This window comes from Moschus berezovskii, chromosome 5 (genome assembly GCF_049115385.1).
Source record: "Moschus berezovskii isolate FMDL1 chromosome 5, NW_MosBer_1.0, whole genome shotgun sequence".
NCBI classification, from domain to species: Eukaryota; Metazoa; Chordata; class Mammalia; order Artiodactyla; family Moschidae; genus Moschus; species Moschus berezovskii.
In genome coordinates, this window is record NC_142464.1 from 37,907,672 (window position 1) to 38,051,850 (window position 144,179).

General features: G+C 37.6%; 1 protein-coding gene across 5 annotated transcripts; it reads right to left on the reverse strand.

The window, feature by feature from the left end:
• Positions 1-4,165: 4,165 nt before the first annotated feature.
• On the reverse strand, positions 4,166-90,019 carry SMARCAD1 (SNF2 related chromatin remodeling ATPase with DExD box 1). Of its 5 annotated transcripts, none has more exons than XM_088836228.1 (24): positions 89,894-90,019; positions 89,050-89,287; positions 69,067-69,244; positions 56,130-56,301; positions 53,229-53,295; positions 46,063-46,163; positions 36,974-37,075; positions 35,904-35,985; positions 34,074-34,465; positions 24,867-25,066; positions 19,246-19,336; positions 16,108-16,207; positions 15,357-15,416; positions 15,172-15,247; positions 13,829-13,964; positions 13,152-13,289; positions 11,925-12,020; positions 11,713-11,830; positions 11,381-11,502; positions 10,492-10,680; positions 9,782-9,900; positions 8,797-8,979; positions 7,613-7,722; positions 4,166-6,266 (listed from the first exon to the last, which is right to left on the reverse strand). In XM_088836228.1, exons 2-24 carry the CDS (start codon positions 89,237-89,239, stop codon positions 6,205-6,207), a joined length of 3,084 nt encoding a protein of 1,027 aa, XP_088692354.1. In that variant the 5' UTR covers positions 89,240-89,287; positions 89,894-90,019; the 3' UTR covers positions 4,166-6,204. The 5 variants fall into 5 exon arrangements, with proteins under 5 accessions (XP_088692354.1, XP_055290060.1, XP_055290059.1 ...); XM_055434085.2 differs by having other exon boundaries at positions 4,167-6,266; positions 46,063-46,166; XM_055434084.2 differs by lacking the exon at positions 89,894-90,019 and adding an exon at positions 89,561-89,777 and having other exon boundaries at positions 4,167-6,266; positions 46,063-46,166.
• Positions 90,020-144,179: the final 54,160 nt, after the last annotated feature.

Sequence of the window (144,179 nt, forward strand, 5' to 3'; positions counted from 1 at the left end):
AATAATCTGAAAAGACACATGCACCCTGATGGTCATCTAAGCACTATTTACAATAGCCAGGGCATCGAAGCAACCTAAATGTCCATTAGCAGAGGAGGGCTAAGAGGTGGAACATATATATAACAGAATACTATTCAGCCATAAACAGAATGAAATAATGCCATTTGCAGCAATATGGATGGACTTAGATTTATCACACTACGTTAAGTAAGCCAGAAAAATATCATGATATCACTTATATGTGGGATCTAAAAAATATACAAATGAATTTATTTATAAAACAGAAACAGACTTACAGATATTGAAAACAAATTTATGGTTACCAAAAGTGAAAGTGTGTGTATGGGGGAGTAAACGAGGAGTTTGGGATGAACATACATATTCTACTATATATGACAGATAACCAACAAGGACCCCTACTGTATAGCACAGGGAACTCTATTCAGTATTGTAATTACTTATATGACCAAAGAATCTAAAAAATGTATGTATGTATAACTGAATCACTTAGATGTACAGCTGAAACAACATTGTAAATCAATTCTACTCCAATAAAATTAAAGTATTTAAAAAAAAAAGAACTCACCAATAAAGATGAAAGTGCAGTAAAGAAAAGTGATAATGCTGGAGTGAAACTCAAACTGAACATAAATGGAAAGACGGTCTTCACACGCAGTCTGAAGAACTTGGTGAAGGCAAACTTACTGACATAAATGAGCAAAGTGGTTGTGACAAAGATGAAGATACCCTGGAGGAAGTGAGCCTGGTGAAAAATCCTTCACATTAAAAGAACAGAAGATGAAAAGCCAAGCCACAGATAGGAAGAAAATACCTGCAAAAGGACTTTATCCCAAATATATAAAGAACTCTTAAACATCAACAATAAAATAACCTGATTATAAAATGGACGAAAACATCTGGATACACACCTCATCAGAGACACACAGATGGCAAATAAGCATACGAAAAGATGCTCAACATTATATGTTACTAGAGAACTGCAAACAATGAGACACTATTACATATCTATTATAAAGGTAAAAATTCAAAATATAACACAAAATGCTGGCAAGGATATGGGGCCACAGGAACTTTTATTCATTTCTGATATAAAAGGAAGATAGTACATATACCTTGGAAGAGAGTTTGGCAATTTCTTACAAAATTAAACATACTCTTACCATATGATTCAACAATCATACTCTTTGGTATTTGCCCAAGGGAGCTGAAAACAGGTCCACAAGAAAACCAGCACATTGATGTTGCTGGCGGCCTCATCAATAATTGCCAAAACTTGGAAGCAACCAAAATATCCGTTAGTAGGTTAATAGATAAGAGAACTGTGGTATACCCAACAAGAGAACATTTTTCATTGCTAAAAAGAAATGAGCGATCAAGCCATGAAAAGACATGGAGGAAACTTAAATGGATTTTTAAAAGCAGTAAGACTATTCTGCAAGATACTATAATGGGTTCATTTGTCAAACCCATAGACTGCACAACATAAGAGAGAAACTTCGTGTAATCGATGGACTTTTGGTGATTATGATGTCTCAGTGTAGGTTCACTTATTGTAACAAATGTATCATTTTGGTGTAAGATATTGATAGCGAGTGAAGTTGTGTTGGAAAAGACTGATGCTGGGAAGGATTGGGGGCGGGAGGAGACGGGGACAACAGAGAATGAGATGGCTGGATGGCATCACCGACTCGATGGACATGAGTTTGAGTGAACTCCGGGAGTTGGTGATGGACAGGGAGGCCTGGCGTGCTGTGATTCATGGGGTCGCAGAGAGTCGGGCACGACTGAGCGACTGAACTGAACTGGTGTTGTGTGGGGACAAGGGTACATGGGAACCCTCTGTAGCTCCTGCTTAATTTGCTATGAACCTAAATCTCCTCTACTAAAGTCTATTTAAAAAGAAAAAACAACAGGGGTGGGGGGCATTATTTCATAACACTGAAAAAGCAATGAAATGGTGGAAGCTGATTGAAATCTAGGATTATGACTATTTTCCAAGGTAAAAAAAAAAAAAAATTCTTCTCTGCAATTTTTACAGAAAGGTATTGCTCAAACTACTTTGATAAATTTTTTACAAAAATTAAATTTTCTCAATGTTTCTAATATTTTCTGTTCTGTTCAATCGCTCAGTCGTGTCCGACTCTTTGTGACCCCGTGGACTGTAGCCTACCAGGCTTCTCCTTCCATGGGATTCTCCAGGCAAGAATACTGGAGTGGGTTACCATTTCCTTCTCCAGGGGATCTTCCCCACCCAGGCATCGAACCTGGGTCTCCCGCATTGGAGGCAGACGCGTTAACCTCTGAGCCACCATATTTTACAGAATACTAAATATTAGTTTTCCTATTTCATTCATTTACTTATAATTTTATGCTGACAAAATTTTTAAGGTCATGGAACAATCATTTTTCCTGAGGATTATTTTACACTTTCAACTTGAATCATTTTTATAGTTCTACATGACTGTACAAGAACTACCCATATAAACAAGCCAATTTATGTAGAAATCTTTCAATTAACTGTATATTTGGATTATCCCAATCTATTCTAAACCACAATTATATTGAAAAATAACATTTTAGTTCAATATACATGTTAATATTATTGAGTTGTCTAATCTTAGTATGTCATATCAGGAAACAGATTAACAAAACAGATAGCCTTATCCATGAAATGAATGGCAGAGGAAAGAGAATATAGTTGAGAAGCAAAAAGTGGGGACAGGTGTGGGAAAAGAAGACAGAAAAGGCAAGTCCATCTAATTGTGATCTTGTTTAAGGTGCTTCTTTCTTCATAACAATGCTCTATGAAATCTGAGGAAAAAAATTACTGTACACATTATTAAGAATTACACTGAGAGTCAGAAAGAGAAAGATAAATATCGTATTCTAACACATATATACGGAATCTAGAAAAATGGTACTTAAGTATTTATTTACAAGGCAACAATGGAGAAACAGGCATAGAGAACAGACTTATAGACATGGGGAGGGGGAAGAGAGGGGGAGATGTATGGAAAGAATAACATGGAAACTTACATTACCATGTGTAAAAGAGAGCCAATGGGAATTTGCTGTATGGCTCAGGAAACTCAAACACGGGCTCTGAATCAATCTAGAGGGGTGGGATGGGAAGGGAGATGGGAGGGAAGTTCAAAAAGGGAGGGATATATGTATACCCATGGCTGACTCATGTTGAGGTTTGACAGAAAACAACAAAATTCTGTCAAGTTAATTATCCTTCAATAAAAAATAATTAAAAACAAACAAAAAAAGAATTATACTGAAAAACAAAGTGTATTTCTCAAATAACCTTGCTTCTTCAGATTACTTTTTTTACTGTTAGTAGCTGCTAAGAAATGATAATAGGTTGTAAGCAACTTCTCATTGCAAAGTCCTCAATATGTCATCAGGGCAGTCTAGAGGGAAAGAAAACTGTCCTTCACAGAAGAAATTCAAATAATACTCTAGATAATAAAGGTAGAAACTTTTCTTCCCTCTTGCTGCTGCTGTTAAGTCACTTCAGTTGTGTCTGACTCTGTGTGACTCCATAGACGGCAGCCCATCAGGCTTCCCCGTCCCTGGGATTCTCCAGGCAAGAACACTGGAGTGGGTTGCCATTTCCTTCTCCATCTTATGTATACTGATTTTCCTCCACATAATTACATTCTAACAAGCTTTAATGAAAATAGCACTTAGTGATAAATATTTATATAAATTATGAAAACTCTATAAGAGAGTCCCACTGTTTACACATATCATGATTCAACAGAAAATGCAACCATAGCAGATTTTATAAGGAAATATTTCAATCATAGCATCATCATAACCTTTAGATTGTCTTTTTTTCACTGAAAAGAACAACACATTCCATTATCCCATCCTGTATTTAAACATCTCCTCACTGAGCAAGTAAGGAAGGGTGAGAGTACATGAATTAATCACAACAGAAATGAATTGCATACTATAATTAGTAAGAAACCATACCTTTTGGGAAGTCAAAACAATCAATTCCTTAATTTTATAGACCATTTAAATATCTTAAGGTCACACAAATGGAAACCAAATCTGATACTCTTATCTAATCATCATCATACACCAACAATAAGGAACAATATTAATGTTTCAACATACATATCTATTGGTATAAAGTTATAAGACTGTGGGGTCAGAACTAAGAGTTATGAAAACACATTATGTCCTTTATCCCTGTGTGACCTGTATTAAAAAAACATACGGTGCTTCAGTTGGCTGAACATTACTCTGATAACTGTGGCTTTGTATGCCCTTTACTGATGATGGATTTTGAATTTTACTGCTATCAGTTCAATAAAAGGACTAATGAGAATACATCCAAAGTAATCATTCCAGTTTACTGAGAAAGAGACAATATTAAGCACATAATACCATTTGTGCTCAATACAGATACTACTACAAAATGTATGATAATACAACTTATGGTCATAATTATTTTTATTAAGCCAAAAATGTAACAGAGATTTACAGGGAGAACCCAACTACATTTAATTAAACATAAAAATATGGATTAAACAACAACAAAAGAAACAGCCTATCAATGAAGACACATTAATACAAGAAAGTTATAAGGAACCCATTTAAGATTTTTAGAAGGTAAAATTCTCAACACTATAAGTGATTTGGGTACCATGATGCAGAAGGAGGTAGTAATACTATTTGCAGAGTCCTTTCAATCTTTCACTTTCAAGACTGGGTAAGTCTACTGAGTCATGAGTTTTCAGGGTCTATAATATCTGAAGAATCACTATAAGAGCTTCATTAGCCTTCAACTGAAGAGTTCTACTACTCTAGAAACTTAGAAAGTCAAGATGCTGTGAAAGTATAATCTTCAATAATGAACAAATCTTTGATTTATAAATAAGTTTATTTATAATGATATTTACATAATAAAACAAAACACATGAAACTCACAAGTTATACAAAGAAACTGATGCATAATAAAAACAGCAATATAGACCAACAGGCAAAAATTTAAAGAAAGATTTAATAAAGAGTTAAATATCAAGTAGACAACTTTACTTCTAAATTTCACTTTGTCACCCACACTGAATTGGAATTGAAGAATGGCTCTCTTTTCAGGAGGTCCTGTACTGGAAATTCTGCAAAGTGGTAAATTATATTTTGATAAGAATTCAAAGTTAATGACTTATTTCCATGCAGTACCTAATGCTGCCTTAAAATGAAGTCACATTCAGTCTGCTTTGAAGTGAATCAGTCTGCTAATCTGTTCTGCCAGACTAGAAAAATGTCACCAACATTTTGCTGATATGTGGAGATGTGGCAGGAATAAACTACTATTTAGAGTAAAGAGAACTGGAGCAGAAATGACTGGACAACAGTTTCAAGAGAAGCAAAAGCCAGGAGAGAGAAAATAATGAAAACATGCACAAGAATAGGTAGACTAGTAAGCACAGTTAGTGCAGTTGGGAAACGAACAGAAGGATTTACTTCATGGAGCAAGATAAAGGCTTCTTCAGTTACTATTCACTGGAAAACAACTTAGTGCCTAGCCAAACAAATTTGTGTTAAGAGAAGTACTTGGGAGGACCTGGGCGGGGGTGGGGTGGGGGCGGTTAGTATATGGAATGCCACCTTTAAATTCAGGTTGAGTTCTTGTTGACAGTGGTGAACATCTGTTTCAAATAGCAATAAAATGAAAGCTATATAATCTATACAGCTGCATTCTTTAACATAATAAAAAAAAAAAACTTCAAATGAGACGAGCAAAAACAAGACATAAGCATTGTCAAATAAGGCACATGTAAAAATCTACACACATTATCCAGTGAAAGACAATATATATATATATTTGGAGGTAGAAATAATTACAAAAATACTGACATTTCTAAAGCATTAGCGTATTTGTTACAAACAATCACCAACTAATCCCCATTCAGAAAACTGTTTTGTAAAATGATTATTTAACATCTTCAAGATTACATATTCGTGGCTTTTTTTTGAAATTTCACATGTGAACATCTGGAGAATTCAGTTAGTGGCAAAAAAGTTGTCCATACTATGACAAATGTAATATGGAAATTATAAAAAGTTATAAATGTTCATAAACCCATGGTCATCATAATGTAAATGTCCTTGAGTGCACCAAGTTGATAGTTCCTCATCAGTTAGGAATTAACAATTCTTATTTCACAGGCCCATTGATGTTTTTAGTAATGTGGCTATATCTGCTGGCATACTTCCTTCGTCACCTGCAGGTCAGAAACTGGTGTTAAATGTTTGATAAAAATATCTTATGAAGCATACTTCTTTCCAATTTTCTCTACTTTTGGTGAATTCTTGATCTTTCAAAGCCCAGTTTGATTCAGTGTTACTCCCTGTTAAAAACCTTCCCAAATTCCTACAAATAATATTAGGGCTACTTCCCCTGTGCTCATGTTCACGTTGCCAGCAGAGCGGTCTACAGCTTCTCTTTCTGATTTGATAAAGATATAAAGAGACAGATATAGATAGCCTGGATCATATCCTGTTTACAGACCACATAGTATTTACTCCTCAGGTTCACTAAATAAAAGCATCTCTATAACAATCCGAATGTGAAATAAAGACAAAACTCACAAATCCAACCAAACAGAAATAATTTCATCTAAACTTATTTTCAGTCCAAAGATACAATCATTGACTTAAAGAAAATTTCAATTAAACAAGACCCCAGGATCTAGACACTTATCCAGGTGTCTGTCACTAAATTAAGACAATACTTTTATCTACTCTTCTCCTTTCAGTAAAAAAACACGCATAAGATAACAAACCACTGTATAAACTCTCAGGAAATTCACTGACATGCTTGCCTCTAAACTTGTCCAAAGACTTGAAAACAGTCCATGAAATCCAAATTTAACATCACATAAAAAAGTAAGATGCAGAAGTAACTGGTCATACAATAAAAAATAAGCTTTTATGAGGAAGCTGGGTGATAGGGTGGGAAGGAGGCTTTTATTTGCCCTTTTGTATCTTAGGAATCTTGAACTATGTGGATTTACCTTTTTTTTGAGATAAAAAAATTAAAACTTTAAAAATCATTCTCTTCAAAAAGATGGAGGAAATGGGAGAGGGTTCTCCTATTTGAAGATTATTTCTAATATCCAATTGCTCTTTAATTTGAAATTATTCAATTTTTTAATAAATGCATTTTATTGTACTCTAGAGAAATGAGTATTTTGCTAGTCAAAATAAAATTAATATAAATGTTAGAGTTCTTAAGAACTTAATATTGTGCCATGTGCTTTGGATTCATATTCTAATATAGTAAGTAAATTATAAAACTGCAGATAAAATTACAGACCCAGTTTTAGTTCTGGGATATTTTTGTGTCAGAGACTGAAAATGGAAGAGACAGAATTTTTCAAAATCAAAGTGGTTTTATCAGTTCTGGCACAATGATCTTAGTTATTGCAGTACTTTTGACACAAGTTTGCTTATCTTCTCTTGTGCTATCCATAATCTGCATACCAATCAAGGACTCAAACCATCTTTGTTACTCCCTGCTACTGCTAAATTGATGCCTTTCCATATTTTATGCTGACAAAAAACTTACCTTCATCTACTGTGGTCATATCTTGTTCTAGTTTCAATTTCTGTTGATTAATTTTTAGCATGGATTCTTCAATTGTCCCTTGGCCTATTAATTTTATAACTAGTACTTCTCTAAAGAAAACACAAGATATGTCCACTGGTTACTTAATATAAAATTTTTTGACATATATAAACTATGAAATACATAAATTACTTAAGAATGCAGTAAGAATAATTAGAAAATTGTTTTAACAAATACATCCATAAATTTAAATTCTTTTATTCACACTACTTGAGACTGACATTTTCTGAGCACGTCACTTTCAAACATCCTTACTGAATCAAGAGATAAGAAAAAGGAATCTATAAAAAATTGTTGGTGTTAACTGTATTACAACAAACAATTCTGGGTTCAGGTAGGTATTTCATTTTAACAAAGAACATGTTTTGCTTATCAGGTTCCAAGAGATATAATTTAGTACAAAAAGTATGGAAGTGTTGTAAAGTACAAAGATTACATAGGAGGTTTTAGTTCTACAAAAAGCACTAATAAATATTTGGTTCATAAATGAACTTATCAATGTCTTTTGGAAATACAGTAAAATACCCCACAAAGACTGATTGTTCGGTGTTTACATTGAGAACAGAGCTAAATTATTGCTATTTTCACCTCTGTATGTCCTGTGAGCAATGTCTAATTTAACCTTCACCTAAAATACCTACAGCTCACATAATCTATTTCCTATGAGGTAAGAAGGTAGCTACTGTATCACACTACCAAATCTGTCTGGCTCTTACATGGCTTAACAAGAAGTTACTTCAATTACTAATCTTTTTCAAAGGGGCCGGGCCATTGGTAGGACTTCGTTTTCATTAATTGCAGAACGATATGGACTGGGGGTGGGAGGTTTTTCTGTTTTATTTTTTAGGCTGCACCATGTAGCTTGTGGGATCCTAGTTCCCCAACCAGGGATTGAACCAATGGACCTCCAGGGAATTCCCTGCTTTAATTACTAGAATATGAATAGGTTATATAGTGGAGTACATATCCAGCACTGCTGGTATAAAATACCACAGGAGCCTTGCTTTGCTGAAAAAAAAAAAAAAAAAAAACTAAGAGAGGACATCTGACAGATCATATTCTAATACTCTATAGAAATTAAACTGGCATTTAATTAAAAATAAATTTCAACTGCAAACACTCACTTCGTCTGGCCTACTCTATGGCATCTATCTTCTGCTTGTTTGTCATTATAAGGATTACAGTCAATATCATGAAGTATAACAACATTTGCTGAAGTCAGGTTTATTCCTAAGCCACCAGCTTTTGTTGATAGCAGAAAGACAAAGATATCCATATCGGTATTAAACTCATCAATTAGATGAATCCTATAAGATAAATATATTAGGTTAAATCTCACAAAAAGATTTATAGTGAAAACTGAAAGCAATCACATCACATGGAAAATAAACTTCAAGATGTAAATATATGCTCTTGGCACTCTAGTTATTTTTCTTTTCTATACCATTTATCTCCCTACTATTAATAATTCTTACTTTTAACTATGCAGATTTGATTAATTCCTAATTAGTTTTGTCTTTTGTTAAAAGACTCTTGGCTTTTCTAAATTCTGATATGGCTTTGTGATCTTTAACCTTCTTAGAGTCAGTCAGCTATGACTCACAGACAATATACCTGATGAACTACAAGATTAAGCTGTAATGGTTTATTCTCTTTAGCATTACTTCTCTTCCTGCTCAACGCAGGAAAAAAAAATTTACTCTAGCTGATAAAAAAATAAACCAAAGATATAATGAAGTTTAAACACGCTAGAAAAAGCACTGCTTTTAAGACAACCAAAGCCCCAAACTTACTCAACTACCCTCAAAATAAGAAAAGTCCAAGATATCTTAGTGTAAAGATAATGTGCTTTAGACTCAGAATGATTTTCAAAGAGAAAAGCACTGACATACATATAATTCTACTAGTTGTTTCAAAATATATTTGAATATGATTCAGACCAAAAATTAAAATTTCCTCATCTTAAGGTAGTGAATGATCTAAAGTAACCAAACATAAGACTCAAAGTAATATACAATTCCATGAAAAGCTCTAGACATTTAAAATTCTAACATTTACTCTTATTTGAGAGTAAGGTAGAGAGATTTTCTGAAACCAAAGTATACCAACCTTTCAGAAATCTGAGTCTTTCCATCTAATCTGAGGTACCTATGCTGATGATGTTTTAAGAGAACCTCTAAAATATCCAGCATCATAGTAAATTGGCTAAATAATACAACTCTATCACCCTGTGGAAATACATATATTAGTTAGATACATAAAAAATAAAATGATAAGTATCCAGTGAAAAACTGCCTCTTTAATAATAATAACAAGTAATCATAGCTAAGATAAATTTCTTATTTTAGATTATATATAAATTATCTTCTAAACTTTGGACCTAAAATTGATTTTTAAGACTAATTAATGGGAATAGCTACAAAAAATACTAATTAGATTGTGATCTTACAAATCTAAGCTATTTCACATATAAACATTATGCATTAATTTATGTTAATGCTCACATAAAAGGATTAATTTATGTTACCATTGTATCTTCAAAATACTAATTTTGAAGCAATTATATAGAATGTCACCTATGAAATAATGACAAGATTATTTTAAAAATCAATACATATTCTACTAACTTCTATTAGATGGAGGAAAAGTAATCAAGAAAACATTCCCAAATACATCCAAAAAATGCTCAAAACACTAATTTCTGGAAGAATGTAGAACATAGGCTAAAACCTCAAGTAAGTCAAATCATGACAGAACTATTTTAAAGCAGCTGAACTAATTGGGAAAACATATAAGGGAGAAATATTCTTCTTTAGTACCTTCTGCTTCAATTCAGACAAGATGCATCCTAAAGCTCGAAATTTCCCAGAATCTAAAATCAAGTCCATGTCTAACTGGAAGTTATTAATATGTCGATACTGCTTACAAAGTACATGTAATTCAAAGTCTGTCATAACTTCCATGTCTTCAAAGATCAGGTCAGGGTTAGCCTCACAATGTGTAGGTTCCTCAAAATAAAACAAAACAATATACACCTCAAAATGAAGATAATTTATAATATGATAAGAACAATCTAATAAAATTGTTCAGATCAGATAAAATATCTAAATCATTAGATATTTCAGTGCAACAGATTTGGCAAAGGAAATAGTCATTTTTTTACCTATAATACAGATAAGTTCTTACTGTTTCAGAGATAACATATTGATATATTTACAGTTGAAATAATGTCTAGAATTTGGTTCAAAATAATCCTGGGGAGGATTCTAGGTGAAACAAGAGAGAGCAGTCTCATTCCAGATAACTGTAGAATATGGGTGAAGGTTACACAGGTAGAAGCTTTCATTATACAATTCTCTCTACTTTTACATGTCTAAAATTTTCCAAGAGTTTAATATAAAAACAGTAACAGAAAACACGGAAACAAAGCGTATGGTTGTGTTAGAACAAAACTTTATTTGTAAACATAGCTACTGTCATATTTGGCCTTACGGTCATAGTTGGCTGACTCTTGATGTAGACTGTCAGTCCTTCTTGGCTCTTATGTCTCCTAATTGTTTTCAACTTTGTCTTAAAAATGCTTTTCTTTAATATCTGGTTAAAGGGTTAATATCCTTATTAGGTTCAATGGTCTGACTTTTAGAATAACAATGAATCTCAAGCTTAATAGTGCTAATAAAGTTTATTGTTAACATACAAAATCCTTACCTTTAGCATAAGCTGAGACATTTCCTTGAGTTTTTCAGCTGTGTAATATTGGCGATGTAATAAAGGATGATTGGCCATTTTTCTCAATTGCATCATGACATTGCACATTTCTGTATTTTTTTCTGTGATCCAAAAAGTACACATTAAAAAAAAACAAGTTGATGGCTGTTTGCTGAAATACATCTCAATGTAAACAAAAGGTTTTAAAACTATTTCTTCAAATTCCAACTTAAAAAAAAAAAACCAAATCCCCACTATCATACGATTAAACAAAAAAAGCAGTCCCAGTACAGGATTATTCTTTACATAAAATTGTGAAAATAAGGTTATACCCATGTTATTGATAGACTTTTTCAATCTGTTGAAGAGACTCATATAGAGTTGTTCCTGCTTCTCTGACATTGCACATAACTCAATTCGATCTTTTTTGGGGGGCAGCTGCTTGAGAACCTGTGAAAGGAAAACAGTTTAAGCAGGTCATTCAAATAAAGAGTAAAAAAGATTTTAAAACCAATCATAATAAAAATACACAGATAAGAGTTACCTCTTCTTTTACTCTTCTGAGAATAAATGGTTTTATAATTTGTTTTGCATGTGCTATTCTCTCCTTTTCATATATACTTTGCTCATCTGCTGATTTCTAAGTAAAGTAAAAACATGACATTTTAAAGTTATTACACAACATGAAACTCTCCATCACTACATTCTGAGAAATTCAATTCATTATAGATGGAACTTGAATTCTGGGCTGACATAGTTCTTAAGACTCCACATGTACTTTCAGGTTTTGTGATAATCACGTACTCTCTGGAGGTAATGAAATTGAACTGCACTAGGATACCGTTCAGAAGTAATTAACTGATGAGTCATTATTGATTACACAGACAACTCTCTTAAAAAGATATGTGTGTTTTTAAGGGAGTTTGGGTGGAGGTAAAGAGAGAGATGAGCAGAAACTTGTATCTATTTGTGGAAAATGGCCCCCAAAGAAAGCTAGTGCAGGTGATGCAAATCATTAGTCTACAGAAATAGGGTAGTTCCTAGCCAAAACCTGTTAATTTTGGAGAAGAGGAATATTATTATAAGATTTTAAAGGAATCCTCCATATCCTATGATCTGCTAAGGCCACCAAGTGGGAGGGAATACATTAGTGAAATTAGGAAGGCAGCTGGCAGTAGAAGATTATCAGAAAATTCTCACAAAATACATGTAATTTGAGAGAGTGTCAAGAACCTATATAAACACTGTTGTGCTGGAAAATCAGAGTTTCTGAAAACTATACTCTCACTTTCTCTAAGTAACAGGGGAAAAATTAACCATATTTTCTTCTAAGTAAGATTTCTTTATTGTGACTTTTAATTTATGAAGTGTTAATGGCAAAACATATCTCCCAGTATATGAATTTTTGGGATATTCTACCTTGCCCGGCTTTATAGTTTACCTATTAAAAAATGCTAATTTATCTAATTTTAAAAAAGAAGATGATATGATCAAACTTTCTCCACATATTAAATATCTGAGCTAGCCACTGATTTGAAATGATGATTCAGAAAATCAGGATATTAAAAACCAAAACTTTCAGACAATGATTATAGAAGCCTCACATTGTATTTTGGCTGACTTCCCAATTCATCCAAATACAGGGATATCAACCACTTAAACTTATTTCATAGCACACATGTCTGACCAAAACAAGAAAAAAGACAAAAAAAAAGGTCCAGATAAAACACAAAGTAAGACATTTGAGAAAAAAATATAAATTTATGCTTACTGTCTTAGAAGAAAACATTCTTCGTATTTCACTGGTGCTACTACTGAACATATGTGGCATAACAAAATTCAACAGCGACATGAGTTCTAACAGGTTATTTTGCACAGGTGTGCCTGTGAGCAGCAGACGGTTATTTGCCTATGAACAAAGGTAAAGTTTAGATTAGTGTTGCCTTAAAAGAAAAAAAGATCTATATACTTTTTGGTTATCTCCCTCAGTAGAGAAGAAAAAAATTAAAACCATTATTAGTAATAAAATATTCTGTGATGAAAGATAAGTAATTCTAAAAAATTATCATCTATTGTACTTAAAGGTAGAATATATAAAATAGTCAGTTTATAAGTTGGTAACTCACGTTCCCACATTAGTTTTCTATAAAGCAATGAAAGAAGACAGATTACATCTGATATCCATAAAGTTTATCCTATAGTACAAAGGTTGGCAAACTGAAGCTCAAGAGCTAAGAATGGTTTTTACATTTTTAAAGGGTTTAAAAAAAAAGAAAAAGCAAAAAACAAGTGATAGTAGCTGAATGGCTCATGGAGCATGAAAAGTTACTTATCTGGTCCTATACAGGGAAGGTTTGCTGGTCCCTGATATAAGATACCATAAACACACACACACACACAATCTGAAATTTTATCATACTTGGAAAGATTAAGAGAACATTCTCTTACATTAATTGTCATAAGGTGCTGGTAGCGGATGGAGCCCATATTCTTCAGCATATGGCCCTCATCAAAAATTGCATAATTCAGTTTCAGCCGACGAAACAGACTACGATCATCAGAACTGCTGATGGCACAGTTATACCTGTCCCCAAAAGAAAAAAATCAGTCTCGAAGAATAAACCTTTAAAAGCATGGACTCATGTGAGATTAATGTTTCAAAAAATTATTTATTTATAGCAGTACCTAACACAGCTGGTACTCAAATAAGTACTGATGCACTTATATCCAATAATTATTGATATACATGTAAGTGTGTATGTGTTCGTCACTCAGTTGTGTCTGACTCTTTGCGACCCGATGGACGACAGCCTGCCAGACTCCTCTGACCATGGAATTCTCCAAGCAAGAATACTAGAGTGGGTAGCTATTCCCTTCTCCAGTGGATCTTCCTGATTTAGGGATTGAACCCAGGTCTACTGCAGGTGGATACTTTACCATCTGAGCTACCAGGAAGGATGATGTACATGTAACCAAGTTACAAAAGCTGCAATATGCAGTTAAAAGACAACTTATGGGTTGTAATTAGACAACCTGTACATACACATCATGCGATGAGTTGACTCACTGGAAAAGAGTCTGATGCTAGGAGGGACTGCGGGTGGGAGGAGATGGGGACGACAGAGAATGAGATGTCTGGATGGCATCACCAACTCGACGGACATGAGTTTGAGTGAACTCCGGGAGTTGCTGATGGACAGGGAGGCCTGGTGTGCTGTGATTCATGGGGTCGCAAAGAGTCGGACAAGACTGAGCGATTGAACTGAACTGAACTGAACTGAACTGTACACATCTAGGAAGAGGCCAATCTGGGTACAATTTTTATGTGATCTGTAATTATCACACACTTTGCTTTATGAACTGTTATATTTTAAGAAGCAGTAGGGAAAAAAATGTGAAGCTAAGACATTTCTGTTAAGAACATAATGTGCTGTGCTTAGTTGTTCATATTAAACTGGTAGAGTGAATCCAAGAAATAACAATTAACAGCAGCTAGCAGTACAAGACTATATATGAAAATGGAGTCTCTTTTATTAAGAAAAGATGAATTCTGGATAAATTCTTTTAATCATGGTCTCGTACAGAATTAACTAAAAAGTGTTATTATGGTACTATACACCAAACGGAAAAATGCCTAAATCTTCAACATAACTCATTCTATTACTTTCGTTGCATAGTCCTTAGCATAAATTTTATTTCATTTCACTACTACTATTTTAAAAACATTTAAAAAAAAATTTGGTGGCTGTACAACACTTTTTTTCTTCCAATTTTTTTTTCTCAATACTTACGTGGTCACGATTACATTGTATTCTTCATATCTACTATGAATGTTGTATCTAATCTGTTTACGTTCTTCCTGAGAACCTAGAATTTAAAGATGAAACACACAAATTGACTGTATTTACTGTACTTAACTGTATGTTAAGATTTTAAAGAAGTTTCCAAATATAAGAGAATAACGACATATTCTTACCATAGTAACAGAGCACCTTTAAAGTGGGGCACCATAAATTAACTTCTCTTAACCAGTTATCTATGAGACAAAAGAGATATTACTTGCATCTGCTACAACAGGATATATGTGTGCAATGAAATGAACACTAAAGTCTAACAAGTTCTACCAGGAAATTCTTTTAAAAAGTAACAGAAGATGATATTGAAAAATCACAGACTCTTCACAATTTTATCCCTGAGATTTTCAAGTGGCATCAAAATAAAGAGCAGAAGCCCAATCACTATATTTACAGATGACTGTTAATTTCTAATTTTGAGGTTTCTTTTTTTTTTTCTGGGGGGGGGTTACGTTCATACATACATTCTCTGACTCCATTCTACAATCAATTGAAAAAGAATGAAACAGTAATGTGAATTGGGATGAATTGCATATTTCTCACTTAATTAATAAGTATAAATCACTTAGCTTCCCTTAAATTAGTTACTCATGAAAACAAATTAAAAGTATTACGAAAACAAATAATCTTTTCATATGGTACTTGATCTGTAATAATTTATAGGCTGAATAACTTACTTATACAGGAGTTATTTTCTTTAAAAAGACTTCAAGTATAATAACACACATATGCAAAGGGAGAAAAGTTATAAGGAAACCACAAAAATGAACATTCACCTCCACAAACTAAGAAATCACAAACACACACAGAGTTTTTCTTCCCTTCATATAAAACACTATCTAGTCAAGTAAAACTGTCTACAGTATTACAAACCTATAGTTGATGCTGGAACAACAATCAAATGAGGACCTTTATTACCCTCCTGATAGAGGTACGCCAGAAATGCAATGGCTTGAATAGTTTTTCCCAGGCCCTAAAATAAAAGTTTAAAAGAAAACATATTAAATGTAAAAACAAACAAAAGACCCAAATAAATACTGGGAAAAATTAAGGAAAAAAGAATATTTCTGGTTTTATTTATTTATGATTCCCCACAATGCAACTCTACTATATTTGTAGCTCTCAATAACCATAAAACAGCTCATAATCTCCAACTAATACTACAACTTAAAGAGTGGGATGTATTTTAACTGCTTGTTAATATATGACACACACTAATATGAAAGACCTCTGCTTGCATATAAAGGATATAATTTTTGTATTGTTAATATAAAGCAACCATTTAATACATACTGGATTGATGGAAAACGGTGTTCCATTGATTAATTGGAGTTGAATATATACCCATCCTATTACTCTGTAATTTTATTCCCAAGAATATATTCAAGAGATATGAGAGCATACGTGCATAAAAAATCTTGGGTAAGAATATTTATGCAGTTTTATTATAATAACCACACACTGGAAATAATCTAAACTGCCATCAATAATCTAAACTGCCAGGAAAGTGGATAAACAGCAACTACCACCACCAAACCACTGATACATGTAAGAGCATGGATTAATCCCAGTAATTTTATTATGTACCAAATGAACCAGAAACTGTTTAAACAGCATATATTGTATAGATCTATTCATATAAAGTTCAGAAATCAGAAAAAAAATTATTGTACTGTGATAGGTGTCAGAATAGTGGTGGTGTTTATGACTGAAAAGGAGCATAAGGCAACTTTCTGGGATGATGGAAATGTTGATCTAGAGCAGTCACATGGGTGTACATAAATGTATAAAGTTACTAAGCTGAAAATTTGTATGCATATCAATAAAGTATTATATTTAAAAAAGGCTGCTGCTGCCGCTGCTAAGTCACTTCAGTCGTGTCTGACTCTGTGTGACCCCACAGATGGCAGCCCACCAGACTCCCCCATCCGTGGGATTCTCCAGGCAAGAACAGTGGATTGGGTTTCCATTTCCTTCTCCGATGCATTAAAGTGAAAAGTGGAAGCGAAGTCGCTCAGTCGTGTCTGACTCTTAGTGACCCTGTGGACTGTAGCCTACCAGGCTCCTCCAGCCGTGGGATTTTCCAGGCAAGAGTACTGGAGTGGGTTGCCATTTCCTCTCCAAAAAAAAAAGGCTAGAGAGGAAGAATAGCTCCTCAGGAGAGCTAAACACTGCCAACTGTTAGGAACTGAATTGCTCCCAACCCCAAATTTACACATTGAAGTCCTAACTCCCAATGTTAGGATTTTTTGGAGATAAAGCCTTTAAAAAGATAAGTTAAATATAGTCATAAGGGTAAGGGCCCAACCCCTATCTTTAAGAAGAGACTGAATGTGCCCACAGGAAAAGCCATGTGAGGACACAGCAACGTGTCTATCTACAAACCAGACAGTAACCTCTGGTGAAACCAAACCTGCCAATACTTTGATTTTAGACTTCCAGTCTCCAGAACTAAGAGAAATTTCTGTTGTTTAAGTCTCCCTGTCTTTAATATTTTGTTAGGGAAGCCCTAGCAGACACTGCTGCTGCTGCTAAGTCACTTCAGTCGTGTCCGACTCTGTGTGACCCCATAGAAGGAAGGCCACCAGGCTCCCCTGTCCCTGGGATTCTCCAGGCAAGAACACTGGAGTGGGTTGCCATTTCCTTCCTTATCATAAATATTGTACTTTACAGGATACAAAAACAGTTCCACATAATATATCTCATTTGACACCAAATATAATCTTACGATACAGGAATTACCTATGCTTTATTAACTTTAGCCTTGAGAGACTAGGTCATTTGGTAAAGGTTGGGCGGCCCATGAAAGACAAACGTGGACCCAGAACCCAGATTTGATTTCCAAGTCCAGTTTCCACAATTGTACTATTCTATATTCTATTATAACTTCTAATTATTTTTAAATCCCACATATATTATTCACTTTTCTAAATCACTTCTATGTTTTAACAAAAGTATGAGGTACATATAGGAATTGTCTTAAAATACCGAAGATTATTTTACTAGAAGCAAAATAGAGGACAAGGATTATTATCTTTGTTAATTTTTATTTTGAAACTCTACACAGTATAAAAGAACTGACTCACTGGAAAAGACCCTGATGCTAGGAAAGATTGAGGACAGAGGATCAGATGGTTGGATGGCATCCTTGACTCAACGGACGTAAGTTTGAGCAAATTCCAGGAAACAGTGAAGGACAGGGAAGCCTGTGTGCTGCAGTCCATGGTGTCACAAACAGTTGGACATTATTTAACAGACTGAACACCACCCTCACCACAATTTAATACATATATATTCAATAAACATTTTCTCCACTGAACATGATTCATTTTTAATAAACACTTTTTAAAAAGTATAGCTGGAGGAAAGAGGGTAAAAGTAAGATTAAATGTCGTTTCTACATGACAATACTTGGACTATTGGCTGTAATCAACTTCCGAAGCTTACCTTCAAGTAAAATGTGATTTGGAAAAGAACAGAAACTCAAGAGATTTCTAATAAAAGTAAAATGGCTGAAATGATGGTGATGATAAATGTGTAGATTTACTGACAAGGACAAGTATCTATGATCAATTTTAAAGGCAGCTATAGAAAAGCACATGCAGTAAAATCTCTTTTAGTATAATATATATGTATGTACATGTGTATATATGCATGATGCATTCAAACACATCTGCAGAATAATCTGGAAAGATACAGCAAAATAAATACTTATTTTAAGGTGACAGGATTATGTGTGATATTGTTTTTTTTCCTATGTATTTTTATGTAACATCTAATTTTAAAAATATATATTTATTAATTTGATGAGAAAGACAAAAAAACTATTTTCATTTCTGAGAGGAAGTAAGGAGGCTAAAACTCACAAAAGAAATAGAAAACCAAGAAGGGTAAGAGGGCTTATACTTTGGTAAGAGCAGTAAACTAACAGTGTCAAGGGAAATTTTCATTTTTTAAATGACAGCAAGGATGCCTACTAATAATATATCCTAGAAATAGAGCTCTACTTACCATTTCGTCTGCCAAAATGCCATTAAGTCCATGTTTATGTACCAATGCCAGCCAATTCAAACCAACCTTCTGATAGGGCTTGAGTGACAAACTGGTAAAGAGAGAGTTATAGAATATTATAGATTTATAATTCTATTAACTTTCTCTACTAGTTTTCTGAGACTCAGTTTAGGTTTACAATGCACACAATAAGGAAAGTATCTAGGTGTGGTCTTACCTTTTAACTTATTAATAAAAGTTATTTACACTTAAGAAAATAAACCCAAAACATTATACGTTTTAAAAAGTCTCTTAAATTTTATTCTGTGTTTATTGATTTCTTCTGGCAATAAGAATTACAAAAGGTATTGTCGTATTCAGTTAAAATGCAATGCTATGAAATTAATTACATAAACAATTAGACTATTACCTATGGTAACATATTACAAAGCTAACATTTATATTAGAAAAATGTATTCATACGAATGAGTATGAACACACTAAGGAACTTAAAGTATCAGAACAAAAACATAAGCATAATTTGCTACTCTGCCAGGCTGATTTAATAAACACTTTCTGAATGAATACCAATCACCTTTAATGTCACTGGTATATATAATCATAGAGCATGTATGCATTGTGTATTTATGTTTGAACTATGTATAAATGTAAACTTGCTAGGTATCAATAAATACCAATGAATAGAAAACAGCAGGCAAGTGTCAAAATGTTATTTAAGAACACATAACAGATTAATCCCTGGGATTAATTTTCTTGAAAGGTAAGACGGAAGGGATACACTTGAAAGGTAACGTGGAAGCATTACAGTGGACGAAAACGTTTTTTCTGAAAGTTCAAGTTGTTAAAAACTAGTACTTACTGAACATCTATTATATACACAGATACACAAAAATATCATTTTCAGGTATCACCTCATTCAATCTTTTAGTATTCCATAGAGGAAGGCTATTCTCATTCTAACAGATGAAAAAATCTGAGGCTCAGCAATTTGCCTGAGGCTGCATAACTACAAAGCAAAATCTTATGGATAAAATTTTAACTCAGAAAGTCTCTCTCACTAAAAGCATATTCTTATACTCTTGAGGGCAGCTTAAACCCACATTAACATGAAAACTTAAGACAAGGCCATGCTCCTCATCCTACAGCTTTTATTCTGTCCCTTTAATTTCTGTTACACATATCCTATCTGCACATAGGGAATGTGTCTAGACACAGCCATGGGTATGATAAATGGTTAATGGGTCAAATTCTGAAACCGAGACACTTTAACTAGAACAGGGGTCAAAGAGGTAAGGTTGAAAGGTATCCATCTTAAATCAGAATCTATTCTTCAACGTTGGGGTGTGCAATCTGCAAAACATTTCTCATCTGAAAAAACTAAAAGTAGAGGTAGAAAAAAGTCAGCAGTGTTGCTGAAGTCTTTACAGTTCATTTCTTAAAATGTCTTTGGTCTTCTTGGCCAATACTATTTCTATGCCATTACAAAAGTAATAATAAGTAGAATATACTATGGAAGGTATTTCAATTTTTCAGATCCAAATAAATTCTACTATACTGGTAGTCAGAATAAATGCTAATACTGGACTTACAACACTCTACTATGGGTTTTATATGCATTATTACTTTATTTAACCTACATTATAAAGTAGGTACTATTACTATAATCACCTCCATTTACAGATGAGAAATCCTCCCTGGGATTCAAAGAAGTTAAGTAACTTGCCTAAGGTCACAGTTATCCAAATCTGTGTCTACAGTGGTAGAGTAGAGCTGGTATTATAACCAGGTCTGATCCAGAGCTCTGCCTTCAATCACTAAACAGCAAACATGAAAGTTTTCTCTCTGACCCACCTAATCTACAGTCAGGACTTTCTACTTTTAAATTGAACTATTATTTCTGAGTCATTCCTAACATCTTAGTCATCCTCCACAGATCAAGGTTCACATTCCATGAAAATGATGAAAAACTCGATAAGGTAGGCACATTACATCACTTATAAACATATGCCAAGAGCCAATATGCTATCTCAATGTAAACTGATCACAAATATCCAAAAAATATTTTTAACAAACAAAAATGACTATGTATCACTAACATATGTTGAGAAATGAGTCTATTAAAATATTCTTAACTATACATAAAATTTTAAAAAGTGATGAGATTTTGAGAACCACCTACTACACTGAATTTTCCATTTAAATACAAATTTTCATCCAGTCATTAAGCAGCTATAGTAGCTGTTTTGATCAGGACATTAAATACTTTATTGAGTACATGTATGTGTATATTTGCTCTTCTGCTCGATTTATCTAAATTACAAGTAACTAAATTATCTAAATTACAAAAAAATGTCTGTTGCAGCACTGCTGCCCATAACACAAATCTTTTCAGAAAGCAGTATATCACTGAAAATGCAGTTTTGGCAAACATATTTCCAATTCACTTGTTAAGACAAGTTTTAAAACAGGGCAGCTATTATTGTCTTTGTCAGTCACTAATATTTAGTTGCTATACAATTATACCTCCCATTAATTTTGACATTTCAAAGTTTTCTAAAAACTTTTGACTGCATATGAACCCCAACCAAAAGTTTACAGGTAAGAATATAAACTGCTCAGGGTTATCCGAATGGTATGAGGTATAGCCAGGGCCTTGTGAAGTGGCTAAGTGATCTCTTCTCAGTAAGGGACTGTAACTATCCTACATTGTAGATTTTCTTACCTCCCAATAGGAAAAAAGTGATTTTAAGATTTTCTCAGGTCATGAAAGAAAATAAGGCAGCATGTTTAAAGTTACTTGTTTTGTTAGGGGGGAAAATCCTGATTTCTTTTCAGAGGGAAATTAAATTGGGTTTAAATTTCCTATCAGAGAAAACTAGCTTCAAAATTATTTTGAAAGGTGTGAAAGGCCTGAAATAAAAAACTGGAGTATATACAATGTGCTAAATTTAAGTGTAAAATGCAGAAGTAGAGGGCTAAACTTTTTGCAATAGTTCATATGAAACAGATTAGGGATGCTAGTTGATCAAAAGTTTATATCCCTTAAGTATAACACGAATGCCGAAAATACTACAATAATCGTTGACACTAATAGCAGTATCCAAACTACTAAAATATTTATATCATAGGACTCTGAGTTAGTTGGATTATGTATTCAGTATAGATTTGCATTTGATGTCACTGTCAAATGGTTTCACAGCAACTGTTTAGGAACAAGGACATGGAATCATCCTGTCAAGTTAAGGATGAACAAGATCAGAAGAACCTTAGTAGATTAGCCCAGAAAAAGACAGGACACACATAATTAAACATTATTTTACACTGAACTCATGAGATATCTTTTCAGTTAGAACAGTATAAAGCTTATACAATGTTGATTAAAGCTAAAGCTTGAGAGATGGCTACATTTATGATAGGAATAAAATAGGAGTAATGCTGAGGTTTGTTTTTTTAACTTTCTCCTCACTGTATTATTATATTTTTACTTAAGGCAATTTTAATTTTGATGTTTAAAATAAAGATTATGAATGTTAATGGTTTTGAGATACATATGAGAATTTTTTCTCTTGCCAGGGCTTTAACAGGTTACATAGTTAAAAATATGTCATAGTTACACTATGTCTGTATTTTCTTTTATCTCTAAAAGGTTATTTTTCTGTTATAATTCTTATAAATTCATAATAGGAAAATAGTTAAAATTTTGTTTCAAAATAAACTTTACAAAGAATTCATTCTGTTAAGCAAAAGCATAGCAGGTTATTCATCAGGATTGCTTAACATTTTCTTCGGTGCTAATAAATTCTTTCCCAAGGCAAGGAAAGTACTTTAAATGTTTCTATACTAAGCAGCCATATGCTTGGCCAGTATACCAAGTAAAACTCTGCAAGTTGCTTGTGCAACTTACAATGTCTAAAACAAAAGCCAAGACAACAAATTTCACCCCCTAAAAGTGTATCTAAATAAACTCTAGACTATCTGTACAGGTTTTCAGAAGTTGTACTTTGGACTAGATCCAATAAGCACCTAAAAAAAAAAAAACTATTTTTCTCATCTGTTCATAAAAAAATCTTCAGTCTAATGGAAAGGATAGCTTTATTACCTGATCATACTATTTACAAGTGATAGGATTTTGTGGATGTGGGTTTAAGAGAGAAATTTTTTAAGTGATGCAATAAAGCACTTGATTTTTTAAAATCCAAATTACGATAAAGTAGACTCAACTGGGTAAGCCTCGTAGAGTGAAGAACTCCCCATATCCAATGCTGTAGAACAAGAAGGAGCAGCTCCAACTACACTTTTAGGAGATGAATTTGCTGACATGGTCATAGTTCTTTCTATGCAACAGAGAAAAGAGCTTCTTTGTGGGAACTGCATCACGTTTCCCTACACCATCCCATAGCACCCTAGAAGGGCACAGAAAAGATTGTAGCTTACTATTAAAGGCCAGCAACCATAACCTGAATTTTTTTTTCATATCTTGATTTTTAATTAACCAATGATCAGCAAATATGCTTCGATCATTAACTTAGTAAAATATCAGAAGTATATAAAATCACCAACGAAGGTAATTAATTTTAAGGAGGCCCTGGTGCTAATCTTATTATATACCTACCAGAAATATTCTGAACAGAAATAATTCATTTAAAAAATTACATAACACTGCAGAGTATGGATATACCATAAGTAATTCTAACTAGGCTTTGATCTTAGAAACCTCGATTGTTTCCATGTTTCTGCCTCTGTATGTATTATCACAGTAAACAATTTTAGACCTTTTTTAAAATGGAAGCATTCTAAACAGTTCTAGGTTTCCAGACAACTTAAAAATAAACTTTTAAAAGAAGTTCAAAACAACCATCCACCCACCATATCCCAACATCATGCAAAGTAGGGATGTTCACAATCACAAAATGCTGTGTTAGTATGTTCTGGTTGTTGGACAAATTTTTTTAGTGAAAATACTTTAGTGCTTTTTTTGGCAAGAATTCTGACACGGTATTTTACTGACAGCAGCAGGTGGGGGAATATACTTTTTTGTATTTTTTTAAAAATAATTTTCCCTTACATAATCTATTTAATAAAAGTATCCTTTTCATTTTTTATGTGTTTTTACCTCAAAAAGATTTAAAAATTTGGCTTCTGAAAGCATTTAAAACATTTAACCACATATATAGGATATTTTAATCATTTCATTCATGATTAAAAAGAAATTGAACTAAGACAAATTTTTATGTTGATACAACTGAGCAGCTGACTCTTCAAAGCCCTAAATTAAGTAAAGAGGTAGATAATACCACCTTTTCAGGTTCTATGATGGTATAAGAAATTATCTGTCATCACAAGGAAAACATAGGTTATATAAGAGCATAATATTTTCTCCCTCTAACTTACAATGTGATAATGGAGAAAAATATCCTGACTGAGGAGAAGGGGAGATGAGATCAATGGAAAAGAATTCACACACCACTTATGTACCATTTTAGGAAACCCTGGTTTTCCCTTTTGACATTAGTTTTCCTATCATTTTTCCATGGTTAAGTTTCCTAGGCACAATATAGAAATAAATAAAAAGAACTTACACAACTGAGATAAAACAATAAATAGGTGCATACAAGTGTTACCTTTGGTTTAGAATGGAGGGTTGCTCTGTGTTCCATCCACCTCCATTTCCAGTGAGCATGGTAACTTGTTTTGTCAGTTTATTTGAAATGTCTTCACATTTGTTCATAAGCCTTATAACTACATCCCTTTCTTGAATCAGTGTTTTACAGTGCCATATCAAATCTTCTGATAAGCCATTCGTTTTGGACATCTTTGTGAACTATGGCATGAAAAGAAAAACAATTTAACAGTTGAGATCTAGAGTCAAATGGAGAGTCAATCTCAATTTCTTTCTTTGTGATGGAAAAATTTTTCTTAAACTTTTATTAATGACCTTCCTTAATCAAGGGCAAAGACAACCGGCATTTTCATTATCATATTTCTCTTTGATAAATCTCACTGACATCTTAAACTCATCATGTTGAAATAAAATACATCTTTCTCTTCAAAATACACAATCCCAAGCTTGTTACTTTGATTCTAGTAGCTGTTCTCTTATGGGAGAAACTCTAACATAATTGTTAATGTCTCCTATCAGTCATTTTTTTGCCTTTAAAACTCCATTCATGTCTATTACCAAAGGTAACAATGCCAAATGTAATAACTGCAGACCAGATCTCTTATTTTTGTCACTTCCTATGACTATGACATACAGTCACATGACTATAAGATTAATTTTTCTGAAACATACTTTTCCCTATCTAGCATCAAAGTACAACCCCTCAAGCTTTCAAAACTCCAATTATTGATATTGTCCCTTGATATTTTACCCTAAACTAAGACTAATACTTGGAAAATACTGCCTGAATCAAAAGTTAACTGTCACCAATTCAATAGTTTGATTAAACTTAAAAGTAATATCAATTTCAATACAAGACTTGGATAAATGGTTTTGTGTGAAAACTCAGAATTTCTTTCAAAATATATTTGTATTTATTTTTCTAAAGGAAATATTGGACTACTTCACAATGTAGAAGTTTTAACAGAATTATAATTTCTCCACAGAGCTGAAAAATAATATACCCTGAAAAACTGTAAAAAAAAATGTTTTTAGTGTAAATTATTAGAAAAAATCCCAGTAGCTATTTCAAAGCTGTTTGTTGGACAAAAAGAAAAATAAACAAAATTCAGAACAGAATAAAGCTAACTAAACTACAACCATCTTATCAAGATAAAACCACATGATTTTGACTCATGACATCTTACTTGGCATATTTTTTCAAGTTGGAACAAGAATCTCATTAACAACTCTAAACAATCCCTGTTATCACAATATTTCTAAGTTCACAGAAAAGCTCAAGCAATAGAAATTTAGTAGAGGATATACTGAGAAAATTTCATAAAAAACACAGTTTATATTAATACATTTTTTATATCTAACTTAGAGTAAGTTGATAAGAAATGAAACTTTTAATCTGTTCCAAAGTCATATTATTACTGTTTACTGCAGGAATAAAAAACATAACAAAAGATGCAGCATGCCAAAAAACAGCATTGCAAAATACGAAGTCATTTGCACACTACTTTTTTCACAAGGACAACATACATTCATAATCACAATTTAACCTTCCATTTGGTACTTTCAGGGAAAAGATTTACACGTAAAGAACAGGATATGTAGGAATCAGTGCCTTGAAGATTTTTAAGGAGGTTCTACTAGAACTTTTAATTACAGTACTTTTAAATGGAACCCCAAAAAACAATCTCATGTCTATTATGGGGTATGTGTTTGTGATATGTATGTGTGAGAGAGAACCAACAAGAATAGCCAGGAAAAAAAAAAAAAGGAACATATAGTGTGTGCTATGTAGGTGCCAGAGACTGCTAGGTATGACTCATTAAGTCCCCACAACAACTGCAAGATCAGTCCACCAGTTCCAGATGAATAAATCAAGGCTCAATTCCCAAGGTTACAAAGCAGGATAAAAGACTCCAAAGTTCTATGCTCTTTTCACTAAAAAGTAGTAACTCCACAAATAAAACAAAATAAACAAAACCATGAAAGTTAAAAAGCAAAAACCCTTTTTTCTGCAAACAACTGCCATTTATTGTGCGTTTTATTTTTAAATAAAATAACAATTTTATTTATCACTGCCTTGGCTGGTAAACATACCTGGTATACAGACATATTCCCTGTTCTCATGTGGTTTAGTCATTGGGAAAGACACACAACATACAATTTTAAGTGTTAAAAACTGGTATTACAAGTTGTTGTTCAGTCACTAAGTCATGTCTGACTCTCACAAGGGAAAAAAAACAAAAGTTCATGCGTATAATATAATCAAGGAAGTCCTTTCAGAGTAATAAGGCCAGAAATCGCAAAGAAGAGTTTTAACTCAAAAAAGATCAATTTAATATGTCAGAACCTAGAGAAGTAAGAGATAAACATACATTAAACAAACAACTAACCAAACATTACCTCTTCCTGATGAAAGAACACATCACCAACCATTTAATAGTACTGGTGGGAACATCTAATTCTAATTTTGTTTATATTTTCCACAGAAAATATAACCAGAAAAGTCCAGACTGGGAAGCTATAGAACAAATGATCCAGTTTCTTCACCAAAGATTACAGGAAGGCTTGGGGCAGGAGGGAGGGAGAGAGGCAGAGGAAGGTGGGGGGAAATGGGGAATGGAGGAGTAGCCAGGAGGACAGATGAAACAAGATCCAAGCAGGTAACTGAAGCTGGCGATGAATACACAAAGGTTTGCTACACTATTCTAATTTTTATGTCTGATATTCTTGTAGGGGCAATGATGGGGTGTGCAAATCGCAGGTCATTTCACAATGCTGTAACATTCTGACTGAGAATTAGTGAACTTGACATTTTGGATATTTTTGAAGTCAAAGTTTCAAAACTTAACTCCCTGAGCTTCTCACACTCTTTACCCCTCTTTCCATACAAGACAACCAACATTAGAGATGATCCAAATTACTGCTGTTAGTTTAGAATTTAGATCTAAGTCATTAGATTAGTACACTGTCAATGAATGTACTAAGTAGTGATACACTGTCAGTGAATGTAAGACATCAGTTTCATTTCTCATCAGAAAGAGAAAAAATTTCACTGTTTGATAAATTTGCTAATATTAGCTTCAGTAATAAGTAATAGTAAACTCTCTCATGTAAATGAAGACACTAGGGAGCAGTTCAGATCTGGTGGAGTGGTTCCAAAACCCAAAACTTATACTTTGTTGCTTCAATATCCTCAGCATGTGGTTCTCAACATCACACCAGCAGGAAGACGAGATCCGTTAAGGACTCCTTCAAAAATCACAGTATACTTCTGTTATATCTCACTGGACAGGAATTTGTCAAATTACCAAAGGGAGGCTGAAAAAAGTAGTCTTTAATATACTGTGGGTAATGTCAGCAGTCATAAACCTGTTTTAAAGCACAGAGTGGGTTAAATTGACAGAAAAACAATTTGATCCAAAAAAGTTTGACTCAATATGTCTAGAAATGACATTGATGGATGAGTAGAAAACTACAATGGTTTCCTAACATTTCACTAATAATATATTGTGGGTATCTGCAGCTAACGTTTTTCAAGAGACAGACAACTGAACAGACACTTATTTTACAATCCTTAGACTGCTCCACTGGTCAGTACCATAATTACAGCCCATTTACAGATGAAGAAATAGAGGAACAGAGAACTTGCTTAAGGTCATGTAAGTTGTTAGAAAACGTCAGAACTGGGATTTAAAACAAGGCCATTTAGCTCCACTCTATTATTCAATCACTTCCTAGTAGGTATTTATAAAACCAAGGGACTAAATAAAGAGGCATGAAACACAAAGAGAGAAAAACAAGTTTGCTCAGGATGTCAGGGAAATCACAACTGATCATTTAACCAGAGTAGCTCTTAAGACTCCAGAAGAATTTTTCAAGAAGATGAAACTGATAAAATATCTGAAATGTTTGATAACTGAGGGGAAATTTAGACAACTAGGGAAGAGTCTAGAATTGAAGTAACAAGTATATATATAAAACTAAGAAAAGAGAAAAATCAAGACAGCTAATCACTAGGGAAAACAAAATGCTGAGGAAGGGGAAAAAACAATCATGTTGTATATTACAAGGTTCAGTTATGAAAGGCATTTGCATAGTCTAACAAAGTAGATACTAAAAAAAAGATTTTCAAAATTATCACATTATTAACACATTGCTAGGCCTGGGAAAGCCTCTTGATGAAAGTGAAAGAGGAGAGTGAAAAGGTTGGCTTGAAGCTCAACATTCAGAAAACAAAGATCGTGGCATCTGGTCCCATCACTTCATGGGAAATAGATGGGGAAACAGTGTCAGACTTTATTTTGGGGGGCTCCAAAATCACTGCGGATGCTGACTGCAGCCATGAAATTAAAAGACACTTACTCCTTGGAAGGAAAGTTATGACCAACTTAGATAATATATTAAAAAGCAGAGACATTACTTTGCCAACAAAGGTCTGTCTAGTCAAGGCTATGGTTTTTCCCGTGGTCATGTATGGATGTGAGAGCTGGACTGTGAAGAAAGCTGATTGTCGAAGAATTGATGCTTTTGAACTGTGGTGCTGGAGAAGACTCTTGAGAGTCCCTTGGACTACAAGGAGATCCAACCAGTCGATTCTAAAGGAGATCAATCCTGGATGATCATTGGAAGGACTGATGCTAAAGCTGAAACTGCAATACTTTGGCCACCTCATACGACGAGCTGACTCACTGGAAAAGACTCTGATGCTGGGAGGGATTGGGTGTGGGAGGAGAAGGGGACGACAGAGAATGAGATGGCTGGATGGCATCACCGACTCTATGGACGTGAGTTTGAGTGAACTCCGGGAGTTGGTGATGGACAGGGAGGCCTGGCATTCTGTGATTCATGGGGTAGCAAAGAGTCGGACACAACTGAGCGACTGAACTGAACTGAGGCCTGGGAAACGGGCATGTGAGACAGACAGTGAGAAGACAGCTAATCCTACCATGATGCTATAATGTCTTGTGTCATGTCAACAAATAAGCCCTGCAACTGAAAAATTTGGAAAAGCATTATGTTTATATTATCTAGAGATATAAAAGTGATAAGAATGAGACAAGATGTGGAAGCAATTATTTGTAATACAAGAAATGGGCTAGGAAGCGGATGGATATGGATTTTCAGGGAGAACAAGGCTATAGAATTATTTAATCTGTTTATCTAAATATATGCATAAATAATAAACATTAAAAAAATCCAACATTTAATTTCAAAATATTTTCATCAAGTGTGTGTGGAGGCAGGGGAAATGGGCATCTCCCCTTAAGAAAAGCTTAAGAAAACTGTTATGTCCCTGCTCTGAAGACAAAAACCATTTAACAATCCTGTAAGTTACTTAGCTTCACTAAAACAAGATTTAAGAAATACAAAGTACTCTGTAAAAGCAGGATCTACCAAGAAATCTAAAGTTATTGATGAGCATAAAAATATGACCCTAATCACATAATGTGAAATATACAAACATACACATAAACATATGGATACTCAATAAATCTTAAGTGGCGACTATCTTTGGTAGAATTTTGGCTAAACTTGACTTTCTTTTTTCTTCTTGCATGTACTGTTTCAATTTTAGACAAAACAAATTCTTCCCCCCAAAAAATGATAAAGCTATTTCTTTCAGAGGGAAAGAAAAAGTAACTGATACTTAATTGGATAATTTCATGAAAAAAAGAACATCAACATGGCCCTGATTACTATCTCTTTGATGATAAAGTATTACTTTAAGGCCTTTTTTACAATAGTCACAAACTGAAGTACCTGTTTCCTGCCACCATGTGTCACTCTCACAGCACAAGTAAATGAATTTCTATGTGAAGGGGAAAATTGTTTAAAAGCAGACTTAATTCCCCACCTAAATAAAAATGGGACAGCAGCTTACGAAGACTCAAATGCATATGTATTTTCAAAATAAATATTTATCAAACTTATAAAAATGAAAACAAAATCTGAATACAGCAATTTTATTCGTTTTACTGAAGCCACGCTATCAGGAAGTAGTACACATCACAATGCATCGAGTGACAAATTGACATTTTACAATAACCACCAGAAAAACAATGCAAAAGAACACTTGTAGTATAAGTTACTAGAGGATGGGAGAAGCACAACAAGGAGCCTAGTGCTTCCACGTGAGCTAAACCTTGTTTGCTTGGTTAACAGTCAAAGAAAACTGCATTTATACTGATCTAAATGTTATGGAAGCAAATGCATACAGGAAAACGTTTTAGGCTGTGCTATTTACATAGAGTTAGCTACTCATGAATCTTCAATTGATCAGTATATACTACTGTTCTGATTAAAGTGTAAATGTGCAAAATATAAGACTATCATAGACATAATAGTATCTCCACCTTACTTTGCACAAAGCTAAATAAAAATTCAGTTAAGTGGTGGATGAACTGGTGCCATCAAATGTGTGAAATCTGGTAATAAAACCCCCAATTTTACCACATTAATAGTACATGTTTTTAAACTAATAACATTTTGGCTGGCTATATTTCCAAAGTCTACATGATTTAACAATGTGGCTTCTCATCATAAGCACATACTTTACTGCTGTTAAGCAGAAACATAAGAGAAATGAAAAAATTATGAGGAAAATTTGACAATCTTTAGATTTTGATTTTTAAAAAGGATATAAAGCTGCAAACATAAATACCCTCACATAATGCACTTATTTTGTTAAAAAAACATAATTTTCCTCATGTAAAATAAAAGTGTACTTCTCTGACAAAGTCATAATCATATTGTCAACTTAACAACTTTTGTTTTAAAAAACACTAAGATAATTTTCACATTCAAATTAATTTTATAATAAAATAAGACAATGAAATAGTAATGATTACATTTAACCCATCAACGTTATGGAGACTGTCATCTTGGCAAAAATCATAATTAAAATATATGTGTATACTTGATTTATTGGCTCAGTTTGCACTGTAATGAAATACCTAATGAGTTTTTAAAGTTCTGCCAAATTCTCCAATCCTTAAGACTAAATAAGCTTCAACAATAATGTCTAGTTTACTAGACATTTGTACACTGCTCTTAATATACATAATGCCTTGTAATTTTCACTTAAGTATGACTGAGGGACATAATTAAAATTTCAACTAATTCTCATAGGAATTTCTAAAAATACTAGTTATGAAAACAAAGGTAAATGCTATTTCTTTTGTTTTTTTGAAGTAGCTCACAGGTGTGTTAGCAAGCCTCTCTGATTAACAGGGAAGAAGTAAACTATAACATATGCATTTTCTTTTTTTTACCAAAAGGTACATAATGTTGACTTTCTTTTAATAACTTTAAGACGTTAAATTGCTCTTTAAACTAGTCTCATTCAAAATTCTAAAGTAACTGAAAGGAGAAGCTTGAAGTCCTAAACAGATTAAAACGCAAAGCTCATATACACTGACTTGCTAATTTTAACTGTTCATTTCCCAAAAGTTACATTTACTAACTTTTTTTTACTAAGCACTGTATATACTAAACTCAAGTGGTCAAGTTTGCTTTTTAACTGCTATATAAAATAATCAACATAAGATGAATGGCTAGTGAAAACCATCTCTGTATTCAACTTTAAGAAAGGGGGCAAGATGCTTCAGGAGGTTTAAGTAGATAAACTCTAAATTCATGTCAAGACTAATTTAAACTATGCCAATTAATTAGCAGAGGAAATATGCTTTCTACATGCTAAGTTGTTGAATATTTTTAAAAGCATCTGGGACACATCACTCTGGTATAATTTACTTTTCCTGTAAGATATGTGGGCAAGTGGTTACAGTGACTAAACACACTGGCGCAGATAATTGCATTCCTTATTAAATAAATCAGAATCCCAACAAGCCTGAGCAACCCAACTCTGCAACAACACAGGAAACCATTCAAGATTAAAAGAAAGAAGAAAAGGAAGAAAAGAAGAACAAGAAAGCCCTTCAGCAAATACTTTAACAAATAAATCACTTAGGCAAAGCCAAACAAGTTTTGAAAGGGCCTGCTTTGACAGATGTTCTCTGTAAAAGCAAAAGCTTTAGGCAAAATGAATATCTTTATTTATTTATTTTCAAAGCCACAGAATATTAGTAATGCTGTTTCTTTATTTTTCAAATATTTTAATTTTTTTAAAAATGCTATTTACAGCCATTGTTCAGGGACCTTCCCCCACTGCCACTTCAATATACTCATCAAGGGATCTTAGGTTCACAGAGATTTGACCAAGTACAAAATTAATCACAAAGCAACTTTACTCCTTAAGTTAGAGAATAAAACTTAAAACTTTATAAAGCATCACGAGTTACTTCATATTCTAAAGCTATAAAAAATCATCTATATTGCTTTCACACCAGGGCTTGTTTAGAATTCATGCTCGAAAAGCCCACATTTTCATAAAAGATAAAGCAAAATTTAAAAGACAAGAGTTCTTATTTTTTTCTGTATGAATAACATTTGCTGACTGTTGACATTCATAAAACTCAAAATACAGGTATTTTAGATAAAACTTGTTTACAGGAAATGAAATTCCAGAGAATGATCATGCAAAGTGTACTTACCAATGCTTATGCCTTCCCTTCACCTAACGCTTGAATTCTAGAATTCCATACACTTTTCTATCTTTCCACTTAAAAACGTTGCAGCCTGCTACACTCCATAAAATGGCCGTGTGGTTTAACCAAGAAAAGCATGTTAGAGATTGAGCTGTCACTTTTAAAAGAAAAAGAAAATAAACAACTGCTTCTTTTGTGGTGAAGCATAAAACACAGGCTGGCATTTTGAATCATGGAGCTCCCCTGGATGTTGCTATTGCTCTTCAAGTAGTTGTTGTAAAATTTCTGCCACATTCTTGCTTTCTGCATGGTGTCTCAGCAGTAACAGATCAGAACAGGCTAGCAAACAACTCCTTCCTAAATGGTAAGCTCTAATTTCTTCTTCTGCAGTGAAATGAACCAAGTTTCTATGCAAAAAAATGAGTGACAGTATGTCCAGCCAATCAGCTTGGGGTTTTTCAGGAAAAGCACCCCCTAATTCATTCAAAATTAGGTCATATGACACTATTTGAAATACTATTGGCTTAGAATGATAAGTAATGTTTGACTCTACACAGGATAAGGCCACCCATCTATCCTTCCCTGGGCTGAAGACACCTTGACTATGAACGGTACAGTGAAAACACACACACACACACAGAGGGAAAAAAATGTAGCCTTACCAGAGCTTCCCAACTATTAAAGGGCCGGAGTTCTGTTATCTTCTGAGCCTTTTTCTGAGAACACTGAGGAATCAAAGTAAGTTCACCAATTGAAGCATCCTGAAGGAAGTGAAGGATTTTGCCTTTATAGCCATCCTCCATCACTTCTTCACCACTACTATAGTCCTCGTCTAGTGAACTACCAACATCAGAACCTGAATCATATTCAGAGTCTTCAAGAACTCTTTTAGGATTAAATACATTTTTTTTACGTTTCTTGTTAAAACCATTTTGTGGTTTCATGGAACATTTCTGTTTCAGTTTTGTTTTAGCTGCATTTTTAGGATAATTTTGACTTCTTGAAGAAACCTCTTTTCCATTTGGAAAATCACTCGGTGAAGCATATTGCATATCTGAGTACAAAGAAAGACAAAAATAACTATATTAGAAAGATATATATTAAATATAAATATATAAGACTTTAAGATTTCATATAAGAAAAATATTTAGAACAGTATTCATGTGTTTTTCAATACAGAATTATAATATATTGTTAAATCTTGATTTGCCTTAAAAAGAAATACTGAAGTAGAATTTGAAATTATACAATGAATTGACATATTAGTTTCAAAAACAGGTGATAACTTCTTTCTTAAAATGAATTAAATATAAATCCTCATTTTCTATCAAAGATCCTGAGAACGTAAATGGCAGCTGCATATACATAAGACACCCATGATGGTATTAAGCAGCCCCATCCCTAGACCAAAACTGATGGGTGTTACAAAAACAATGCTCATCCTAAATTAAAACTATCCATTTTATAATTAATTTTCCGATCACCCATCTCCACTATTTTAGGTTCATCTTTACTAAAAGTCATTTAAATATATTATTAAAAAGCACCACTACTTTATCACTGATTAACCTATTATATTCCATGGATTTCTAAGATGTCTGTGATTGAAGGTACATTTATTTTACATACTAGTAAGGAATATGAACAATTAATCTATAATCATTATTATCTAGAATGCTTTACTTATTCAAAGAGCTTTGAGACTGGCACATTTTCATACATTCATTTTTGTGCATGTATTAAAAACTAAGAAAAATAAATTGAATTTCTTCACATTCATAATCCTTCTCTTCTGAATCTTATTTCAGACTCAGAACTGATGATATTGGTGGCTTTCTTTTCTCCACACAGTACCATTCTCTGTGCCATCAAGAGCACTTGTACAGTATTACCTAAAATAATTCATTAATAAAAAAACCAAAAAACCTACAGCCATTGTGTTGGGCTTTTAGAAAACTGGCTTTGTGATTAAGAAGAGCTAGTCTACTTGATTGGAGAAGGCAATGGCACCCTATTCTGGTACTCTTGCCTGGAGAATCCCATGGACAGAGGAGCCTGGTGGGCGTCCATCCATGGGGTCGCACAGAGTTGGACATGACTGAAGCGACTTAGCAGCAGCAGCAGCAGCAGCAGTCTACTTGATTCCTACTTAAGAATGTTATTAAACATGTGTGGTTCAACTTCTCCCCACTATTTCTCTACCCTTAAGTTCCTAAAGTTAAAAATATTCCACTATGGGATTAGTGACTTTCTTCCATGCCAGCGACACTCACCTTATAAGTTTCTGACACTGATGCTTTTGATATTCATGTAGTGTAGGTGAGGATATCTATCTTACAATGATTACAAGGAATACAGGGAACTGGTTTCTAATATCTCTTGCAATCCCATACTCTGGTTATTAACTAATAGGTTTACTATTTTCTTACATACTACAATATAATATATTGGGAAGTATGAATTTTCCATAATAATATAGAACAGATAATTACCTTGGTCTTCTGCAAATACTTTTAAAGATTCTAAAGCCTCTGTGTACATCCATTCATGTTCCTTGAGTACTTCTCTTAATTCCTAGAAATAAATAATTGATCCTTTTATTAAAAACCTAGAATTAATGACTTGTTGAAAAGAAGTTTTATACTTTAAAAAAATAAATCACTTAAAAACTTAAATGAATTCATATCTGATGATTTTACACTTGCTTTTATGTTGATCTTTACAAATGCTTTTTGTATATATAATTTCACTTCCATAAATACACAACAGTCGTTCTTCAAAGGGAAGGAAGCTTGACAGTTTTTGCATTTCTACTCTTGCTATGGAGTACTTTGAACACCAGAATATCAAAAAGTGTTTGCTCAGTTAAACTTCAACATGCAGTTAAGCTTTTTCATAGACTGATAACTTCAAAATGTAATTTGAACATATGTAAAGAACCAGTATAACAACAAGACTTTGCCTTCAGCTCATCAGAATTTAGCAGATGTGTGTATACCTGAATAAATCACTGCAGGTATAAACGTATTCCCAATGTGAAACAAATAATGTGTTTCCAAGTACAATATGATAAAAACAGAGGCTCTTTTAGTAATGGCATGCTTGGCATGGGTCTTTACTGACTCTGAAAATATTTTTACTACCTAGCAAATAAACCAAAGATTATGGAATATCAAGGCACTAAAGTGCATTATTACACTTTAAAATTCTTTACGAAAAATCAAAGGTTGAAAATATGAAGAAAACTAAAAGAAGTGACTAGGGATACTAGATGACTTTGCATTTTATATATGAGTTGACAACTATTACTACAGTTATATTTGTTATGCTTACATGATGTTATCATTATAATGTTGATATTATACTATCAAATAAGGCAAATAAACAAGGTAAACAAGTTATACAAATATATTTTATAATATTGATAAATAAGAGTTAAATTAAATATAATTAGAAAAATGCAAAAATTGCTCTAAGCTTTCCACACGGTTTACCTCGAAGACTATCTAATTTGTAATACAAACAGCACACACTGAGTAAATAGCTATACATGAGTACTCACCTCTTTATCAAAATTGGGAAATTCCTTTTGCAATTTCAACACAATACTTTCTTGCTTTTCCCAGTTAGTGCTAGATTCTGCAGATTCATTTGACTCTTCTCCCTAATGGGGACAAAAAAAAAAAAAAGAGAACAAATTTAAGAGATCATCAGTAAAAACAGTCTTAAGACAATCACATTTGTATTTTGACTTGATCTGAAAGCTTTCACATTCTTTTTTTTTTTTTAAGTTTTATTTTTTTATTTTTTTTATTTTACAATATTATATTGGTTGGTTTTGCCATACATTGACATGAATTCACCCCAGGTGTACATGAGTTCCCCCTCCTGAATTTAAAAATGCTTTTTTTTTTGTTTATGTGAAAGGTGACAAATTAACATCTTAAGAATGAAAATATTACTGGTTTAAGATCACTCAAAGACCCTGACTACATATCCAGTAACTCATACTTCGCTCATATTGATACAATGCTCAAAATGAGAGATATTTGGTAAAACAACTAGAATGATACTTAAACTAACTTGAAATAATTCAGGTATAAATATTAACTGCTGAGTCACAACATAAAAGTGACACAGTGACAAAGAAACTTGTATGAAACTAAATAATATATAAACATTAATTTGGGAGTAACTGGCTACTCATATACTATCTCTTTCCTCTGTCACTTAACTTCATTTGAAGAAACTGGTTCCACATTTAAACAAAAAACAAAAAACCAAGATCTCTTGGGTTCACAAATAGGAGAAATCTTGTATTTTAGACACACTCTAAAAGCATCTATTTACGTTGCTAAGAATTGTGCCACACACAAAAGAGAAAAAAGTAGTTTCATACTTTCTCTTCTCCTCCGTTCTTGACCAACAACAGTGCTATTTTTTCTTTCATTAGCTAAAAGAGAAATATCTAAATTGTGAGCAATACCTCCCTCACAAACAGGAATAAGAGGAAGTTCCACTAGATAGAGATATAAAATGCTAGGGAAGTTAGGAGTAGGAAGAAAAAAACTGGACATGTTTTTTTTAATAGTAATTGGCCTGTTTGGGCTGGAGCACAGAGATTAAGGAAAGAGTATAAGGTTGAAAAATTAAACCAGAGCTAATACTGCTTAAGGCCTAGAATGCCAGACTAAGGTCAGTCTTCATTCAGAAAGCAATGAGATTTTTGAGAAGGGAATAATGTAACACTAATATTTGGATAAAGCACTGAAAAGCTATCAAAAATTCATACTGCCATCCTTGCTTTACAGATGAAGACACTGAAACTCCAAGAACAATCCTTTTAAAGGTCACAGATGGACAATGACCAGCTGAGGTACAAACAGAAACTTAGGTGTTTAGATCAGTGTTTTTCCATTACCTAAGTGTTTCTTAAACTTTAGGTATTCCCACAGCACATTCATGATTTCAAATAAGTCAAATGTCATCAAAGGATAACGGATAAGCAAACCATAATATGCATATAAAATAGAATATAACTGTCCTAAAAAGAGGGAGGGAAATGAAGTACTTAAACATGCTACAACATGGATGAACTTCAAAAATATTAACCTAAGTAAAAGAAGCTAGACACAAAAGGTCACATATGATTACATTTATATGAAATCCTAAGATAAAAAGCCAACTGGTGGTTGCCAGAGGCTAGGGGGAGAAAAGAATGGGGAGAAACTGCTTAAGATACACAGCATGATATTACTGGGTGATAAAATATTTTGGAACTAGAGAGAACTTATACTTGCAAAACATGGGGAATGTACTAAATGCCACTGAATTTTTAACGGTTAATTTTATGCTATGTGAATCTCATCTAAAGAAAAAAGTCTTTTGGAAAATAGTAACCAATCCATCCTAGAGGAAATCAGTCCTGAATATTCATTGGAAGGACTGATGCTGAAGCTGAAACTCCCAATACTTTGGCCACCTGATGCAAAGAACTGACTCATTTGAAAAGACCTTGATGCTGGGAATGATTGAAGGCGGGAGGAGAAGGGGACAACAGAGGATGAGTTGGTTGGATGGCATCACCAACTCAATGGACATGGGTTTCAAATAAGCTCCGGGATTTGGTGATGGACAGGGAAGCCTGGCATATAGCAGTCCAAGGGGTCATAAAGAGTCAGACATGACTGAGCAACTGAACTAAACTATCTTTTGGGAATTAAATATATTAAAGCATATGTTAAACATTCAGCAGGTTGTGTGCCTATCATTTGCTCTTTGATCTTGGACCCCACACTTGTCAGCTCTGCTAATCCCTGATGACTGAAAATACCTATGCAGTTCAGTGGTTATTCTGGAGCTTCACAGAAGCCAGGTGATACATGTACCTAGGGCTCAAATCATATCAGTGGGCTCAAGAGTTATGAATCAATCCTGCAGTTACACTTCTAGTTCCAGAATGCAGAGTCGGAACTGACATATTTGGCACTGGCAGAAATTCCACATCAGCTCCTTGACCCATGGAGAAAGGGCCATAGCTGTAGAAAATACCAAATCTAAGACCCTAGAACTGTCCCTCTGACAAAGTAGCAACACCATATTACTGAAGGAATTGCAGAGATTGGCACCACCATTCCAGATTCCAATGTAATGTGCCTCCTTGGCCTATATGAAAGCAAAATGAGTCTTAGAGAATTATTTTAGATTATCATAAGCAAACCACAGGTGATGACCCCACATGCAGCTGCTATACCAGATATATTTTTACTGGAGAAAATCAATGTAACTACACAATTATTAGTCTAGCAGTAATTAAGGAAGACAAGAAGAAGCTATTTTCACCTGGGTAGGGTAAGTGATGGATACACCTTCATGCTTTCAGGGCTATAACTCTCAACTCTCTTTCAAAAAATATTATCTAAGGACTTGATAGTTTTGCACAGTCCAGTGTATCACTTTGGTCCTCTACACTGAAGACATCACATAAGCTGGACTTAACAAGCAGGAAGTAGTGGTTGTTTTTATGGCCTTAATAAGACATATGCATGCTAGAGTGGAAAATATGCTGAGTGCTCAGTCTCCCAGTTATGTCTGACTCTTTGCAACTCCATAGACTATAGCCTGTCCAGGCTCCTCTGAATTTTTCAGGCAAGAATGCTGAGCAGGTTGTCAAGTCCTACTCTAGGGGATCTTCCCAACCCACAGACTGAACCCATGTCTCTTGCATCTCCCAGAATTCGTAGGTGGATTTGTTACCATTGCGCCACCTGGGAAGCCTACCACCCTCAAATTCTGGGGTCCACCACTTTCATGACTTATATCAGGGTCCAACCTGAAGCATGCTGCAAATTTTACTCTGAAAAGAAAAAACAAAAGACAAATGGCTGGATATTGCTGCCTCTGAGAAAGAGGTACAACACTTTAGTCAGCCTCTTGGGATGCTGGAGGAAAGGTACACTTTAGTTCAGTGTATGCTGCTTTGATCTGTTTATGAAGAACCCGTAAGACTGTTAGGAATGGGCATAGATTAAGAGAAGGCTTTGGAGTAGGTTCAGGATGCAACGCAAGTGCTTTGCCACTTAGGTTTTGCGACCAGTGAGTAGACGCAATGCTTCTCAAAGAATCTGTGACTCATGAGGACGTTGCATAAAGTCCCTGGCAATCCCCAACAGGAAAATCACTGCAGAGACCCATGTGGCTTCAGAGAAAGGTCATGTCCTCTTCTGCTGACAACTACAGTCTGTTCCACTATAACACGACACATCCACTTCCAAAAATTATTGCACCATGCAAAATCATGAAAATAAAAAGCTACTGGGTTGAGGAAAATTGTGTTAGAGGTATCACGTTCAAGAACTTCATTAGTGACCCATGAAAAAAATAGAAAGAAATCTTAAAAGAAGAATAGTGCAATTTTACACATTAAATGATTAAGAAATGCATAAACACTCCAATAAATATGAACACAAGTCTGCTTGGAATGTGAGCATTGGAAAGGCTATAGCTTATGAGTTACTATGAAATAGTAGATGAAGAGTTATTTGAAAATGAGCAGCAATGGAAAGACATGCCTCATTGTCCTTTTGTCATCTCTGCTGTATGGCTGAAAATATAAACATTAAGTTAAAAATAAGCAAATAAATACAATCAATAAATTTCAGCTACTTTGCTAGCCTCCTGTTCTCATATTAAAAGTGTCTAGAAGGCTGAAGATCCAACTGCATGCCTTGCACAACTCTCCTACTATGTTCAGCATTAAAATCAAATTTGTATCTTCACATCAGTACAATTGTTTTCAATACCGTTTAAAACACCAGTTAACATTGCTAATCTGTCATGGTACAGCTTTTTGAATTTCACTGTCACTGTCCTCAACATCATCTACATCCACATGGCATCAGCAGGAAGTCTTTTGTGGTGAGATAAGCAGGGTGGGACCCTAGCTCTTCAATATCCTCATTTTCTATCTCCTCAAATCCAATCTGTTTTCCTAAACCAACAACTTGCTGTGAATTTGAAACGCTTCTCTGAAGGTTCAAGTTCTTCAAAATCACAAGTCACTGTGAAGAAAAATTTTCCACAATACATAAAGCATAAAACACTCTTTTGTCATAAGTCGAGGCTTCTAAAAATGGCGGCAATGACTACTCCAAAGTTTCTCAAAATTTTAAAACCATATTTGCATCCTCATCTTCAATTACAGTAATGAGCATCTTAAATACTCACTTTAAATAGTAAGTCATAAATGCTGCTAACATATTTTTACTAAAACACTGTATCAGAGAGTGGTTTTTGAAGGCAAAAGAAAAAAAATTGGGGTTGAGTTCAGCTTCTGTAGAGGGACAGGCTTGATGAATTAAAAAACTTTTAAAAGCTAAGTATTTTCATTTGGGTCTTGTTTTTGCAATAATTCTCTATAACGGAGAAGAATTAAGTAAATATATCAATGCAGATTTGGCCGGTCCATCCATTTTTGCTACAGCTATAGTGAACTCCAAGACTGACTTGAAGAATTCTCTTAAGAGGTTCAGTTTGTTAAGTGATAAACTACCACTGGGCTTCCCTGGTGGCTCAGTGGTAAAGAATCGGCCTGCCAATCAATGCAAGAGACTTGGATTAGATCCCTCGGTTGGGATGATTCCCTGGAAAAGGAAATGGCAACCCAGTCCACTATTCTTGCCTGGGAAATCCTATGGACAGAGGAGCCTGCTGGGCTCCAGTCCACAGAGTTGCAAAAGAGTCGACACAACTGGCAACTGAACACCAATAACAAAACTACCACTGGCTTCAGCTTCAAATCTCTCTCTGGAGTTAGTGCTGAACATCACAATACTGGTACTTTTCATAGCTTTAAATTTCAGAGTACATTTTCTGTCTTTCAGATTTGAGTCCTTTGATGCATGTGTTCATTAACAGATAACCGTTTCATCAAAATTAAGAGTTTAATTCAATATACAGCTGCCTTGCCAGGTTACTGCTGCACCACTGTTGTAAAATTCTTCTGTAGTTTCCTCATCTGCATTCATCACTTGGTGTGACAGCTGATGGCCTCAGAATTTGTAACACCATTTAAAAATACTAAGGCAGCCACTACTGACACCAAGGGAAGGCAGGATACAGTGGTTTCCCATTGAAGATCTTTATGTGCACATATAAAGGGACACATGAAAACGGCTGTTTCGGATTTTTTCATCCTTTGGTTTTTAATCCAGATGTCGAATCATTTTCCCTTTCATTTCTTCATGCCTCTTTTTATTGACTTCATGGCATTTTAAGGTGGCCCAGCCACATATCTTCATTATTTGTGGCACTCTGATGGTCCACAATGTGGATTCCTCTATGTCTGTACCTACCACGTGTTCTCATTTCTTTCCAAACATTTGTCTCAAGCCTCTCCTCAATACTTCCCCTTTTTTTATACATTGCCTGGCATTTTTTTCTCTTTTTTTGGGCCGTATCCCACGGCATGTGGGATCTTACTTTCCCGACCAGGGAATGGACCTGTATCCCCTGACTTGGGGAGTGTGGAGGCTTAACCACTGGACAGGGAAGTCCCAGCTTGGTATTTTTGAACCACAATGTTTAAATATGTTTGAGATGTTGAATGAGTGCTTTCTTCAAATAGAATACTTCGCAAATGTGAAAGAAGAGAAAAACACAAACTTGTGAGAAAACAAAGATGGTAAAATGAGGCAGTTAGTAGATGTCTAAGGTATGCTCATTTTCTTCCGAAGTGGCCCAGGTTAGCTGGGTGCAGTTTTCTTAGTCATCTACCTTGTGTTTCTCATGGACAAACTTGTACAGAAACAACACAAAATTCAGGTCATACATAAACCATTCTCTAATATATTCACTGCACTGGAACAAGTTACCATTTTTAAAACAGAATAAACTGGTCTTTGTGAAACAAAGGGGGTTCCTGACAAGACCAGAATGGTTGACATGCAGTACCAAGTGACCATGAGATGTGAGTTGTTATGTGACCTGGGTGTGTGATCTACCAAGACTATCTGAGCGTGAGCAGCAGCATCCCATCCTCAAGTGGAAAAGGTGATGATGTATTTGAGACTGGACTTAAGCAGGTTCAGGAAGCACAAATAAGCTGCATGCACAGGTGTCTCAGACTTCCATGGGACTGAATTCTGCTTTACTGTTGCCCCTTCATCCACAATATCTATTACACTATGGTAAATTCTTCATGACCAGATAAAGTGGGAGAAAAATCTTGAAATTGTTTTACAAAGAGTTTATATAACTCATAGTTAGAACCAGCTGAAAGTGAACAATATAACAAAATTCTACTTACAACAGCAGTGCTATATACAACTTTGGGTAGTAAAACTTACTGTCCATTTTATATAGAAAGAGATGGCCAGAAGTACAGATAAATGATATATCATGGACAGTAGCTCAGTAGAACGAGTGGAAGATCAGTGACCAGAAGTTTGGGGAGAAGGTGCACTATTGAACTTAGAAGTTTTTCTGAGAACAAAATATAAGGATAAGAGCATCCCATATGAATGCTCAGCTGCTGCTGCTAAGGCACTTCAGTCGTGTCCGACTCTGTGTGACCCCATAGACGGAAGGCCACCAGGCTCCCCTGTCCCTGGGATTCTCCAGGCAAGAACACTGGAGTGGGTTGCCATTTCCTTCTCCAATGTGTGAAAGTGAAAAGTGAAAGTGAAGTCGCTCAGTCGTGTCTGACCCCCAGCGACTCCATGGACTGCAGCCTACCAGGCTCCTCCATCCAAGGGATTTTCTAGGCAAGAGTACTGGAATGGCTTGCCATTGCCTTCTCCGTGAATGTTCAGCAAAGGATATCTAATGTATAGGAAGGAGCTTTTAATAATCACGGGGACAAGGTGATTCATTCTGTGAACCAACATAAGATCGCAGCCACTTGGATGCACGCTCAATGTGCCTATACACAAGCGACATGGCAACATGGACTGAGTCTGCGCATGCAGATCAACAAGACTTTCTCACTCCAAGATTTATCTGGCTATGGCTACTGGTGAGTACTTGACCTGCCAAGAGCAGAGGCCATCAATGAATTCCCATGACAGTGAGACCCATTTATTGGGAGATTCAATCAACTGTTTGGTGGCAAGTTGATGACATTTAATCCCTTTCATCATGAAAGGGATAGTAATAAGAAATTTACTGTGAGTATGGATTAGCCTTTCCTACCCACCTGGATTTGGCAACAGCAGTTATGGATTGAACTGTGTCCCTCCAAATGCCCAGTACCTCAGAATATGACCTCAACTGAAGACTGGCTCTAAGTAACTATTACTGAGGTAATCAAGTTAAAATGAGGTTATTAGGGTGGGCCCTAATCCAATGAAGAAGAGGAAATCTGGAGATAGACAAGCACACAGGGACCATACACTGTAAAGATAAGGCAGAGATCTACAGGTCAAGGAACATCAAAGACTTCCAGCAAACCACCAGAAGCTAGTCACAGAGCGATGGAACAGCCTTTAGAAGGAAGCAACTGTTCTGATATCTTGATGTTGGACTTCTAGCTTCCAGAGCTGTGAGACAATATATTTCTGTTGTTTAAGTCACTCAGTTTGTGGTCCTTTGTTACAGTGCCCCTAGGAATCCAATGGTATCACATACAGATAAATAAAACGCTTAACTACACTGTGACACAGCAATCAGTGTTTCTGACCAGGGGAGCCAATTTCACTGAAAGAAAAGTATATCAAGGGATTCATGCCCAATGGAATTCACTGATCTTACCATGTGTCTCAATGCCTGGACGCATCTGGCTTACAGAGCAGTGGTATCACTTAAAGAAAATTTAGAATGTGAATTTGTTGGTAACACCCTACAAGGCTAAAATGCTATCCAACAGATGTAAAAGCAAAGTGAATGCTTTGAATCAGCCATCAAAAAATATGATGCTACTTCTTCCATGGCCATTATACATAGGTTTATAAACTAAAATGTGGGCCTACTCTCTTATACTAGTGGTTATTCAAACCTAAAACTCAGAATTTTTACTTCCTACCAAGGGAAGAATACTTCTATGGAGGGATACAACAGCTGTCCCATTAAATTAGGGTGGAGACTAAATCAGGCAAAGAAAGGGGTTACTGTGCTAACTGGGGTGACTGACTTTGATCACCAAAAAGAAATTGTGCTGTCATGAATGCAGACATGGAGGACTATGTCTAGATTCACTGGGAGGCCTCTCAGTAGATCTATTCCATAAAGTAAAAGTTAATAGAAAACCACAATAACCCAGTAAAAGCATAACTACTATTATTTTTAGATAAGCAGTTAAATACCAAAGGAATCTATAGACTCCCACAGAATTTCTATAGGAATTATAAGTAGTTGTCACTGAGGAGTTTGAAATGGTGCTGGTGCTAGTAACAGCTGTTTTATGTAAGCGTTGTACAATTATATGTATATATATATACATTTTACAAAATAAAATTTAAAGTATATTTTTCCCAAAAGTTACTTTACTATACCACTAGAATATTTTTTAAATCAGTTTTATAATTCAGAGATAAGCAATTAATATTGCTGTGAGAGAGAAGACTGATTCATTAAGGTGTATTTTTGTAAATTCAGATTCAACACAGTCTGTGCTTAAGTAGCTAATTTTGATGTTGCAATTCAAACGTAACTCACATGATCCAATCTCTTCTTTTTCATAGATTGATCATCATTAAATTCATCTTCCTCGAATGGCTCTGAAGAAGAAGATAATTTTCTTTTCCTGGGTCCACCACCTTCTAAAGCAGACAAGGACATGCAAAGTTCACACTGATATAGTATAAGAATCATTAATGTAAAAAAAAGGGCAAACTACACTTAATAGACAGTTCTCTTGATATCAGGACAATATTATTTCTTCTACATATGACATACATTCAATAAATGTTAACTGCATTGAAGGAAAAATAAAGAGAGATCCTTTTCACACTTTCAAAAGTAGAAATCACTGTAAGACTATACATATTTATAAACTATCACATTATTTAATGCTAATGATATATATCTTTGAATTGACAAGTAATTCTATAGTAGAAAGAAGAGGTTCTCCTCAATGACTGAATGTTCAGTAGTGAAAAAAATTGAGCCTATCACCTTATCTGAAGCGCATCAAATAATCGTCAATAATTAAGTATCTACTATGTATCAGGCTTTGCAGTGGGCTTTTATAAACTGCTGTTTCATTTACTTTCCAAAACAAATCTATCAAGTAAATATATACTCATTTTACCAATTAGGAGGAACTGAGAAACAGAGAAATCAAGAGATGAATGCTTTTAACCTAAAAACAAGAGAGCACAACACAAGAGAGTGGTGTATGACAGTAACAGGAAATGTGCACACTCTGTTGGGACTGATAGAAAAACTCAATCTACATGATTTGGAAAAGCTATGTTACTTATGTTTAACTTTGTATACATTCATATACTTCTTCAGTACCTTCACTTTCAGAGAGCAAATTCCAGAGACATAGTGCAGTGCTTGTATGAAAGTATTTGCTGAAAGCTTACAAAGGTTTAAGATTTCAGTATTAACTGGATCAGTACCCTAACTATGCAGTTAGAAGTAAAAGTTGTAGGAATATTCAAAATAAGTACAGACACAACAGCTTTTAAGCTGTAAGCATGAAAATGTCATAATATGACTATAACCAAATTGAATGCAATCAATGTTGATTGCATTCATTTAAGTATGCATGCTTAAATTTCCCCCCCTTTATTTCATAAAGTAAATGTGCATTCTGCATACACCAACTAATTGCTGGCATCTACTCTATCATCCTGGGTGGCTTCCTTAGTGGCTCAGTTGGTAAAGAATTTGCCTGCAATGCAGGAAACCTGGGTTCGATCCCTGGGTTGGGAAGATCTCCTGGAGAAGGGAACGGCTACTCACTCCAGTATTCTGGCCTGGAGAATTCCACGGACTGCATAGTCCATGGGGTCGCAGAGTCGGACACGACTGAGCAACTTTCACTTCACTTCACTTCACTCTATCATCACCCACATATTTGCTGGGGTTAAGTGACTACCATTCAGTTCAGTCGCTCAGTCATGTCCAGTAATTAGGCATATTACTAATGACTACCATTAATAATATTCTAATATTCAAAGTCTGAAAAGAGTTTCAAACTAGGTGATTATACCATGTCACCTAGATATGTTTAATCCTTTCTTAAAAAAAAAAACATATTTAAAAAATAAAAGGTAAAACATGAAACTGCAAAAAAGAAAATATGAACAAAGAACACTAACAGGCAATTCAATAGGGGAAAAAGAAAGAGAAAAGATGATGAACGTCATTAATAACTAAAGACCAGGAAAATACAGTACCTTTTTTTCCATCCTAAGATTAAAAGGAGTAGTAAAAGGAAGTCATAGCATACTGTGGGCAGTCACGTTAAAACATTATATATTGTTATAGCCTATCTGGAAGGCAATCTAAATAACAAACCTCAGAATTTTAGATGTGTGTGTCTTTCAGTTCAACAATTCTTTTTCCAGGAATTTACTTCCAAAACTGAGGGAGAAGGATTACTTAGGCATACATAAACATTTTTACCTAAGTATTTAAGTCCATGTCAATAAGCTATTAGACAAGTTAGAATACACTGTTATAAAGAATTAAGTAGACTTTAGAAATAAACATGGTTACAAAACAGCAAAAAAAAAAACAAAAAACAGAAACATAGAAAGAACTAACTAGACTTTTAGAAATAAACATGGTTACAAAACAGCAAAAAAAAAAACAAACATAGTCACATAAAAATGCTTTTATCTACTCTTACACTGACACATATATAGAGAACTAGGACTTCCCTAGTAGCTCAGATAGTAAAGAATCTGCCTGCAATGCAGGGGACCCAGGTTTGATCCGGGGTTGGGAAGATACCCTGGAGAAGGGAATGGCAACCTATTCCAGTATTCTTGCCTGGGGAATCCCATGGACAGAGGAGCCTGGGGAGCCCCAGTCCACGCGGTTGCAAAGAGTTGGACACGACTGAGCAACTAAGCACAAACATACAGAGGTGGAAGAACTAGCTAGATTCCTGATGACATCATAAAATTCATATTTTTCCCATTTAAAGTAGGATAAAAACTTTGGATACATATTTTTGTCTTTATAACAGTATTCATAAATGAAAACATTCAGAATGCAATGTAAAAAACATACCTTTATTGTTTAATATGCAGGATGATACTGCATATAAAAGACTGTAATTTGTGGTAAAACCAATGTCCAACATCAGAATTTGTGGAGACTCTTTGTGAACTGTCCAAGGCATTTAAAAAGACCCTCTGTTAGTGACACAAAGCTGTCATTCTATACGTTACCTCAAGAGTGTACTATACTGAAAATGATTGATATGACTATCCTGTCCATTCTAAGAAGTAGCATGGAAGTTTATTTAAAAAAAACAAGAAAACCTTAATTTCTTCTTTCCTTATAATTTGCCATTTGACAAAATCTTCAAAAAAAAGAAAGAAAATCAAAGTCTAGTACAACAATGACAAGTAAAAAAATCCTGCTAAAGTTCAACTTTGATAAGTACTATAAACTATATGCAGGCAGAAGTTTTGTCAATTTTGTGCCAGCATGTACCCTCCGTGCCTAAAATAGCATCTGGCATCCAGTAGTAGATATATACTAAGTATTTGTTTAATGAATAAAGCTGAAAAATACAAATTGTTCAAGACAAAAAAGACCACACATTGCTGTGGAATAGTTATTTAACAAAGTTTTCATTGGAAAGATTCTGAAATATGAGATATTATGAGGACAAGAAAGAATATGTAAAATTTCCCAAACCCATTTAGCAACTCAACAAATGTTAACAGGGACTACAATTTTTCAGAATTTTTACAGTAGGATACAGTAATGAAGACACAACTTTCTCTTGTATCATTTCTAGTATCAGATGGCCCTTAACATAAATGTTAATATGTAAAATGTACTTACTATCCACCACTCACTATAATAAGAAATTTGCAATAACTATCATTGTTTCATAACAACCTAAGAATTTCCTACTATTATTATACTATTTTACTGCTACGGAAAGAGAAAACTTAGGCAACACTGCCCAAGGTTACACAGCTAGCAAGTAAAAGGAAAGGAAGATTCTTAATATTCACTGTGGGTAGCAGCCACATACCACACAATACCATTCCCTTGCTCAAACTGGTGAAAAAGAGAGATTTAAAATATTTCATGTGGAAAATGGAATATTACTCTGCCATTTGAGTCAGTTCTGATGAGGTGGATGAACCTAGAACCTATTATACAGAGTGAAAGTAAGGCAGAAACAGAAAGGTTAAGTATCATATTCTAACACATATACATATGGAATCTAAAAAATGGTACTGAAGAATTTATTTACAGGGCAGCAATGGAGAAACAGACAGAGAATAGACTTACAGACATGGGGAAAGGGAAGGAGAGGGTGAGATGTATGGAAAGAGTAACATGGAAACTTACATTACCATATGTAAAATAGATAGCCAACGGGAGCTTGCTGTATGGCTCAGGAAACAAACAGGGGCTCTGTATCAACCTAGAGGGGTGGGATGGGGAGGGAGATGGGAGGGAAGTTCAAAAGGGAGGGGGTATATGTACACCTATGGCTGATTCATGTTGAGGTTTGACAGAAAACAACAAAATTCTGTAAAGCAATTATCCTTCAATAAAAAAATTAAAAAAATTTCATGTTGATAAAGTAATATCATCTATGGAATCCAAGCAGGGGGTTAATATGAGGTAGATAATTGCAGAAATAAGATAATAGACCCAAGAAAACACATTATGGTATTTTCTATTTTTCTATATAATTTTTAAAAAATCCACTTAGGAATATGGGTACATATTCACACTGCTAATGAAATCATAAATTGGCATAACCTTTAAAATTAACACTGAAGTACATATTATATTTCAAAATGTGCACACCCTTTGGCTCAGCATCCTGGTTTGAAGTTTAGGCTACAGAAATAAAACCATCAAGGTTTACTTGAAAGCTACTTTCTTTTGCATTGTAGTAATGAAATAATGCAAACATCAATGCTAATTAATAGATCAGTCACTCAGTTGTGTCCGACTCTTTGCAACCGCATGGATTGCAGCACTCCAGGCCTCCATCACCAACTCACAGAGCTTGCTCAAACTCGTGTCCATCAAGTCGGTGATGCCACTCAACCATCTCATCCTCTGTTGTTCCCTTCTCCTCCTGCCTTCAATCTTTCCCAGCATCAGGGTCTTTTCTAATGAGTCAGTTCTTTGCATCAGGTGGCCAAAAGTATTGGAGCTTCAGCATCATTCTTAGCAATGAGTATTCAGGACTGATTTCCTTTAGGATGGAGTGGTTGGATCTCCTTGCAGTCCAAGGGACTCTCAAGAATCTTCTCCAACACAACAGTTCAAAAGCATCAATTCTTTGGTGCTCAGCTTTCTTTATGGTGCAACTCTCACATCTTTACACGACTAACAGAAAAACCATAGCTTTGACTAGACGGATCTTTGTTGATGAATAATGTCTTTGCTTTTTAATATGCTGTCTAGGTTGGTCATAGCTTTTCTTCCAAGGAGCAAGTGTCTTTTAAATTCATGTTTGCAGTCATCATCTGCAGTGATTTTGGAACCCAGAAAAATAAAAGTCTTACTGTTTCCATTGTTTCCCCATCTATTTGCCACGAAGTGATGGGACCAGATGCCATGATTTTGGTTTTCTGAATGCTGAGTTTTAAGCCAGCATTTTCGCTCTACTCTTTCACTTTCATCAAGAGGCTCCTGAGTTCCTGAGTTCGCTTTCTGCCATAAGGGTGGTGTCATCTGCACATCTGAGGTTATTGATATTTCCCGCAATCTTGATTTCAGCTTGTGCTTCATCCAGCCCAGCATTTTGCATGATATACTCTGCATATAAGTTAAATAAGCAGGATGACAATATATAGCCTTGACATACTCCTTTCCCAATATGGACCCAGTCTGTTGTTTCATATCTGGTTTTAAGTGTTGCTTCTTGACCTGCATACAGATTTCTCAGGAGGCAGGTAAGAGGGTCTGGGAGTCCCATCTCTTTAAGAATTTTCCACAGTTTGTTGTGATCCACACAGTCAAAGGCTTTAGCGTAGTCAATAAAACAGAAGTATATATTTTTCTGGAATTCTTTTGCTTTCTCTATGATCCAACAGATGTTGGCAATTTGATCTCTGAATCCTCTGCCTTTTCTAAATCCAGCTTGAATATCTGCAAGTTCTTGGCTTACGTACTGTTGAAGCCTCGCTTGGGGAATTTTGAGCATTACCTTGCTAGCATGTGAGGTGAATGCAATTGTGAAGAAGTTTGAACAATCTTTGGCATTGCCGTTCTTTGGTACTGGAATGAAAACTGACCTTTTCTAGTCCTGTGGCCACTGATAAGTTCTCCAATTTTGCTGGCATATTGAGTGTGGCACTTTCACAGCATCATCTTTTAGGATTTGAAATAGCTAGAATTCCATCACCTCCACTAGCTTTGTTCATAGTGATGCTACCTAAAGCCCACTTGACTTTGGACTCCAGGATGTTTGGCTCTAGGTGACTGATTACACTGTCATGGTTATCTGGGTCATTAAGATCTTTTTTGGATAGTTCTTTTGTGTATCCTTGCCACCTTCTCTTAATATCTTCTGCTTCTGTTAGGTCCATACCGTTTCTGTTTATTGTGCCCATCTTTGCATAACATGTTCCCTTGGTAATCTCTATTTTCTTGAAGAGATATCTATTTGTCACTTCCACTGTATAATCGCTAAGGATTTGATTTAGGTCATACCTGAATGGGCTAGTGGTTTTCCCTAGTTTACTCAATTTAAGTCTGAATTTGGCATCAGGAAGTTCATGATCTGTGAGCCACAGCCAGCTCCCGGTCTTATTTTTGCTGACTGTGTAGAGTTCCTCCATCTTTGGCTGAAAAGAATATAATCAATCTGACTTTGATATTGACCATCTGGTGATGTTCATGTGTAGAGAAACAATAAATTAATCCTATTGGTGTCACAGAGGAATGTTATGGAGGTATTTTGTAATTAGATAAATTTTTGATTGTAATAACAAGTTATCCATGATAAATGATCAAATGACTTTTCTTAAAAATGAAAACCAATACGATAATTATATTTTATAATCTAATGTGTATATATTATATAACAGTATTTAGGCTTGCTTTCATTTCTTAGTTTATTTAGTAGTGGGATTACAGATTAGTTTTACCTGCTCAGTATGTATAAAAAAAAATTCTAGGCAGTATTTACTGAAAAAAATTGGAGGTGCTTATATAAAAGTATTTATTTGGTATTCTAAAACTGGACTATAGCATAAATGTTTAGTACACAAAGGGATGCTGATTACAAGAGAGGATTTCCTTAAGTTCCTGACTCTCATTTAAAGAAGTAAATCTACAATGAATTAGAAAGGACACTTATTAAAGTACATATATCTCCCCAAACTTCACTGTTAAAAGAGATTTGATCTATAGAGGACAAGTAAAATTACCAATGAAACTGTCCCCTTCCCTTTTTTGGGAGGGAGTAAAGAAAATGGAACCTAGAAAGTCCAGTTCCCACGTGAGTAAGACCTCAGGTAAGTTAGTCAGTTAACCTTATTTTTTTAAATCTTCTTAATCTTTCCTGTTTTCGTCTAAAACCCTTGAAGCTATTAATACTTCCTAAGGTTCCTGTAAGAATTCATGAAAAAGCTTGGTAAATTGATGAACAATAAAAATGAGAAGATACATATTATCTTCAACATGGCTTGAAACTAAGTCAGGCATACCTGCATCACCGAACATCAGCAAGGCAGCAGCAATTGCTCCATCCATAGTGCTTGTTGAGTCAATCAACTAACAAAATGAGAAAAGATTGTTTTAAAAATAATATTTTAAGAATTATTTTACAAACTTACCAAATATTTAAGAACCAGTATATTAAATATACAACAAGTGGAGAAATAGCTACATAATAGCTTAAGTTCAGTAAGTCAGATGATAAATTTTCAGAATATCCAGTTTGTCTAAAAAGTCTAAATTTATCTATCTTAAAATGTATTTAATGATTTACTTATCACCATTATAAAAGAAAAAATAAAACATAGTCAAATATGTACAGCATACTAATGGTTTTTGTTATTTTGCTAAAAATTAAATTGCATGAATTTACTCAAGAACATATTAACATATGGCTTACATAATTCACACTTTCAGATTTCAGAACTCCCATACTTTTCTCTTGCCATAGTTTCCTGTACTTCCAATGAGTTATTTATTTTAAAAAGATCTTAATTTTTAAAAATAAGCTATTTTTGTGTTAAATTAAAAACCTCAAAACAAAAAAATAATGCTCTTTTCGATACTAGTTTTCTTCCTCTTGGATCCTCTGATATCTTGTAAGCCTTTCCTCATTTTCAAAACAGACGAAGCATATTCTTATCAAGTATAGGACTAACTTTATATTTCATAGCTCCTTGAATTATTTTATATGGGTCTAAAAGTCTCTGAAGAGTAATTTATAAATGTTATCTTTAAAGCTTTTAAAATGATGGGAGATTACTTGAAATCCAGATTACTTCAAGGGAGTGCTTTGCTTTGGAGCAAGTGTTACGCTAAACTCCCCAAATTTCAAATACTAGTGAAATATACACACAAAATTCATGTAGAAATTCAACTTTACCACTGTAATTATAAAATTAGAGATAAATGCTTCTATAGGGAATAAATCCCCTTGAACTACATGAAAAACTGGCACTCGAGCTAAAGCATTTTTAAACTGCTATTTATGTTGAATATTTTAATACTCCACCATGTTTATTCTATGGAAAGTTCTTTCCAATACTCTCAGTGTTGCTACTACTGGCTACATTCTTTCCTTCTTTTCCTATGGGGGGAAACCCATCAGGAAGCAAGTAATACTACTTGCAGGGGGAAAGTAGACTCAAGATACCATTCAAGTTTCATTTAGCTAACAGTAGGAAGGTTATCAGAATGATTTGGGGAAAAAAGCAAGATTCATATTAAATATATCCGAGATCAAAGCAAATAATATAAACTTAAAAGAGTTCAAACTAGCAGGCCTAGATCACTTCTGTTTCAGACATATTTTATTTGACTTGAATGGTATTTTTGGTTTTGCCCTTCTTTAAATTAGTTACTATAAAAAGGAATGAAATATGATACAACATAAATGAACTTCAAAACTGTGTACTAAGTGCAGGAAATCAGTTATAAAAGATCACGTTGGGATTTTCCTGGTGGTCCAGGGGTTAAGACTGTGCTTCCACTGCAGGAGGCACCAGCTCAATCCCTCCTTGGGGAAACAAAGGTCCTAAATGCTATACGATCAAAAAAGAGAAAAAACCATGTATGGTATGTTCCCACTGACATGAAATGTCCAGAATAGGCAAATCTATAGAGACAGAGATTAGTGGTTGGCTTTTCACTTTCACACAATGGAGAAGGAAATGGCAACCCACTCCAGTGTTCTTGCCTGGAGAATCCCAGGGACAGGGCAGCCTCGTAGGCTGCCGTCTAGGGGGTCGCACAGAGTTGGACACGACTGAAGTGACTTAGCAGCAGCAGGGAAGGGAAATGGGGAGTGACTGCTAATAGGTATAAGGTTTCTTTTTGGAATGATTAAAATGTTTTAAAATTAGATTATGGTGATGGTTGCACAACTGTGTAAATATGTTAAAATCCAAAAACTCAGGTGATCTTTACAGATTTAAACTATATTTCAATAAAGCTCTAAAGTTGATGATCAACACCAAATAAAAATTCAGCCTTTTAACTTTATTTGAAAATCTGAATTATCTGATAAAAACAGGCTGTCACTGATTTCACATGGTCATATCCTATCAAAGCTAAGCAGCAGCTACCTCTCTTAAAAAGGGTATGTGCCAATACCCACCACTTCAAAGTTACCTGCCTAGCCCATAGAGATACGGTGCCTTCCATGCCTTAGCTTGGGGGAGAGATGCTAGGGATGGTGATGATAAAAACAAAGGTGAAAAACCGATGAACCTGTAATTAAATGATTCCCCAAAGCTCATTCGAATACTAAGTGGCAGAGCTAGGGATAAACTATTTACTAATCTTCAGAGGTTTATTCTCTACCTACAACTTAACTGAACGGTAAGTTTTTATTTCCTCTTATAAAAAGAGAGCAGGATAACTGTAACAGTAAAACTACAGCCACTTATTTTGCTTCTATGGTTCAATCAATATTTCTCAGCAAGGGTGCCATTGGCAGGACCCCTCTTCTGTCACACGGGAGTGTTCTCAGTATTGTAGCATGTTTAGCATCCCTGGTCACATGGCACTAAATGTGAAAAGCAACTCCTTGTCATTACAGGAAAATAAGAAAAAAACCTCTGGACATTTCTATGTTTCTAGTGAGTAGAGGGTTATCACCATTTCAGCATCATTCAAACTCAAAAAACTTCACAACCTATGTGAGATACAGAGAGGCTCAAGTTATTATATTACTTATAGGTGAATAAACCTCACCTACCGTAAGATTCAACAAGTAAATCTCTGGCATCTGCCTTGATTATTAAATTAATTATCTTCAAACATAAGATGTTTTTAGAAAAATGACTATCTACTGAATACAGCACTGGATACAGGAGACATTTTAAGTATCATTACAGCTGTAATAACCAATTACTAGAAAGGGGTATAACCTTAAGTAAATCACTGTCACTTCTTTGTGGAAAAAGTTCCTTCAAAGTCTGAAGTTTAGCATCTTTAAGGTCGTCCAGTTCTGAAAGGTCTTCCAATTCTGAAATATCATTATTGTTTCTAGTGGCCATGGTAGGAAGGCCTTGGGACTCTTCATCTTCAGATGGCTCAGAACTAAAAATATTTTCAGAGGAAAAAAAACAGTATTTTAATGTATTACTAATGTTATCTCATTATAGTTGTATATATGTATAAACATATAATACATTTTCAGTTCTCTTCAATAATAAATGTAACCTGTGTCTGTCAAAGATTAAAACAAGTTGTTTTTGCTTTTTCCACTTCAGTACAGTTGTGCATATAAATCTACATTCCGAAAGTCAGCATACTTTGAACATATTTCAAATTCTCTGTGCTAGGATAGAAAAGAACAGCAAAAACTTGAACCGTTTCGTTAATATACTCATCCATTGCATACCTACCTTCTCTTTCCTACTTTTTTCACCTGTACCCTGAATATAAGATGCGTGTTGTCATGTTGTTTCTGAGAAATTATCATGCATACACTAATAAAAATATAAAAGGATTTTCACAGTCTACCTAGGTGATCAGAATCAAAGTGTTAAAATCAAAATTAGACTGTCTACCAAGAACAAAATGTTTCTTTAGCAGACAGGGAGCATTTGTTTTACACAAGGCTTCATCCAACAGCGACTAACTTTAATCTCATTACATTTCAGTTCATATGTTTATCTTATATAAAAGACACTGTGAGCCAAATTTCATTTGTGTTTCTCCCAAACAATAGAATTCATTTTGAAATTTTTATTTTCTACCACAGTAAGCATTCTGAAGATCAGAAAGCAGAAATATAACAAATAGGTAGAAGTTACAGAGATCAGAGAAAGAAATACAGTCAAGTATATTTCTAGTGCCAGAGAATGCAGACTTTGCTATGCAGCTAATTCTGTTTTGGGACAGCTCTTTAGACACATATCGAGGACCTGTATTTTAGTAACTTCTCTTTACTTAGTTCAGCTGCACCTGTTAGGGTACCAGTTATGCCTAAGAATCTCCTGAAACATATAAACTGGACTGTGAAGGACCAGAAGTATATATTTTAACAAACTTCTGGGTTGACTTCCTGAATCTTGCTCTGAAAAACTGCTCTAAAGTAACAAAGTTAAATAAATCTCTTCCTTTAATGAAGACAATTACACATGTCTCCCTTTCCATTACACCCAGATTTCTCATTCTTTACACACTCAACTCTAAATTTTCACCCTGACTTAGTACATTCACACTCCCTAACTGGTTTTTGCCTCTGAGTTCACTGAGAAAATGAAGCTTTCAGGTTGGAATCCTTTTACAATTTTCACACTGCATAACCACTTTAAATGTCCTTACTCTTCTGACCATCATACCCTTAAACTAGTGATCAGATTAATCACTATTCTGTGGGACAAACTCATGTATCTCTTGATGTAGGAAGTTTTCATGCTGAGAGTGAATCTTATCAAGCCTTCGACTTAATGTCCAATTTATAGGAGATATAAAAGACAGAGGAATAAATTCAATACAATCAAAAAGAAGCAACCAGAAAAGTCTATTTTGTCTAGAAGATTCAATTTCTTCAGTAAGTTAAAATGCTTTAAAAAGAGAGGAGGGAAATGTACTATTTTAAGATCAAAGGATAGTTAATTAAGAGTCATGACATTCAAATGTTTCTTATTTCGATTCTGGTTTGCAAAACTAGCTACAAAATACATGAAATCTAAACTGGGAACTTTAGATGTAGACAATTGCTCACTGATAGTAGTATTTACGTAAGTGGGATATATAGCAAATACTAAGGGGAAAAGTGTTAGGGTATCTATTATTAACATTAAAATACTTCAGCTAATAATAATAAAAAAATAATGCAATGGGAAAATAGTAACAATTGTTAAATGTAGGTGGTATATATACATGTTCATTATCTATTATTTTCCAATATGACTAAAGCTTTAAAAATAAAAGAAAAAATCTACAAGAACAAGAACGACCACTTTGTGTTCTTTTATCTGGTCTCAGATCAAGTTATTTATTCCCTTCCCTTTACACACACACTCAGGGCTAAGGGATTCCAGGCCTAACGCCTACAGGAATTAACTGTCTACTGTCTTCTCTCCTGAACCTATCTTTAAGCACTTCCCTCCAAGCCTATGTGTCCAAGACTGCATTTTTATTTCTTCATATCTTTTATGGTTCTCAACTTACTGTTATATATCTTCTGCCCCATAGCCTCAGGGTACTGTTCTACGGGCAATGATATCCTCTATAATGTCAAATGTGACTTAAAACAACAACAAAACCCCCATATCTTTCATTAGTTATCTGTTCTTCTGTGGTCTCAAACACTGTCGTTCTCTGAAAATGCAGCCCCACCCCCAACCCTCACCCAGGGTTCTGCAGAATCATTACTTCTGATTTTCCCTTTACCTCTTAGCCTGTCCTTAATCTGTATAGAAGGTTTTCTTCCTTTTTTTACCTTTCTGAATTCCAGTATTATGTAGGATTCCAAGGCGGAATCAAGAGCAGAGGGAGAAATGTCAATAACCTCAGAAACGCAGATGACACCACCCTTATGGCAGAAAGTGAAGAACTGAAGAGCCTCTTGATGAAAGTGAATGAGGACAGTGAAAAAGTTGGCTTAAAGCTCAACATTCAGAAAACTAAGATCATGGCATCCAGTCCCATCACTTCAGGGCAAGTAGATGGGGAAACAGTGGAATCAGCGTCTGACTTTATTTTTTTGGGCTTCAAAATCACTGTAGATGGTGACTGCAGACATGAAATTAAAAGACTCAACTGACTTAACTGAGTGACTCAACTGACTGACTACCTAGGATTCTATCTTCAGCTCCTTGCTATCTATTGATGTTTCCTGAGAGACTTCCACCAATTGTCAGAGTTTCTACTATATCAGTTCAGTTCAGTCTCAGTTGTTTCCAACTCTTTGTGACCCCATGAACCGCAGCACCCCAGGCCTCCCTGTCCATCACCAACTCCCGGAGTTTACTCAAACACATGTCCATTGATCAGTGATGCCATCCAGCCATCTCATGCTGTCGTCCCCTTCTCATCCCGCCTTAAATCATTCCCAGCATCAGGCTCTTTTCAAATAGATCGGTTCTTTGCATCAGGTGGCCAAAGTATTGAAGTTTCAGCCTCAACATCAGTCCTTCCAACGAATATTCAGAACTGATTTCCTTTAGGATGGACTGGTTGTATCTCCTTGCATTGAAAGAGAATCTCAAGAGTCTTCTCCAACAATACAATTCAAAAGCATCAATTCTTTGGCGCTCAGCATTCTATGAACTCCAACTCTCACATCCATACATGACTACTGGAAAAACCACAGCCTTGACGAGATGGACTTTGTTGGCAAAGTAATGTCTCTGCCTTTTAGCATGCTGTCTAGGTAGGTCATAACTTTTCTTCCAATGAGTAAGCGTCTTTTAATTTCATGGCTGCAGTCACCATCTGCAGTGATTTTGGAGTCCCCACAAATAGTCTGCCACTGTTTCCCCATCTATTTGCCATGAAGTGACACCACTGGATGCCATGATCTTAGTTTTCTGAATGTTAAGCTTTAAGCCAACTTTTTACTCCTCTTTCACTTTTATCCAGAGGCACTTTAGTTCTTCTTTGCCTTCTGCCATAAGGGTGGTGTCATCTGCATATCTGAGGTTACTGGTATTTCTCCCAGCAATCTTGATTCCAGCTTGTGCTTCCTCCAGCCCAGCGTTTCTCAAGATGTACTCTGCATATAAGTTAAATAAACAGGGTGACAATATACAAACTTGACATACTTGTTTCCCAATTTGGAACCAGTCCATTGTTCCATATCCAGTTTTAACTGTTGCTTCTTGACCTGCATACAGATTTCTCAGGTGGTCTGGTATTCCCATCTCTTTCAGAATTTTCCAGTTTATTGTGATTCACACAGTCAAAAGGTTTGGCATAGTCAATAAAGCAGAAATAGATGTTTATTTGGAACTCTCTTGGGTTTTTGATGATCTAGCGGATGTTTGTAACTTGATCTCTGGTTCCTCTTGTTTTCTAAAACCAGCTTGAACATCTGGAATTTCACAATTCATGTACTGTTGAAGTCTGGCTTGAAGAAATTTAAGCATTACTTTACTAGCACTAGTGAGACGAGTGCAATTGTGCAGTAGTTTGAGCATTCTTCGGCATTGCCCTTCTTTGGGATTGGAATGAAAACTGACCTTTTCCAGTCCTGTTGCCACTGTTGAGTTTTCCAAATTTGCTGGCATATTGAGTGCAGCACTTTCACAGCGTCATCTTTTAGGATTTGAAATAACTCAACTGGAATTCCATCACCTCCACTAGCTTTGTTCGTAGTGATGCTTCCTAAGGCCCACTTGAGTTCACATTCCAGGATATCTGGCTCTAGGTGAGTGATCATGCTGCTACTGCTGCTGCTGCTAAGTCACTTCAGTCGTGTCTGACTCTGTGTGACCCCATAGACGGAAGCCCACCAGGCTCCCCCGTCCCTGGGATTCTCCAGGCAAGAACACTGGAGTGGGTTGCTATTTCCTTCTCCAATGTGTGAAAGTGGAAAGTGAAAAGTGAAAGTGAAGTCGCTCAGTCATGTCTGACCCTTAGCGACCCCACGGACTGCAGCCTACCAGGCTCCTCCATCCATGGGATTTTCTAGGCAATAGTACTGGAGTGGCTTGCCATTGCCTTCTCCGAGTGATCATACCATCATCATTATCTGGTTTGTGAAGATCTTTTTTGTATACTTCTTTTGTGTATTGTTGCCACCGTCTTTGGCTGCAAAGACTACAATCAACCTGATTTCAGTGTTGACCATCTGGTGAATGCATTTCTTTTTCTTGGAGTAACACCAGGCAAATTTGGCCATGGAGTACAGAATGAAGCAGGGCAAAGGCTAATAGAGTTTTGCCAAGAGAACGCACTGGTCATAGCAAACACCCTCTTCCAACAACACAAGGGAAGACTCTACACATGGACATCACCAGATGGTCAACACTGAAATCAGGTTGATTATAGTCTTTGCAGCCAAAGATGGAGAAGCTCTATACAGTCAGCAAAAACAAGTCCGGGAGCTGACTGTGGCTCAGATCATGAACTCCTTATTGCCAAATTCAGACTTAAATTGAATAAACTAGGGAAAACCACTAGACCGTTCAGGTATGACTTAAATCACATCTATACAGTGGAAGTGAGTAATAGATTTAAGGGATTAGATCTGATAGAGTGCCTGATGAACTATGGACAGAGGTTTGCAACACTGTACAGGAGACAGGGGGCAAGACCATCCCCAAGATGTAAAATTATCTCCATCAGTGGTTCTCAAAAAGGGAGGCAATTTGCCCTTAGAGGACATGTGGCAGGAGCTGGAGACATTTTTGATTGTCTTGCCTAGCGAGGTGCTACTGGCATTTAACTGGGAGAGGTCAGGGATTCTGTTAAACATTCTACAACATACAGGACAGACCCTCAAAACAAAGAACTATCTGGCCCAAAACGTCAGCAGTGTCAAGGTTAAGAAACCCTGATAATTAAAAAGGCCCATGCATTGATTGTAACTGATTGTAACTATGGAAAACAGTGCACTACCATAGAGTTGTGAAAAACAGTAAGAATTTTTATGAGCTGACATGATTTCCAGGATATATATACATACTGCTAAGTTAATAAATCTCATCTATGACAGAGGATGAGATGGTTGGATGGCAACCGACTTAATGGATGTGAGCTTGATCAAGGTCCAGGAGCTGGTGGATAGGGAAGCCTGGTGTGCTGCAGTCCATGGGATCACAGTCGGACATGACTGAGAGACTGAAGTTAACAAAACAAAGAATAAATGTACATACATCTACACATGCTGCTGCTGCTGCTAAGTCACTTCAGTCGTGTCCGACTCTGTGTGACCCCATAGACGGAAGCCTACCAGGCTCCCCCGTCCCTGGGATTCTCCAGGCAAGAACACCGGAGTGGGTTGCCATTTCCTTCTCCAATGTGTGAAAGTGAAAAGGGAAAGTGAAGTCGCTCAGTCGTGTCCGACCCTTAGCGACCCCATGGACTGCAGCCTACCAGGCTCCTCCATCCATGAGATTTTCTAGGGAATAGTACTGGAGTGGCTTGCCATTGCCTTCTCCACATACACATTATTTATTCATACACAGCACAAGATATAGAGTGCTAACTTCTGTGTAGCAAAGAAGAACAAAAAGACACATGCAAGAAATACAAAGTATGACAAAAAGTAACTGGTTAGTTCTGAGGTGGGAGGAGGAAGAGGCTGGCAGGAGAAGGGAGAGGAAGTTACTACTTCTCTGTGCTTAGAAGCTCAGTTCAGTTCAGTTCAGTCGCTCAGTCCTGTCCGACTCTTTGCGACCCCATGAATCACAGCACGCCAGGCCTTCCTGTCCATCACCAACTCCCGGAGTTCACTCAAACTCATGTCCACAGAGTCGGTGATGCCATCCAGCCATCTCATTCTCTGTCGTCCCTGTCTCCTCCCGCCCCTAATCCCTCCCAGCATCAGAGTCTTTTCCAGTGAGTCAACTCATTGCATGAGGTGGCCAAAGTATTGGAGTTTCAGCTTTAGCATCAGTCCTTCCAATGAACACCCAGGATTGATCTCCTTTAGAATGGACTGGTTGGATCTCCGTGCAGTCCAAGGGACTCTCAAGAGTCTTCTCCAACACCACAGTGCAAACGCATCAATTCTTCGGTGATCAGCTTTCTTCACAGTCCAACTCTCACATCCATACATGACCACGGGAAAAACCATAGCCTTGACTAGACGGACCTTGGTTGGCAAAGTAATGTCTCTGCTTTTTAATATACTATCTAGGTTGGTCATAACTTTCCTTCCAAGGAGTAAGCGTCTTTTAATTTCATGGCTGCAATCAGTGGGGTTGCAAAGAGTTGGACATGACTGAGCTTCAAACTATCTGCAGTGATTCTGGAGCCCCCAAAAATAAAGTCTGACACTGTTTCCACTGTTTCCCCATCTATTTCCCATGAAGTGATGATGGGACAGATGCCATGATCTTTGTTTTCTGAATGCCGAGTTTCAAGCCAACCTTTTCACTCTCCTCTTTCACTTTCATCAAGAGGCTTTTGAGTCCCTCTTCCCTTTCTGCCATAAGGGTGGTGTCATCTGCATATCTGAGGTTATTGATATTTCTCCCGGCAATCTTGATTCCAGCTTGTGCTTCTTCCAGCCCAGTGTTCCTCATGATGTACTCTGCGTATAAGTTAAATAAGCAGGGTGACAACATACAACCTTAACATACTCCTTTTCCTATTTGGAACCAGTCTGTTGTTCCATGTCCAGTTCTAACTCTTGCTTCCTGACCTGCATACAGGTTTCTCAAGAGGCAGGTCAGGTGGTCTGGGATTCCCATCTCTTTCAGAATTTTCCACAGTTTATTGTGATCCACACAGTCAAAGGCTTTGGCATAGTCAATGAAGCAAAAATAGATGTTTTTCTGGAACTCTCTTGCTTTCTCCATGATCCAGCGGATGTTGGCAATTTGATCTCTGGTGCCTCTGCCTTTTCTAAAACCTGCTTGAACAGCTGGGAGTTCACGGTTCACGTATTGCTGAGGCCTGGCTTGGAGTATTTTGAGCATGACTTTACTAGCGTGTGAGAATAGTGCAATTGTGCAGTAGTTTGAAGCTCAGTCATGTCCAACTCTTTGCAACCCCACGGATTGCAGCCTGCCAGGCCTCTGTCCACAGGATTTTCCAGGCAAGAATACTAAAGTGGGTTGCCATTTCCTACTTTAATTCTTCTCTAAGCACATTCTATGTAGAGTTTTGATTTTTGGGAACCATGTCAATATTTTAAATATTTGAAGGTAAATTTTTTTTTAAAAGGGACAAGGGAAAAAAACTCTAAAAGGAATACAAACAAAAATTAACATACTGAACTACACTTGAAGTGAATAACCAAGAAAAATTTCAATAAATAATCTAAGTACTGTAACCATACACTTTCACCTAAAGACAACATATAACTTATGAACAAATCTTAAACTCTTAGTGGGCTTTACAGTCAAGCAGTATGACAACAGCAGTTCTGAAACTATTCTATGTACACTGGGTGACTGAACAAATTAGCAAATATAATGATACTGGTGGAAGCAGAGTTCTCACTATCAGAGAAGGAAATACAGAGGAGAGGCAAGGAAGAGTCTTACAGTATTAGGTCAGAATAAAATATATTACTACAAACTTATGATTTTAAAAGCAACAACAACAAAAAACATTCTCTCTCGTATCCTAGCCCATTCTTGCTGAAAGGGCAATGACAATTCCGTTTCACCCAACAGCAAAGAAAGGACACACCTCACCCCCAAATTTCCAAATGCCATTCCTTTAAAAAGGTGCTACTTGAAGAAATGGCGAATTCTAATTTCAGGCTTGAGAATTCAACTTTAGCCCATCAATCAGGAGAGATGAAAAGAACAAACAAAACTCTACGGACAGAAGGGTAAACTCTCTTATGGACTGTTGAAAAATTGATAATACTAATCTATGGTATCAGTTCAGTTTAGTTGCTCAGTCGTTTCTGACTCTTTGTAACACCATGGACTGCAGGACACCAGGCTTCCCTGTCCATCAACAACTCCCAGAGCTTGCTCAAACACTTTGAGCTTGCTCAAAGTGATGTCCATCAAGTCAGTGATGCCATCCAACCATCTCATCCTCTGTCGTCCCCTTCTCCTCCTGCCTTCGATCTTTCCCAGCATCAGGGTCTCTTCCAATGAGTCAGTTCTTCACATCAGGTAGCCAAAGTACTGGAGCTTCAGCTTCAGCATCAGTCCTTCCAATGAATATTCAGGACTCATTTCCTTTAGGATGGACTGGTTTGACTTTCTTGAAGTCCAAGGGACTCTCCAAGAGTCTTTTCCAACACCACACTTCAAAAAGATCACTTCTTGGGTGCATTAGGGGTGTAGAAATTGAAAAAGTTAAAGTGTCAGTCGCTCAGTCATGTTCGACTCTTTGCAACCCCATGGACTGTAGTCTGCCAGGCTCCTCTGTCCATGGGATTCTCCAGGCAAAAATACTGGAGTGGGGTGCCATTCCCTTCTCCAGGGGATCTTTCCAACCCAGGAATCGAACCTAGGTCTCTCGTATTGCAGGCAGATTCTTTCCTGAGACACAGGGAAGCCAAGTAGAAAGTGAGAGAAATCCTAAAAAACCGGCTTTATTACCTTCACAAGTAACAAAAATCATGGGAATCAAAAAAAAAAAAAAAAAAAGCTGAGATAATTTCAGATTAAACCAGACTAAATACACAATCAATCCTGGGTGTTCATTGGAAGGACTGATGGTAAAGCTGAAACTCCAATACTTTGGCCACCTCATGTGACGAGCTGACTCACTGGAAAAGAGTCTGATGCTGGGAAGGATTGGGGGCAGGAGGAGAAGGGGACGACAGAGAATGAGATGGCTGGATGGCATCACCGACTCGATGGACATGAGTTTGAGTGAACTCTGGGATTTGGTGATGGACAGGGAGGCCTGGAGTGCTGTGATTCATGGGGTTGCAAAGCGTCGGACACGACTGAGCAACTGAACTGAACTGAAATACACATGATGAACTAAACCCAATGCATGATGGTAGAAAAAATTTTATTATAGAGTACTACTCAAAGCATGATTCATGGACTAACCACCTGTCCTTGAATCAAATTGTTTGTTATCTGTCCATCAAAAGATAAGGAACTTAAACCAGAGGGAAAACAACTACATTACTAAGCACAAAGCTTAGTTCAGCTGATTTTTTTCAATACAAGACATTCTTGGTGGAGGAATGAGCACATCAATTTACATTTTAAGGGGAAACAGGTTTGATCTTTGGTCCAGGAAGATCCCACGTAAGGTATGACAGCTGAGCTCATGCACCACAACTACTGAGCCTGTGCTCTATAGCCTGTGAGCTGCAACCACTGAAGTCTGAGTGCCCAGAGCCCAGTTTTGCAACAAGAGAAATCAATGCAATGAGAAGCCTGAGCACGGCAACTGGAGTAGTCCCACTCACTGTAACTAGAGAAAGTCCAGTGCAGTCATAAAAAATAAAAATACAATAATTCTCATTATTATTATATGAAGGTGGCAAATGTGGGAGGTTAACAAAGGATGAATCTTGTTAAAAGGACTGTGGAAATTGGTTTTTCTTGTAACTTTTCTGTAAATTTAAATTCTTTTCAAAATAAAAAATTAAATTTGGAGTGCTGAAGTATCCATTTTCCTCAGGATCTACCGCATAGGATCATCACTATTTTTTATTTCAGAGTAAAATTAAGGACAAAGGCATGTTCACCTAAGCTTATATACAAAAGTAAATTCATTTGAAGAGGAAATCCTCCTCTTAGCAGAGGGCAGTCTTGATCTCTTGCATCACACTTTCCTCACTTAGCCTCTTATCATACAACCTTTTGAGTTTAACCTCAATGACTGCTCCTTCTTAGAATCTTCTACAAGTTTCTTCTCATGTCTCTCCATTCCTAAAATCCAGAGTTCCCCTGGCCTAAGTCCTTCAACCAAAAGATTGTCTGTTTTCTAGCTATACTACAGTGTCTCTTAGTGATTTTATCTAATCATGTACCTTTTAATATCAAGGGCATGCAATGCAGGAGACCCAGGTTCCATCCCTGGGTCGGGAAGATCCCCTGGAGAAAGGAATGGCAACTCACTCCAGTATTCTTGCCTGGAGAATTTCAAGGACACAGGAGCCTGGCGGGCTATAGTTCATGGGGTCGCAAAGAGTCAGACATGACTGAGAGACTAACACTGCAGTTTTCATCCTGACAACACCTAAATTTAGATGTAGAACCTAGACCTCTCTCCAGAACCTAATGTTACAAATCTAAATTGCCTACCTGACACGTCCACTTAGATGTCCAACAGTCTTCTCAAACACAGCATGTCCAAGACTTAATTGCCAATCTTCCCTTCTAAAGCTGCTCTCTACCACACTCAAGACATGACTCCTTATACCAGTTACTGTTAACTCCATCCTGCCAGTTGCCCAGGTCAAATTATCTTAGGGTCATCCATACTCCCTTCTCTCCCATTCCATTTGCAATCCATCAATAAAGCCTCTCTGCTCTACTTTAATAATATATCCAGAATCTAACTACTTCTTATTGACTCCCATAGGTACTAGATGGTCTAAGCTTCCATCCTTTTTTTTGCCTTGGTTATTACAAAAGTATTCATGATTCTACTACCACTTCCCTTTATCCTTAAAGACTTTTAAATATATCAATCAGGTCATTTTACTCCTCTGCTCAGTAAGCTCCTTTAGCTCATTTTATTCTCATTCAGAATAAAAGCCAAATAGCCTATGGGCTTATTAACTTGATAAAGCCCTTTCCCTAATTCTACTCCTCACCATGTGACCTCAGGTCTTCCACTTTCTAGCATTACCCCCACTCAGTCAGTTAAGTTCAGCTGCTGTGTCCAACTCTTTGCAACCCTATGGTCTGCAGCATGCCAGGCCTCCCTGTCCATCACCAACTCCCGGAGTTTACTCAGACTCATGTCCATTGAGTTGGTGATGTCATCCAACCATCCCATCCTCTGTCGTCCCCTTCTCCTCCCACCCTCAATCTTTCCCAGCATCGGGTCTTTTCAAATGAGTCAGTTCTTCGCATCACGTGGCCAAAGTACTGGAGTTTCTGTTTCAACATCAGTCCTTCCAATGAACACCCAGGACTGATCTCCTTTAGGATGGACTGGTTGGACCTCCTTGCAGTCCTAGGGACTCTCAAGAGTCTTTTCCTACACCACAGTTCAAAAGCATCAATTCTTCAGCCCTCAGCTTTCTTTATAGTCCAACTCTCACATCCACACATGACTACTGGAAAAACCATAGCTTTGACTAGATGGACCTTTGCTGGCAAAGCAACGTCTCTGCTTTTTAATATGCTGTCTAGGTTGGTCATAGATTTTCTTCCAAGAAGCAAGTGTCTTTTAGTTTCATGGCTGCAGTCACCATCCACAGTGATTTTGGAGCCCCCAAAAATAAAGTCTGTCACTGTTTCCACTGTTTCCCCATCTATCTGCCATGAAGTGATGGGACCCACTACTTTCTCCGTAAACAGGCATAACACCACTCAAGGTCACTAAGCAGGATATTCCTAATGCCCCTCCCACCATATTTACATCTCTGCTCAAGCATCATCTTCTTAATGAAGTCTTTTCCAACCATGTACTTTACCCTTGGCCCTTAACCCTGGCCCCAAACCCTGTATCCCCTCTCCCCGCTTTGCCCATCAGATTTATTATTTGGCATACTGCATTTTTTATTTACTTACTACATTTCTATCATACAAGCTCTGTACTAGCTCACTGAATATGTCCCCAAAATGTACAAAAATGTCAATCGGATTCAAGAACAAATCAGGAAGTAGTTACAAATGATCAAAGGTACTTGTTAAAATAAATTCCCTGTCTATGGAGAATGAAAAGATTAAATATTTACTCTCACTGAATTTTTTTACTTAAAATCAGAACTGAGGGAATTCCCTGGTGGTCCATTAGTTAGGATTCAGTGCTTTTACTGCCGTGTCCTGGGCTCAGTCCTTGGTTCAGGAACTAAGAACCCACAAGACAACATGTGAGGTCAAAAATAAATAAATAAATAATAGAGAAAATCAGTCCAGAATCAATCTCTCTCACACACATATACATAAACATGTACACACACACACACCTGTTAACGTCTCTATGTTAGGAAAAAATGACCAAGATGCAGTCAGGAAAAGGAAAAAAAGGGGGGTGGAAATCATCAAAAAATTTCAACAGAATTTAACTTTTTCTAAAGAAAAAAAGGGTTTATACATGTAAATATAATGAACCTATTAAGCTGCTTACACTATAATCACCGTATCTTTGTTGAATTTTTTCTCTTGAACTGTACTGGAGCAATTTGGGGAAACAACATCTTCACTATCAGAAGACAAATCAATGTATTGAATCCCTCTTTGATTCTTGAAATATGATATACTTGCTTTTCTGTCATTTTCTGGAGTTTCTGGAACACTAGAATCTTCTGCAAAAGACAACAAACAGAAAGGCATTTTGAGCAACCTGAAAATAAGACAAATTTTGTTTGTGCAAATCTAAAATCTTTAGCTTCATTCATGTTTCCATCTTAAACCAAAACGCCTCCTAATTTTTAAAGAAGAAAATAAATAGTCAATCAGGGCTGGCATTAAATGATTTTCTATTTCAGAGGTTACTTACTAGCAAGACCTTAGTGGACACTGCAAAACAGCAGTTCGTATATTTCAACCCTCTTTTCTCTGTGCTTTTGTTTCCTAGTACTCAGTTCTTACCTAAGAGAATATGGACACTAGAGCCCAAAAGACTTGAATTTCAATCCCACCTCTCAGCCAAGTTACTTAATCTAAGTCTCAGTGTCCTCTATAAAATAGAGATGCTAATAATCACAGGGTTAATGTGCACACAAAATTAGAAGATATATAGTAAGAACTTAATTTGGAAATCGGCACATTGTCAATATCCAACATATATTATATCTTCTGCAAATATTGGTGTTATGGGCCAACTTATGTCCCCTCCAAAATTCCTATGCTAAAGTTCCAACCCCCATCACCTCAAAATGTAATATATTTGGAGATAGGTCCTTTATAGAAGTGACCAACTTAAAATGAGTCACTTGACCTTCTTATAAGAGAGAGAAACCAAGGATGTGTGTGTATGGAGGAAAGGCAACATGGGCACACAGTGAGAAGGAGGCTGAGGGGAAAGGCCTTACAAGAAACCAAACCCACCAAACACCTTGATCTTGGACTTCCAGCCTCTAGATATGGGCGAAAATAAGTCTGCTCTTTATGTCACTCAGTCTGTGCTGTTTTGTTATGGCAGCCCTCACTAATAAAGTCCAGAGAAGGCAATGGCAACCCACTCCAGTGTTCTTGCCTGGAGAATCCCAGGGACAGGGGAGCCTGGCGGGCTGCCGTCTATGGGGTCGCACAGAGTCGGATACAACTGAAGCAACTTAGCAGCAGCAGCACTAATAAAGCCAGCATCACTTGTTTATCCAAAACAGGTGAATACAATATTCTATTGCAGTCTCCTCTCTGCAAGGGCTGAGTTTCAAAATTATTCTCCCTTATATACAGAAGGATGAATTCTTGATTTAAGGAATTCATATTAAAGTGGTCAGTGTCTCGGTTTAGTGAATAGAGTTGTCCTGCAGTATCTGTGAGGTTTAGGGAGACTGGTTCCAGGACTTCCCTGCCCACTCCCAAAATGGGGGAATGTTCAAGCCCCTTAAATAAAATGGTCCTGTATTTTCATACAACATATGCACACAGCTGGATTACTTATAATACCTGATTCATGTAAATTCTACGTCAAGAGTTGTAAATACACATGTGAAAGTTACATAAATAGTTGCAGTGTGTATTTGGCAAATTTGTTTTGCTATTTAGAACTTCCTGGAACTTTTCTTTCCGAATATTTCCATTCTAGCTGATCTGAAGATGAGAACCCATAGATATGAGGGCCAATTAATGATATATTTTTAAAAAGGAATGATCACATGAAAATTTAAATCAAAAGTACCAATGTAAAAAACAATAGCTACCATTAGCCACTATTCAGTATCAAGTCTAGAAGTGAAACACACTTTCAATACTTACAATAACCCCAAGAGGACATTATATCATCATTTTATAGATAAACTAAGATTCAGAGAAAGCAACTTGTCCAAACTCATACAAGGGAAAGTATCAGACCTAGAATCCAAGACTCAGAGTCTAAATCCTGGTACACTAAAACTCTTGACCTTCCCGCAATAACTGTCACAAAATGATAGCAGTCACTATCATAAGGCTCCTGAGTCGTATTTGTAAATACCATTAACCAAGGATTACATAACCAGTCTCTTCAGTTCAGTTCAGTTCACTTCAGTCGCTCAGTCGTGTCCGACTCTCCGCGACCCCATGAATCACAGCACGCCAGGCCTCTCTGTCCATCACCAACTCCCGGTCTTAGAGGACATAAAAAACCATTTTTCCTCCTGCAATGAAGTCCTAGCAACATTGTTGAAAAGCAAATCACAAAACTGTTCAAACAGAACAATTTTATAAATGTTGAATGTGCCTGGAGTGAAAAACCATTTTGGAAAAAAAATCACAGCTATGTTAACTGCCATTTGTATGAAGACACTTACAAATTCTGATAATTATGTAAAGTAATAAAATGATAGTCTGCTGTTGCTGCTAAGTCACTTCAATTGTGTCCGACTCTGTGCGACCCCATAGACGGAAGCCCACCAGGCTCCCCCGTCCCTGGGACTCTCCAGGCAAGAACACTGGAGTGGATTGCCATTTCCTTCTCCAATGTGTGAAAGTGAAAGGTGAAACTGAAGTTGCTCAGTCGTGTCTGACCCTTAGCGACCCCACGGACTGCAGCCTACCAGGCTTCTCCATCCATGGGATTTTCTAGGCAAGAGTACTGGAGTGGCTTGCCATTGCCTTCTCCGAAATGATAGTCTAATTCTTATCAAATAAGTATTAAAGGTACTATGGACTCTGCTTTTACACAGTGGTCCTGATATATCACAAACCACAAATAAAACTAAAAATACAGACCTTTACTGCATCATAAACTTAATGCATATAATTCAGAAAACTAAGATCATGGCATCTGGTCCCACCACTTCGTGCAAACAGATGGGGAAACAGTAGAAACAGTGGCTGACTATTTTTGGGGGCTCCAAAATCACTGCAGATGGTGACTGCAGCCATGAAATTAAAAGACTCTTACTCCTTGGAAGGAAAGTTATGACCAACCTAGACAGCATATTAAAAAGCAGAGAAAATACTTTGTCAACAAAGGTCCATCTAGTCAAGGCTATGGTTTTTCCAGTAGTCATGTATGGATATGAGATGGACTATAAAGAAAGCTGAGCGCCGAAGAATTGACGCTTTTGAACCGTGTTGTTGGAGAATACTCTTGAGAGTCCCTTGGACTGCAAGGAGATCCAACCAGTCCATCCTAAAGAAGATCAGGCCTGGGTGTTCACTGGAAGAACTGATGTTGAAGTTGAAACTCCAGTACTTTGGCCACCTCATGTGAAGAGCTGACTCATTTGAAAAGACCCTGATGCTGGGAAAGATTGAGAGCGGGAGGAGAAGGGAACGACAGAGGATGAGATAGTTGGATGGCATCACCGACTCAATGGACATGAGTTTGAGCAAACTCCGGGAGATGGTGATGGACAAGGAGGTCTGGCGTGCTGTGGCTCATGGGGTCACAAAGAGTCAGAGGCGACTGAACTGAACTGAATGCATACAATTTTAACAGTTCAACAAATGTCCAGTTTTCTGAAAAGGGATATGACAAAATGATTTCGATTGCCCACTCTTCTCTAAAAACCTTCTTTATTCAAAGTGAAGAACGAGCTTTTCAAACAAGTCTTATTGTTTGTTTGGGGGCAAGGGGGTGGCAGGTGGTAAAAATTCTATTAGTGAGTTGAAGGAACACTAGAGTTTCTTGAACTGATTACATATTGATTTTTTCTTTAATCTTCTCCTCTTATCTTCCCAATCCAGGGACTAAATCCAGGTCTCTCACATTGCAGGCAGATTCTTTCTCATCTGAGCCACCAGGGAAGCCCAAGAATACTGGAGTGGGTAGCCTATCCCTTTTCCAGGGAAACTTCCCAATCCAGGAATCAAACCAGGGCCTCCTGCACTGCATGCAGATTCTTTACCAGCTGAGCTACCAGGGAAGCCCTACTTACTATATACAGATTATAATACAAAATACATGGTGAAGACATAATTTTAAAATACACATTTAAAATGCTTCATTAACAAGGTAGAAAAAAAGGTTGGGCTTTCTTATGGGGTTCCCTTGTGGATCGGCTAGTAAAGAATCCACCTGCAATGCAGGAGACCTGGGTTTGATCCCTGGGTTGGGAAGATCCCATGGAGAAGGCAAAGGCTACCCACTCCAGTATTCTGGCCTGGAGAATTCCATGGACTATATAGTCCAGGGGTTGCAAAGAGTCAGACACGACTAAGTGACTTTCACTTTACTCTCTTATAGGTACTGAATTACTAAGAGCTTTAACTGGATATGCAATGTTCACCATCAAAAAATATACATTAGATTGGTTCAAGAGAGTAGAGCACCAAGATTGCAACTGGTTGTCGAATAACCATTAACAGGAGGACAATGGAGCCCACCAAAAAAAGATACCGCAGACCAAAGACAAAGAAGCTTCAAGGAGATGGTAGGAGGAGTGAAATCACAATAAAATCAAATCCCATATTCACCAGCTGAGTAACCCACAATCTGACGAACAATAATACCAAAGAAGTTCTCCCACTATTGTGAAGGTTCTGAGCCCCATGTCAGGCTTCCCAACCTGGGGATCTGGTAAAGGGACTGGGAATACCCAGGAATTGTGACTTTGAAGGCCAGCAGGAATTGATTATAGGACTTCCACAGGACTGGGGGTAACAGACTTCACTCTTAGAGGGCACAAACAAAATCTTGAGAGTATTAAGACCCAGGGGCAAGGAGCAATGATCCCACAGGAGACTGAACTAGACCTACCTGCTAGTGTTGGAGGGTCTCCTGTGGAAGCATGGGTTGGCAATGGATGGCCGCAGGGACAAAGACACTGGCAGGAGCAGTCCTGGAAGGTGTCCCTTAGGATAAGCCCTCTTGGAGGTTGCCATTAACCCTAAGATAAAGCCCATAGACCCCAGGGCTGAGTCCTCTCAGGACAAATAACTAACAGGGAGGAAGCACAACCCAACACATCAGCAGATAACTGGATTAAAGTTTTACTGCCCACCAGTTTTTCCCATGCCCAGTCCCTCCCATCAGGAAGCTTACACAAGCCTCAGCCTCATGTACCAGAAGGCAGACAGACGAAGCAAGAAGAACCACAATCCTGCAGTACTAGAACAAAAAACACATCAGAGACAGTTAACCAGAATGAAAAAGCAGAGGGTTATGTCCCAGATGAAAGGACTAGATAAAACCCCCTGAAAAACAACTAAATGAAGTGGGGATAGGCAACCTTCCAGAAAAAGAATTCAGAATAATGATAGTGAAGATGATCCAAGATCTCGGAAAAAGAATGGAGAAGATGCAAGAAATATTTACCAAAGACCCAGAAGAACTAAAGAACAAAGATGAACAATACACTAGAAGGAAGCAATAGCAAAATAACTGAGGCAGAAGAATGGGTAAATGACCTGGAAGACAAAATGGTGGAAATCACTGTTGCAGAACAGAATATAGAAAAGAGAATGAAAAAGAATGAAGACAGCCTGAAGAGAGCCTAAGAAGACCTCTGCTGCTGCTGCTAAGTCACTTCAGTCCTGTCCGACTCTGTGTGACCCCATAGATGGCAGCCCACCAGGCTCCCCTGTCTCTGTGATTCTCCAGGCAAGAACACTGGAGTGGGTTGCCATTGCCTTCTCCAATGCATGAAAGTGAAAAGTGAAGGTCAAGTCGCTCAATCATGTCTGACCCTCAGCGACCCCATGGACGGCAGCCTACCTACCAGGTTCCTCCGTCTATGGGATTTTCCAGGCAAGAGTACTGGAGTGGGGTGCCCTTGCCTTCTTCAGGGTTCCCAGAAAGAGAAGAGAGGGAGAAAGAAACTGAGGAAATATCTGAAGAGATAATAGCTGAAAACTTCCCTAACATGGGAAAGGAAATAGTTAACCAAGTCTAGGAAGCACAGAGAACCCCAAGCAGGATAAACCCAAGGAGGAACACACTGAGACACACAGTAATTAAAATGACAAAAATTAAAGAGAAAGATAAAATAGTAAAAGCAACCAGGGGAAAAATGACAACAGACAAGGGAACTCTCATCAGGCTGTATTAGCCGGTTTCAACAGAATCTCTACAAGCCAGAAGGGAATCGCACGACAGATTTAAAGTGATGAAAGGAAAGAAACTACAACCAAGAATACTCTACCCAGCAGGATACTTGTTCAGATTCAGTGGAACAATCAAAAGCTTTCCAAACAAGCAAAAGTTAAGACAATTCAGCACCACCAAACTAGCTTTTCAACAAGTGCTATAGGAATTTCTCTATGCAGTATGCACGAGAAGGAAAAAAACCTACTCAAAATGAACCCAAAACAATAAATAAAATGGTAATAGGCTTGTATGTGTGTGCATGTGTGTGCACTCAGTTGCTTCAGTCGTGTCCAACTCTTTGCTAACTTACTGACTGAAGCTTACCAGGCTCCTCTGTCCATGGGATTCTCCAGGTAAGAATACTGGAGTGGGTTGCCATGCCCTCCTACAGGGATCTTCCTAACCCAGGGACTGAACCTGCCATACATATTGATAATTACCTTAAATGTAAATGCACCAACCAAAAGACAGACTGGCTGAATGGATGAAAACATGTGCATGTATGCACTTCCACTTATCACACCACTCTACTTAACCCCTCAAATTGTATGTAATTATTTTATATTGTTAGGTTAATCGTATTTCCATTATGGCTTGCAACTGTAATTCTTTTATTTTTTCTCTGGCTATTGGTTGTGAAAATTGATAAACATCTTTTACTATTGTGGTAAAATATATATATACACACACACACACACATATACACACATTAAACATGTATACTGCCCTGAACCCAGTGGCACCCCCACAGCCTGACTGGCAAGTGACTAACAGCAGAGAAAATCGTTTGGTAATATGGGGGAATGAGGGAAGATTATAATACAAAAGCATTTCTCAAACTAAGAACCTCTTTTAAACTTCTCAATTTTAAAAAAAATGAGGGCTCCACAAGAGTCTTTGCTTATGCTGGCTGTATCTGTAATATTTACCTCATTAGAAAATAGTAACTAAGAAAACGTTTAAGAATTTATTCAGGACTTCTCTGGAGGTCCAGGGGTTAAAAAACCCTCCTGTCAATGCTGGGGACATCAGTTCAATCCCTGGGCCAGGTAGACTCCACATGCTGCAGGGCAACTAAGCCTGTGTGTCAGTCACAACAAGAGAAGCCACTGCAATGATCAGCCAGCGCACCCCAACTAAAGAAAGCCTGAGTGCAGCAACGAAGACCCAGCACAACCACAAACAAAACAAGAACAAAAGGAAGGAAGGAATTCTTTAAAAAAAAAAAAAAAAGAAGAAAACTATATTCCTTCCTCCCCCATCTCTCAAATTCAGTGAAACAAGTAGCACTGTTTTAAATCTGTGAAGATTCCTGGTTTAATAGAAGACAGCTTGATTCTTGTATCTGTTTGTGCAGTTATCTGTTGAAGTATACTACTTTTGTTTGGTTTACAAAGGAAATCATGCCTCACCACAGTTACATAGTTAGAGAAGGCAGGAATATTTTTTTTAAATAAAAAATAGCCTTTTTACTTTACTGTGGATATTTTTTGACACTGAACCCAAATTTGACAGATGGTAGTTTTTCTAAAGGTTGTTGCAATGTGGAGTCTGAAATGATGTGAATGAATTTTTCATTCTGTTACATTAAAAACCTCCAGTCAATCTTGCACTTTAACAGCCCCTTAACTCACACATTATTTTTTTTAAGCATTGTGTGCATTATCTTTTGAAAAATATTGGTTCACTCACTGATTAATGCATATCTTCCAAATGTTGACACATGTCGTATTTTATTACAAAAATGACATTCATTAATCTCACCACTGGTCTCTAAATATCTGGAGATTGTCAAAATCACATCTGTAGATATGTTTTCCAAAACTCAAGTTTTCTTTGAAACTAGAATTTTATCATTGCATAAATACTGTCAGTTGTTTTCCCTGATATCAGTTCATTAAAAAAAAAAAAAAATCTGTTAAATACCTGTCTACATAATGTGGTTTGTCAGCCATTCTTTTAAGTAAAAATGGTGTTCTGTGAAAGAATGACAAGCTCAGCTCAAACTCAAAGCAATTGCTCAAATGCTTTCTCCTGAGACAACTACTGCACTCCAGCATGCAGCAAAGGGGAGTTCACATTTTGTTTCAAAAAATATTCAAATGGTGCCTACTGATAAAGGTTGATTTATTAAAAACTATTTTTACTGCTTCATCAAGAACATTCTTAAGTGAAACTGACATTTAACAATTTTAAGGATACAATGACAATTTAGAACAGCTTGGAATCTTGGCCTCAATTCATGCTAGGGCACTAGCAGTTTTACCTACCACTGCTTTTGCATCGTCAGTGCAAATACCAATATACTGAAAAAGGCAAGCAATGTCTTAATATTATTATGAAATAGTTTTTACCCTTTTGGGTCCTAGGGACCTCAAAAATTCACAGGTCATACTTTGAGGACTAAAGGGATACAGTAAGAGCTTTATATAAAATATCAACTTTCTAGTATCAATAATCTGGAATTAGAATAGTGCTGAAGTGCTTAGATTTGTTTGTTTTGACTATTTTCAGAAGTAAACAACAGGAAAAATAGATAACAGCCAATGGCCAAAGAGATATTCCTGATGTAATGACACTTTTTGACCCAAGCAAAGAAGCACTTTTAAGCAGCAGCACAAAGGAGACAGGAAGGAAGCAAAAAAGAAAACTATAGAAATGAGGGAAACAATGGTGAAAACTAGAAACAATTATTAAAGACACTGGCTATTACTCAACTCTGACTTTGTTGCATGCCTGGTGTATTTAAGGCACTGTACCAGGAGGTGGGGGATATTAAAGAAAAAAAAAGGCAAGTTACAGTTCCACTTGCCCTAAAGAAACTAACAATAGGAGCTAAATCGCCATGTACATAAGTAGTTATGTCATGAATCATAATTTGTGCTACGTGAGAGGAATCAACAAAATGCTAAAGGAACATAAGGGAAAACAGCCTGTCCTTTCATGTAAACATAACTTAAAAATCCTGTTTTAGGAACAGAAGATGGTATTTTCCCATTATCAAAGGCAATGGGAACCTACATCATTACCATATGCAAGAAGATTCCAAGGTTCAAGGGAATAAGTCCAAATGATATTCTCCATTAGTGGTGTGCAAACAGAAGACAAACTTATATCCTAAATTTTTCCAGTATACATTTATTCATTTTCATATCTAAGTCTACCATAACACAAAAGAAGGATTTAAACACCTGCCACTGATTCTACCTTTCCAAGGGATCCCAGATCAAAAACTATTCAAAAAAAAAAATCAGTGTTGGGAGATTATGAATTCACATAGAAAAGTCTAAATCAATTTGTTAATCCACAAATAAAGGTGATGCCAAAGTAGAATGAAAACACTTAAACCTCTGATTATGTCCTGGAGACTTATGTAAGTGTGCTTTTTTGACATTTTGATAGTCTAATTGTGTACTGCTCTGCTGCTGCTGCTAAGTCGCTTCAGTCGTGTCCGACTCTGTGTGACTCCAAAGACGGCAGCCCACCAGGCTCCGCCATCCCTGGGATTCTCCAGGCAAGAACACTGGAGTGGGTTGCCATTTCCTTCTCCAATGTGTGAAAGTGAAAAGTGAAAGTGAAGTCGCTCAGTCGTGTCCGACTAGTAGCGACCCCATGGACTGCAGCCCACCAGGCTCCTCTGTCCATGTGATTTTCTAGGCAAGAGTACTGGAGTGGCTTGCCATTGCCTTCTCTGACTCTCTACATGATTCAATTCTCTAATATGGCAACAGACTTTCAAGGCCGTTCCTAGTGAAGCACATCACACAATTGCCCCTTTGAAAGGTTTATTACCAAAAAAACAGATTATAAATTCTAGACAGTCTTGGGCTTCCCTAGTGGCTCAGTGCTAAAGAATCTGCCTGCCAGTGGAGGAGACCTGGGTTTGATACCACATGCCGAGGAGCAACTAAGCCTGCATGCCCCAACTACTGAGCCTGTGCTGTAGAGCCTGCAAGCCTGTATGCCCTAGAGCCTATGCTCTGCAACAAGAGAAGCCACCACAATTAGAAAGAAGCCCCTGCTCACCACAAAAGAGCCTGCACAGCAATGGAAGACTCAGTGCAGCCAAAAATAAAAATTAAAAAATTAAGAAAGTACAATCTGGACAGTCTTAATTTGAATACCACAGTAGACAGGCATCTTCAGCATCTTAGATAAATCAAACTATCTCTGATGAAAGCTCTCGAAAAAGACAAAGAATACACTAAAAGATTGAAAAGCAGTTTCTAATACAATAGCTTAAAATGAGAAAGAAGAAACATTTCAGGTTTAAGCCAAAAGGTAAAGATAAATAGAAAAAATGTAAAGGAAAGAGTCATGTGATTGATAATGGACAAGGTCAAAGTGTTAAACCTGAAAAGTACTTTTTAATAACAGAATTTATATCTACAATAAAAATATAACTGACATGTACAAATGCATTCTAAAAATGAAATGCATAAACATGGTAGGATACACAGCAAAAAGTCAACAGAGACAAATATGAGGCTTTAATTCTCTTGTCTAAACTCTTAATAGAAAGGATAGCACCAAAATAATTAAGATATCAAAACATATTTTTTAAACTATTTTGATTGGTACCATAAGAGACACATTATGGATTATGACCCTAAACACACAGATCACTAGATACAGTTATATAACAAAAGGTCTCATAGGCTTTACTGTTACACTTTGATAATTTTATATTTATTGTACTCTATGAAAAATAAGTTATATGCATTCAGCCAGGATCCAAGAAACTGACTTTATGACATGCTTGTAATCCAGTTTGAAAAAAATGATATAAATAATAGCTCATTATTTCTGACATATAAGTAAATCTGTAATTAGATTATGCATTTTCAAGTACTCAGAGCTTTTACAGAAACTCTTTAGTAGGCCAAAAAGAATATCTCAGAAAATTCATCAAAGATGAACTATTACAGACTACATTCTCTGGTCACAAAAAGTAAAATTGGAAATAAATGTTAATAAGAATGTTGAAGCAAAATTTCAGTTACTTGGAAATTAAAACAACAAACAAACAAGAAAAACAAAAGAAACCACTCCTTTAAACTTTCAGGTCCAAGAAGAAGAAAAAACAAAAACATATTAAAATCTACAGTACAGGAATACCTTTTCTTGCATTTCACAGTGTGTTTTTTTTTTTTTTTTTTACAAATTGAAGGTTGATGGCACCATACGTTGAGCAAGGTTACTGACATTTTTTCCAACAGCATTTGCTCACTTCATGTCTCTGTGCCATATTTTGGTAGTAATTCTTGTAATGCTTCAAATATTTTATGGTGATGTTTGTTACAGCGATCGATCATCAGTGATCCTTGATATTACGTTGTAATTGTTTTAGGTGCCCCAAAAGCACCCATATAAAATGGCAAACTTAACTGATGAAACGTTTTATGTGTTTTGACTGCCCCACCCGCCACTATCTTCATCACTTTGCCCCTCTTCCAGCTTCCCTATTCCTTAAGACACAACAATAAATTAGGTCAGATACTAACCCTCCAATGGCCTCTAAGTATTCAAGAGAAAGGAAGAGTTGTACATTCCTCTCTCTAAATAAAAAGATGGAAATGTTTAAGGTTAGTGAGAAGGCAGGTCAAAAGCAAAGACAGGCTGAAAGTTAGGCCTCTTGTAGCAGTTAGCCAAGAAGTGAATGCAAAGGCAAAGTTCTGGAAGGAAATTAGAAATTCTACTCTAGTGAATCTACAAACAAGAAGCCAAACAGCTTTATTGCTGATATGGAGAAACTTTTAGTGGTCTGGATAAAAGGTTAAACCAGCCACAGCATTCCCTTAAGCCAAAGCCTAATTCAGAGCAAGACCCTATCTCTTCCATTCTATGAAGGCTGAGAGAGGTGAGGAAGTTGGAAGGAAAAAAGTTTGAAGCTTGAAGAAGTTAGTTCATAGGCTGAAGGAAAGTAGTTGTCTCCATAACATAAAAGTGCACGATGAAGCAGGAAGTGCTGATGTAGAAACTGCAGTGAGATATCCAGAAGATGTAGCTAAGATAATTAAGTGGCTACACTAAACAAGAAAGTTTCAGTGTCAACCAAACAACCTTCTAATGGAAGAAGATTCCATCTAGGACCTCCAGAGCTAGAGAGAAGTCAATGTCTGGCTTAAAAGGATAGGCTGAGTCTCCTGTTAAGGGCTAATGTAGCTGGTGACTTTAGTTGAAGCCACTGCTAATTTATCATTCCCGAAAATCTTAAGGCTCTTAAACATTATGCTAAATCTATTCTGCCTATGCTCTATAAATAATGGAACAAAGCCTGGAAGACAGAACGGTTGTTTATAACACTGCTTACCAGGTATTTTAAACCCATTGTTGTTACACCTGCTGCTCAAAAAAAAGACTGCTTTCAAAACAGGACTGCTCAGGGAATTCCCCAGTGGTCCAGTGGTTAGAACTCTGCGTTTTCACTGGTGAGGGCCTGATTCAATCCCTGTATGGGGAACTAAGATCCCACATATGTATAAAGAAGAAAATATAGATGGATATATTTATAATGTGGTGGTAGGGAATGGCTTTATCAGTTCTGATTGGGACCTAAAACCATAAGCTTTAAAGAAAAAGAAGAACAAACCGACCATTTAAAAATGGAAAACTTCTCTATTGTAAACAACAAACAGAATTAAAAGACTGGAATAAAAAAAACTTATACAAAGCAATTTAATCGTTCATTAGTCTTTTAAAGATTAGAAAGGTTTGCAATAGTCTGACCTGGTATGAAAAAGCAGGCATCTGAAAACCAGGCTGTAGTCTAGTGCAAACTGGTAAAACTATCATGATGGGTTATTTGGCAATTACTAAAATATTAATTTATATTCCTTAACGTGACAATTTCATTTCCCAGAATTTTTGCACAGACTGTACACGGGCAAAAACATCTATATAAAAGAATGGTCACTACAGCATCTTTAAAAACAAAAAGAAGAAATAAACCAAAACAACCAACATCTATTAACAGGAAACTGTATGAGTTTGAATGAACTCTGGGAGTTGGTGATGGACAGGGAGGCCTGGCGTGCTGTGATTCATGGGGTCGCAGAGTCGGACACGACTGAGCGACTGAACTGAACTGATATGAATTATATTACATATAAGACATACTGTAGTCACTAAAAACAATTCAAGTATAGCATATTTTATATGAACATGGAAAATATTAAAAAAATCTACTTTGAGGGGACTTCCCTGGCAGTCCAGTGGTTAAGAGACTGCACTTCCACTGCAGTAGGCATATGTTCAATACCCAACTGGGCAACTAAGCACATGCAGCACGGCATTCGGGAGACCCCCCCCCCAAAAAATCTACTTTTTAGTCAATAGTGAACTGCATTACAATATGACTCTGATGCTGGGAAGGATTGGGGGCGGGAGCAGAAGGGGACGACAGAGAATGAGATGGCTGGATGGCATCACCGACTCGATGGACATGAGTTTGAGTGAACTCCGGGAGCTGGTGACGGACAGGGAGGCCTGGCGTGCTGTGGTTCATGGGGTCGCAGAGAGTCGGATACGACTGAGCGACTGAACTGAACTGAACTGAATACTATTTTATCTAAAACAAAAACAAAAAACCAACAACCTAGAATACATATAGGTAGGGAAAAAAATGAAAAGAATACTAACACTAAATGGAAAGATTACATTAGAGTCTCTCCACTACACAATTGTTATAATCATTTTTTATATAACACTTTATTTTGAAGAAAGTAGCACAAAAACTAAAAAGGTAGAAAAGGAAAACATAGACAAAAAATGTGCATTTAAAATGAATTGAAGACATTTAGACTCACAGTACTTTTTATTAGAAGGATTGAGCACTAATCTTTTTAACAAATACGACTCTTAACTGATACTAGCAGACATTAAGAAACCAGAATTTCTATCCAAAGATAAATTGAGGATTCACATTTTGGCCACACACACTTAAGAGGACTCAATAGTTAAAGTATCACTCAATAGTTGAAGAATAATGAGGTTAAAATGATACATGCAGCTTCATCATTCAAATGATCTTACTCATTTTGATTTCAGAAAACAACTAGACAAAGGAAGTGAAGTCCGAAAGTGATAAGACTGTACAATCCATAAGTGGCAGAGCATTGCTCCTTAGAAATCTTTTTTGAACAGGTATAATTAAAAATTTTTTTCCTCTTACTTATTAACGAGTTACTTTCAACATGAAGACCACACCAAAATGGTAACCACTTTAGAAGACTATTTCATTAAGAAAAGAAATTCATCAAGCATACACTAAAGCTTTCCTCCATTCCAACCTCAGAATCACCTATGAATCATCTATTTTTCTCTTTCACTTCCATTCCCCTGGATAAAGTGTGTCTTTATTTTTTTCTCAAAGTTAAACAGTCCAGCTATGGTTACACTCCTACCTCCCTGATGCCTCTCATCAGATACTACCCCCTGTCTTTCATCCTTTCCCCCTCCACTAGCTTCTTTCCCGCAACTAAAAAATATGCTCAATTTTCAATGTTCCTCAGACATCTTTTCTTGATATTATTTCCTCATCAAGCTGTTTCTCTCTTTCCCTTGTTGGAATAGAAGTCTTCAGCTGCTTAGTTTTCTACTCAAACTGCTATGGGCCAACAGGAACTTTAATTTCAAAGGAAAGTGGTCTCTGATCAGATCTCATTCAAACTGATTTCTATGCAATATTTGATACTGTTCACTATAAAACACCAATGTGGAAACTCTCTTTTGTTTTCAGGGCATTACTATTTCCTTACTACTCTGTCATCCTTTGTATCTTTCAATGGTTTCCCTTCCTTTGTCCAGTTTTAAATACTGATGCTTCTTACTATTTTGTTCAGGACATTTTTTTGGGGGGGGGGTAACTACCACAAGGATGACTTCAAAGTTGATTTCTCATATTCCAACCATTCTCTGAGCCCTAAACTCCAACGTTCAACCCTATACTAGACCTTGCTACTAAAACATAAGCGGTAACTCAAATTCAACATGTTTTGGTTATCGACCTCTTAACCCTGCTGCCTAATTCAGTTGATAGTGCTACTCAATCAGCTGTCCAAGCAAGGAACATCTGCATTACCTTTAAATCCTCCACATTTAACTGATCATCAAATATCACCATATACATATCATATAAAACTTCTCTAAACTGCCTCCTCTGTTATTTCCCTATATTTAGGCTTCAATTATTGCAACAGTTTCACTGCTGTTTCTCCCATGCTGAAATGTTCTATAATGTATACCAAATAAAGTCCATTCTCCCTGGGAAAGCATGTAAATAGGCCTCTCAAAACCCACCAGTTTTTGTTTCTAAATCTTTTCTGCTTCATGCATACTGCCCTACACCTCCTCTTCCAGAGATAACTTCACCTATTCCATTCACATACCACATTCCAAGGCAACATGCTTATATCCCTTGTTCACTGAATAAGCAATGAATCACTGTTTAGTGTTCACTGTCATTTCTCTATGACTTTTCCTGATTCTCTGCAGAAAGAAGGAATAATTTAATCACTGTGAATTAGATTGTGGTCCTACACTGCTCAACACCTTCCCTTATTACAAGTTACCACATTGTGCTATTTTAACCATATATATTTATGTGTTCTTTCCTCTTGGTGCTCCTTGAGGATCATGCTTAGCTCAATGTTTTATTCTTTATGCCTAAAACATAGTAGATTCTCTCCTCTCATACTCATTTGTCACAGCTTTATTCTCTCCAAACCTGCTATGCTACCAGAAAAGTAAAATAAAAAGGAAAATGTAAGTAGTAACGATTGGTAACTCCAGGTATCAATGAGAGTAAAATAAACCGATGTGGGGGAGGCGACCCACAGGTTAAGTGTATGCCCTCATAGCCAAAGGCTGGATTAAGAGAGCCTGTCCTCTATCAAAAGTAGTTTCAAATATCCAAGGCTAAAGATGACTGATGGCTATAGTACTGTTTCAAGATCATAAAGAGGAAGAGGGACATTTTAAAAATATGTACAAAGTACTATTATCACCTATTCATCATTTAATACTCCTTTCTTCAACACATACTTTGAAGGCCTACTATACACCAATCACTGTTCTGAGCAATGGGGATGGACAGATAGGCAAACCAGGTCTTCGCTCTCACAGATTTTACATTCTAATAAGTGGAACATAAATACATAATGCAAAGCTAGTGATGGATGCTGCTGCTGCTGCTGCTAAGTCACTTCAGTCGTGTCCGACTCTGTGTGACCCCACAGACGGAAGCCCACCAGGCTCCCCCATCCCTGGGATTCTCCAGGCAAGAACACTGGAGTGATGGATACTATACAGAAAAATACAGTAAAGGGGTGAGGGTTGCTACTGGAGAGAGTGGTCAAGGAAAGACCTTCTTAAAAATAGGTAACATTTCACTAAGTCCTAATGCAATAGCAGAGTCACATGCAGATAACAAGAGAAAGCGTCTTGGAGGCAGATGGAAGAGCATACAGGAAGAAGGAAAGATTGAATGGGGTTTGGCATATTCAAGGAACAGTGTCCCTGTTGCGCAGTAATTGAAGGAGAGTGGTATGAAATAAAATCTTAACTCTTAGGTAAAATAATTGGATTATCTGAGAAACAGTGAGACAGGTAATTTTAACCACATACAACTTCTATCCTGTAAGTGGACTCAGACCCTAAAACTGATGTAAATAAACAAATGTAGCATCATTCTACGTAATAAGAGTAAATTACCAGTTGATGATAAAGAAAGGTCAATATTCATATCCCACTGATGATACGTCCACTGATTTCCCAATGTCCATATTTAGTCTGATCTTATAAGTTCAATTTTAGTGTGTTGACCTCTCCACCGAACCGTGTGTTTGCATGCTTGATTGTGTCTGATTCTTTAGGACACCATGGACTGTAGCCCACCAGGTTCCTCTGTCCATGGGATTCTCCAGGCAAGAATACTGGAGTGGGTTGCCATTCTCTTCTTCAGGAGATCTTCCCAACTCAGGGATCAAACCAGGGTCTCATGTCTCCTGCACTGGCAGGCAGGGTTCTTTACCACTACCGCCACCTGGGAAGCCATGGGCCCAAGGCCTGATGTTTAATTCAGCACCCCTCTCCCGCCATGCTAAGTTAAGCTGCTTTTGGTCTACTGCTAAACTGGCAGGCTCCCCTTGTGGCTCAGCTGGTAAAGAATCTGCCTGCAACATGAGAGACTTGGGTTCAATCCCTGGGTTGGGAAGATCCCCTGGAGAAGGAAAAGGCTACCTACTCCAGTATTTTGGCCTGGAGAAGTCCACAGGGTCAGAGAGTTGGACATAACTGAGCAATTTTCACTTTCAAACTCAGGGCAGGACCTTTGATTCTCATTTGAATTTTTAAAGGCATGTCCAAGGTCTTACAGTGGGTACTTCATACCTATTCTAATGTATAGAACTACCTTTATCCCCCTCAATTACTTAAACTAAAATTTTTAACATTCATTTTATCTCATTCCTACAAAAGGACCCAGATGTAAAATCTTGCACTTTCTTACTCTGAAACTCCTAAGCCTTGTTCTTCTGTTTGTACTGCCATCATTGCTTGGATTAAAAGAGCTTCCCAAATGATTTCTCTCCCTTTAAACACTACACTCTAGCAATACACAGTATTCATGACTGCCAGACTGGTTTGTTTTTTTTTTTCACAAAACAAGTTTCTTTCATTATTTTACCCTAGGGCTTCCCTGGTGACTCAGTGGTAGAGAATCTTCAAGCCAATGCAGGAGACTTGGGTTCGATCCCTGGGTCAGGAAGATCCCCTAGAGAAGGAAATGACAACCCACTCCAGCACTCTTGCCTGGGAAATCTCACAGACAGAGGAGCCTGGTGGGCTACAGTCCCTGGGGCTGCAAATATTCAGACATGACGTAGCGACTAAACAAGTACCTCTGGAGTACCTATAATATTAAGTCTAAACTTTGCCTTACTTTTCAAGATTCTCAAAAATCTACAGGATCAATTACAATAATCTTTTCTGTAAGCAAAGCTCTCTCTTCCAAGTAGGATGAATCCTCACCATTCCTGGAACAAACTTGATTTTTGTAATTCCCAAGTGTCATTAAGACTTACCCCACAATTTCTAAAGGCAATCTCAGTTTTAAAAGGAATTTACATATAGAAAGTCCAAATAAAGAGAAAAGTGAAGTCTCCTTAGGGAAAAAAGGAAAGCTGAAAAAAACACCTTCTGATTAGAAATAGAAACTAAAAATTTTACATTACTAATATTGATAAATAACTGAAACATTTCATTAAATTCCACTTTACAAGGTGTTTTTATTTTAGAGATGAAAAAACTGTGGATCTCAGATAACCTGAGTGATTTGTCCAATGTCCCATTTAACTAAATTGAAGAAGCAGAGGCTCCCAAGGACTCAAAATCCCACGCCAACACCCTGGCCTTTCCTTCCCTAACTACAGAATAAACAGATTAAAATATTTACTGTCAAAATATTAAAGTACCTGGATGTTTAGACATTAATGACAGCGTGTTATGCAAACAAAATTATCTGCTGAAAGAATGCATACAGAGATGTCACTGGTGCTTAAATCTTTCAGTTGTCTGAATTTAGTAAGTTCAAAATTCTTCAGATAAACAAAGCCTTTCAAAATTTGATTCCTAATTACCAGTTAGTCAAATCTACCAAATTGTTCCATCAAGTTCCAATTACACCTAAGTATTTAAATCGTTGTTCTAATGATAACTTGTAGGAACTGTCTTCACTATTATATTTAAGCAGAACAGCAAACAAAATGGGGATATCAAGGGTAAAGACATATATTACCAATTCTGTAATTTAAAAGCTGCTTATGTAATACTGAGCTTTACACTAAAAAGGGTATTACTGAAATAAACATTAAAATATAACTTCTAATACTCCTTTCATCCTTCATAAGAAACTGAGTGACACAAATGATTAAAAGTTTAAGTTCAGGAATTAGATTGCTTGGATTTGAGCTCTGGTTCTACCAACTTCCCAAGGTTTTCCCCAGGTCTCATTTCTGCAAAATGTGGATAATATCTTGTAGGCCCGTTTTAAATAAGAGAATGTGAAGCACTTACCATTATTACTAAAACACAGCAGCAGTTCAAATATATACTAACAGTTAACTGGGGATACTAATTTTTGGCTCCTTCTCAAACCCTACTGTTCATAACAATTTGCTGAAGAGGTTAAAAAAATGAAGGACCAGAAGAACACCAATTATTGGGACTTCCCCTGTTGTCCAATGGTTAAGATTTCAAATGCCAAAGCAGAGGTGTGGGTTCAGATCCCTGGTCAGGAAGCTAAGAATCCAGATCCCTTGGGGTCAAAAAACTGAAACATAGAAGCAATATTGTAACTAATTCAATACAGACTTAAAAAAAATGGTCCACATTAAAAAAAAGGAAAGAAAAAAACTCACAGGAAAAAAAATTATTCATATGCACTTTGGAAGTCAGGTGGTTGGCAAAATCTGAACCTGCTCTTCATTTGTTCATAGACATTTTCTTCAGGCACCTTGAATAAAGTTTTAGCTCACAGCAGGTTATCAAGTTTTTTTTGGAGAAATACTGGAATTAATTTAAATGTTTGGCAATAACAGCCTCAAAATCTATCACAGGACTGAATTACCTAGTTCTTTTTCCCATAGCTGCCATTCTGACCTAAATTCTGATTTTAGCTGCCATCACTGGGCCGTATTTAAGAACTTACACAAAAGTGAAACAACTATGGGTGGATAATCAGTTGGAGGTACATGGTGCCTATGGCAGTCCCAAAGCTGAATGTAAAAGGGCATGGTGAAGGACAATGCATCAGTTTGTATGACATCAAGAACAAAAATCAGAATCTCTTCTGCTTTTCTTCTTTAGGAAAAAAAAAAAAACACACGAAACTCTCTTGATGCTGTATCAATTTGCAACATTGTAACTCACCTGTTTTTTCAGTTACATCTGAATCAGGGGTGCCTGCCCTGCTAACTTCCCCTTCAGCATTCTCCTCTTCAGCACTAAGAGAAATTGGTGAAGAAGGGCCAGGCTGGGAGGGTTGAGGGGTTGCTTCGGGCGCTTCCTCAATCTTATTTCTTTTCTCAAAGCGAAAACGGTCCAAGTTGAAAAGATTCATATTGATATAAACTACCACTTCGTGGGGTTTGGAGCTTTAATGAACTATCTGCAGGGAGAAAATAAAAAGAGAAAAGGAGGCCATGAAAACAGCATAAAATACAAAGCCACAGCAGTTCATTCCCAAGGCAATTAAGTGCCCGCAAACATGCCAGTGGCTCAGCATGACTATTATGGCTGCGCTTCATTGTTAGGCCGTAACAATCAGGTGGACAGGGGTATCCTTTCAAAATTTTCCATTGCTTTTTTCACTCCCTTTCTCCCCCACCCCCGCCCTTCCTTCCTAGAACCGCACGCTGACCCTCGCGCAACCTCTTCTTACCCCAGCACGCGCGGGCACGTTCCCCACGCTAACTCCCCTGCGGGCCGCGCGCCCGCCCACAGTGAGAGGCTGCCTGTACTAAGATGCTCCCTGCCTCGAGAAAGGACGTGCCAGGGCCCGTGCCTCGACACTGCAGGGACACAAAGGGGCCAAAGCAGGGGAGCGGCGGAGGCCGTGGTGGCGGGCACCCGCCCGGAAGTTGACGCGGCGCGAGCCCAGCTGAGAGGAAGCTGATAGGATCAAGAAAACACGGGGAAGGTTCAGAAGAGCAGACTGCTGCGGCATCTCTTTCAACGATCGCTTGCTCTCTATCACTCTCCCCTTGGTACTTACAGTCTTGCAACTTCAGTGCGCTTAACAAAGACTGAAAAGCAAAAATAATTCTTGGCGTGCAGCGACGGTAGCCGGGCCGGGACCTTCTAAAACAGCACGGAGAAGCCCAATGAGCGCGTAGTGATGACGCAACACGCAACCTAGGCTTTTCTCTTCCCCGGCGACGTGCGAGGGGGAAAATGTCTAGGCGCGCGCCGTTGTCATGGTAACCCGTATCCGCCTCTTTCCCTTGGAAGCGCGCTTGTGGCCTGTTTCTCCAGGTTAGCCAGAAAGTTGTTAAGTAGAACAATAATAACACAATGACAATAAATAACCTAATAAGAATATTTAATATAATATCTAACATATTATAAGCTATACATTTATATAATCTGTAAACAGTATAACACCGTTGTTCTAAAGGCATTACGTATAATCGCAACCCTTTCAAGAAGCCTGTTTTTAGAAAACAGGGAAACTGAGGCCTGCAGATGTTAAGTAGTGAAGAGGGAAAATCGAGGTATTTTGAACTTAAAAGCGTTATTAACTGCCTCTGCACTGTTGGTGGGATTATTCCTAGAGTGGAATATGAAAATTCACGTATCTTGATAGAAGTATTACCTTATATTTCCGCTCTTTGCTCTAACATTAAAATAAACAGTTTTTGAATCGTAATTTGATCCCCTGGTTGGCATTTACCTTGAACAATTTCTATAAATCATTCTTCTGCCAAATACATTGGTCGTTGTAAACAAATCAACACTGTTTTTAAATCAATGTTTTGAATTGTGTAACATAAACCCATAATTACAAAAATTAATTTTGTAATTAATTATCTGGGTCCGTAAGATTCCGGATCAATGACTGAAAAATTGGGATTTTCACTCTACCTTATCCCTGATATCCCGTGAAATGCCCTAGATTTATGCATTAACTTATAAATAGTAAATTCTTTTTGTTAAAGAAAAATATTTGCTCTAAGATCTACTCTTCGCAACTTTCAAATATGCCATACGGTATTATTAACTGTAGTCACTATGCTGTATGTGTAATAGAAAAAAATGAATCTTTGCTTTACGTTCAGAAAGATCTAGCATTGAAAACTTTGGTCATATTGTAGATAACATCTCTGAGTCTCAGTTTCCTCATCTTTTAATTGTGGTTGATGATACTGTTAACATCTTTGCTACCATTAGGGGCCTTGTGTTCAAGCATATGGACACCCACCTCAAATGTCCAAGTCTGACACTACCTAGGAGTTGGCATAGTTTTTAAAAAAGTATGCTCTGTTAAGTTTGAGTTTTAGATAAATAATGAGTATTTTTTGGCATAATTATGAAACTGCAATACTTTGGCCACCTCATGCGACGAGTTGACTCACTGGAAAAGACTCTGATGCTGGGAAAGGTTGGGGGCGGGAGGAGAAGGGGACGACCAAGAATGAGATGGCTGGATGGCATCACCGACTCTGTGGACATGAGTTTGAGTGAACTCAGGGAGTTGGTGATGGACAGGGAGGCCTGGCGTGCTGTGATTCATGGGGTTGCGGAGAGTCGGACACGACTGAGCGACTGAACTGAACTGATGTCCTATGCAATATCTGGAACTTGTCCATACTAAACAGTTATATGTTGTTCATCTGAAATTTAAATTTAACAAGGTGTCCTGTATTGTATTTGGCAAACTTTCTTTCACCCTACTGCTTTATCACCCCTTTGACCAAGGGACTTTTTGGCTACACATTGGGTCTAAGGATATCTAGAAACACAGTTGGTGCTCAACAGAAAAGGTCTTTTTGGCTACACATTGGGTCTAAGGATATCTAGAAACACAGTTGGTGCTCAACAGAAAAGACCTGGGGAAAAGTCACTGTTCGTCATTTTGGAGCCCTGTGAGCAGAGCGTTTCGAGAACCAAGTATGCAGAAGCATTCCACCTTATTCCAGGAACTCACTTGATGATTTGAACAAACCTATTTGTTTATTTTAAGGAATAAAATATTCATTAGATTTGTAACTTGTGCTAAAACTTTTGGCTCATTCTCACTGACTATGATAATGACTATTTTTATTTTTTTATTGTTTTCTACTTTTAAGTTTTAAAAAAAAAGTAATTGAAATATAGTTGATTTATAATGTTGAGACTATCTACTAAAAGTATCCTAAAGAATTTTTTTTAATTTCAAGAACTTACAAAAAAAAGTCTTGCAAACCTTTTTTTCCCCCCACCAAAAAACCCTCTTTATAGAGCCTATAAAGGGACAAAAAAAAAAAAAAAGTTAAAAACTTGTTCATTAAACTAAATGCCTGAAGGTAATTCTGCAGTATCTACAGAGATGTGGAGGAAAGGATTGGGACTCAGCAGTTTTCTAGATCATGTGTGTGTGTGTGTGTGTGTGTGTGTGTATTTGATTGGCCAAAAAGTTAAGATATTGATTTATTACAGAAAAACCCAAATGAGCGTTTTGGCCAACCCAATATTATTCATTTGTGCAAAAAAAAAATTAATTTTATATCTTGGAAATACATCTTCTTTAAAATGTTCCCAAAGACATAAATCCAGCTTACAGGGGTAAAGAAATGAAGGTTTCAAGAATGACCAGTTCATGGTTTAAAAGTATTCTGTTGAGACTAAACACAGTTAGATCTTAATAATTATAAATATGGAATACTAGTCAACTTTTTGTTGCATTACCAACACAAAATTTTAGTTGAATAAAACAATAAACTTGATTGTGGCGGTCAACTTCGGATTACAACAACTGTCTGCACAAAGTACATATTCAGTAAATATTTGTTGAGTGAATGAATGGTAGTAATAACTAGACAAAATTTCAGAGCAGATAGATAAACAGAAATAAGTTTTAGAATAAGCTGAGAATCTTCAAAATGATGCATGCTGTGGAAGAACAACATAAACCAGAGCTTACAAATCTCAGAAAAGAGTTGACACACCTCAAGAAAGAGAAGTAAAAGAAAAAAAAATCTTAGATTAAACTGGATGTAAAACATAGATAAACAAACATAATAGATAATGCCTTAAGAGAAATAGAGGAGGAAAAGAATGTTAAAACATGAAAACTAAAAATATAAAGCTAAATATATTTCAAGACAAAATAATAAATATTAAAGATAAGCAAAGAAGGTCCAACATAATTATAATTGAAGTCACTACAGAAGGAAACCAAAGCAAAGGTGTGGAAAAAGTTAACTATAAGTATAATTCAAAAAGCATTTCCTAAAAATCATAAGGATTTGAAACTATGTATTGAAAGAAAATATCGTTTACTTGAGAATATCAACCCAAATGGCCAACACCAAGACATATTCTAGTAAACTCTAGACTTTAAAGAAAGGAGACGTAGACATGTTAGAAGGAGGTTAGAGTGCAAATCCTAGAGTGCAGATGGTCCTTTATTTGAATTGAAAATATTTGCAGGAACTTATGAGGTTCAATACACATACTATATAATGTCTGTGTACACTGGAAAGGCCTAAGAAAGCTTATATTATTCCATACCTCCAAGATTGTGGTTTTGAGATATCATTTACCACTAAAGAAAACCAGGACTTTTTTCCAGTCAGGATAGGAAGTGTACAGAATGAACCTGGAATGATTTCATAAAGTGAAAAGCAAAGAAATTATCAAATACACTAACATCATGTCAAAAACTTTCAGGAGTCAGCTTGAAGAGGCTCTTACCAAGGGTCAAAGATGGTACAAAGTCAACTTCAATATGCTTAAAAATTGCAGTTATTTGAAAGCCATTAAATATGTTTAAATATTTGAGTTTTTTCTGATATTTAAAACAACTGTTTATCTTTAGAGAATGAAAGGAAACAATTATCATGAAAAGTATGGGGAAAGAATCACGCTTTCATTTTGTCCTTTGTCTGTAAAGGGCTCTACTGAGTAATCAAATAATGGATGAAGGGAAGTGGCTACTTATAAAAGTGTTTCAACTAGTAAATGAGAAAGAAATAATAAAATTTGAATTACTGAGTATACCTGGCCCAAATTTCTGACCTACAAAATTGTAATCTGTAATAAAATGGCTAACCACTAATTTGGGGGTGGGTTTGTTATGTATAAATAGATAATTGGAACATATCCAACTTTTCCCAACATTTTTGTCTCAAATATACTGATTCTCTCAGTTATAACTAAAATGTTCCTTACTTTCCCTTCTAAAAATACTGAGAGGGGCTTCCCAGGTGGCATTAGTTGTAAAGAACCCACCTGCCAATGCAGGAGACCTAAGAGAAGTGGTTTCCATCCCTGGGTTGGTAAGATCTCTGGAGGAGGCCATGGCAACCCACTCCAGTATTCTTGCCTGGAGAACCCCATGGACAGGAGCCTGGCAGGCTATAGTCCATAGGGTTGCAAAGAACTGGACATGGGAAAAACAGTGGAAACAGTGTCAGACTTTATTTTCTTGGGCTCCAAAATCACTGCAGATGCTGATTGCAGCCATGAAATTAAAAGACGCTTGCTCCTTGGAAGGAAAGTTATGACCAACCTTGATAGTATATTAAAAAGCAGAGACATCGCTTTGCCAACCAAGGTCCATCTAGTCAAGGCAATGGTTTTTCCCGTGGTCATGTATGGATGTGAGAGTTGGACTGTGAAGAAGGCTGATCGCCGAAGAATCGATGCTTTTGAACTGTGGTGTTGGAGAAGACTCTTGAGAGTCCCTTATACTGCAAGGAGATTCAACCAGTCCATTTTAGAGGAGATCAATCCTGGATGTTCATTGGAGGGACTGATGCTAAAGCTGAAGCTGCAATACTTTGGCCACCTCATGCGACGAGTTGACTCACTGGAAAAGACTCTGATGCTGGGAAAGGTTGGGGGCGGGAGGAGAAGGGGACGACGGAGAATGAGATGGCTGGATGGCATCACCGACTCTGTGGACATGGGTTTGAGTGAGCTCCAGGAGTTGGTGATAGACAGGGAGGCCTGGTGTGCTGTGATTCATGGGGTCGCGGAGAGTCGGACACGACTGAGCAACTGATCTGATCTGATCTGATCTGACTGATCTGAAGCAACTTAGCACACAAAATACTGAGATTCAGAAACTCTAGAAATCTTAGGCTCATTTCCTGTTCACCTGAAGTTTGGAGTAACTGAGTCCAAAAGTCAACATTTGATAGGTTTTGTTCATGTGTTGTCAACTTTTCTCTCTGCCTTCTTTGCCAGAAGAATTATTTCCCACAATAGTGTATATAATTCTTTCTAAGTAGTGTAAAGGAGGTTTAAAGCACCTCTTCTTTAGAGATATACAGTTAGTCACAGAAAGGCATTATCATTTCTAATTTGTATTGAAGTGTTATTTATGATTCAACATGGTAGTTAAGATAAAGTGTCTAAAATGTAGACCATAAAATAAAATTTTGTCAGTAGGATTACTCAGATGTAGTGACTAAGATGTCAGAAAGAAATTACTATCAAGGGTACCTATGGAGATAGATTTCACCTTTTACATTAAAATAAATATTTATGTAGGGTTGCTGTTGTGATGGTTAATTTTATGCATCAGTTTCACTGGGATAAGGATGCTGAGATAGCTGGTAAAACATTATTTCTGGGTGTGTCTGTGAAGGTCTTTCTGGAAGAACTTACCATTTGAATTGGTAGACTGACTAATGAAGGTTGCCTGGACCAATATGGTTGGGTATCACCCAGTCCATTGAGGGTCTGCATAGAACAAAATGGTGGAAGAAAGACCCACTCACTGAATCTACTTGAACTAGTACATCCATGGTTTCTTTCCTTCAAACCTGTTCTTAGGCCTTCAGATTTGAGACTTGGACTAGAAAAATATCACTGACTCTCCTGGACCTCCAGCTTACAGAGGGACCACTCAGCCTCAAAAATCGCTTCCTGTATACCTATATATCCTATTGTTTCTGTTTCACCATAGAACCCATAGCTGCCAGACAGTCACTCAGTCGTGTCTGACTCTGTGCGACCCCATGAATCACAGCATGCCAGGCCTCCCTGTCCATCACCAACTCCCGGAGTTCACTCAAACTCATGTCCACAGAGTCGGTGATGCCATCCAGCCATCTCATTCTTGGTCATCCCCTTCTCCTCCCGCCCCCAACCTTTCCCAGCATCAGGGTCTTTTCCAGTGAGTCAACTCGTCGCATGAGGTGGCCAAAGTATTGCAGTTTCAGCTTTAGCATCAGTCCTTCCAATGAACACCCAGGATGATCTTTAGGATGGACTGGTTGGATCTCCTTGCAGTACAAGGGACCCTCAAGAGTCTTCTCCAACACCACAGTTCAAAAGCATCAATTCTTCGGCGATCAGCTTTCTTCACAGTCCAACTCTCACATCCATACATGACCACGGGAAAAACCATAGCCTTGACTAGATGGACCTTGGTTGGCAAAGTAATGTCTCTGCTTTTTAATATACTATCAAGGTTGATCATAACTTTCCTTCCAAGGAGTAAGCTTCTTTTAATTTCATGGCTGCAATCAGCATCTGCAGTGATTTTGGAGCCCAAAAATATAAAGTCTGACACTGTTTCCACTGTTTTTCCTGTTAGTTTTGAAATGGTCTGAGTGAAAAGGTTTGCTAGAATCTTCAAATTTCTGCATCAAATAAGATGAAAGGCTTTTTGGGAAGTTAATTTTTATTTGTTTTTGCCTTATATTCACCAAAATAAAACCATGAAGCAATCTGGGGAAGGAGAAACCCTTCCAAATTTGAATTGAATAAGAAACCAAGCAAAATAAGAAAGAGCAACAAAGGTTAAAAATGGGATTTGCAAACTTGGATCCCTTAACTTGATATCTTAAAAATGTAAACCACACCTGGTTAGTAATGGAAATTTAAACTTGTGTAATCTTACCTCCCACACACAATATGAAATGGAAAACATAAGATGCCAAATCATAAAACTAAATAGATTTTTCTTCCTTGGTAACAGGAAACAGACAAATATTATCTATTTGTAAGCAAATACTTCTTTTCCCAGATTAATCATTCTTAATTTGGGGAGATCCAGGGGATGGTAATGAACCTCTTTTTTGAGAACCTGATTTTTAAAAAGCTGTGGAATGCCTTCCAGAAAACTGCATATGCACATGATGTATTGTACATAATTTTAGGAGGTTCGTGGACCTCCAAGTATTCTGTGGATATCACATTAGGAAATTCTGACGGAGATCCTCAATCCAAATAATTTTGGATAAATCCAGGGGAAACTATCTTTGAATGTGACTTCTAGAACTTGAAACCTCTACTAACTACCGTTAACAATTTAAGGGATTAAAAATAATGATATTTTTCACCATTTCGTTGATTACTTGCCATATTTTATTCAGTTCAGTTCAGTTGCTCAGTCGTGTCCGACTCTTTGCGACCCCATGAATCACAGCACGCCAGGCCTCCCTGTCCATCACCAACTCCCGGAGTCCACTCAAACTCAGGTCCATCGAGTCGGTGATGCCATCCAGCCTTCTCATTCTCTGTCGTCCCCTTCTCCTCCTGCCCCCAATCCCTCCCAGCATCAGAGTCTTTTCCAGTGAGTCAACTCTTCACATGAGGTGGCCAAAGTATTGGAGCTTCAGCTTTAGCATCAGTCCTTCCAATGAACACCCAGGACTGATCTCCTTTAGAATGGACTTGTTAGATCTCCTTGCAGTCCAAGGGACTCTCAAGAGTCTTCTCCAACACCACAGTTCAAAAGCATCAATTCTTCAGCGATCAGCTTTCTTCACAGTCCAACTCTCACATCCATAATATTTTATTAACTGTTGTAATTACATTTCTGGAAAAAGGTAGGATTTAAACTCTAAATAATGCATGTTTTTAGTAACTTCTCGTTAAAGAGCAGATCTTCAGTTCAGTTCAGTTCAGTCGCTCAGTCGTGTCTGACTCTTTGCGACCCCATGAATCACAGCACGCCAGGCCTCCCTGTCCATCACCAAATCCCGGAGTTCACTTAAACTCACCTCCATCGAGTTGGTGATACCATCCAGCCATCTCATTCTGTGTTGTCCCTTTCTCCTCCTGCCCCCAATCCCTCCGAGCATCAGAGTCTTTTCCAGTGAGTCAACTCGTCGCATGAGGTGGCCAAAGTATTGGAGTTTCAGCTTCAACATCAGTCCTTCCAATGAACACCCAGGACTGATCTCCTTTAGGATGGACTGGTTGGATCTCCTTGCAGTCCAAGGGACTCTCAAGAGTCTTCTCCAACACCACAGTTCAAAAGCATCAATACTTGTTTTTTTTCAACCTAATTTTTTCCCGTTTTTTTTTTTTCTCCTATTTATTCATGTCTTACAATTGTCAGCATACTTTCAGCCGGAAACTTGAGTTCACTCATATATACACACAGGACCTTGCTATTTCTGCCACTGTCCCGGTGCAATTCAGTTTCTTCATGACACTTTGTTGCCACTGTTTGTTGTTGTCTGTGGTGCCAGAATGGCGCTTGACACTTTGAGTCATTCAAATCAGGCCTCCAAGGCCACATTTTACTGTTTGTACTTGCAGTATCTCATTTGGTTGCAGGAATTCTCACCTTGAAGTTGTCCTTTTTATCTGACACTCTGCAGATGTTATGCTTCAGAATATATTTAAGTCAGGCTGGATCACTGTAACCAATCCTGTGCATATATTTTTTTCTTCTTAAATTGGTCTTTATGAAGAGATTCCAAAAGAAAATAAATTATTTCTTTCCTTTAGCCATTTCAAATTAAATAAACATTAAACATAATTCAGGAGACTTCTTACCGTCAGATCTTAGTCCAAACATGGTTCTAGGAATAGATTACATGTTAATATTTTGCATTTTATGCACTATATATTGTCTGTGGACTGTTCCTACTTAGGTATTTGATAATATTATAAATGCCTTTTGTTACACATGTCTGTAGCCTTGAAAGTATAAGTGTTATTGAACTGAAAACATGACTTCAAAAAATAGTTATGGATTATGAACTTATAATCAGCTACATTGAGAAACATGAACTCTTCATAAACAAAGTCATTGTGAAACTAAAGACACCTGGGTTCAAATATATGTTATATAAGTACCCATACTAGAAAATAGGACTCATAATACAGGGTTTCTATGGATTAAATTAGAAATAATTCATGCTTAGGGTAGGACTTGGCCAATAGTTAATGTCAAGTAAATGTTATTTTTAGAGTGGAATTCATCTTACCCAATGGCTTAGGCTTTCAATAATCAAATTATGTGAAAGACCATTTTAAATTAAAATTATCCTTATAAATTCTATATGCACGCTAAGTCGCTTCAGTCGTGTCCAACTCTGTGCGACCCTGTGGACAGCAGCCCACCAGATTCCACCGTCCACAAGATTCTCTAGGCAAGAATACTGGAGTGGGTTGCCAGTTCCTTCTCCATACTGATATACTAGTAAGTAAAAGTAAAAAGTCACTCAGTCATGCCCAACTCTTTGTGACCCCACGGATTGTAGCCTACCAGGCTCCTCAATCCATGGAATTTTCCAGGCAAGAGCCCTGGAGTGGTTTGACATTTCCTTTTCTATATAAATTCTATAAATCAGTCATAAATTATAATGTATATGGATTTCTATATATTACATAATTTCCATTACTTTATTTAATTAATCATTATTAACCACTACCCTGTACCAAAGAACCATAAGAGGTGCTGGGAAATATAAGAATGAACAAGACTGATGTGATTCTTGTATTTCTTCAGATAGCTTAAATTCTGTCAGTGAGAGAATTAACCATAAATTGCAAAATCACACCGTATATGCTGTGATAGTGAAAGTTAAGTATATGGTACTAGAGGGGTTCTTATGATTTGTTGGAGATAACTAGAGGAGAAATGATGGCAGAGTCCTGAAGGATGGCTACAAATAAGTGAGTCCAAATATACCAGTGCGGGAGATAAAATGGTGACAAGGAAGGAAAAGGCTGAAGTCCTTTAGAGGTCGTTGTACTTAATCCTCAGGGCCGAGGAAAAGAGGAAAGTTTTAAACAGTTATAGTTAAGAAAATTGACCCTGGTGTTTATAAACATTGAATTGGAGTGCAGCAAAAATGAAGGCCTAGTTCTGTAAAAATAATGACAGCTAATAAATATAGAGGAATGATAAAACTGTTAAACCACTACTTTGGTGGTGGTGGTTTAGTCACTCAAACCCCATGGACTGTAGCCTGCCAGGCTCCTCTGTCCATGGGATTCTCCAGGCAAGAATACTGGAGTGGGTTGCCATTTCCTTCTCCAGGGGATCTTCCCTGTACCCAGAAATTGAACTGAACGTGGGTCTCCTGCATTGTAGGCGGATTCTTTACCGACTGAGCTATGAGGGAAGCCCAAATCACTACTTTGCAGCCTTAAAATAATAATGTAAGCAAGAATCATTAATGGATGATGGTAACAATTAATGGTTGAAAGGATGGCGAAGAATAGGACAGTCACATGATATTGAAGTTTTCATTCCACAGGTGATTTGCTAATTACAAAGCTAAATATGTATCCTTACAATGCAGAGATCTGGTGAACTTGCTATTATGTGCCTCTTGCTGCTTTTGCTAAGTTGCTTCAGTCGTGTCCGACTCTGTGCGACCCCATAGAGGGAAGCCAACAATGCTCCTCTGTTCCTGGGATTCTCCGGGCAAGAATACTGGAGTGGGTTGCCATTTCCTTCTCCAATGCATTAAAGTGAAAAGTTAAAGTGAAGTCGCTCAGTCGTTTCCTACTCTTAGCTACCCCATGGACTGCAGCCTACCAGGCTCCTCTGTCCATGGGGTTTTCCAGGCAAAAGTACTTGAGTGGAGTGCCATTGCCTTCTCCGATGTGCCTCTTGATGTAATGCAAAAGGAAGTTGTCATGGGCTGAATTGCGTCTCTCCGAAATTCATAGGGTGACATCTTAAATCCAGGTATGTCTGTATTTGGAGATAGGGACTTATAAAAGAAGTAGTTAAAATGAAGTCATAGACAAGGATCCCCAGACAAGGTAGCAATAGTAGAGATGGAGAAAACAGGATGAATTTTGAAACAAAATTATAAACTAGAATTGGCAGGATTTACTGGTAGTTTGAGATGTGGTAGGGGTTGTAGGCAGGGTCGGGGAGGGTGGAGAGGAGAATTCTGGAATAAACAATGATGTAGAAGTTGGTCCCCCTGAAATAGGGAAAAAAGGAAGAGGAGGAAGAACTCATTTGGGGGAAATGATGACATCAGCTTTGAATAGTGGCAACCATCAATCAGGTAGACTTGATTGAAAGGCCCCTCATTTTTCCCTAGAGGACATTTTAATGAAGTTTATTAAATAATTCCTGATTCCAAATCAAGAACTAGGCGAGGAACTTACATATACATTACATGTAGCAATTGTCACATAGTCCAATTAAATAATTATTTGGCATATTTTTTCCTCTGAGCTTTAGTTCCTCACTGTAAAACAGGGATAATATTTAGTCATGCTATAATAAACTTGAGGAAAACAGAAATTGTGCTGTATCCAAGGTGCATACTGTAATAGCCATGTATATAATAAATATTTAATAAATATATGTTGAATACATCTCTGAAATTTCACACTTTTCATTCCACCAGTAGACAAGCCTGTGCTATGACCAGTTACAATAACATAATGCTATTGATTTTTTTCATGCTGTAAAGTAAGAATTGTGGATAAAAATTGTAGAACATACTATGTTTATAAAAGACAAATCAATTAATTTATTTTGACTATATTCAGGAAGATGTTATTTTTGCATGTTGTAAATGAAGAAATTGACTCTGGGAAAGATTGTCAGTGACTTAGACCATCTTTGCTGGTAGGAGGCAGAACTAAAACTGGAAAACAAACAGGGGCTGTTTTCTACTACCCCACAGGTGCTGTAGAAAATGCTGTTAAAAATCTGAGCAAAAATAAATGAAACTGTGAATCTTATATGATCCTAGACATTGCCCCAGGTGATGTAGAGTGACACTCTACACAGGTTTAATGTTTCACTTTTAATTTTAGGCTTGTGCCTTTTCTCAGCAGAGACTGACATTCATGAAAGGTGAGACAAGTGCTGTGTATATACCCTTGTATAGACACCCACCCTCAGTCAGTGGTGATTGGAAGTAATAAACATTCAAATTTATGTTCTAGGACACATTTAAACTGAAGTCTTTAGAGAGGGAAAGATAGGTTAATAATCCATCACAGCTGTAACTTAAAATCAGTTTAATTTGTTGCCAGATTACCACCATTTTAATGTAGTTAATGATAATTCTTTAGCTAGATATTATAATTAATCTTAAAACACATATAAAAAGATCAGAAATCTAATGTGGTAAAATACAGTATAGACCAAATACTTCATGTTTTACAAGTTCAGAGTTTGACGCCATTTGAAATTTGTATAGCACACCTAGTTTCTCCTCTTAATATGTTACCTCTGAGATTGATTGGAAAAGCACTTTTCAGTTAGTATATTAAAAAGCATCACTTCATTTTTATGAGTTATAGATGACTTACACTATATTAGAATCCGTGTCAAAGTTGTTTCTGGATGACAGAATTGACCAGTCACTTTTCTATTTAGGCAAATTAGATTAAAAAAACTTAAGGAATTCCTAGAAGTACCTTTGTTCATTGGCTTACCTAAAATGCTCGCTGTTCAGCTTTTACTTGTGCTAATCATTGCTGTGGTTTAAGATGATCCTTTAAAAACATAAGCACCCGATGAAAGGAAATTAAGTCTCAGGTAAATGTGTCCTGTTTGTCATTCATTCACTTTCACTCCCTTATTCCTGTGTGTGTGTGTTTTAACGCATGTTAATGAGGTATAAATTGCATCTGGTAAAATTCACCCCTTTTAGGTGTATTGTTTGATGAGTTTTGACAAATATATGTGGTCCTATAACCAGCACCAAAACTTAGATATACATTCTCATCACCCCGCAAAAGTTCCTTCTTATCTTTCTGTCATCAGTCTTCACCCTCCTTCTCCAGTCCTTGCCAGCCACTGACTTGATTTCTGCCTCAATAGTTTTAGGTTTTATAGGCTAGATGATAATTGAATTGGGTCTCAAAAGGATGAGTTTGAATAGGGCAAACAAAGAAGATGGAATGAGACTTTGTGACTGAAAATGATATTTGCAGATATGCACTAAATTATGAATGTTTCTGTGTCTTCTGCAAAGGGGTGGAGATAAGTGTGGCTGAATAAGATCTGGTCAAGGTATGTGTAAGGGTCAGCATCCTAACTGTTGTGCATTTGTACCTCAACTTTACATATCCATTTCTTGGATGCCTCAATTACTGAAATAATCTATCATAAACACTTTGTCAGTGGTTATTTCTGCCATATATTGTTGCAGTTTAAATTTGACTTTACGTTGCCTAATGATAGACTTGAGGTTGAATCATCAGCAAACCAGTTAGGAGGTTAATTGAATTTGAAATGTTTGAAAGCGAGATAGTTTTTTTGTTGGAGAACTTTTCTTGCTTCTGTAAAAATCATGCCTAAAGACCATTTTTGTGTAACAACAATTTATTCCGTCCTGTCCCCCTCCCACCCACACACTTACTTCCTGTTTCAAAAGTTAGGAATGCTTTTGTTGTAAGAAGCACAAAAACTAACATGGCTTCAATCGTGAGTCCTTTTATTATTTTCCTTACAAGAAGCTACTGGCTATTGATCTCAGAAGTGGTCAAAATTTCATCAAGAACCCAGATTTCCTTTTTCTCCAACATTCCTAGCATTTCATCCACATGTTATCATCTTATGGTTGTTTGTCAGAGGGCTGCACAATTCTAAACACAAGAAGAGAAGTGCAGTAAGCTCTTTTTTTCATTTATCTCCTTATTAGAAAGCCAGTCAGAAGACTGCCCCTAACAGTTCATTGAACAGAACTGGGTCACATGTCTACCTTTAGATAAAAGGAAAGCCTGGAAAATGAGCACTTGGTTGTCTTAGCTTTGTAGTAGAAATTGACAAAGAAAAGGGGGAAGGGCAGATAGGAATGTTTTACACACTTATGTGGCTCTCCATTGCTCCAGGAAAAGGTAGGGCATCTTTAACAATGACTCCAAGGTTCTGTGTTCTGCCCCTTGACCTTTGAGTTCCTCTCTAGTTGTCTTTAGCCATTACCCTCCTATCCTCACTGTAATCATCCTGAACTTTCAGTTCCTCCTGTGTACCATTCTCCCTCCAGTCTTTGCACAAATTGTTCTCTTGCCCTAAAAAACTGTTTCTTGCATTCTGGTGATGTCTCTTGACCTCCTTTATTTAGCTAACTGACTTTGATGCCCTCCCTCAATCATTGTCAGTGATCTTAAATTACACAGTGTTTCCGTATCAGATGTCATTATCACACTGTAGTAAAATTGCTTATATAATTTTCTGTCCCTGCTCACAGAGTCTAAGCTGCATTTCAGAGCCTACTGAAGCATTCTTCAAAATGGATGCTCTGTAAACATTTTGGGAACAAAGGAATGAAGGACTTGAGCTCAGACTGAAACTCACCAAGTTTAACTGGGTTAAATGAGAAATAATTTTAAAATATGTAAATGTACTCTTAAAAAGTTGATATACAAATGTCTTTATTATTTAATCGTTGAGTTTGGGGATTAAATTATAGGGGGAAAATAGGTATCAAAATGTAATTGGTTAAATGTGAATTCTTAGTAAAAATTCTGGGAAAGGTGTATTAACCAGCATAATCCCAAATCAATTTTTGCCATATTCAACCTACCTACCTAAGTGAAACTAATTAAGTGTACTTATTTATTTGATGAAGGATTTCAAAAGTGAAGGGAAAAATCATTATTCCAGCAATGATTTGTCATTACAGGTCTGAACTGCCAGAGGCACCAAGCCACCCCAAATCTATGTAGCATGAGTCACAAATTAAACAGGTCTTTACTGTATCTGAATTCCAGTTCCTAATCATGAAGTTAACTGTGAACGTGACAACATTTTGAGATAAAAGAACTGATTCTGCGAGGGACATTTTGTTTCATTCATTTCTGTAAATTAGGAAAGTCACAGCTTATAAAATATATGTTAAAATAACAAATTAGTTCACATATGTATTCATGTCTAAAGAAGGACTAAGTAATATAAAAAAATTTAGAATCACTTTTAATCCCTTATGACTATACAGTGGAAGTCAGAAATAGATTTAAGGGACTAGATCTGATAGACAGAGTGCCCGATGAACTGTGGACAGAGGTTCCTGACATTGTACGGGAGACAGGAATCAAGACCATCTCTGAGAAAAAGAAATGCAAAAAAGCAAAACAGCTGTCTGGGGAGGCCTTACAAATAGCTGTGAAAAGAAGAGAAGTGAAAAACAAAGGAGAAAAAGAAAGATATATCTACCTGAATGCAGAGTTCCAAAGAATAGCAAGGAGGGATAAGAAAGCCTTCTTTAGCAATCAATGCAAAGAAATAGAGGAAAACAATGGAATGGAAAAGACTAGAGATCTCTTCAAGAAAATTAGAGATACCAAGGGAACATTTCCTGCAAAGATGGGCTCGATAAAGGACAGAAATGGTATGGACCTAACAGAAGTAGGAGATATTAAGAAGAGGTGGCAAACGTACACAGAAAAGCTGTACAAAAAAGATCTTCATGACCCAGATAATCAACGATGGTGTGATCACTGACACTCACCTAGAGCCACACATCTTGGAATGTGAAATCAAGTGGGCCTTAGGAAGCATCACTATGAACAAAGCTAGGGGAGGTGATGGAATTCCAGTTGAGCTGTTTCAAATCCTGAAAGATGATGCTATGAAAGTGCTGCACTCTATATGCCAGCAAATTTGGAAAACTCAACAGTGGCCACAGGACTGGAAAAGGTCAGTTTTCATTGTAATCCCAAAGAAAGGCAATGCCAAAGAATGCTCAAACTGCCGCATAATTGCACTCATTTCACATACTAGTAAAGTAATGCTCAAAATTCTCCAAGCCAGACTTCAGCAATACACGAACCGTAAACTGCCAGATGTTCAAGCTGGTTTTAGAAAAGGCAGAAGAACCAGAGATCAAATTGCTAACATCCACTGGATCATCGAAAAGCAAGAGGGTTCCAGATAAACATCTATTTCTACGTTATTGAATTCCATGGCTACAATCCATGGGGTCTCAAAGAGTTGGACTGAGCGATATTGTCACCCTGCTTATTTAACTTATATGCAGAGTACATCATGAGGAACGCTGGGCTGGAAGAAACACAAGCTGGAATAAAAGATTGCCGGGAGAAATATCAATAAGCTCAGATATGCAGATGACAGCACCCTTATGGCAGAAAGGGAAGAGGAACTAAAAAGCCTCTTGATGAAAGTGAAAGAGGAGAGTGAAAAAATTTGCTTGAAGCTCAACATTCAGAAAACTAAGATCATGGCATCTGGTCCCATCACTTTATGGGAAATAGATGGGGAAGCAGTGGAAACAGTGTCAGACTTCACTTTTTGGGCTCCAAAATCACTGTGGATGCTGATTGCAGCCATGAAATTAAAAGACACTTACTCCTTGGAAGAAAAGTTATGACCAACCTAGATAGCATATTAAAAAGCAGAGATATTACTTTGCCAACCAAGGTCCATCTAGTCAAGGCTATGGTTTTTCCAGTGGTCATGTATGGATGTGAGAGTTGGACTGTGAAGAAAGCTGAACGCCAAAGAATTGATGCTTTTAAACTGTAGTGCTGGAGAAGACTCTTGAGAGTCCTTTGGACTGCAAGGAGATCCAACCAGTCCATTCTGAAGGAGATCAGTCCTGGGTGTTCACTGTAAGGACTGATGCTAAAGCTGAAACTCCAATATTTTGGCCACCTCATGCGAAGAGTTGACTCACTGGAAAAGACTCTGATTCTGGGAGGGATTGGGAGCAGAAGGAGAAGGTGATGACAGAGAATGAGATGGCTGGATGGCATCACCAACTCGATGGACATGAGTTTGAGTGAACTCCAGGAGTTGGTGATGGACAGGGAGTCCTGGCGTGCTGTGATTCATGGGTTCGCAAAGAGTCGGACACGACTGAGCGGCTGAACTGAACTGAACTGAACTGAGCGACTAACACTTTACTTTCACTAACACTGTGCTTGGCATATATGAAAGTGAAAGTGAAAGGCCAGAATACTGGAGTGGGTAGCCTTTCCCTTCTCCAGGGGATCTTTCCAACCCAGGGACTGAACCGAGGTCTCCCACATTGCAGGCGGATTCTTTACCAACTGAGCCACAAGGGAAGCCCTGGCATGTATGAGCCTTCAGTAAAATCCTATCAGCTTTTAATATGACATTTGTTCTTATCTGGAAATGAAAACATTAGGTCTAATGATTCCTAGTGCTTGAAAAATATTTGTGTTCCATTTCAGGAGTTTGTGGCCAATGGACTCTGTTATGAACTTCTGAGGTTTTATAAAGTTATTATTTATCTGTTTGTTGCTTAAGAGTTTTTTTGTGTTTGTGTTTTTTCCTTGTGATTTCTATAAAACAGTATGACCTTAGAAATGTAGGGATTATCAAATTCCTTTTTAAAATACACTGGTTTGTTTAAAACAAACTCAAAATAAAAATTTTAGTGCATTTATTAAGAAAAAAATATGTATGAAATACTAGTTTTTTTTCAGGCCAGTTTCCCTTAAATCTTATCTTTTTGGTCTTTGATTCATGATTGTTTCAAGTTTTTCAACAGATACTGGCACAGAGCCTCCTTCTATTTCTTGTTTGAAATTGACATAGTTATCTTTATTGTCCTGGAAATGTTTGTATCACATATGTTAGGACCTGTCCCCAAAGATTGTTGAACATCATTAAAAGTAAGTGTTCTGCATTGCTGTAAATTGTAAGCTACACCCAAGTCAGTCCCAGATGAGTTTCTACACGAATAATAATTTTAAAAAAAAATGAAAGAAGGAAAAAAAAAGTCCTCAGGTGTTTAAACCTACTTAACCATCTATAGTAGAGGGCTTGAGAGAGGGTGATATAATATATGTTGTTTCTATAGCAATCTTACTGCTCCTTTGCTTGCACAAGTATCGAGATTCCAGCAAAGGAAAATGTACAGTAGTTCTAAATATATTAATGTTCTAATAATCTTCCACTTTTCATCCTTTTCATCCTCTTCTATTTATTCTACCTGGTACAAATTATACTTTTATGCATTCCAGAAGCCTTGGTAGAAAAACTTCAATAATTTAAATATCTGTACTATTATCCACATAGCACCTATTATCCTCCAAACATAGTAGGTTAAAACAACAAATATCTATCCTTTCACATTGTTTCTCAGGATCAGGAATCTGGAATTGACTTTAGCCAGATGATTCTGGCTCAGTGTTTGTCATGAGATACCTGTCAGGTTTCTATCTGGGGCTGCAGTCATTGCAAGACTCAAGGAGGACTGGAGGATCCACTTCCAAACTCACTGATGTGGTTATCTGGGGGCTTCAAGAACTTACTAATGACCCTGACCATGGGAGCTAACATCTGCCAGAGCAAGTAATCTAAAAAGAGGATGATGGAAGTGTCTTTTATACCTTTATATCATTCCTGACATGCCATGACTTCTACTGTATTCCGTTTCTCCCACAGAGTAACCTAGTACACTTAGGGTGTGAAAACCAGGAGGCAGGGGTCATTGGGGAGGGTCTTTTTTTTTTTAATTAATTAATTAATTTTAATTGGAGGCTATTACTTTACAATATTGTAGTGTTTTTTGCCATACATTGACATGAATCAGCCATGGGTGTACATAATTTCCCCATCCTGAACCCCTCTCCCACCTCCCTCCCCATCCCATCACTCAGGGTCATCCCAGTACACCAGCCCCGAGTGCCCTGTCTCATGCATCGAACCTGGACTGGTGATCTGTTTCACATATGATAACATACATGTTTCAATGCCATTCTCTCAAATCATCCCACCCTTGCCTTCTCTCACCGAGTCCAAAAGTCTGTTCTTTACATCTGTGTCTCTTTTGCTGTCTCGCATATAAGGTCATCGTTACCATCTTTCTAAATTCCATATGTATGCATTAATATACTGTATTGGTGCTTTTCTTTCTGACTTATTTCACTCTGTATAATAGGCTCCAGTTTCATCCACCTCATTAGAACTGATTCAAAATAACTGAGTAATACTCCATTGTGTATATGTACTACAGCTGTCTTATCCATCCGTCTGCTGATGGACATCTAGGTTGCTTCCATGTCCTGGCTATTGTAAACAGTGCTCTGATGAACATTGGAGTACATGTGTCTCTTTCAGTTCTAGTTTCCTTGGTGTGTATGCCCATCACTGGAATTGCTGATTCATATCGCAGTTTTATAAGGAATATCCACACTGATCTCCATACTGGCCATACTAATTTGCATTCCCACTGACAGTTTAAGACGGTTCCCTTTTCTCCACACCATCTCCAGCATTTATTATTTGTAGACTTTGATAGCAGCCATTCTGACTGGCATGAGATAGTACCTCATTGTGGTTTTGATTTGCATTTCTCTGATAATGAGTGATGTTGAGCATCTTTTCATGTGCTTGTTAGCCATCTGTGTGTCTTCTTTGGAGAAACATCTGTTTAGTTCTTTGGCCCTTTTTTTTTATTGGGTCGTTTATTTTTCTGGAATTGAGCTGCAGGAGCTGCTTATATATTTTTGAGACTAATTCTTTATCAGTTGCTTTGTTTGCTATTACTTTCTTCCATTCTGAAGTCTGTCTTTAACCTTGCTTATAGTCTCCTTTGTTGTCCAAAAGTTTTTAAGTTTAATTAGGTCCCATTTGTTTATTTTTGCTTTTATTTTCATTACTCTGGGAGGTGGGTCATAGAAGATCCTGCTGTGATTTATGTCAGAGAGTGTTTTGCCTATGTTTTCCTCTAGGAGTTTTATAGTTTCTGGTCTTACATTTAGATCTTTAATCCATTTTGAGTTTGTTTTTGTGTATGGTGCTAGAAAGTGTTCTAGTTTCATTCTTTTACAAGTGGTTGACCAGTTTTCCCAGCACCACTTGTTAAAGAGATTGTCTTTTCTTTGTTGTATATTCTTGCCTCCTTTGTCACAGATAAGGTGGCCATAGGTGTGTGGATTGATCTCTGGGCTTTCTGTTTTCTTTCATTTATCTATATTTCTGTCTTTGTGCCAGTACCATACTGTCTTGATGACTGTAGCTTTGTAGTATAGTCTGAAGTCAGGCAGGTTGATTCCTCCAGTTCCATTCTTCTTTCTCAAGATTGCTTTGGTTACTCGAGGTTTTTGTATTTCCATACAAATTGTGAAATTATTTGTTCTAATTCTTTGAAAAATACCATTGGTAGCTTGATAGGGATTGCATTGAATCTATAGATTGCTTTGGGTAGTATACTCATTTTCACTATATTGATTCTTCTGTTCCAGGAACATGGTATATTTCTCCATCTATTTGTTTCATAAAGATCAAAGGATATCTTTCATCAGTGTTTTACATTTTTCTATATATAGGTCTTTTGTTTCTTTTAGTTCCGTTCAGTCGCTTATTCGTGTCTGACTCTTTGCGACCCCATGAACCACAGCACGCCAGGCCTCCCTGTCCATCACCAACTCCAGGAGTTCACTCAAACTCATGTCATTGAGTCGGTGATGCCATGCAGTCATCTCATTCTCTGTCGTCCCCTTCTCCTCCTGCCCCCAATCTTTCCCAGCATCAGAGTCTTTTCCAGTGAGTCAACTTCTTTAGGTAGATATATTCCTAAATATTTTATTCTTTTCATTGCAATGGTGATAGACATGTTTCCTTAATTTCTCTTTCTATTTCCTCATTGTTAGTGTATAGGAATGCAGGGGATTTCTGTATATTAATTTTCTAGAGTCGGACACGACTGAAGTGACTTAACAGCAGCAGCAGCAGCAACTTTACTATATTCATTGATTAGCTCTAGTAATTTTCTGGTGGAGTCTTTAGGGTTTTCTATGTAGAGGATCATGTCATCTGCAAACAGTGAGAATTTTACTTCTTTTCCAATCCATATTGGAAATAAATAAATCCTTTTATTTATTTTTCTTCTCTGCTGTGGCTAAAACTTCCAAAACTATGTTGAATAGTAGTGGTAAGAGTGGGCACCCTTGTCTTGTTCCTGATTTTAGGTGAAATGCTTTCAATTTTTCACCATTGAGGAGAATGTTTGTTGTGGGTTTATCATATATGGTTTTTATTATGTTGAGATATTTTCCTTCTGTGCTTGCTTTCTGGAGGGTTTTTATCATAAATGATGTTGAATTTTGTCAAAGGCTTTCTCTGCATCTATTGAGATAATCATATGGTTTTATCTTTCAATTTGTTAATGTGGTGTATCACCTTGATTGCTTTGCGAATATTGAAGAATCCTTGCATCCCTGGGATAAAGCCCACTTGGTCATAATGTATGATCTTTTTAATATGTTGTTGGATTCTGTTTGCTAGAATTTTCTTAAGGATTTTTGCATCTGTGTTCATCAGTGATATTGACCTGTAGTTTTCTTGTGTCATCTTTGTCTGGTTTTGGTATTAGGGTGATGGTGGCCTCATAAAATGAGTCTGTAAGTTTACCTTCCTCTGCAGTTTTCTGGAACAGTTTGATTAGGATAGGTGAAGGAAATGGCAACCCAATCCAGTGTTCTTGCCTGGAGAATCCCGTGGGCAGAGGAGCCTGGTGGGCTGCTGTCCATGGGGTCGCACAGGGTCGGTCATGACTGAAGCGACTTAGCATGCATGCATGCATATTTCTTCTCTAAATTTTTGGTAGAATTCAGCTGTGAAGCCATCTACACCTGGCTTTTGTTTGTTGGAAGATTTCTGATCACAGTTTTGATTTCCATGCTTGTGATGGGTCTGTTAAGATTTTCTATTTCATCCTGGTTCAGTTTTGGAAAGTTATACTTAAACTGAAATCATAATCACAGGAAACTAGCCGATCTGATCACATGGACCACAGCCGAATGTGGTCCACTGGAGAAGGGAATGGCAAACCACTTCAGTATACTTGCCTTGAGAACCCCATGAACAGTAACAAAGGGCAAAATGATAGGATACTGAATGAGGAATTCCCCAGGTCGGTAGGTGCCCAGTATGCTACTGGAGCTCAGTGGAGAACTAACTCTAGAAGGAATAAAGGGATGGAGCAAAAGCAAAACCAATACCCAGCTGTGGATGTGACCAGTGATAGAAGCAGGGTCCGGTGCTGTAAAGAGCAATATTGCATAGGAACCTGGAATGTTAGGTCCATGAATCAAGGCAAATTGGAAGTGGTCAAACAGGAGATGACAAGAGTGAACATAGACATTCTAGGAATCAGTGAATTAAAATGGACGGGAATGGGTGAATTTAACTCGGATGACCATTATATCTACTACTGTGGGCAGGAATCCCTTAGAAGAAATGGAGTAGCCATCATGGTCAACAAAAGAGTCCGAAATGCAGTACTTGGATGCAATCTTAAAAACGACAGAATGATTTCTGTTCGTTTCCAAGGCAAACCATTCAATATTACAGTAATCCAGGCCTATGCCCCAACCAGTAATGCTGAAGAAGCCGAAGTTAATTGGTTCTATGAAGACCTACAAGACCTTTTAGAACTAACACGCAAAAAGGATGTACTTTTCATTATAGGGGACTGGAATGCAAAAGTAGGAAGTCAAGAAACACCTGGAGTAAGAGGCAAATTTGGTCTTGGAGCACGGAATGAAGCAGGGCAAAGGCTGATAGAGTTTTGCCAAGAGAATGCACTGGTCATAGCAAACACCCTCTTCCAACAACACAAGAGAAGACTCTACACATGGACATCACCAGATGGTCAACACCGAAATCAGATTGATTATATTCTTTGCAACCAAAGATGGAGAAGCTGTATACAGTTAGTGAAAACAAGACCAGGAGCTGACTGTGGCTCAGATCATGAACTCCTTATTGCGAAATTGAGACTTAAATTGAAGAAAGTAGGGAAAACCACTAGACCATTCAGATATGACCTCAATCAAATCCCTTATGATTATACAGTGGAAGTGAGAAATAGATTTAAGGGACTAGATCTGATTGATAGAGTGCCTGATGAACTCTGGACGGAGGTTCGTGACATTGTACAGGAGACAGGGACCAAGACCATCCCCATGGAAAAGAAATGCAAAAGAGCGAAATGGCTGTCTGAGGAGGCCTTACAAATAGCTGTGAAAAGAAGAGAGGCGAAAAGCAAAGGAGAAAAGGAAAGATATAAGCATCTGAATGCAGAGTTCCAAAGAATAGCAAGGTGAGATAAGAAAGACTTCCTCAGTGATCAATGCAAAGAAATAGAGGAAAAGAACAGAATATGAAAAACAAGAGACCTCTTCAAGAAGATTAGAGATATCAAGGGAACATTTCATGCAAAGATGGGCTCGATAAAGGACAGAAATGGTATGGACCTAACAGAAGCAGAAGATATTAAGAAGAGGTGGCAAGAATACACAGAAGGACTGTACAAAAAAGATCTTCACGACCAAGATAGTCACGATAACGTGATCACTGACCTAGAGCCAGACATCTTGGAATGTGAAGACAAGTGGGCCTTAGAAAGCATCACTACAAACAAAGCTAGTGGAGGTGATGGAATTCCAGTTGAGCTATTTCAAGTCTTGAAAGATGATGCTGTGAAAGTGCTGCACTCAATATGCCAGCATATTTGGAAAACTCAGCAGTGGCCACAGGACTGGAAGAGGTCAGTTTTCATTCCAATACCAAAGAAAGGCAATGCCAAAGAATGCTCAAACTAGCGCACAATTTCACTCATCTCACACGCTAGTAAAGTCATGCTCAAAATTCTCCAAGTCAGGCTTCAGCAATATGTAAACCGTGAACTCCCAGATGTTCAAGCAGGTTTTAGAAAAGGCAGAGGCACCAGAGATCAAATTGCCAACATCCGCTGGATCATGGAGAAAGCAAGAGAGTTCCAGAAAAACATCTATTTCTGCTTCATTGACTATGCCAAAGCCTTTGACTGTGTGGATCACAATAAACTGTGGAAAATTCTGAAAGAGATGGGAATCCCAGACCACCTGACCTGCCTCTTGAGAAACCTGTATGCAGTTCAGGAAGCAACAGTCAGAACTGTACATGGAACAACAGACTGGTTCCAAATAGGAAAAGGTGTACGTCAAGGCTGTATATTGTCACCTTGCTTATTTAACTTATATGCAGAGTACATCATGAGGAACGCTGGGCTGGAAGAAGCACAAGCTGGAATCAAGATTGCTGGGAGAAATATCAATAACCTCAGATATGCAGATGACACTACCCTTATGGCAGAAAGTGAAGAGGAACTCAAAAGCCTCTTGATGAAAGTGAAAGAGGAGAGTGAAAAGGTTGGCTTGAAGCTCAACATTCAGAAAACAAAGATCATGGCATCTGGTCCCATCACTTCATGGGAAATAGATGGAAAAACAGTGGAAACAGTGTCAGACTTTATATTTTTGGGCTCCAAAATCACTGCAGATGCTGATTGCAGCCATGAAATTAAAAGACGCTTACTCCTTGGAAGGAAAGTTATGACCAACCTAGATAGTATATTAAAAAGCAGAGAAATTACTTTGCCAACCAAGGTCCGTCTAGTCAAGGCAATGGTTTTTCCCGTGGTCATGTATGGATGTGAGAGTTGGACTGTGAAGAAAGCTGATCACCGAAGAATCGATGCTTTTGAACTGTGGTGTTGGAGAAGACTCTTGAGAGTCCCTTATACTGCAAGGAGATCCAACCAGTCCATTCTAAAGGAGATCAATCCTGGGTGTTCATTGGAGGGACTGATGCTAAAGCTGAAACTCCAATACTTTGGCCACCTCATGCGACGAGTTGACTCACTGGAAAAGACTCTGATGCTGGGAAAGGTTGGGGGCGGGAGGAGAAGGGGACGACGGAGAATGAGATGGTTGGATGGCATCACTGACTCTGTGGACATGAGTTTGAGTGAACTCCGGGAGTTGGTGATGGACAGGGAGGCCTGGCGTGCTGTGATTCATGGGGTCGCGGAGAGTCGGACGCGACTGAGCGACTGAACTGAACTGAACTTTTCTAAGAATTTGTCCATGTCTTCCAAGTTGTCCATTTTATCAGCATATCATTGCTGATAGTAGTGTCTTATGATCCTTTGTATTTCTGTGTTTTCTGTTGTGAGTTCTCCATTTTCATTTCTAATTGTATTGATTTGATTCCTCTCCCTTTTTTTCTTTATGAGTCTGGCTAATGGCTTGTATATTTTATTTATCTTCTCAAAGAACCAGCTTTTAGCATTGTTGAGTTTTGCTGTGGTCTCCTTTGTTTCTTTTGCATTTATTTCTGCTCTAATTTTTGTGATTTCTGTCCTTCTACTCACCCTGAGGTTCTTCATTTCTTCATTTTCTACTTTTCTTAGGTGTAGAGTTAGGTTATTTATTTGATATTTCTCTTGTTTCTTGAGGTAAGCCTGTTTAGCTATGAATCTTCCCCTTAGCACTGCTTTTACTGAAGCCCATAGGTTTTGGGTTATTGTGTTTTCTTTGTCATTTGTTTCTATGCATATTTTTATTTCTTTTTTGATTTTTTCTGTGATTTCTTGGTTATTCAGAAGCGTGTTGTTTAGCCTCCATATGTTTGTTTCCTGCAGTTGACATCTAATCTTACTACATTGTGATCAGAAAAAATGCTTGAAAAGATTTCAATTTTTTTGAATTTACCAAGGCTAGATTTATGGCCCAGGATGTGATCTCTCCTGGAGAAGACTCCGTGTGCACTTGAGAAGAAGGTGAAATTCATTGATTTGGGGTGAAATGTCCTATAGATATCAATTATGTCTAACTGGTCCATTGTATCATTTAAAGTTTGTGTTTCCTTGCTAATTTTCTGTTTAGTTGATCTGTCCATAGGAGTGAGTGGGGTATTCCAGTCTCCCACTATTGTTGTGTTACTGTTAATTTCATTGAGAATCTTCTTGAATCATCATTGTTGTTGTTCAGTCACTCAGTGTGTCCAACTCTTTGTGGCCCCATGGACTGCAACATGCCTGGCTTCCCTGTCCTTCATCCTCTCCCGAAGGTTGCTCAAACTCATGTTCATTGAGTCAGTGATGCTATCCAACCATATTGTCCTCTGTTGTCCCCTTCTCCTCCTGCCTTCAATCTTTCCCAGCAACAAGGTCTTTTCCAGTGAGTTGACTCTTTGCGTCAAAGGCCAAAGAATTGAAGTTTCAGCTTCAGCATCGGTCCTTCCAATGAATATTCAGGACTGATTTCCTTTAGGATTGACTTGTTTGATCTCCTTGCAGTTAAAGGGACTCTCAAAAGTCTTCTCCAGTACCACATTCTTCAGCACTCAGCCATATTTTTTGTCCAGGTCTCACACCTGTACATGACTACAGGAAGAACAATAGCTTTGAGTAGATGGACCTTTCCAGGCAATGCAATGTTAATGTCTCTGGTTTTTAATATGCTGTCTAGGTTTGTCATAACTTTTCTTCCAGGAAGCAAGTGTTTTAATTTCATGGCTTCAGTCACCGTCCACAGTAATTTTGGAGCCCCCAAAATAAAGTCTGTCACTATTTCCATTGTTTCCCCATCTATTTGCTGTGAAGTGATGGGACTGGATGCCATCTTCATTTATTGAATGTTGAGTTTTAAGCCAGCTTTTTCACTCTCCTCTTTCACCCTCATCAAAAGGCTCCTTAGTTCCTCACCACTTTCTGCCATTACAGTGGTATCATGTGCATATTTGAGGTTAGTGATGTTTCTCCTGGCAATCTTGATTCCAGCTTGTGCTTTATCCAGTCTGACATTTTGCATGATTTACTCTGCATATAAGTTAAATAAGCAAGGTGACAAAATACAGCCTTAATATACTCCTTCCCCAATTTTGAACCAGTCCATTGTTCCATGTCTGGTTCGAATTGTTACATCTTGACCTGCATACTTGTTTCACTTGGCAGGTAAGGTGGTCTGGTATTCCTTTCTCTTTAAGAATTTTCTATTCTTAAAATTGTGGTTGTAGTCTACACAGTCAAAGTCAAGTCATTTAGCATAATGAGTTAGCGCTCTCTCTCATGTGCACGCTCTCTCTCTATATATATATATATATATTTAGTTAATAGTTTAATCTACTCACCTGACTGCCATATTTGAGTCTAGTGGCTTTATACCAAACATATTTTTGTGGGCTATTTAAGCAATTACTTTTAGCCATTTTTTACCAAGGGACCAGGTTTGAATTGACTTTTCCCTTGCAGAGAGTTTGTAATACAACTTTGACACACTCATAATTAAATTATTAGAAAAAATTTTATATAGAAATTAAATAAAAAGCTTATATTAAATAGTAATAAAGCATATTTGATAGGAAAATAAACTTTTCTTTGATGAGCCATGAAAACAAATCCTGGCCATGGCAAAAAGGAAAAAAGCAAAGATATACAATTAGACATGAAAAGGAGATATTGCTGTAGATCAGGAGGTAGAAAAGGAATTATGAGACCATTACATGAAACTTTATCGCTATAAATTTGAAAAGTTAAAAAAAATGGATTATTTATGGAGATCAGTGGTTCTAAAATATAACTCTTCAGTCAGCAGCATTAATATCACTAAGAAACTTGTTAGAAGTAAAATTCTTAGATGCCCTAAATCAGAAACCCTGGGAGTAGCATACTAAAAAGCGGATACATTACTTTGCAAACAAAGGTCCATCTAGTCAAAGCTATGGTTTTTCCAGTAGGCATGTATGGATGTGAGAGTTGGACTATGTAAGAAAGCTGAGCACTGAAGAATTGATGCTTTTGAAGTGTGGTGTTGGAGAAGACTCTTGAGAGTCCACTTGGACTGCAAGGAGATCCAACCAGTCCATCCGAAAGGAAGTCAGCCCTGAATATTCATTGAAAGGACTGATGCTGAAGCTGAAACTCCAATACTTTGGCCACCTGATGCAAAGAACTGACTCATATGAAAAGACTCTGATGCTGGGAAAGATTGAAGGCTGGAGGAGAAGGGGACGACAGAGGATGAGATTGTTGGATGGCATCACTGACTCAATGGACATGAGTTTGAGTAAACTCTGGAAATTGGTGATGGACAGGGAAGCCTGGCATGCTGCAGTCCATGGGGCTGCAAAGAGTCGGACACGACTGAGCGACTGAACTGATCTGAACTGAACGGAGAGTAGGACTTCATAATCTGTGTGTGTGTGTGTGTGTGTGTATGTTTAAGATTTATTTATTTTTGGCTGCACTGGGTCTTCATTGCTGTGTGCAGGCTTTCTCTAGTTGCAGACAGTGGTTGCTACCCTTCATTCCAGAGCAAGGGTTCGAGACCATGGGCTTCAGTAGTTGTGGTGCATGCGCTTAGTTGCCACAGCACATGGGATCTTCCTGGATCAGGGATTAAACCTGTGTCCCCTGCATGGGGGAGATTGGCAGGCAGATTCTTAACCGCTGGAGCACTAGGGAAGCCTCATAATCTGTGTTTTAACAGCATGCTGAAATACAGGAATCACTTAACAATAAAGGTGATTGGAAAGGTTTTTTAAACTCTAACATTAAAAAAGGCACCTGGACCAAGTGAATTCTCAGCTATGATTTATCTAACCTTTAAAGATTATAGATATATCAATATTTCATTAACAGGTCCTAAGCATTAAAATTATATTGTGGAAAAAAAGAATGATGTCAGGGAAGGACATGTTTGGGTGATCACATAAGGATTTTCAGGAGTGCAAGTAAGGTTCTGTTTCTTGACCTGAGTGGTTAGTAGTTATTTGCTTTTTAAACTATTTTTAAGCTGGATATATATATATATGTATGTATGGATAGGTTGGTAGGTAACTTATGTATTTATTCAACCCATATTTATTTAGTGCCTCTCATGTGGAAGACACTGTTCCGGGCACTTGAGATGCTTCAATAAACAAAACAATGTTCTCTGTCCTCATGGGGCTTACTTCTCTTGGGAGTATATAAAAAATAATAAACACAAAAAGAAATTATATCATTTTAGAAGACAATAAGTTTATGAAAAAATAAGAGGATTTAAGGGGGATAAGGAGTGCTAGCATAAAGGTCTGATTGTTAAAATGAGATTTTATCAAAGAAATGAAGGTAAAGTGGTAAATCATGAGAGTATCAGGGAAAGGGAGAGGGAACAACTAGTGAAAGCCTTAAATTAGAAACATGACTGATATTTTTAAGGAAGAGTAAGGAGGCCAGTGTAATGGGAGCAGAATGGTTGGCAAGAAGAAAAGTTGGAAAATTTAAAAGAGTTAACCAGATCAAGTCATGTATGTCCTTGTCAGTTCAGTTCAGTCACTCAGTCGTGTCTGACTCTTTGCGACCCCATGAATCACAGCATGCCAGGCCTCCCTGTCCATCACCAACTCCCGGAGTTCACTCAAACTCATGCCCATCGAGTCGGTGATGCCATCCAACTATCTCATTCTCTGTCGTCCCCGTCTCCTCCCACCCCCAATCCCTCCTTGCATCAGACTCTTTTCCAGTGAGTCAACTCGTCGCATGAGGTGGCCAAAGTATTGGAGTTTCAGCTTTAGCATCAGTCCTTCCAATGAACACCCAGGATTGATCTCCTTTAGAATGGACTGGTTGGATCTCCTTGCAATATAAGGGACTCTCAAGAGTCTTCTCTAGCACCACAGTTCAAAAGCATCCACTGTAAAGTTTTGGCTTTTAAACAGAGTCTGATAGGGAAAAATTGTAGGGACAAGTATAGGAGAAATTGGTTATGAAAAGTTATACGATCTGACTTATGTGTTTAGATGTGTCACTCTGAAGTATTGAGAATGAGAAGGGTAGAATCGTGGGGACCATTCAGGAGGCTTAAAGTGCATTACTGACATTGCAGTAATTTAGGGAAGAGATGTTAGATTGGACAAGGGTTGAGTTGCATGAGCTCTTTGTACATTTTGGAGTTGAATCCCTTGTCAGTTGTTTTATTTACAGATATTTTCTCCCATTCTTGTTTTCTCTTTTGCCTTTTCATTTTGTTTATGGTTCTCTTTGCTATGCAAATCTTTGAAGTTTAATTAGGTCCATTTATATATTTTTGTTTTTATTTTCATTACTCTGGGAGCTGGGTCAAAAAAGATCTTGCTATGATTTATGTCACAGAATGTCCTGCCTACATTTTTCTCTAAGAGTTGTATAGTGTCTGGACTTACATTTAGGTGTTTAATCCATTTTGAGTTTTTTTGTGTATAGTGTGAGGGAGAGTTCTAATTTCATTCTTTTGCATGCAGCTGTCCAGTTTCCCCAGAGAAGGCAATGGCACCCCACTCCAGTACTCTTGCCTGGAAAATCCTATGGACAGAGGATCCTGGTAGGCTGCGGTCCATGGGGTCGCTAAGAGTCAGACACGACTGAGAGACTTCACTTTCACTTTTCACTTTCATGCATTGGAGAAGGAAATGGCAACCCACTCCAGTGTTCTTGCCAGGAGAATCCCAGGGACAGGGGGGCCTGGTGGGCTGCCATCTATGGGGTCGCACAGAGTCAGACATGACTGAAGTGACTTAGTAGCGGCAGCAGTACAGTTTTCCCAGCACTACTTATTGAAGAGACTGTCTTTTCTCCCCTATGTATTCTTGCCTCTTTGTCATAGATTAGGTGTCCAGGGATGCATAGGTTTATCTCTGGATTTTCTGTCCTGTTCCATTGATCTGTATTTCTGTTTTTGTGCCAGGACCATATTGTTTTGATTACTGTAGCTTCATAATGTAGTCTGAAATCAGAGTACTTGACCCTTCCAGTTCCATTTTTCTTTCCCAAAATTGTTGGGCCTCTTTGCAGTCTTTTTTGTTTCCATACAAATGGTAAAATTTTTTGTTATAATTCTGTGAAAAAAGTAGGTTCCCTGTATGTCTACTTTCTAGAGAGTTTTTAATCATAAATGGGTGTTGAATTTTATCAAAAGCCTTTTCTGCATCTATTGACATGATCACATTTTTTCCCCTTCAATTTGTTACTATGGTGTACTGCATTGATTGATTTGTATATAATGAAAAGTCCTTGTATCCCTGGGATATATTTCACTTGATCTTGGTGTATGATCCTTTTAATGTGTTGTTGGATTTTGTTTGCTAGTATTTTGTTGAGAATTTTTGTGTGTATGTTCATCAGTGATATTGGTCTGTAAATTTTCTTTTTTTGTGTGATATCTTTGTTTGGTTTTGATGTCAGGGTGATGGTGGCCTTGTAGAATGGTCTTGGATACGTTCCTTCCTCTGCAAATTTTTGGAAGAGTTTGAAAAGAGTTAGTGTTAGCTCTTCTCTAAATGTTTGATAGAATTTACCTGTGAAGTCATCTGGTTCTGAACTTTTGTTTGTTGGAAAATTTTTAATCACAATTTCAATTTTATTACTTATCACTGGTCTGCACATATTTTCTATTTCTTCTTGGTTCAGTCTTGGAAGGTTGTTTCTAAGAATGTGTCCATTTCTTCCAGATTGTCCATTTAATTGGCATGTACTTGCTTGTAGTAGTCTCTTGCTGCTGCTGCTGCTGCTGCTGAGTCACTTCAGTCGTGTCCGACTCTGTGTGACCCCATAGACGGCAGCCCACCAGGCTCCCCCGTCCCTGGGATTCTCCAGGCAAGAACACTGGAGTGGGTTGCCATTTCCTTCTCCAATGTGTGAAAGTGAAAGTCAAGTCGCTCAGTCGTGTCCGACCCTTAGCGACCCCACGGACTGCAGCCTACCAGGCTCCTCCGTCCATGGGATTTTCTAGGCAAGAGTACTAGAGTGGTTTGCCATTGCCTTCTCCGTAGTAGTCTCTTACGATTCTCTATATTTTTGAAGTATCAGTTGTAAATTCTCTTTTTTCATTTCTGATTTTATTGGTTTGAATCTTCTCCCTTTTTTCTTCATTAATCTTGCTCTTTTCAAAATTGAAAAGTTTTATCAATTTTGCTTATATTCTGAATGAATCAGGTTTTAGTTTCATTGACCTTAGCTATTGTGTCTTCATTTCTATTTCATTTATTTCTGCTCTGATTTTCTGATTTATTTCCTTCTGCCAACTTTAGGTTTTGTTTGCTCTTCTTTCTGCAGTTGCTTTAGGTGTAAGGTCACGTTGCTTATTTGAGATTTTTCTTTTCTCTTGAGGTAGGATTGTTTTGCTATAACTTTCCCTTTAGAAACGCTTTTGCTGCATTGCATAGGTTTGGGTCATCATGTTTTCACTGTCATTTGTTTCTATGTATTCTTTGATTTCTTCAGTGATCTTTTGGTTACTTAGTAACATATTGTTTAGTTTCCATGTGTTTATGATTTTTACAGATTTTTTTTTTGTATGTGATTGATTTCTAATGTCATAGTGCTGTGATTGGAAAAGAAGCTTGATAAGATTTCAGTCTTCTTAAATTTACTGAGGCCTGGTTTGTGACCTAAGATGTGATCTATCCTGGAGAACGTTCCATGTGCACTTGAGAAGAAAATGTATTATGCTGCTTTTGGATGGAATGTCCTATAAACATCAATTAAGTCTATGCAGTCAAATGTGTCATTTAATTCTTATTTCCTTATTAATTTTCTGTTTGATGATCTGTCCATTGGTATAAGAGGGATGTTAAAGTCTCCCACTATTATTGTGTTATTGATTTCCCCTTTTATGGCTGTTAGCATTTGTCTTATGTACATTATGTCTGATGTACTCCGGAGATCAATCCTGGGTGTTCATTGGAAGGACTGATGCTAAAGCTGAAACTCCAATATTTGGCCACCTCATGAGACAAGTTGACTCACTGGAAAAGACTCTGATGCTAGGAGGGATTGGGGGTGGGAGGAGATGGGGACGACAGAGAATGAGATGGCTGGATGGCATCACCGACTCGATGGACATGAGTTTGAGTGAACTCCGGGAGTTGGTGATGGACAGGGAGGCCTGGCGTGCTGTGATTCATGGTGTCACAAAGAGTCAGACAGGACTGAGCGACTGAACTGAACTGAACTGATACTTATGTATAGGAGTTGCTCCTATGTTGGGTGCATTCTGTCTGTTCTGTTCTGTTCCGTCGCTCAGTCGTGTCCGACTCTATGCAACCCCATGGACTGTAGCCTACCAGGCTTCTCCATCCATGGGATTCTCCAGGCAGGAATACTGGAGTGGGTTACCGTTTCCTTCTCCAGGGGATCTTCCATAGTATTTATAATTGTCATATCTTCTTGGATTGATTTCTTGATCATTATGTAGTATACTTCCTTGTCTCTTGTAACAGTCTTTATTTTTAAGTTTATTTTGTCTGATACAAGTATTGCTACTCCAGCTTTCTTTTGATTCCATTTCCATGGAATATCTTTTTCCACCCCATCATTTTTAATCTTTATGTGTTCCTATGTCTGAAGTGTGTCTCGTAAATAACAGCATACATATGGATCTTATTTTTGTGTCTGTTTAACTAGTCTATGTCTTTTGGTTACAGCATTTAACTTACTCACATTCAAGGTAATTATTGACATATATGTTCCTATTACCATTTTCTTAATTGATTTGGGTTTGTTTTCATAGGTCTTTTTCTTCTCGTTTGTCCCCAAAAGTCTCTTTAGCGTTTGTTGAAAAGCTGGTTTGGTGCTGTTGAATTGTCTTAGCATTTGTTTATGTATAAATCTTTTGATTTCTGTATTGAATCTAAATGATATCCTTGATGGATAGATTAATCTTTGTTTTAGGTTTTTCTCTTTTCATCACTTTAAATATATCCTACCACTCCCTTCTGGCCTCTGTACTTTCTGCTGAAAAATCAATTAATAACCTTATGGGGATTCCTGAGCTCTTTAGTGTTTTTCCCTTGCTGCTTTTAACATTTTTTCCTTGAATTTAGTTATTGTTAGTTTGATTAATATGTATCTCAGTGTGTTTATCCTTGGATTTATCCTGTATGGGACTCTCTGTACTTCCTGGTCTTCAGTGGCTATTTTGTTTCCCATGTTAGGGAAATTTGTGACTATAATGTCTTCAAATGTTTTCTCAAGACCCTTTCTCTTTCTATTCTTCTAGGATCCCTATAATTCAAATGTTGGTGCATTTAATGTTGTCCTTGGTGCTTCCCTTGTGGATCAGCTGGTAAAGAAACTGAAACTGCCTGCAATGTGGGAGACCTGAGTTTGATTCCTGGGTTGGGAAGATCCCCTGGAGAAGGGAAAGGCTACCAACTCCAGTATTCTGGTCTGGAGAATTCCATGGACTGTATTGCGACCATGGGGTTGCAAAGAGTCAGACACGACTGAGTGACTTCCACTTTTATTTCAGATGTCTCTGAGGCTGTCCTCATTTCTTTTAATTCTTTTTTCTTTATTCTGCTCCTTGGCAGTTATTTCCATCTTAGTTATTTCTATCTTCCAACTCACTTATTCATTCTTCTGCCTTGATTTTCTGCTATTGATTCCTCCTTGTAAATTTTTCATTTCAGTTATTGTGGGGTTATCACAGTTTGTTCTTTAGTTCTCCTACATCTTTTTTAAAGATTTCTTGCATTTTCTTAATCTGTTCTAGTTTCAAGATTTTGGGTCATCTTTACTATAATTTCTCTGAATTCTTTTTTAGGTAGATTGCCTACTTCCTCTCCCTTTATTTGATCTTATAGGTTTTTACCTTGCTCCTTTAACATATTTACCTTGCTCCTGTAACATATTTCTGTCATCTCATTTTTGTTGTTCCTGGCTTACTGGTTGTTTGGCCAGAGGTGTCCAGCACTGGAGCTTGCAGGCAGTTGAGTGGAGCTGGGTTTTGGTACTGAGATGAGGACCTCAGGCAGAACTCACACTGATTGATATTCCTTGGGGCCTTAAATTCTCTGGTAGTCTTGGACTTGGCACTCCCACCACAGGCTCAGGCCAGGCCACTGGCCTGGGAACCAAGACCTTGCAAGCTGCCTGGTGTGGCAAAAAAAAAAAAGTCAGTTCAGTTCAGTCACTCAGTCGTGTCCAACTCTTTGTGACCCCATGGACTGCAACACACCAGGCTTCCCTGTCTATCACCAACTCCTGAAGCTTGCTCAGACTCATGTCCATTGAGTTGGTGATGCCATCCAATCATATCATCTTCTGTCATCCCCTTCTCCTGCCTTCAGTCTTTCCCAACATCAGGGTCTTTTCAAAGAGTCAGTTCTTTGCATCAGGTGGCCAAAGTATTGCAGTTTCAGCTTCAGCATCAGTCCTTCCAATGAATATTCAGAACTGATTTTCTTTAGGATCGACAGGTTTGATTGCTTTTCAGTCCAAGGGACTCTCAAGAGTCTTCTCCAACACCACAGTTCAAAAGCATCAATTCTTCAGTACTCAGCTTTTTTATAGTCCAACTCTCACATCCATACATGACTACTGGAAAAACCATAGCTTTGACTAGACCTTTGTTGGCAAACTAACATCTCTGCTTTTTAATATGCTGTCTAGGTTAGTCATAGCTTTTCTTCCAAGGAGCAAGCATCTTTTTCATGGCTGCAGTCACCATCTGCAGTGATTTTTGGAGCCCCCAAAAATATAATCTGTCACTGTTTCCATTGTTTCCCCTTCTATTTGCTATGAAGTGATGGGACCAGATGCCATGATCCTAGTTTTCTCAGTGTTCAGTTTAAAGCCAGTTTTTTCATTCTCCTCTTTCACTTTCATCAAGTAACTCTTTAGTTCCTCTTCACTTTCTGCCATAAGGGTGGTATCATCTGTATATCTCAGGTTATTTGATATTTCTCCCAGCAATCTTGATTCCAGCTTGTGCTTCATCCAGCCCAGTGTTTCTCATGATGTACTCTGCATAGAAGTTAAATAAGCAGGGTGAAAATGTACAACCTTGATGTACTCCTTTTCCTGTTTGGAACCAGTCTGTTGTTCCATGGCCAGTTCTAGCTGTTGCTTCTTGACCTGCATACAGATTTTTCAGGAAGCAGGTCAGGTGGTCTGGTATTACTATCTCTTTCAGAATTTTCCACAAAATTCTTAAACAAAATAAAAGCAAAATTAAAAAGAGACAAACAAAGCCCAAGGCAAATAAAAACAAAGCTACACAAACAAAAACAAACACACAATAAAAAAAGAAAACCAACAGACAAACATAACCAGACAAATATAACTGGACAGATAACAAAAACAAATCCAAGTCACTAAAACTAAACCAACAAGCAAACACCCTCAACAAACAAGGAAAGCAAAAAAAACCAAGAAGACACCACCCAAAGAAGAGAGACCCCAAGCCAAAACCAATAATAAAGACAAATGTAATTGAAACAGAAAACAAAAAATAAACCATAATCTAAAAAGCAAACTAAATGAAATGCTCTGAGAACAAAAGATAAGCACACAAAAATGATAAAACAAAACTAAAAAATTTTAAAAAGAATATTAAAAAGCAAAAAAAAAGAAACAAAATAACACAAAAATATCAAAAGAATAAACTGTGACCACCACCACCATCACATACAACAATGTGAAAAAGCAGACAACAAACAAGAGCAGAATAATAAAAAAGAATAAAAAATATAATAGAAAAAATAAAAATAGCAATAACACAACAGCAAAACAAAAGGAATAAGTAAAAAATTAAAATATAAAAACAAAATTCCCTGGTGCCTTTACTATCTGTGCCCTTGACCCCACAGTGAGCTACACCCAACCCCAACCTCTTCAAGAGGCCTTCCAAGACCTGGAGGTTGGTTCTGGACCCTTTGTCAGCCCTGCTTCTGCAGTGTGTTCCTGTCACCAGCATCTGTTCCTGAAGCTGACCCAGAGCACACGTCACTGCACAGACCAGTTGGGGCAGAGGCTTCCATGTGCAAGTATGCAGCAGCTGACTCTATTGGAAGAGGCTTTGGAGGGGTCAGTGCTTGGGTTCACTGGGCAGAGGAGACCTTGGCTGAGGCACGGCTCTCTCAGGGGCAGCAGGTGGGCCACCATGACCTGTGCATCCCTGGAAGTCCCTGGCAGGGGCAGGGCTCAGGCCCGAGACTCGTGTGGTCAGAAGGGGCTTTGTCAGGAGTGGGGCTCAGGCCCAGGATGCTAGTAGGCCCCCTAGGGCCTGAGCAGGTAAGGCAGACCCTGGTTTGAGTGGCGGCTGCTCCTGCTTAGGGGTGTGCCCCTGCCTTTGCCTGTGGAGGCTGGGCCAGTAGGGAATGATGGCCGCTTGACAATGGACCTTGCCTCTAAGGTGACCCAGGCTCCCCCTCCAATCCTCCCAGCTATGGAGCCTCTCCTTCTCACTGCCCCAGGTTCCTTCCCCACCACTAACAGTTGTCCCCTCCCTGGGTCCACACTCCAAACCCCACTCTCCAGCACCCAGCCTCCCTCCTCACCAGGAAACACACAAATCTGGCTGGGGCACTCAAAGCTGTGGCACATACCATGCATGTAGCTATCACTCCACTCTGCCCTTCATGCACCAGCTGTTGTGCTCCCCTCTGATCCCCTGGTCCTCTGAAGGTCCCCCTCTGCCCCTGTTGATACCCTCACTGTGAGTGGGCCTGCCCTCCCCAAGTGTGGGAACTTCTCCTCCCCCACCTCTCCCTCAGGGGTGCTGGCCTTATCCTGCTTTCACTCTCCTTCCCCCTTTCCTTTTCCCACAGCATCCTACCTAGTTGTGTGGGGGTCCCTCCCATACACCCTAGGTGTTGGAGTGTTGGAGGTCCTCCACCAGTGTCCAACAGGCGCTCTAGGAGAATTGCTCCTGGGTACTCCTGATGTACCTGCAAGGAGACACAAGCTCTACATTCCCATACTCCACCAGCTTGCCTCTACTCCCCACAAAATGAGTTTTTAAAAGTGTTGCTCTTACTCCTCTGGCCTTGACCCAGTTGTACCTAGAAGCTCTTGACGAAGAGAAGTCCCATGCATACTGATTGCTAGATAACAGATCTGATTATTGCTTTGAGATAGCTCTTTTTCAAGAGAGAAAAATGTCAAGAATTTGAAACTAATAGCTAAACCTTGCAGGAATCATGATTATAAGGATTTTGGAAGTTTTCGGTTTTGAGAAGCTTGATGGTTTCCCTCATTTCTGACCATTTTCATACACTTTTTTCCTTCGAACTACCCTACTTAGTACTTCACTATTTCTGTTCATTATTCAAGCCTTAACTTTGAGATCTCTTTCTTTAGAATGCCTTAGCCTGACTCCTCTATCTGTTGAGGTCTCCCTGCTATGTGCTCCCACAGTGCCTTCACTATTTTAATTATTCATTAAGTTATACATTTTTCCTGTACTCTTACCTTCTAGAGGTAGTGTCTGTTGCACATTTTCACCGGCTGTTATGTAAGCTGCTTAGTAAAAATTTGATGAATGAATAAATGCATTAAAAAGTGAGACTGTTACAAAGAATATAAGGTTGTTTGGAAACCTGTTTTGGCCCTAGGGTGTAGTAGTAAAAAGCCCTGAGGAAATAAAGAGATGATCTCTCCAAATGACATTTTGAAGTTAATGGTTAGAGTCCATGCTGAAAAAAATTTTAAATCTTTGATGAATGATTCAGCAGTATTTTGTAATTAAAATAAACAATAACTGTAAAATTTTATGAGTTTGTTTCTAACGGAGGATAGAGTATTAATGTCACATTAAAGTATTAGTATTTCAGAGCACTAAATATTATATTTATTATTAGAGCAAAATTCAATACAGTTGGTTTTAAATCACTTCAATTATAGAAGTACAGGCACCATGAAATACATTGTATGGCAATCTCCATGATAACATGTTTGCAAGAAAAAAGACCAGACTGTATTATATAAAAATATCATAGATTTTTAAAAATAATCTTCCTGGATTTCCCTGATGGAACAGTGGATAGAAATACTCCTGGCAATGCAGGGGATACGGGTTCAGTCCTTGGTCTGGGGAGATTCCACATGCCACAGAGCAACTCGGAGCAACGAAACCTGAGAGCTGCAACTAGTGAGCCCATGTGCTGAACCCATGTGCCTAGAGCTTATGCTCTTCCACAGAGAAGCCACCACAGTGAGAAGCTTGTGTATCTCAATGAAGAGTAACTTCCGCTCACCACAACTAGGGAAAAGTCTGCACAGCAACAACGACCCAGCTCAGCAAAAATAAATTAAAAAAAAAATAATCCTTCTAAATCAGTTTAGGTATATAATTGATTTACCATCTTCTCATGGTATGATTAATAATAGTTATTTTTAATAGAAGATACAGGTTCTGTAATATTTCATTGCATGTTATTAAATTGTTAGTAACTATGTTTCTTAGTTGTTAGTACATGTTCATTCTCTTGAACATTGATTGAATAAAAATTTAAAAACAGCTTTATTGATATATAATTCACGTTTCATATGATTAAAACATTGAAAGTATAAATTCAGTATTTTTTTAGTATATTCACTGGGTTGTACAATCATCACCACAATCTACTTTTAGAACCTTTTCTTCTGCTCTAAAAGAAGCTCTGAACCCATTACTTGTCTCTTCCCATCCCCTTCCCTCTTTCCTCCAGTCCTAAAGACAGCGAATCTACTTGTGTCTCAACAGATTTGCCTATTCAGGTCACTTTGTATAAATGGAATTGTACAATATGTTGCTTTTTGTGTCTGGCTTCTTAACTTAGCAGGCAGTTTTTAAAAAATGTATCCATATTGTTCAGTTCAGTCACTCAGTTGCTTCCGACTCTTTGTGACCCCATGAATCGCAGCACACCAGGCCTCGCTGTCCATCACCAACTCCCAGAGTACACCCAAACCCATGCCCATTGAGTCGGTGATGTCATCCAACCATCTCATCCTCTGTCGTCCCCTTCTCCTCCTGCCCTCAGTCTTTCCCAGTATAAGGGTCTTTTCCAGTGAGTCAGCTCTTTGCATGAGGTGGCCAAAGTATTGGAGTTTCAGCTTCAACATCAGTCCTTCCAATGAACACCCAGGACTGATCTTTAGGATGGACTGGTTGGATCTCCTTGCAGTCCAAGGGACTCTCAAGAGTCTTCTCCAACACCACAGTTCAAAAGCATCAATTCTTCGGCGATCAGCTTTCTTTATAGTTCAACTCTCACATCCATACATGACCACTGGAAGAACTGTAGCCTTGACTAGACAGAACTTTGTTGACAAAGTAATGTCTCTGCTTTTTAATATGCTGTCTAGGTTGGTCATAACTTTCCTTCCAAGGAGTAAGCATCTTTTTATTTCATGGCTGCAATCACCATCTGCAGTGATTTTATTGTAGTATATCAGTACTTCATTCTTTTAAATTATCAAACAGCATTCTATTGCTTGGTTATACCACATTGTTTATTTATCCATTCATCAGTTGTTGGACTGAATAAACTTTAAAAAGCATGTTTGAGTAAATTATCCTAATCATTAGCTACAAAAAAGTTTACTGTGAGAGCAGATCCATCTATACTATGGAATTACAATAAAATCAGTTAATTACCAAAATATCCTCTAATCTATGTTGGTTCAAGAGTTTGTGTAATACAAAATTTTAGGAAGAATATTTTTCTCTATAAAATCTAGGATTCTACAGTTTCTGAATATACCACTTTACCTCACAGTGTTGATGTGAGGATTAGGTTGTGTAATACAGTGACTTGTTTGTAATGTTTTAGGTTAAGATTAAGAGCTGAAGCAGTCCTCTCCTTTAGTTATCTCAGGGTATCCCACCACTCCTACTGTTAACTGCACCAAATCCTCCCCTCCTTTGATTCCTCCTTAGTTTGGTGATCCTTGAGTCCAATCACAGTTGGCCTTCTCCACCTCAGCACCATGGCTCTTTGACCCTACTAGAAAAGGGTTCATATTGTACTGATTGGTGCCTCCAGAAATATTTTATCTTCAGTATTACTCAGGGAATCGGTACCAATGGAAAGACCTTTTTGCAAAATTTGGACAGTTTTCTTTTTTTTTCCTGTTTTCTTTGGCGACTATTTCAAATATAGGCATCTTCAAATAGTCTAATTCCTGTATGAATCACAATGTTTCATACTCAGCAGATCTCACTATTGAGAAAATTCTGTTTTATCTAGTTTAAATCCCCTCTTGCGTTTCAGTGTCCTTGATCTGTTCTCTTGATTTCTGTCTCTACAAGGATCTTGCTTCTTCTCTTGTCAATAGCTTCATTACCTTCCTATCTATTTACTCTACTAGCTCTTTTAAAAGTCTCACAGATTCTTTCTTTATCTCCTTTTCATTCTTCAAACCACTGAGTTTGGGGACTGTTTCTCCAAGAGCCATATGTAACCCTTCATCTGCTTCCCTTTTCTCACTCTTCTCATTCTTCCCCAGCTTGGGCACAGAAAAGCTACTCTGTGCTTTCATGACTCTGTATTTTCCACACTAAACTGTAATGCCAGGATTTCTGGAGACAGAGATTGTGTCTTGTTTATTTTGAATCCCCAGAGACTTCATTTGTTCTTGATGTAGAGTTGCTGAATGAAACTTACCCAATCAGAAGAGATGCTTAGCTTTCCTTAAATTAGATTTGTATCATAAAATGTTTTCAATATAGATGTTTTAGAAATTGTATGCTGTGTGAGAAGTACAAAGAGAATTGGCAATGCCCTCACTGTCTATGATGTTTCTGTTTATCAGAGTTCTGATATTACAGGTTTTCCTTGATATTAGTTAGACAACAACAATATAGTATTATTAGTCCTAATTTCAGTTATTAAAAAATATTGGCCACAAGTTTTATTTGAATCTGACATCATCTAGGTAAGTGTTTTTCAATTTGGAATTCACATCACTTACTGATGAGTTTTGTGAGGTAAAAGATGATCATTCATACCATGATTAGGACCTACTCCAGACTTTTGAAATCCTTTTACTTGATATGCTGCTGCTGCTTAGTCGCTTCAGTTGTGTCTGACTCTGTGCAACCCCATGGACTATAGCCTACTAGGCTTCTCTGTCCATGCAGATTCTCCATGCAAGAATACTGGAGTGGGTCGCCATGCCCTCCTCCAGGGGATCTTCGTGACTCAAGGATGGAACCCAGGTCTTCCACATTGCAGACAGATTCTTTACCATCTGACCTTTTATTTGCTAACTATATGCTTGGTGTGTTTATAGTATCTTATGTCTCAGAACTCTCACATATTCTTAAGATTTTTTCTTACAAAGATTATGTTTAGCTATTTTCACAAATTAAATGTAGTATTCACTCTTCTTTAAAAATAGGTTAATCATTATATTTATAGATATTTTATCCAAAATATTTTTTCTGGATTGATTTTATTATCTTATTTTTCATACCACAGAAACAACCAAATTTCTTTGTCAGTTTCCCTATTCTTAAGAACTCTCATCTGATCTTTTATTTTGGAAAGTTATTAGTAATAATTTAATTATAACCATTTTAAATGTGTCATATACAAATATTTTGTGTTTTTCTCTCATGCTTCCCTGAAAACTCTTAATATTAGCTACAGGCATGAATACTGCATCAAAGAACTGTCTCAGTGCTTTGTGGAAAAAGATGATGTCAGGTATTATTGGGTACAGGCTTCTGGTTGCTTAAACAACTTTGACACCATACCAGTACACTGAATCGGGATTTCCAGGACTCCAGTCAAGAAGCTGAGGGCATATGAGACTGGTTACCCTAGATCAAGTAGCGTAAGTGTTAATTACATAGGATTAAATGAACTAAAATGAGAGATGATTGTAATGTATATTTGGAGTATTGTTAATGTTTTAATGTCATATTTTATGATATATAAGGAATACCTTCTCTTTTCTCTTAAGTTATCTATAGCTCATAACAATTTAGTCAACTCTGATTTTTGAAACAAAGCATTTGTAAATGATCTTTTTCTTCCTATTTGACTCTCTAGAACTTGAAAACTATTATTGAGTATTCTTATTTTAACAGCAATATAGTTATTTTCATAGGTTCAGAAATAATCTGTCTTGTTACAAGAACATAATTGAAAGCATTGGTTATACAAATGAGACCTTGCATGAGAATGATGGTCATTTACTCAGTATGACCAGGTGCTTGTAAGGAACTAAGATTGACTTTATAGAGCAATGCTTACAAAGCCCTCTTGAAAAAAATAGCCTGTTACCTGGCTACACTATTCTCTGCCTAACAAGTGACCAAGGAAGTTACTTCCTGGCAAGCTCAGGAGACTTAAGATATTTCAAAGATTTTTTTTTAATTGCTAAGTTAAAAAAAATTTTTTATTGGAGTGTAATTAATTTATAGTGTTGTATTAGTGTCAGGTGTACAGCAAAGTGAATCAGTTATTTATATTTATGTATATATTCACTCTTTTTCAAATTCTTTCCCCATATAGGTTATCACAGAATATTGAGTAGAGTTTCCTGTGCTATATACATTAGGTTATTTCTGGGATATTGAGAAGAGAGGATTTACCTCAGATTCATAGATTCTGCTGGTGAAACCTCATAGCAAGTTCTTGGCTTGGCTTCCTAGCCTCAAGAGGCTTTTAAATCTTTAATCTGAGTTTTCATATGAAATTTTATAGCATAGCAAATTTAACAAGGCATAGAGGAAGTAAAGTTATGACCAACCTAGATACAATATTAAAAAGCAGAGACATTACTTTGCCAACAAAGATCTGTCTAGTCAAGGCTATGGTTTTTCCAGTGCTCATGTATGGATGTGAGAGTTGGACTGTGTAGAAAGCTGAACACTGAAGAATTAATGCTTTTGAACTGTGGTGTTGGAGAAGACTCTTGAGAGTCCCTTGGACTGCAAGGAGATCCATCCAGTCCATCCTAAAGGAGATCAGTCCTGGGTGTTCATTGGAAGGACTGATGTTGAAGCTGAAACTCCAATACTTTGGCCACCTGATGCGAAGTACTGACTCATTGGAAAAGACCCTGAAGCTGGAAAAGATTGAGGGTGGGAGGAGAAGGGGACAACAGATGATGAAATGGCTGAATGGCATCACCGACTCGATGGACATGAGTTTGAGTAAACTCTGGGAGTTGGTGGTGGACAGGGTGGCCTGGCATGCTGCGATTCATGGGATCACAAAGAGTCAGACATGACTGAGCGACTGAACTGAACTGAACTGGCTGAGATGGTAAATTCCATTTTAGTTCACTGATTCCTAAATTGTCAGTGTTCACTCTTGCCATCTTCTGTTTGACCTTTTCCAATTTACCTTGTTTCATGGACCTAACATTCCAGGTTCCTATGCAATATTGCTCTTTACAGCATCGAACTTTACTTCTATCACCAGTCACATCCAAAACTGGGCATTGTTTTTGCTTTGGCTCCATCTCTGCACTCTTTCTGGAGTTATTTCTCCACTCTTCTCCAGTTACATATTGGGCATCTACCAACCTGGAGAGTTCATCTTTCAGTGTCCTATCTTTTTGCCTTTTCATACTGTTCATGGGGTTCTCAAGGCAAGAATATTGAAGTGGTTTGCCATTCTCTTCTCCAGTGGACCACGTTTTGTCAGAACTCTCTACCATGACCTGTGCATCTTGGGTGGCCCTCCATGGCATGGCTCATAATTTCATTGAGTTAGGCAAGGCTGTGGTCCATGTGATCAGTTTGCTTGGTTTTCTGTGTGGTTTGCCCTCTGAGAATAAGGATGAGAGGCTTATGGAAGCTTCAGGATGTCAGAGACTGACTGGGGGAAACTGGGTCTTATTCTGATGGGTGGGGTCATGCTTAATAAATCCTTAATCCAATTTTCTGTTGATGGATGGATCTGTGTTCCCTCCCTGTTTATTGGCCTGAGGCCAAACCCATGCCTCCACTAGAAATTCCTGGACACTCACAGACAAATCTGACTCAGTCTCTTGTGAGGACACTGCTCCTTTCTCCTGGCTCCTGGTGTGCACAAGGTTTTATTTGTGCCCTCCATGGGCCTGTTTCCTCAGTTCTGTGGAAGTTCCATAATCAAATCCCACTGGCCTCCAAAGTCAAATTCCCTGGGGGTTCTCAGTCCCTTTGCTGGACCCCCAGGTTGAGAAATAAGTTGTGGGTCCTAGAACTTTCTTAACAGTGTGAGAATTTCTTTGGTATGATTATTCTGCAGTTTGTGGGTTGTCTGCTTGGTGACTCTATGGTGGGTAATGCTGCGTGACACAGATCTGCTGCAGCCAGATCCCCTGCCCTGCAGCAGGCCACTGCTGACCCTTGCCACCACAGGAGACATTCAAACACTCAAAGGCAGGTCTGGCTCAGTCTCCGTGGAGCCACTGGGTCCTGGTGTGCACAAGGTTTCGTTTGAGCCCTCTGAGTGTCTCTGACAGGCCTGGGATTTTATTCTAAATGTGATTGTGCCCCTCCTACCATCTTGTTGGGGCTTCTTCTTTGCCCTTGGATGTGGGATATCTTTTTTGGTGGGACCCAACATTCTCCTGCTGATGGTTGTTCAGTAGTGAATTGTAATTTTGGAGTTCTTGCATGAGGAGATGAATGCATGTCCTTCTGTTCCACCAAATACCAGTAGCATTCCTGCTAACAAAAGATGGCAAGAATGAATATCAACAGTTTAGAAATCAGTGAACTAAAATGGAATGCAATGGGCAAATTTAATTCAGATGACCATTATATCTACTACTGTGGGCAAGAATCCCTTAGAAGAAATGGAGTAGCCCTCATAGTCAACAACAGAATCTGAAATGCAGTATTTGGGTGCAATTTCAGCAATGACAAAATGATCTCTGCTTGTTTCCAAGGCAAACTATTCAATATCACAGCAATCCAAGTCTATGCCCCAACCACTAATGCTGAAGAAGCTGAAATTGAACTGTTCTATGATGATCTACAAGACCTTCTAAACTGAACAGCCAAAAAAGATGTCCTTTTCATCATAGGGGAATGGAATGCAAAAGTAGGAAGTCAAGAAATACCTGGAGTAACAGACAAGTTTGGCCTTGGAGTACAAAATGACAGAGGGCAAAGGGTAACAGAATTTTGCCAAGAGAATGCACTGGTCATAGCAAACACCCTCTTCCAACAACACGAGAGAAGACTCTACGCATGGACATCACCAGATGTCTATATCAAAATAAGATTGATTATATTCTTTGCAGCCAAAGATGGAGCTCTACACGGTCAGCAGAAACAGGACTGACTGTGGCTCAGATCATGAACTCCTTATTACCAAATTCCGACTTGAATTGAAGAAAGTAGGGGAAACCACTAGACCATTCAGTTATGACCTAAATCAAATATCTTACAATTATACAGTGGAAGTGACAAATATATTCAAGGGATTAGATCTGATAGAATGCCTGAAGAACTATGGATGGAGGTTCATGCCATTGTATAGGAGACAGTGATTGAGACCATCCCCAAGAAAAAGAAATGCAAAAAGTCAAAATTGTTGTCTGAAGAGGCCTTACAAATTGTTGTGAAAAGAAGAGAAGCTAAAGGCAAAGGGGAAAAGGAAAGATATACCCATTTGAATGCAGAGTTCCAAAGAATAACAAGGAGAGATAATAGTCTTTCTCAGTGATCAGTGCAAAGAAATAGAGGAAAACAATTGCATGGGAAAGACTAGAGATATCTTCAAGAAAATTAGAGATGACAAGGGAACATTTCATGCAAAGATGGGTACAATAAAAGACAGAAATGGTATGGACCTAACAGAAACAGAAGATGTTAAGATGAGGTGGCAAGAACATACAAAACTATACAGAAAGATCTTCATGACCTAGATAGCCATGATGATGTGATCACTCACCTGGAGCCAGACATCCTAGAGTTCTAAGTCAAGTAGGCCTTAGAAAGCATCACTACGAACAAAGCTAGTGGAGGTGATGGAATTCCAGCTGAACTATTTCAAATCCTAAAAGATGATGCTGTGAAAGTGCTGCACTCAATATGCCAGCAAATTTGGAAAACTCAGCAGTGGCCACAGAACTGGAAAAGGTCAGTTTTCATTTCAATCCCAAAGAAAGGCAATGCCAAAGAATGCTCAAACTACTGCACTGTTGCACTCATCTCACATGCTAGTAAAGTCATGCTCAAAATTCTCGAAATAGGCTTCAACAATATGTGAACTGAGAACTTCCATATGTTCAAGCTGGATTTAGAAACGGAGAGGAACCAGAGATCAAATTGCCAACATCCATTGTATCATAGAAAAAATGAGAGTTCCAGAAAAACATCTACTTCTGCTTTATTGACTACGCCAAAGCCTTTGACTGTGTGGATCACAACAAACTTTGAAAGATTCTTAAAAGAGATGGGAATACCAGACCACCTTACCTGCCTCCTGAGAAATCTGTATGCAGGTCAAGAAGCAACAGTTAGAACTGGGCATGGAACAATGGACTGGTTCCAAATTGGGAAAGGAGTATGTCAAGACTGTATACTGTAAACCTGCTTATTTAACTTATAAGCAGAGTACATCATGAGAAATGCTGGGCTGGATGAAACACAAGCTGGAATCAAGATTGCCGGGAGAAGTATCAATAACCTCAGATATGCAGATGACATCACCCTTCTGGCAGAAAGCTAAGAGGAACTGAAGAGCCTCTTGATGAAAGTGAAAGAGGAGAATGAAAAAGCTGGCTTAAAACTGAACATTCAGAAAACTAAGATCATGGCATCCAGTCCCACCACTTCATGGCAAATAGATGGGGAAACAAGGGAAACAGTGACTGACTTTATTTTCTTGGGCTCCAAAATCACTGAAGATGGTGACTGCAGCCATGAAATTAAAAGATGCTTGCTCCTTGGAAGCAGAGCTATGACCAACCTGGACAGCATATTAAAAAGAAGAGACGTTACTTTGTTGACAAAGGTGTGTCTAGTCAAAGTTATGGTTTTTCCAATAGTCATGTATGGATGTGAGTGTTGGACCATAAAGAATGCTGAACACTGAAGAATTGATGCTTTTGCACTGTGGTGTTAGAGAAGATTCTTGAGAGTCCCTTGGACTGCAAGGAGATCCAACCAGTCCATCCTAAAGGAAATCAGTCCTGAATATTCATTGGAAGGGATGATGCTGAAGCTGGAGCTCCAGTCCTTTGGGCACCTGATGCAAAGAGCTAACTCACTGGATAAGACCCTGATGCTGGGAAAGATTGAAGGCAGGAGGAGAAGGGGATGACAGAGGATGAGATGGTTGGATGTCATCATCAACTTGATGGACATGAGTTTGAGCAAAGTCTAGGAACTGGTGATGGACATGGAAGCCTTGGGTTCTGCAGTTCGTGGGATTGCAAAGAGTTGCACAGGACTCGGTGACTGAACTGAACTGAGATAGGAAATTCCTGATATCACTATACCTATGCAAATAATCAAGCTAAATATAGTTTATAGCAGTTTTATTTTTTGAGCAAGAATAATTTTTTTATGATTAGTTTCGATCAAAAGGTAGTTAAGGGTAGAAAGAAATTTTTTGTTTCAGTGGAAAATTGCATCAGTTATGGCACATGCTTCCCAGCTGTCAGATGAAAGCCTCATTCCTGGCTTTGAGTTCTTTGCAAACTTCTTTGTAAATTACAGATAAGCTATACATATGCAAATTATGTCCTGTCTGGCAGAGATTTCAATCACTTCCACCCCTTCCCTGTGGAAAAAATGAATTTGGGTACCTACCTGTAAGTTGGATTCAGTTCTATTACATTGCTAATATTGTCAGTTCTTACCAAATTTTAAATTCTACAAGTATCCTTTAATATCTGACTGTTGTCATCCAAACTGTTTCAAGTTTATCTCCCTCCTGCCAGACTCTACATCGTGAAGAACTGAAAACTGACTGCTCAAATCCCCAGGACTCTAGGCTGCCTTACAACTCACCCTTTCCAGAGGACTAGAAGGCAATGGCAAGCCACTCCAGTACTCTTGCCTGGAAAATCCCATGGATGGAGGAGCCTGATAGGCTGCAGTCCGTGGGGTCGCTAAGGGTCAGACACGACTGAGCGACTTCATTTTCACTTTTCACTTTCACACATTGGAGAAGGAAATGGCAACCCACTCCAGTGTTCTTGCCTGGAGAATCCCAGGGACAGGGGAGCCTGGTGGGCATCCGTCTATGGGGTCACACAGAGTCGGACACGACTGAAGTGACTTAGCAGCAGCAGCAGCAGAAGACGCCTTGCAAGCTGAATCCTGATAACATGATATAAATCTTGAAGGACTCACTCTAACAGCCCGTGTGTAGCTCAGATTTCTCCCTGAACAAGTTGTTGTCTGGATCACTAAGAAAGTCCAGAGAGATACTTGGGCTAAGAATGCCCGTATTATGTAAGGTGTAACCAGGACTGTGAACAGCATCACCAAGAACACTGGAGTCCTATCTTGAGCGTGTGAAACTGAACAAGTTGTGCTGAATAACTAAAAAATAACTCCTTAAAGACCTCTTGGAATTCCCTGGACTGGTTACTCTTGTTCAGTTCAGTTCAGTTCAGTCGCTCAGTCGTGTCCGACTCTCCATGACCCCATGAATCACAGCACGCTAGGACTCCCTGTCCAAGAGGGGAAAATTTCCCCCTCTACCCCTCTGAGTTCTTGTGGCTGGACTAATAATAAAATTGACACAGACAGATTAACAGGAGAAAAATAAACAATGAGGAACACTGGGCTGGAAGAAGCACAAGCTGGAATCAAGATTGCTGGGAGAAATATCAATAACCTCACATATGCAGATGACACCACCCTTATGGCAGAAAGGGAAGAGGAACTCAAAGCCTCTTGATGAAAGTGAAAGAGGAGAGTGAAAAGGTTGGCTTGAAGCTCAACATTCAGAAAACGAAGATCATGGCATCTGGTCCCATCACTTTATGGGAAATAGATGGGAAAACAGTGGAATCAGTGTCAAACTTTATTTTTGGGGCTTCAAAATCACTGCAGATGGTGATTGCAGCCATGAAATTAAAAGATGCTTACTCCTTGGAAGGAAACTTATGACCAACCTAGATAACATATTAAAAAGCAGAGCCATTACTTTGCCAACCGAGGTCCATCTAGTCAAGGCTATGGTTTTTCCCGTGGTCACGTATGGATGTGAGAGTTGGACTGTGAAGAAAGCTGATCACCGAAGAATTGATGCTTTTGAACTGTAGTGCTGGAGAAGACTCTTGAGAGTCCCTTGGACTGCAAGGAGATCCAACCAGTCCATTCTAGAGGAGATCAATCCTGGGTGTTCATTGGAAGGACTGATGCTAAAGCTGAAACTCCAATACTTTGGCCACCTCATGCGACGAGTTGACTCACTGGAAAAGACTCTGATGCTGGGAGGTATTGGGAGCGGGAGGAGACGGGGACGACAGAGAATGAGATAGCTGGATGGCATCACCAACTCGATGGACATGAGTTTGAGTGAACTCTGGGATTTGGTGATGGACAGGGAGTCCTGGCGTGCTGTGATTCATGGGGTCACAAAGAGTCGGACACGACTGAGTGACTGAACTGAACTGAACTTAACTGAATTCCTGTATATGTAGGTCTCAGAGAATGGCACATAAGAAGTGGTCAAAGTAGGCAGGTTTTGTATTTTTTTAAACAATAAATTTGTGAGAAATTGACAGGACAAAGAAACTTGGGCTTTGGGTGCTTGATTAAGAATCTAAACAGAGCTTGGGCTTATGGATAGTAAGTAAAAGAAGTAACAAGGCTTGTTGACACAGTCATCTCTACAGAATTCCCTAACTCTAGTGATAAGAGTGTCCTTCTACCTCGACATGCAGAGAGTGCATCTTTCATAACAGAGTTTTATTTCCTGCTTTCAAGGAGCCAGAGAGGAGGGTCACAGTGTCCCTCTGGCATCAAGTTGTTCTTCAGTTCATTTCATTTCAGTCTCTCAGTCATGTCCGAGTCTTTGCGACCCCATGAATCACAGCACGCCAGGCCTCCCTTCCATCACCAACTCCTGGAGTTCACTCAAACTCATGTCCATAGAGTCGGTGATGCCATCCAGCCATCTCATTCTCCGTCGTCCCCTTCTCCTCCCGCCCCCAATGCCTCCCAGCATCAGAGTCTTTTCCAGTGAGTCAACTCATCGCATGAGTTGGCCGAAGTATTGGAGTTTCAGCTCTAGCATCAGTCCTTCCAATGAACACCCAGGACTGATCCCCTTTACAATGGACTGGTTGGATCTTCTTGCAGTCCAAGGGACTCTCAAGAGTCTTCTCCAGCACCACGGTTCAAAAGCATCGATTCTTTGGTGATCAGCCTTCTTCACAGTCCAACTCTCACATCCATACATGACCACGGGAAAAACCATTGCCTTGACTAGACGGACCTTGGTTGGCAAAGTAATGTCTCTGCTTTTTAATATATTATCAAGGTTGGTCATAACTTTCCTTTCAAGAAGTAAGTGTCTTTTAATTTCCTGGCTGCAATCAGCATCCGCAGTGATTTTGGAGCCCCAAAAATTAAAGTCTGACGCTGTTTCCCCATCTATTTCCAATGAAGTGATGGGAACAGATGCTATGATTTTTGTTTTAAAAGAGGGATGTCTGAAAGGAAAATGAGAAATACTAGCATAAACTGTATATTAATAAACAAAGAATTAGTTAATTATTTCTTTAATAATTTATTAATCATTAATAAATTAATAATTTGAATTCAAATTAATGTCATTGAGGCACATTTTGGGGTAGCCTTTCCTGGGCCCTGTCACCCTCAAATTTCAACTGTTGACTCTCTATTAATATAAAGTTTTATGCTAGTATTTCTCTTTTTCCTTTCAGACATCCCTCTTTTAAAATGTCTAAGTCTTTAGGGCCTTTCAGTTCAGTTCAGTTCAGTTCAGTTCAGTCGCTTAGTCGTGTCCGACTCTTTGTGACCCCATGAACCACAGCATGCCAGGCCTCCCTGTCCATCACCAACTCCTGGAGTTCACTCAAACTCATGTCCATCGAGTCGGTGATGCCATCCAGCCATCTCATTCTCGATCGTCCCCGTCTCCTCCTACCCCCAATCCCTCCCAGCATCAGAGTCTTTTCCAGTGAGTCAACTCTTCGCATGAGGTGGCCAAAGTATTGGAGTTTCAGCTTTAGCATAAGTCCTTCCAATGAACACCCAGGATTGGTCTCCTTTAGAATGGACTGGTTGGATTTCCTTGCAGTCCAAGGGACTCTCAAGAGTCTTCTCCAGCACCACAGTTCAAAAGCATCAATTCTTTGGCGATCAGCTTTCTTCACAGTCCAACTCTCACTTCCATACATGACCAGGGGAAAAACCATAGCCTTGACTAGATGGACCTTGGTTGGCAAAGTAATGTCTCTGCTTTTTAATATGCTATCTAGGCTGGTCATAAGTTTCCTTCCAAGGAATAAGCGTCTTTTAATTTCATGGCTGCAATCAGCATCCACAGTGATTTTGGAGCCCAAAATAAAGTCTGGCACTGTTTCCACTGTTTCCCCATCTATTTCCCATGAAGTGATGGGACCAGATGCCTTGATCTTCGTTTTCTGAATGTTGAGCTTCAAGCCAACCTTTTCACTCTCCTCTTTCACTTTCATCAAGAGGCCTTTGAGTTCCTCTTCACTTTCTGCCATAAAAGTGGTGTCATCTGCATATCTGAGGTTATTGATATTTCTCCCGGCAATCTTGATTCCAGCTTGTGCTTCTTCCAGCCTAGCATTCCTCATGATGTACTCTGCATATAAGTTAAATAAGCAGGGTGACAATATACAACCTTGACGTACTCCTTTTCCTATTTGGAACCAGTCTGTTGTTCCATGTCCATTTCTAACTGTTGCTTTTTTTTTTTTTTTACCTTTTTTTTTTAACGTTGTTAGGGCCTTTAGGACCCTACAACAATTGACATTTGATACCACCTCTCAACAAATGGTTCAACTAATTTTACAGAAATAATGAATGCCAGCAAACTATTTTTGAGAGACTGTTTCTCATATGTTGCTTCCTGCCACTCCAGAGGTTTATAATCAGCTCTGAGTTGTTCAGGATGAATGACATTCATTTGTCTTGAACAATTGTCTTTGTCTTAACAGTGTTGAACTTCATCTGAATGTTGAGTTACTGAAACCTTCCTTTCCACTTTTTTGTGTTCCAAGCAATGGCTAGAAAAAGACTTCTCTGCTGTCACATGCTCCAAGATAAGACCCATCCCCCTTCCTCCCTCAGTGAATTCTTTCTTTAAAAGTCTGTTTTATCTCTGTAAAACCCTAGCCCCATTTACTTTTCCTTGAGATGTTCCTTATTAACAAATGATCTCCCTATTACAGTAGCCTGAATAAAGTCATCTTCTTGATTGTCAAGTATATTTTAGCTTTCACACTAGAGTTGATTTATATGAGTTAGTGATAAAAATTGTGATAAAATTGAAATGTGGCTTTAAAAAGCAGGAAAATTATAACTGCCTAACCAGAAAGACAGCCCACTAGCTCAAAGAATGCATATTCACCTTTATTAAATTACTATTATTAAACACTTTTTGGATTATGAGATCTGTTAAACAAAGAGGGGTAGCAGTAAAAATATGTTATAATTCCTAAAATAGAGTAGACCTTGAACATCCAAAATGTTGCATGTCTGCCCTGAGATTTTAAGAAAAAAAATCAAGCACAAAACTGGTTAAGGAATATTTATAAACTGGGTGTCAATATGTCCTAACTAATTCTGTACCATCTTGGTAATGCCTGCTGTAAGGTTTTGTATGAGAAATTGTAATTGAAGATGATAATTGATTTTGAGACGTTTAAATTAATTGCCATTTAAATCCTCTCTGAAATGGAACATTATGAAGAACTACCAATAGATGGAAAACACATATAACTAAAACCTCTTGAAATATTTGATCATCCCTGAAAATTGCCACATAGGCTCTTCTTGCTTCATCTTTGTTATCAATAAAATAATTCATATTGTCTGCTTTTATTTGGACTGCAGATCATGTAATCTTGAATAGAAAAAACCTGTATGTTTTTGGACTGGATAGGAGCCAATGGATATGAATCAGATCCAGAGGTAGGGGCTAAGGGGGAGGTTCTGTGGACTGGCACTGTTTCCTGAAAGATTGATAACCCTATTTAAGCTCTTTCAAACTTTCTCCAAGGACAAAGTAAGAACTTGAAGAGCAAAGATAGCAGTAGGAAACCCAGAATAGTGTGAACCTAGTGTTACTCATGCATGTGTCCCAGGGGTGGGACATGAAATACTGAGATCTGGAAGGCAGCCTATATTTGCTGATAGTCACTGCTGCCATTGTCTTCTCAAATGAGATTGAGGAATGATTTGAAAAGTGGGAGGCAGCCTGGAGGTTTTAGAGCCAGTGAGGAGACAGCCAGTATTCCAGCTTGACAGTAAACAAACTAAATCTGTGAATTTGAGTGAAAACAGGATTATTTGAGAGAAATCTAAAGGTAAGCTAAAAATTTTAGTGTACCTGTTCTTGAACAAAGATTGGGATTAGACTTTATGGGGAAATCATTTCTATAGCATTAACAGGGTGAAAGGAAACAGATGGCACAGCATGAGAAAAAAAACAAAAT

Bases quoted from the DNA above. Each gene is read 5' to 3' on its own strand.
- SMARCAD1 (XM_055434085.2), bottom strand. From the start codon at position 89,239: ATGAATCTTTTCAACTTGGACCGTTTTCGCTTTGAGAAAAGAAATAAG. The intron at 37,076-46,062 runs GTGAGTTACGTT...TGTCCCCATTAG, and splicing joins AAAAGAAGAGATTGGATCAT to GGAGAAGAGTCAAATGAATC. The intron at 11,831-11,924 runs GTAACTCTTATC...TTCCTTTCACAG, and splicing joins TCAGAAGAGTAAAAGAAGAG to GTTCTCAAGCAGCTGCCCCC.